Source organism: Globicephala melas, chromosome 5 (assembly GCF_963455315.2).
Source record: "Globicephala melas chromosome 5, mGloMel1.2, whole genome shotgun sequence".
NCBI lineage: Eukaryota > Metazoa > Chordata > Mammalia > Artiodactyla > Delphinidae > Globicephala > Globicephala melas.
The window spans coordinates 63,325,556-63,469,734 of NC_083318.1; the positions used below are offsets into that span (position 1 = coordinate 63,325,556).

The 144,179-nt window shown below is 37.6% G+C and overlaps 2 protein-coding genes across 3 annotated transcripts in view; one reads left to right on the forward strand and one right to left on the reverse strand.

Moving 5' to 3' along the window:
- Positions 1-21,598: 21,598 nt before the first annotated feature.
- TMEM156 (transmembrane protein 156) lies at positions 21,599-72,117 on the reverse strand. Its single transcript, XM_070045527.1, is given in 8 exon segments — positions 21,599-21,711; positions 23,753-23,858; positions 41,891-41,974; positions 44,233-44,276; positions 44,278-44,332; positions 47,531-47,791; positions 48,750-49,019; positions 71,978-72,117. Coding segments are annotated over 8 exon segments (921 nt in total). The 5' UTR covers positions 72,066-72,117; the 3' UTR covers positions 21,599-21,698.
- A 13,901-nt stretch (positions 72,118-86,018) lies between these two features.
- The window catches only part of KLHL5 (kelch like family member 5), a 74,206-nt gene continuing 16,045 nt past the window's right edge, over positions 86,019-144,179 (forward strand). The window contains exons 1-8 of one of the 2 annotated variants that reach the window (XM_030881046.2): positions 86,019-86,328; positions 104,759-105,229; positions 116,825-117,007; positions 119,820-119,956; positions 120,497-120,693; positions 130,667-130,879; positions 139,855-140,041; positions 142,375-142,599. In XM_030881046.2, the coding sequence (XP_030736906.1) occupies positions 104,847-105,229; positions 116,825-117,007; positions 119,820-119,956; positions 120,497-120,693; positions 130,667-130,879; positions 139,855-140,041; positions 142,375-142,599 (1,525 nt within the window). In that variant the 5' untranslated portion in view covers positions 86,019-86,328; positions 104,759-104,846. The remainder of the gene's footprint in view (positions 86,329-104,758; positions 105,230-116,824; positions 117,008-119,819; positions 119,957-120,496; positions 120,694-130,666; positions 130,880-139,854; positions 140,042-142,374; positions 142,600-144,179) is intronic. The other variant, XM_030881047.3, reaches the window with a different exon arrangement.

Genomic DNA, 144,179 nt, shown 5'->3' on the forward strand with positions numbered 1-144,179 from the left:
ATCCCAAGAGAAAGTGGGTAGCCTGTGTATACCATTCTCCCTCATGTTATAAATCTCATGCTGAGTGGTCCATTTCTCACTGAAAACTGTGATTGCCTCTTAACACTTCTGCAAGAAAGCTCTAGTCTACTCTCTTTGGGGAAAAATCCGATGCTAGGAAATGTGATAAAGGATGAGAAACCAATGATGCACTGCAGGGCAAAAGACTGGTCATTTCTGTCAGAAAGAATTATTTGGTCCTAGAGGGCGTCTTAGTCAGGGATACATAGGATAATTTTCTTCCAGACAGCTTCACACATCCCTCCCTCACTTCTTTTAGGTCTTTATTCAAAAGCACACCTTCTTGGTGAGGTACCTCCGGGTCAAATTGCAACCCTCCCAATATTCCCTTTCCCTGCTTTGTTTTTTTCTCCTTAGGATATATCACTATCTACCATCCTTTACATCTTACTTGTCTATTATTTATCTCTTGCACTGGGATGTAATTTCCATAAGACAGGGATTTTTTTGTCTGTTAACATATTCCCTGCATGCATACCAGTGTTTGGCTCATAGTAGGGGCTCAGTAATGATTTGTTGAATGAACAAATACATTAAAGTCTTAAGGGTGCAATCTGTAAACACTGAATAAGAGAATGGGAACAGCCATATTATGGAGTAATTAATGATGGAGAATATCTGATCGAGTTAATGTTAACTATAGAAGTCCTTGTGTCCATTTTAATGGTATTTGGTGTTGTAACGTAAATGGGCATGATTTGAGGGCTTAGAAGTACATAAACGGGCTTCCCTGGTGGCGCAGTGGTTGGGGGTCCGCCTGCGGATGCGGGGGCCACGGGTTCGCGCCCCCGTCCAGGAGGATCCCGCGTGCCACGGAGCGGCTGGGCTCGTGGGCCGTGGCCGCTGGGCCTGCGCGTCCGGAGCCTGTGCTCTGCGGCGGAAGAGGCCACGGCAGTGAGAGGCCCGCGTACCGCAAAAAAAAAAAAAAAAAAAAAAAGAAGTACATAAACATTTTTTTCCATTAAAGTGAATGGAATTTACATTTTTTACTTAGAAGAATTCACTCTGTAAGGGATTTTTCAAGACTCTTCATCAGGCCAGGGTAGACTATAGTGAGAAATTAGAACCACCTTAATAAGTAACTATGGTATACCAATACTGTGAAATATTATGCAACAGTTAAAAAGAATGGAAAGAATGTGTCCTGAGCTGTTTGAGCTGCTGTAATAAGTATACCATAGACTAGGTGGCTTAAACAATAAACATTTATTTCTCCAGTTCTGGAGGCTGAGAAGTCTAAGATCTAGGTGCTGGCAGATCCAGTGTCTGGTAAGAGCCCACTTCTTGGTTTGCAGATGGCTGTCTTCTCAGTGCATTCTTACACAGCAGAGAGCAAAGAGAGAGAGGAAGCAAGCTCTCTTATGTCTCTTCTTATAAGTGCACTAATCTCATTCATGAGGGCTCCACACTTATGACCTAATTACTTCCTCAAAGCCCTGCCTCCCAATACCATCACATTGGGGATTAGGCTTCAACACATGAATTTGGGGAGGATACAGACATTCAGTCCAGTATATTTTCTCTCAAATAACATGTGCACACACAAAAATATACTACACACACACACACACACACACACACACACACACACACACACATTCCTAGAAGAAGATCTGCAAAGATACACACAAAACTATTAACAATGCTTGTGATCAGGGGTGGAAAAGGTTGCAATAGGGTGGGGAGAACATCAGAATTTGACATAGTAATCAAAGGCAACTCCAGTGTTGTTCGTAATATTTAAATATTTTTATAATGAAAATATATTAATGGATGACTTATATAATGAAAATTTTAAAATCAAAACAAGAAGCAAAAGAACATAGCTTCTGATGGAGAGACGAGAGGATAGGGCCCTGCCAGAGCCTTAAAAGTGTAAAATACACAGGTTATTTTTCAACAGAAGGGCCAGATGTGTGAGTGAGAGCATCTAAATGATTTGGATTTCTTTGTCATCAATGTTCCTATAAAGTTCTAAGACAAATTTGAGGACGATACAAATCTCTCCTTCCTTTCCTCAAAAAAGCCCAAAACCAAGTATTCCAAATGCATAGTTTGTAAAGACTGTGATGATGTAAACAGAAAAATTTGTCATTTCTATCTCATTGGAAAAGGCCAACTTCTTTAGCTGGATAGTCTCTCTAATCTTCCTACTAAACCTGAACAATCCTACGTCTATGTAATGACTACAAAAGCAATTTCAGAAACTTCTGGAGGGAAACACCACACAAATGAATGAGTCTGTGGTTCACAATTATTAGTTTGATGCCCAAATGCATATCATGTTTGCAAGAGGCAGTTTACAATCTGCTCATCTTGACAAATGTAGCACAAGGGGATTTAAATCCCTGCATTTGCAATTTCTGTCTCTCCCTCTCCAAATTTATGGCGAAATTGTAGACATGAATAATGTGTCAGGGATGAGTGAACTGAGGTCTGTGCTCTGTTCCTATAGCTCCATTTCACTCAAAGGACAGTAATGAATGGGAAACAAAGAAAAGTCTCAGCAGGTAATGAATTTGAGTCCTAATGACCTTCCTGAACAATAAAATGGATTTTCTTGGCATTGCCCAAACCATTTGGTGCCTGTAGTGAGGTGTGAAAACATTTTGACCATTCGGGGCCAGGACCATGCATTTTAAGTATTTCCTCGATGATTCATGAAGAGTCAGAACTACCTTTCCATGGAAAGGTAAAAGTCATCCATCAGTGGTAATGGAAGACTTGTTTCCAACCTTCCCTGTCTATCGCCTTGACGGCAGTGTGGTTGATTATTAAGGAGGCTTGGACTATTCTTCAGCCCCCTGGGACCATAGTATGGCCATTTATATAAGATACGGGTATCACAATCCAATGCCTGGTATCCCACATCTCTTTCTTTTAAAGCCAGTTGATCTCTGGCAAGGAATATAGAGTGAAGACTCACATTTACTCAAAGAAAGTCATGTGCAAAATAACATGTTTGCTTACTGAACAGTAACAAGTCTGTCACTTGACTGGTCACCTCCATCTGGATTTGCTGCAAAGGCAGCAGTCGATCAGTCACTGCTAGGGCATCAATACCTAATGGGAATAATATACATCAATGGTCTGAACTTAGTTGGCATAAAAATGAAAGGCTCATTGGCTTTTAAGAGCAGGAATGCAGTCTTCCATGTATTGCATCCAAACAACCCATCCATTGTGGCCTTCTTGCTTCTTTGAGATAGTCATATTTTTCTTCTTTCCAGAGCTAAAACTGAAACAAATCATGAGATAAAGTAAAAAAGGAAAACATCTATTGATTTTCATGAAGCTCTACCCTTCATTCATTCAATTATCCATTCATCCATATATTCATCCAGTCAGTACCTAACATTAATTGCAACTGTTTTACCCTCTAGTAATTAAAATAGGGTTCAATTTGAAATTCAAACTGAAACTGACTTTGCAGTTCTTTTATCCAAAATTATATAAATCTGTTTGTGCAAAAAAATCCACTAGGTATATCCATGGTTTCTACAACCACCCACCTATATGTTAATGACACCCAAATTTCTACCTGGAGCCCTGATATCACTCCTGGATTCTAGCCATAGAGTCAGCTTCCTACCAGACACCTGTACATCAATATTTGGGTGTCCTTGTAAATTTAATCTGAACATGTCTGAATTGAATTCATCACCTTTCCCCCTCCTCCTACATTCTCTGTCTTAGTTGGATACACAGTGTTACTTCTACCAGAAACCTAGCTGTCACCCTAGGCTCTTGCTTTTCTACACCCTCAACACCCAATCAGTTTCCAAATGCTATCAGTTACTTTGTATATCTTCCTCAATCCCATTGCCTCAGTCTTGTTTCCCTTTCTTCTCATCATTCCTGTGAACTGGTGTAATAGATACTGAAGGGTTGCAGCATATGCCACTGCAGTATATAACTGTAGGAGTTCAGGACATGCCATCCCCAAATATGCTGCTTTGGTATGTTGATTACTTTGAGTTGTAGGCACTTGAAAAACAGCAAATAGGCATTCCTAAAGTCAGCATAGCATCATTAGCACAAACTGTGCTTTCATGGAATTTATCTTAGACTGGATTTTTAAAAATCTGGCTATAATATAACCCCAAAAGAGGGATGAAATTTCTTCCAGTGTCTCAATCTTCTCTTACTGCAATGATTCAAAAACTGGTAGTCAGGGATAATTGGGAAGGAAAAAAAAGAATTTTCCTGAGAAGAGTGTTAACCATTAATAAACCTTTTTTTTTTTTTAACTATAGTGAATTCCCAAACCTTTCAGTTTATTATTGTGTATTGAAACTCTCCAAAAGGTGGACTGAAGGTGCAGCTTCTCTCCAGGTTGAACAGGGAAGCCTAGATCTGGAGCCCCAATTAACAGCCACCTCCAGTGGTGTTCCTCTGAATGCAATCTGGCTTCCCTCCCTTCCAATAACCTTGTGAGTAATAAATCATTCTTTCAGTTGTGCAGTAGCATTTAAGGCCTGCCTGCTTAATCTTTAATTGGTTAAGCAGTTACAAGCTCAAATTATAGAGTGTGAAGAATATCACAATAGATCACAGTATTGTCAGTTTTCCCCTGCAGAACCCTGACATTATCAAGTTTAACAAAGCCCATCCTCTCCCACATTAATTACGACAATGTCCTTGAAAGAGAATAGCATGGTTATTACTATTTCAAAGAGAGCATGCTTCTGTCTCCTGCATGACAGGAGCTCACGTGTGTGTGTGTGTGTGTTAGACACATAGATCTTAATTTAGGCCCCCACTTTTCTGTACACAACTGCCCAAGTGCCTTCATATGTGTTCTTTACACCCTGGCCAACTTCTCCTTTCAATCTCAGATTGTGTCCCCTCCTCCAGGAAGTTTTCCTTCACTTCTTCCTCCTTGATTTAGGTTCCCCTTGTCTGGGCTCCCATAGCACTCCATTCATTAAGTCCACAAACACTTAATGGGTAATTTCTATATCAGATACCAGTATTCGTTACTGGCGCTCAGACACTAGCTTGTTGGGGGCACAGGTAGGCCAACCTGGGTCCCCAGGGAGGGGAGGCCTACACGCCCAGGGCTCATACAACCAGTTCCCAAGGGAGGTAGGAAGCCTCCTACCTCCTCTTCCTCTCTCCTCCCTACTGCTCCTCCACCCCTACCCATCCCATGCATACCAGCAGTTTCTCAGGAATACAGCCTGTGTGAATTCTGTCTCTGATGACATTTCTGTCAGTAAAACATGCCATTGAAAGAGATCATTTTTGCTCACATTGATCTAATTATTCTGATAAAAAAGCAACAACTACTACTGAATAATAAACATTTTGTCTAGTATTAGTCTGTTATTTAGATAGCTGGAATAAAATAGACAATTTTTAAAGTACCTTTTTTTCTATTGAATTTTTCACTCTGAATAAAGAATAATGTAAGAAAAAGAAATCTCACTGTGATATAATCATTAAGCACTCTTTTTTTTTTAACATATTTATTGGAGTATAATTGCCTTACAATGTTTTGTTAGTTTCTGCTTTATAACAAAGTGAATCAGCTATACATATACACATATAAACATATCTCCTCCCTCTTACGTCTCCCTCCCACCCTCCCTATCCCACCCCTCTAGGTGGTCACAAAGCACCGAGCTGATCTCCCTGTGCTATGTGGGTGCTTCCCAGTAGCTATCTATTTTACATTTCGTAGTAGATATAGGTCCATGCCACTCTCACTTCATCCCAGCTTACCCTTCCCCCTCCCCGTGTCCTAAAGTCCATTCTCTACGTCTGCATCTTTATTCCTGTCCTGCCCCTAGGTTCTTCATAAGCTTTTTTTTCTTTTTTTTAGATTCCATATATATGTGTTAGCATACGGTATTTGTTTTTCTCTTTCTGACTTACTTCACTCTGTAGGACACACTCTAGGTCCATCCACCTCACTACAAACAACTCAATTTTGTTTCTTTTTATGGCTGAGTAATATTCCATTGTATCTATGTGCCACATCTTCTTTATCCACTCATCTGTCGATAGACAGTTAGGTTGCTTCCATGTCCTAGCTATTGTAAATAAGCTGCAATGAACATTGTGGAACATGACTCTTTTTGAATTATGGTTTTCTCTGGGTATGTGCCCAGTAGTCAGATTGCTGGGTCTATGGTAGTTCTACTTTTAGTTTTTTAAGGAACCTCCATACCGTTGTCCATAGTGGCTGTATCAACTTACATTCGCACCAAGAGTTCAAGAGGGTTCCCTTTCCTCCACACCCTCTCCAGCATTTATTGTTTGTAGATTTTTTGATGATGTCCATTCTGACTGGTGTGAGGTGATACCTCATTGTAGTTTTGATTTTCATTTCTCTAATGATTAGTGATGTTGAGCATTCTTTTGTGTGTTTTTTGGCAATCTGTTTATCTTCTTTGGGGAAATGTCTATTTAGGTCTTCTGCCCATTTTTGGATTGGGTTGTTTGTTTTTTTGATATTGAGCTGCTTGTAAATTGTGGAGATTAATCCTTTGTCAGTTGCTTCATTTGCAAATATTTTCTCCCATTCTGAGGGTTGTCTTTTCGTCTTGTTTATGGTTTCCTTTGCTGTGCAAAAGCTTTTAAATTTGATGAGGTCCCATTTGTTTATTTTTGTTTTTATTTCCATTTCTCTAGGAGGTGGGTCAAAAAGGATCTTGCTGTGATTTATATCATAGAGTGTTCTGCCTATGTTTTCCTCTAAGAGTTTTATAGTGTCTGGCCTTATATTTAGGTCTCAAATCCATTTTGAGTTTATTTTTGTGTATGGTGTTAGGGAATGTTCTAATTTCATTCTTTTACATGTAGCTGTCCAGTTTTCCCACACCACTTATTGAAGAGGCTGTCTTTTCTCCATTGTATATTGTGGCTTCCTTTATCAAAAATAAGGTGATGATATGTGCATGGGTTTATCTCTGGGCTTTCTATCCTGTTCCATTGATCTATATTTCTGTTTTTGTGCCAGTACCATATGTCTTGATTACTGTAGCTTTGTAGTATTGTCTGAAGTCCAGGAGCCTGATTCCTCCAGCTCCGTTTTTCTTTCTCAAGGTTGCTTTGGCTATTCGGGGTCTTTTGTGTTTCCATACAAATTGTGAAATTTTTTGTTCTAGTTCTGTGAAAAATGCCAGTGGTAGTTTGATAGGGATTGCACTGAATCTGTAGTTTGCTTTGGGTAGTGGAGTCATTGTCACAATGTTGATTTCCACTCCAAGAACATGGTATATCTCTCCATCTGTTTGTATCATTTTTAATTTCTTTCATCAGTGTCTTATAGTTTTCTGCATACAGGTCTTTTATCTCCTTAGGTTGGTTTATTCCTAGGTATTTTATTCTTTTTGTTGCAATGGTAAATGGGAGTGTTTCCTTAATTTCTCCTTCGTATTTTTCATAATTAGTGCATAGGAATGAAAGAGATTTCTGTGCATTAATTTGGTGTCCTGCTACTTTACCAAACTCATTGATTAGCTCTAGTAGTTTTCTGGTAGCGTCTTTAGGATTCTCTATGTATAGTATCATGTCATCTGCCAACAGTGACACCTTTATTTCTTCTTTTCCGATTTGGATTCCTTTTATTTTTGTTTTCTGATTGCTGTGGCTAAAACTTCCAGAACTATGTTGAATAATAGCGGTGACAGTGGGCAACCTTGTCTTGTTCCTGATCTTAGTGGAGATGGTTTCAGTTTTTCACCGTTGAGAATGATGTTGGTTGTGGATTTTTCATATATGGCCTTTATTATGTTGAGGTAAGTTCCCTCTATACCTACTTTCTGGAGGGTTGTTATATATGGGTGTTGAATTTTGTCAAAAGCTTTTTCTGCATCTATTGAGATGATCATACGATTTTTCTCCTTCAATTTGTTAATATGGTGTATCACATCGATTGATTTGCGTATACTGAAGAATCCTTGCATTCCTGGGATAAACCCCACTTGATCATGGTGTATGATCCTTTTAATGTGCTGTTGGATTCTGTTTGCTAGTATTTTGTGGAGGATTTTTGCATCTATTTTCATCAGTGATATTGGCCTGTAGTTTTCTTTCCTTGTGACGTCTTTGTCTGGTTTTGGTATCAGGGTGATGGTGGCCTTGTAGAATGAGTTTCAGAGTATTCGTCCCTCTGCTATGTTTTGGAAGGTTTGAGAAGGATAGGTGTTAGCTCTTCTCTAAATGTTTGATAGAATTTGCCTGTGAAGACATCTGGTCCTGGACTTTTGTTTGTTGGAAGATTTTTAATCACAGTCTCAATTTCAGTGCGTGTGATAGGTCTGTTTATATTTTCTATTTCTTCCTGGTTCAGTCTCAAAGGGTTGTGCTTTTCTAAGAATTTGTCCATTTCTTCCATGTTGTCCATTTTATTGGCATATAGTTGCTTGTAGTAATCTCTCGTGATCCTTTGTGTTTCTGCGGTGTCAGTTGTTACTTCTCCTTTTTCATTTCTAATTCTATTGATTTGAGTCTTCTCCCTTTTTTTCTTGATGAGTCTGCCTAACGGTTTATCAATTTCGTTTATCTTCTCAAAGAACCAGCTTTTTTATTGATCTTTGCTACTGTTTCCTTCATTTCTTTTTCATTTATTTCTGATCTGATCTTTAGAATTTCTTTCCTTCTGCTAACTTTGGGGTTATTTTTGTTCTTCTTTCTCTAATTGCTTTAGGTGTAATGTTAGGTTGTTTATTTGAGATGTTTCTTGTTTATTGAGGTAGGATTGTATTGCTATAAACTTCCTTCTTAGAACTGCTTTTGCTGCATCCCATAGGTTTTGGGTCGTCGTGTTTTCATTGTCACTTGTTTCTAGGTATTTTTTGATTTCCTCAGTGATCTCTTGGTTATTAAATAGTGTCTTGTTTAGCCTCCATGTGTTTGTATTTTTTACAGATTTTTTCCTGTAATTGATATCTAGTCCCATAGCATTGTGGTCGGAAAAGATACTTGATATGATTTCAGTTTTCTTAAATTTACCAACACTTGATTTGTGACCCAAGATATGATCTGTCCTGGAGAGTGTTCCATCAGCACTTGAGAAGAAATTGTGTTCAGTTGTTTTTGGATGGAATGTCCTGTAAATATCAATTAAGTCCATCTTGTTTAATGTTTAATTTAAAACTTGTGTTTCCTTGTTTATTTTCATTTTGGATGATCTGTCCATCAGTGAAAGTGGGGTGTTAAAGTCCCCTACTATGATTGTGTTACTGTCGATTTCCCCTTTTATGGCTGTTAGCATTTGTCTTGTGTATTGAGATGCTCCTATGTTGGTTTCACAAATACTTACAATTGTTATATCTTCTTCTTGGATTGATCCCTTGATCATTATGTAGTGTCCTTCTTTGTCTCTTGTAATACTCTTTATTTTAAAGTCTTTTTTGTCCTATATGAGAATTACTACCCTAGCTTTTTTTAATTTCCATTTGTATGGAATATCTTTTTCCATTCCCTCACTTTCAGTCTGTATGTGTCCCTAAGTCTGAAGTGGGTCTCTTGTAGACAGCATATATACGGGTCTTGTTTTTGTATCCATTCAGCGAGTCTATGTCTTTTGGCTGGAGCATTTAATCCATTTATGTTTAAGGTAATTCTTGATATGTATATTCCTATTCCCATTTTCTTAATTGTTTTGGGTTTGTTATTGTAGGTCTTTTCCTTCTCTTGTGTTTCCTGCCTAGAGAAGTTCCTTTAGCATTTGTTGTAAAGCTGGTTTGGTGGTGCTGAATTATCTTAGCTTTTGCTTGTCTGTAAAGCTTTTGATTTCTCCGTTGAATCTGAATGAGATCTTTGCTGGGTACTCTTGGCTGTAGGTTTTTCCCTTTTGTCACTTTAAATATGTCCTGCCACTCCCTTCTGGCTTGCAGAGTTTCTGCTGAAAGATCAGCTGTTAACCTTATGGGGATTCCCTTGTATGTTATTTGTTGTTTTTACCTTGCTGCTTTTAATATTTTTTCTTTGTATTTAATTTTTGATAGTTTGATTAATATGTGTCCTGGCATGTTTCTCCTTGGATTTATCCTGTATGGGACTCTTTGTGTTCCTGGACTTGATTACCTATTTCCTCTCCCATATTTGGGAAGTTTTCAACCATAATCTCTTAAAATATTTTCTCAGTCCCTTTCTTTTTCTCTTCCTCTTCTGGGACCCCTGTAATTCGAATGTTGGTGCATTTAATCTTGTCCCAGAGGTCTCTGAGACTGTCCTCAATTCTTTACATTCTTTTTTCTTTATTCTGCTCTGCAGTAGTTATTTCCACTATTTTATCTTCCAGGTCACTTATCGGTTCTTCTGCCTCAGTTATTCTGCTATTGATTCCTTCTAGAAAATTTTTAATTTCATGTATTGTGTTGTTCATCATTGTTTGTTTGCTCTTTAGCTCTTCTAGGTCCTTGTTAAATGTTTCTTGTATTTTCTCCATTCTATTTTCAAGATTTTGGATCATCTTTACTATCATTACTCTGAATTCTTTTTCAGGTAGACTGCCTATTTCCTCTTCATTTGTTTAGTCTGGTGGATTTTTACCTCACTCCTTCATCTGCTGTGTGTTTCTCTGTCTTCTAATTTTGCTTAACTTACTGTGTTTGGGGTCTCCTTTTCGCAGGCTGCAAATTCGTAGTTCCCGTTGTTTTTGGTGTCTGTTCCCAGTGGCTAAGGTTGGAGCAGTGGGTTGTGTAGGCTTCCTGGTGGAGGGGACTAGTGCCTGTGTTCTGGTGGATGAGGCTGGATCTTGTCCTTCTGGTGGGCAGGTCCACATCTGGTGGTGTGTTTTGGGGTGTCTGTGGACTTATTATGATTTTAGGCAGCCTCTCTGCTAATGGGTGGGGTTGTGTTCCTGTCTTGCTAGTTGTTTGGCATAGGGTGTCCAGCACTGTAGCTTGCTGGTCGTTGAGTGAAGCTGGGTCTTGGCGTTGAGATGGAGATCTCTGGGAGATTTTGACCGTTTGATATTACGTGGAGCTGGGAGGTCTCTTGTGGACCAGTGTTCTGAAGTTGGCTCTCCCACCTCAGAGGCACAGCACTGACTCCTGGCTGGAACACCAAGAGCCTTTCATCCACACAGCTCAGAATAAAAGGGGGAAGGAAGGAAGGAAGGAAGGAAGGAAGGAAGGAAGGAAGGAAGGAAGGAAGGAAGGAAGGAAGGAAGGAAGGAAGGAAGGAAGGAAGGAAGGAAGGAAGGAAGGAAGGGAGGGAGGGAGGGAGGGAGGAAGGAAGGAAGGAGGGAAGGAAGGAAGGAAGGAAATAAAATAATTAAAATTAAAAATAATTATTAAGAAAAAAATTTTAGAAAGTTAAAAAAAAAAAAAGAGACGGACAGAACCCTAGGACAAATGGTGAAAGCAAAGCTATACAGACAAAACCACACACAGAAGCATACACATACACACTCACAAAAAGAGAAAAAGGTTAAAATATATATATATCGTTGCTCCCAAAGTCCACCGCCTCAATTTGGGATGATTTGTTGTCTATTTATGTATTCCACAGATGCAGGGTACATCATGTTGATTGAGGAGATTTAATCCGCTGCTCCTGAGGCTGCTGGGAGAGATTTCCCTTTCTCTTCTTTGTTCGCACAGCTCCCGGGGTTCAGCTTTGGATTTGGCCCCGCCTCTGCGTGTAGGTCGCCTGAGGGCGTCTGTCTGTTCTTCGCTCAGACGGGACGGGGTTAAAGGAGCAGCTGATTCGGAGGCTCTGGCTCACTCAGGCCAGGGGTGGGAGGGGCACGGAGTGCAGGACGAGCCTGCGGCAACTGAGGGCAGCGTGACGTTGCACCAGCCTGAGGCGCGCCTGCGCGTTCTCCCGGGACGTTGTCTCTGGATCACGGGACCATGGCAGTGGCGGGCTGCACATGCTCCTGGGAGAGGAGGTGTGGATAGTGCCCTGTGCTCGCACACAGGCTTCTTGGTGGCGGCGGCAGCAGCAGCCTTAGCGTCTCATGCCCGTCTCTGGGGTCCGCGCTGTTAGCCGCGGCTCGCGCCCGTCTGTGGAGCTCGTTTAGGCGGTGCTGCGAATCCCCTCTCCTCTCACACCCCGAAACAATGGTCTCTTGCCTCTTCAGCAGGTCCAGCCTTTTCCCCGGACTCCCTCCCGGCTAGCCGTGGCGCACTAACCCCCTTCGGGCTGTATTCACGCTGCCAGTCCTCTCCCTGGGATGCGACCGAAGCCCGAGTGTCAGCTCCCAGCCCCGCCCGTCCCGGCGGGTGAGCAGACAAGCCTCTCGGGCTGGTGAGTGTTGGTCGGCACTGATCCTCTGTGCGGGAATCTCTCCGCTTTGGCCTCCGCACCCCTGTTGCTGTGCTCTCCTCCGCGGCTCCGAAGCTTCTCCCCTCTGCCACCCGCAGTCTCCGCCCGCGAAGGGGCTTCCTAGTGTGTGGAAACGTTTTCTCCTTCACAGCTCCTTCCCAGAGGTGCATGTCCTGTCCGTATTCTTTTGTCTCTGTTTATTCTTTTCTCTTTTGCCCTACCCAGGTATGTGGGGAGTTTCTTGCCCTTTGGGAGGTCTGAGGTCTTCTGCCAGCGTTCAGTAGGTGTTCTGTAGGAGCTGTTCCACATGTAGATGTATTTCTGATGTATTTGTGGGGAGGTAGGTGATCTCCACACCTTACTCTTCCGCCATCTTGAAGGTGTCCCCCATTAAACACTCTTGATTTGTTTTGACGTAGTGGAACTTTGCTTTGGTAAATTGCTTAAAAATAAAACATTGTCCGTTTGCCAAAATAGGATGGGGAATAGAGATGATTTCCTGTTTCTCTGTAACAAATTTCAAGTAGAAAAATGTTTTGAACCCATAAGCAGAAAGGGAATTTCCAGGTACTTAGTTCACAGCTTTTTCTAATCAATATTTGGCTGTTTTTGCACTGTAATTAGTGTCATTCACCAAAGGGGATCTTGAGATGAGTTCAAAGAATTTAATTCTTTTAAAAATCTATTAAATGATTTACCTTTGATCCTATTTTATGAGCATCCAGAGCAAAAAGCTTCCTTCTGTGCAGTTTTCCTCACAACTACCAAATAATTAAGTTCTTTAGATGTGCTTTGTTGCATGGGTAGAGACAAGAAAAGCATTTGTTGTGGAGGAGTACTTGCCATTGAGCAGTGCTTTTTAAGTATACCGTCCAAGCATTGTTGGGACACGGGAGATTCATGCTATAGAACCCCCTGCTAGAAGTGTTTATGAAAAGGTGTTGGACAATCTCTTCCTAAGAAAATGGATCTACCTTTACCTCCACAGAGAGATTCCATAATTAAGATGTAACGGGGAAGAGGGTTAAGGGCATGGACTTTGAACCCAGACCACCTGGGTTCAAATCTCAACTCTGCCACTTAAACCTGTGAGTCCTTGAGCAACTGCTTGACCTCTCTTTGCCTTAATTTCTTCACCTATAAGCTGGAATCCTGATAGAGGTACTTACCTTCTGGTATTGTGCTTAAAATAGAGACAGGCACATAATTAGTACTACATTAAACCCCTCCTCAACTCCTACCCTAACACTGGGCTATTTTGGCAGCAGTTATATGAGGTACGACTGCCCTAAAGCACCTGAAAAAATAGAGCAGATATATATCTTCTAGTGTGAATTGAGGAAGGCTCTCCCCAAATGCACACAGCTAGAAGCTAGAGTTAAAAATGGTAGATAATCACTTTCAGAGCCCTAGCCCATATGTTTCCCTAGAGCAAACCACTTCCTTTCCAAACATGAATTTCAAGAGAAAAATAAATATTTATAGATAGCTGGAAGGAACTAAGGCTCCATATAAGGATATAAACTGATGCCTGTCTTTACCAGATGCCATATACCTGAAAGGACTATCTCTGAAACAAGTTTTTTTAACTACACAAAGCAAATTGTCAGTTTGCAGGGGGAAATGAAGATTTTAAAGTCGCTATTCTGTGTTAATCATGAGAGAGAGAGGAGAAAGTCAGGCTGTGGTTTATACTAAAAAGGAATTAAAATTAAAAACTGACTGCACTACCCTGGGCAAAGGAGCCCCTGTCTTATTCCCAGTTCTGTCACTGACAAGCTCTGTGATGTAACCTTGGGTGAAACCCTTAACCTCTGGGAGCTTCAATTCCCTCAGCTGTAAAATGACGGCATTGACCAAATGATCTATAAGATTTCTTACAGCTCAGACATCCTGTGATTTTATGAAATAAAGTAGATGTTAGATGTATATAGCAGGCAACAGAAACCAACTCTGAAACTGAAGCAGGAAAGAATCTTTTTGCAAGGATGTTACTGGTAGCTCACAGAATCAAAGGGAAGACTGGAGAATCAGGCTCAGGACCAAGGCAGTTTGGTGGGGGTAGGGAGATATTGGGGTGTCTAAAAGCAGGAATGACTCAGCAGCTGGAATGAAGAAGCTCAGATCTTTTTTTCCACCTTCATGTCGCTATAAATCAAAGTCCTAAGGAAGTGGGTCAAATTGGTCTAGCTCGGGTCATATGTCACCCCTTGCCCAATGGGAAAGAAACCATGATTTACAGTCTTGCCAAGACATCATTCAGTGGACGAGAGAGAATTCCTAAGAGGAAAGTCACATAAGGCCACGAAAGAAAGGTAATGACGACCATGCAGCTCTTCACTACAAATGTTGTGCCTGCCTTTGTAATATCACACACTGATATCACTTTTCTATGTGGAAATTGTTGGGTTATTTTCACAGTCCTTCTGAAAATAGACATGTCTTTGGAGGGAGATAATGGCCCCACAACAACGCTGTTGACACCCATCGTGAAATGTTGGGCAATGACACATGCTTGGCAAACAGCCTTAGCATGCCCCCAAGAGATTGTTCTGGGGGGAACATAAACAAGCCTGTGTTTTGTCTTCAATCAGTTTCTCTCTGCACGTCTCCTTGGAATTGAGGAGGAACGTTCCCAGATCCACCCAATAGTCATTTCCTCTTCTTCCATGTTTACAGAGCCCTGTTTTCATTCTGATGGTCAATTCCTCTCCCCTAAAGCAAATCTGAGTTCTTCTAAACTAGTCATAATGTTCCCAACCCCCTGTCCTGTCATTGGTGGGTTTAAGGGTGGGTCTGTGATCCAATTCTAGATGCTCTGACATGAGGAGAAATCTTCCCAGGAGGGGTCTTCTTATAAAGTTTCTTTACTCTTAAAAAGGATACTGTGGTGTAAGACTGTGCTGATGGCTGATGCTGTGGCATCACCATTGAATACAATCTCTTCTTGAAACCATAAGAGGGGAAGCCTGAAGGCAAAAGCCAACAAGTTGAAGGTGGCAGAGAGGAAAAGGAGGAAAGAACCTGCGTGCTCGATGATGTGAGTTCTTGAATTCACCAACTTGGGAAGCACCCTATTCAGAATTTCTATTAGGTAAGACAGTAATTTAATTTATCTTATAACTTCTGTCATTTTGATTTGGGCCTGCTATTATTTGCAGATGAAAGTACCTCAATTATAACCCTCAAAATGATATTCTTTCAATAAGCAATAAATTTATCTCCATATTTCTCTCTGGAAACAGCCTTAACTCTCAGGTGAAAAAATAACTCATCCAAAGAATTTTGTGAGTATTATTTTTTGCCACAATGTCCTGTTTTGCTCCATGCCCTTGCATGCACACTTCATCTTGTCCTTCAAATTATAGAAGCTTCTAGACTACCCTGTCTTTACTAAAGTACATGATTCCCAGTTCATAGAGGATTTTTAAATGCATCTTTTGTTGTCATATCTCTCAGTTAATCAATAACATACCTTATTTGGATTTTAAAAATGTAAGAACTTCCTTCCACTCATTATCCTAAGATTGCCACCCATCAGAATAGCACCAATAGTTGGAGATGGTTAAGAAAGATACAGACAGAAAAGAGAAGTAAAATAAAAAATAGAGAAGGAAGTAAGCAAAATCAGATCATGGGAATCAACTGTCAAAAAATTGATTCCAAGTCTTTATTCTACCATGTTTTACATGAAGGGAAAGAAATATAGTTGGGAGAGAGACAGACAGAGCTATCTTCTGACAGAGGGAGAAAGGAAGATGCAATTTATATGCTATTTATCCTTTGTAAAATTTGGTTTTATTAAATTTCGTGTAGGTACAAAAGTATATTTTAAAATATATGTAAGCTACATAGAATCATGACACAAAGACTCCCATATACCCACCACCAAGTTTATAACAGAACATGACAGTTGTGTTAGAAGTCCCTGGCATGTAGCTGCCCAGCCCCATCCCCTTCCCCATCGCCTTAGAGGTAACCACTGTGCTGAATTTACAGCCAACATCTGTCAAGCTCCATTGATGAGCATTGCGAGGGAGGAGCGGGTAGGGAGAAGTGAGTACCTGTCCCTGGGGATTCAGAAGCTGGAGAAGATGTGGTTCCAAGTCTCCTCACCATCTGGTGGGGAAACAGCCATGAGTACAATGGTTGTGGTGTGAGGCAGGATGGAGAAGTACTTTGCAAGAGGACTAAATGCTGGGAAAGCACAGAAAAGAGACATTATTCCAGCTGCGGTCAGCAGGGGCTGCTCCATGGACAAGGTAGCCTTTCTGCCTTTGAAGGGTGGAGAGGATTTCTACAGACGGAAGGAAAGATCAGATGTCACAGTCAGAAAGGAGGCAGAAGGAGCAAGGTGGTCTGGAGAATGACTGCTCCATTCAGGATGACTAAGGATGCAGGGGGCAGGGGGAAGAAGAAGTTACAACCAGGATGAAAGTAAAGTTTGAAGGGAATCCTTTGGGAAATGAAAATTCTTCTAGAAACCCAAGCTAGCAGCTATAAATTCGGGTGATGCTGTTTTCCCCACATAGAGATCCGAGGGGTGCCCTCCGTGCCTCTTCTCTCCGCCTTCTCCTGCCCCACCCTCACTCACACACCTGCATCAAATCATTGCCAAGTGCCACCAATTCTCCCCTCACATCCTCTCTCCCTCTCTCTCCCTCTTTCTACCAATCTAATTCCACCGTGTCTGCTCAGTGACTGAGCAACGCTGGCAGCCTCCCTGCCTGGTGCCGGGTTCCCTCCCCCTCCAGTCCACACCTGAACCCCTCTGCATGGAGTGCTGGGGTCCCGGCTGCTGAGAAGGACACAGAGGTCAAGGAGGTGAGTGTGGCTCACAGCTGGGAAGGGGAGCCTGTGGTGAGAGCCACAGACACACGACGACAAAGATATAAGTCATAGGGAAGGGGTGTGAGGTGGGTCAATGTCAGACGTGGAACCAGTTGAAAACCAGGATGGGCCAAAAGTCATGCTCAGCTGTGTAGACTGGAAGCCAGGCATCACACCAGGCACCCAGGAACACAGGGTCGTTTTTATTGGAGCCAGGCGGGCAGGGAGGCGAGCAGAACTGCGGGGCTGAGGGAGACATGCAGGACCAGCAATGCCGAGGCAGTTCCATCAGAGGCCTCCTCCGAAGGCAGGTTCACCCAGCCTCTTTGCACTCCCAGAAGAGAGGCCGCTGGTGTTCTCGGAGGGAGCCCTTTTCTCAGGCACCCCCTCCAAGGATCCTGCACCCTTTGCCCCATCTCCACCCCACAGTGCGAGTCCTGGGAGTAGCACCGGCTTTACAGACCTTGCCTGGAGCCAAATACTAGTCCAGAGATGGCAGGCAAACTGGTGAGCTTCCCTTGGCCTCAGCTTCCTCAGGGGTGATGACACCTAAGAGCAGTTGTGAGAGGAAATGAGTATACACGACTGTGCCTGATGCACAGGGAGGCTCCATAAATCGTTCTTCATCCAACAAATAGTTATTAAGCGCCTACTGTGAGCTGAGCATTCTACCAGCTGCCAGGGATAGTATGGTGAGCAGAACCAGTCTAGAGAAGGAGACAGACATTAATTAACAACCACAAAAACAATTGTAAGTGACCAATATGAAAAGGGCTATGAGGGCTGAGAACATGTACACGTGGGAGATTTGACTTCTACTGAGAGAACAGGAAAAGCCATCTTCCAGACCCTGCTCAAAAGTGGCCTTCCCAAGAAGCCCACCAGATTACCCCCACTGGCAATGGTTCTTTTGGCCTGTGAACTCTCAGCATGAAGCATGGAGCCTGCTAATGACACTCACCTTACCATTGCATCTAGTATTGTAACTAGCGGCATTCATATCCTGTCTCCTCCACCACATTGTAAGCTTGCTGTGGGCAGACAGCCCATAACACTACCTCTTTCAGTGCTTCACAGTTTCTGTTAAAGTCTAGTATTTTAATAAATAAGTGAAATTAGCTTCTAAAAGCTGCCACAATGTAACAGAACTTGAAGCTTAATTCATGCCTTTTGTAAGCCAAGTTGCCATTGATTTCCAAGTCATTTGTCAGATCCTAATAGGTGATATGCAAGGAAACAATAATTTGACTTCTCAGAAACTGTATATAAGGTCCATGCTTCAGAGAGTGTGACATCCCTCAATTCCTGCTGAAGCATCCCAGACCTGAGCCTGACTCACCTATTAATCAGGGATATACAAGTAAGAAAAAGTATGACTAGTAGAATAACATTTGCCAAATCCTCAATCCCTAAATTTTACAGGTAGAATCTCAGTTTGTGATCTAACAACAACAACAAAAAAAACTGGAGTACCAAAAAAACCTGTGTGCTGAAACATTCATTCCTGTTAGGTTGCTTAATGTTAAATCTGACCCTGCAGTTAAACTCTGAAAATCTACTCAGATAAGTAATTTTAACCATATAATGACATCAGGAGATTAAGTTCCACCTTAACTCTCAGAAGGTGTTTTCTTTTCCTTTTTAAAATTGAAGTATAGTTGGTTTACAATGTTGTGTTAATTTCTGCTGTACCGCAAAGTGATTCAGTTATACATATACATTCTTTTTGATATTCTTTTCCATTATGGGTTATCTCAGGATGTTGAATATAGTTCCCTGTGCTATCCAGTAGGACCTTGTTGTTTATCCATTCTATATATAATAGCTTACATCTGCTAACCCCAGGTTCCCACTCCATCCCTCCCCCACCCACTCCCCCTTGGCAACCACAAGTCTTTTCTCTATGTCTGTGAGTCTGTTTCTATTTCGTAGATAGATTCATTTGTGTCATATTTTGGATTCCACATAGAAGTGATATCATATGGTATTTGTCTCTCTGTCTGACTTACTTCGCTTAATATGATAATCTCTAGGTCTATCCATGTTGCTGTAAATGGCATTATTTCATTCTTTCTTAAGGCTGAGTAGTATTCCATTGTATATATACAGCACATCTTCTTTATCCATTCGTCTGCTGATGGACATTTAGATTGTTTCCATGTCTTGGCTATTGTGAATAGTGCTGCTATGAACATAGTGGTACATGTATCTTTTTTTTTCTTTTTCTTTTTTTAATTAGAGTATAGTTGCTTTACAATGTTGTATTGGTTTCTGCTGTACAACAAAGTGAATTAGCTATATGTATACATATATGCCCTTCCCCTTGAGCCTCCCTCCCACTCCCCTGTCCCACCCCTCTAGGTTATCACAGGCGTGCATGTATCTTTTTGAATTATAGTTTTGCCCGGATATATGCCCAGGAGTGGGATCGCTGGGTCATATGGTAGTTCTATTTTTAGTCTTTTGAGGACCCTCCATAATGTTTTCCACAGTGGCTGCACCAACTTACTTTCCCACCAACAGTGTAGGAGGGTTCCCTTTCCTCTACACCCTCCCCAGCATTTATTATTTGTAGAATTTTTAGTGATGGCCATTCTGATCAGTGTGAGGTGATATCTCATTGTACTTTTGATTTGCATTTCTCTAATACAGTAAGTTCCCTACATACAAACAAGGTCCCTTCCAAGAGCATATTCATAAGTCCAATTTGTTCGTAAGTCCAACAAAGTTAGCCTAAGTACCCAACTAACACAATCGGCTATATACCACTGCTTTTACGCTTGCTTCTGGACATCCTGGGCTTGAAATAATGATACTGTACTCTATACAGTACTGTACACAAAAGCACAACCACTTGTAGAGGATGCATACACGTGACAAGGTATGACAGACACATGAATTTACATGATTGGACATGCGAACACATGTTCGCATCTCTGAAAGTTCGCAACTTGAAGGTTCATATGTAGGGGACGTACTGTAATTAGCAATGTTGAGCATCTTTTCATGTGCCTGTTGGCCATCTGTATGTCTTCTTTGGAGAAATGTCTATTTAGGTCTTCTGCTCATTTTTCGATTGGGTTGTTTGTTTTTCTCTTGTTGAGTTGTATGAGCTTGTATATTTTGGAAATTAGGCCTTGTTCATCTCATCATTTGCAAATATTTTCTCCCATTCCATAGGTTGTTTTTTCATTTTGTTTATGTTTCTTTTGCTGTACAAAAGCTTGTAAGTTTCATTAGATCCCATTTGTTTATTTTTGTTTTTATTTCTATTGCCTTGGGAGACTGACCTAAGAAAACATTGGTAAAATTTATGTCAGAGAATGTTTTGCCTATGTTCTCTTCTAGGAATTTTATGGTGTCATGTCTTATGTTTAAGTCTTTTAGCCATTTTGTGTTTATTTTTGTGCATAGTGTGAGAGTGTATTCTAACTTCATTGATTTACATGCAGCTATCCAACTTTCCCAGCACCACTTGCTGAAGAGACTGTCTTTTTCCCATTGTGTATTCTTACCTCCTTTGTCAAAGATTATTGGCCATAGGTGTGTGGGTTTACTTCTGAGCTCTCTATTCTGTCCCATTGATGCATATGTCTGTTTTTGTGCCAATACCACACTGTTTTGATTACTGTAGCTTTGTAGTATTGTCTGAAGTATGAGAGGGTTATGCCTCCTGCTTTGGTTTTTTTTTTTTTTTTCCCCCCCTCAAGATTGCTTTGGCAATTTGGGGTCTTTTATTGTTCCATATAAATTTTAGGATTATTTGTTCTAGTTCTGTGAAAACTGTCATGGGTATTTGATAGGGATCACATTAAATCTGTAGATTGCTTTGGGTAGTAAGGCCATTTTAACAATATTAATTCTTTGGAAAGTATTTTTCAATGTTAAGAACTATCCTCTTTTTTATATTTGATTTTACTGTAGTTAATAACTATAATTATTCTTGACATCAATGATAGCTATGAAAAGATGAAAGCCAAAGGAAACAGAGGAAACATGTTGTTATTAGATTTAAACATTCAAGTATTTCACTTAAATTCATTTTATTTTGGTGTTTTGAATTTTTTTTAAACATCCCAGTGCCAAAAGGAAGGAAGGCTTTACACATGCAAGCAAATGTATAAACAAACAACCCAGGTCCTCTTAAGCAATTTGCCAAATAGAAACAATCCATCTATATAAGAAAACACATCAAATCAGGATCTGCAATGTGGGCCAGTGAGAGAAAGGATTTGCATCCTCAACTCTGTTTTTGGTTCCTCAAAATCAAAATCTTGGGACTAGTGTAAGCTGTATAATGATGGATAAACAAAGAGAGTAAGTGTTCTCTTGCTTTTTCCATGGGTTTCATTAGCTTGTTTTCCATGACTCATAATGCCTTCCTGAAAAAAACTCTTGTGCCTTTGATCTCCTGGGTCAAATGAGTGCTGTTGAGTTAGTTTCCATCAACCAGTCAGCACTCCTACTGGTTCCTATTGTGCATCCTCAGCCAGACCAACTATTACCAGTTAACTCATTCCCAGAATAGAATTATGAATACTCTTCAGAAGGGTTCAGTCCAAATCGCCCAGAGGAATTCATATGGATAGTCTGAAGATTTAAAAAAAGGCAAATATTATTCACACAAAAATGTTGTTGACCTGAAAATAATTAGTGGAAAAAAATTTTAAACCGTTTATTAAAACTATGTCTTATAAGAACATGAAAAACTTCCTAAAGTCACTGATTAAGGGCTCTTTCCAATCCTTTGTTATGCCATGGAGCCTCCTTTATATCCCCAAGTAGACAGTGTGGTTAGTGGTAATAAACTTCTCAGCCTAGGTCCCAGGAAACCTGGGGTCTCCTCCAACCTTTGCCACTATATTTTTTTGGCTTATTTCCCACTTATATAAAATAAAAGTGAAAGTGTTCACGCAAGTTTCTTTTGGTTACAGGAGTCCATGATTCTATTAGAGAGACACAGAAGTTGAGATTTATCCATTCACTCAATACTTATGTCCACTAAATATTTATTGGACATCTATTACATGCTAGGCAACATGTCCTCTGAATGAGGGGTCTCCCCATAATGCTCCCCAAGTCCCTTATGGGTACCTCCATCATGGTACTTGACACTCAGTTGGAATTAGGGATTCCCTAATCTGATTCCTCCACTGATGGACTGCATGTTATTTTGCCAATGAGTAGCAGAATTCTTGGTACACAGTAGGTGCTCCAAAAGCATTTGGTAAAAGGACAGAGGAAAGCTCTTCACGTGCAAGCTTGAGCATCCGAGAATGAGGACCAGAATGAGAAATATCAAGCATAATAGCCAGTAACATTTCATTAAAACAATTATATGATGACATTATATTCTCCCTAGGAATGTCTGAGCCAACAGCAGACCCTGATTGCACTAAAGACCCAAGCACAAAGACCTGCCTCTCTCTAGTCCTGAAGACAAAGTGTTCCTTGGCACATAGTTTCCAGTTTGATGTATTGGGCCACCTATGCTGGATCCCTTTGGTTGTCTCTCCAGATCTGCCCTCCCCTTTTGTCCACTTTGCCTGGTGCTCTGGGAGGCCAATCTATATGAACTGTCTCAATCAGCGCCAGTGTCCTCTGGCTCTGGTTGGGTTTGGCCAATGGGGAGTACTGGACATTGGGAAAAAAGGAGAACAGCCAAGTTAGGATATTCATTCTCTCTCCTCAGGGCAACCACAGGCTGTTGTGTCCATGACCAAATGCCACAGCTCCTATCAGTCAGCCCTCCCCACATATTCCTTCTGTGTGTGTATGTGTGTGCTTCTGTCTTTGTCTCTCTGAGTTCCTTGTCCCTTTAGTCTTAGGGACAGTAGCAGTGCCCCCAGTTACTAGTCCTAGGATGCTACACTGTCCTTTTTTGGTTTCCCCACATCCTGGCTTAATAGGCCCTTTATGAAACTCTCCCCAAATTATTCAATATGAGTATACCATCAGTTTCCTGCCAGGACCCAAATATTATAAACAGTAAATGATCTAGTCTATTACCACCAAGCATAATAAAAGAATACCAAGAAATGCTAGTTTCCCTTCTTGTCCCTGTTATAATTTTTATACCCCCTGCAGTGGTTATCAGTAGTGCCTTTAACAAAATAGCTATTTAATAAATATTTGTTGAATGAAAGAAAAAGACACTAAGACACTTCTGATCACAGTTTTGTATTCAAATACATGGTAATCAATGTGCATTAATCTAGGTTATCAAGTATTAAATTTAGAGAAGTTTTTATTTCAGTAGTTGAAAGTCAGTGAGTAGTTCTGCTTTACAAATTTACATTCTCTCTTTTCTCATGTTCCAAGTGAAATAATGATTAGCCTACTGGACTTATGACTCAACCCCAGGAAACAGTACCAAGAGATGAGCAGACATCTCAGGGCACATGTTGTTCAACAAACTAAGAGATTAGTTTACTGGTCCTTCCTAGACCTTGGAGGAAACAGTGATTTTATTTCATGCCATCTAATTCATATGAACTGATTTTGCAAGTTCATCACTTTCTATCACCTACACCCGGATAGAAATGCAGTTTGGGGAAAACTATACCTCCTTGGATCTATTCACGTTTATAATGAATAGTCAAATCGTCAATAAATCTGAAGCATCACTCACCGTGTATATTGATCTTGCTGATGCGCCGTGGAAGTAACTTCTAGTTCTGGTATTGGAGGAAGCACGTCCTTGACATGAGCCATAGGCAGCCTCTGCATGGTCTCTGCTGTTTAAGAAGGAGAGCGGTTCTAGTCTGTATTTAGTCAAGAGCAATGTGAAAGTAGACACAGTATATTCCAATGTAGTAAGAGAACCATGCCTTCCACCTAGACAGGACTTTGGAAGTTTCCATGACTTACTAAATTTCCTGCCTGCAACTCTGACACTCTTTTTTTTTTTTTCATTAGTCATCAGTTTTATACACATCAGTGTATACATGTCAATCCCAATCGCCCAATTCATCACACCACCATCCCCACCCCCCAGCGGCTTTCACCCTTGGTGTCCATACATTTGTTCTCAACATCTGTGTCTCATTTCTGCCCAGCAAACCGGTTCATCTGTACCATTTTTCTAGGTTCCACATACATGCATTAATATACGATATTTGTTTTTCTCTTTCTGACTTACTTCACTCTGTATGACAGTCTCTAGATCCATCCACGTCTCAACAAATGACCCAATTTCGTTCCTTCTTATGGCTGAGTAATATTCCATTGTATATATGTGTATATGTGTATATATGATTTATGTCAAAGAGTGTTCTCCCTATGTTTTCCTCTAAGAGTTTTATAGTGTCTGGTCTTACATTTAGGTCTCAAATCCATTTTCAGTTCATTTTTGTGTATGGTGTTAGGGAGTGTTCTAATTTCATTTTTTTACATGTAGCTGTCCAGTTTTCCCAGCACCACTTATTGAAGAGACTGTCTTTTCTCCATTGTATATCCTTGCCTCCTTTGTCATAGATTAGTTGACCATAGGTGCGTGGGTTTATCTCTGGGCTTCTATCTTGTTCCATTGATCTATGTTTCTGTTTTTGTGCCAGTACCATACTTTCTTGATTACTGTAGCTTTATAGTATAGTCTGAAGTCAGGGAGTCTGATTCCTCCAGCTCCATTTTTTTCCCTTAAGACTGCTTTGCTATTCGGGGTTGTTTGTGTCTCCATACAAATTTTAAGATTTTTTGTTCTAGTTCTGTAAAAAATGCCATTGGTAATTTGATAGGGATTGGATTGAATCTGTAGATTGCTTTGGGTAGTATAGTCATTTTCACAATATTGATTCTTCCAATCCAAAAACATGGTATATCTCTCCATCTGTTGGTATGACCTTTAATTTCTTTTATCAGTGTCCTATAGTTTTCTGCATACAGGTCTTTTGTCTCCCTAGGTAGATTTATTCCTAGGTATTTTATTCTTTTTGTTGCAATGGTAAATGGGAGTGTTTCCATAATTTCTCTTTCATATTTTTCATCATTAGTGTATAGGAATGCAAGAGATTTCTGTGCATTAATTTTGTATCCTACAAATTTACCAAATTCATTGATTAGCTCTAGTAGTTTTCTGGTGGCATTTTTAGAATTCTCTATGTATAGTATTATGTCATCTGCAAACAGTGACAGTTTTACTTCTTCTTTTCCAATTTGTATTCCTTTTATTTCTTTTTCTTCTCTGACTGCCGTGGCTAGGACTTCCAAAACTCTGTTGAATAATAGCAGTGAGAATGGACATCCTTGTTTGTTCCTGATCTTAGAGGAAATGCTTTCAGTTTTTCACCGTTGAGAATGATGTTTGCTGTGGGTTTGTCATTTATGGTTTTTATTATGTTGAGGTATGTTCCCTCTGTGCCACTTTCTGGAGAGTTTTTATCATAAATGGGTGTTGAATTTTGTCAAAAGCTTTTTCTGCATCTATTGAGATGATCATATGGTTTTTATTCTTCAATTTGTTAATATGGTATATCACATTGATTGATTTGCGTATATTGAAGAATCCTTGCATCCCTGGGATAAATCCCAATTGATCATGGTGTATGATCCTTTTAATGTGTTGTTGGATTCTGTTTGCTAGTATTTTGTGGAGGATTTTTGCATCTATATTCATCAGTGATATTGGTCTGTAATTTTCTTTTTTTGTAGTATCTTTGTCTGGTTTTGGTATCAGGGCGATGGTGGCCTTGTAGAATGAGTTTGGGAGTGTTCCTTCCTCTGCAGTTTTTGGAAGAGTTTGAGAAGGATGGGTGTTAGCTGTTCTCTAAATGTTTGATAGAATTCACCTCTGAAGCCATCTGGTCCTGGACTTTTGTTTGTTGGAAAACTTTTTAATCACAGTTTCAATTTCATTACTTGTGATTGCTCTGTTCATATTTTCTATTTCTTCCTGGTTCAGTCTTGGAAGGTTATACCTTTCTAACAATTTGTCCATTTCTTTCAGGTTGTCCATTTTATTGGCATAGAGTTGCTTGTAGTAGTCTCTTAGGATGCTTTGTATTTCTGTGGTGTCTTGTAACTTCTCCTTTTTCATTTCTAATTTTATTGATTTGAGTCCTCTCCCTCCTTTTCTGGATGAGTCTGGCTAATGGTTTATCAATTTTGTTTATCTTCTCAAAGAACCAACTTTGCTATTGTTTTCTTTGTTTCTATTTCATTTATTTCTGCTCTGATCTTTATGATTTCTTTACTTCTACTAACTTTGGGTTTTGTTTGTTCTTCTTTCTCTAGTTCCTTTAGGTTTAAAGTTAAATTGTTTACTTGAGATTTTTCTTGTTTCTTGAGGTAGGCTTGTAGAGCTATAAACTTCCCTCTTAGAATTGCTTTTGCTGCATCCCATAGGTTTTGGATCGTCGTGTTTTCATTGTCATTTGTCTCTAGGTATTTTTTGATTTCCTCTTTGATTTCTTCAGTGATCTCTTGGTTGTTTAGTAACATATTGTTTAGCCTCCATATGTTTGTGTTTTTTACATTTTTTTCCCTGTAATTCATTTCTAATCTCATAATGTTGTGGTCAGAAAAGATGCTTGATATGATTTCAGTTTTCTTAGATTTACTGAGGCTTGATTTGTGACCCAAGATGTGATCTATCCTGTAAAATGTTCTGTGCACACTTGAGAAGAAAGTGTAATCTGCTGTGTTTGGATGGAATGTCCTATAAATATCAATTAAACCTATCTGGTCTATTGTGTCATTTACAGCTTCTTTTTCCTTATTTATTTTCATTTTGGATGATCTGTCCATTGGTGTAAGTGAGATGTTAAAGTCCCCCAGTATTATTGTGTTACTGTTGATTTCCTCTTTTATAGCTGTTAGCAGTTGCGTTATGTATTGAGGTGCTCCTATGTTGGGTGCATATATATTTATAATTGTTATATCTTCTTGGATTGATCCCGTGATCATTATGTAGTGTCCTTCCTTGTCTCTTGTAACATTCTTTATTTTAAAGTCTACTTTACCTGATATAAGTATTGCTACTCCAGCTTTCTTTTGATTTCCATTGGCATGGAATATCTTTTCCCATCCCCTCATTTTCAGTCTGTATGTGTCCCTAGGTCTGGAGTGGGTCTCTTGTAGACAGCATATATATGGGTCTTGTTTTTGTATCCATTCAGCAAGCCTGTGTCTTTTGGTTGGAGCATTTAATCCATTCACTTTTAAGGTAATTATCGATATGTATGTGCCTATGACCATATTCTTAATGGTTTTGGGTTTGTTTTTGTAAGTCCTTTTCTTCTCTTGTGTTTCCCACTTACAGAAGTTCCTTTAGCATTTGTTGTAGAGCTGGTTTGGTGGTGCTGAATTCTCCTAGCTTTTGCTTATCTGTAAAGCTTTTGATTTCTCCATCGAATCTGAATGAGATCCTTGCCAGGTAGAGTAATCTAGGTTGTAGGTTCTTCCCTTTCATCACTTTAAGTATATCATGCCACTCCCTTCTGGCTTGTAGAGTTTCTGCTGAGAAATCAGCTGTTAACCTTATGGGACTTCCCTTGTATGTTATTTGTCATTTTTCCCTTGCTGCTTTAAATAATTTTTCTTTAATTTTTGCCAGTTTGATTACTATGTATCTCAGCATGTTTCTCCTTGGGTTTATCCTGTATGGGACTCGCTGTGCTTCCTGGACTTGGGTGGCTATTTCGTTTCCCATGTTAGGGAAGTTTTCAACTATAATCACTTCAAATATTTTCTCTGGTCCTTTCTCTCTCTCTTCTCCTTCTGGGACCCCTATAATGTGAATGTTGTTATGTTTAATGTTTTCCCAGAGGTCTCTTAGGCTGTCTTCATTTCTTTTCATTCTTTTGTCTTTATTCTGTTCCGCAGCTGTGAATTCCACCATTCTGTCTTCCGGGTCACTTATCCATTCTTCTGCCTCAGTTATTCTGCTATTGATTCCTTCTAGTGTAGTTTTCATTTCAGTTATTGTATTGTTCATCTCTGTTTGTTTGTTTTTTAATTTTTCTAGGTCTTTGTTAAACATTTCTTGGATCTTCTCCATCTTTGCCTCCATTCTTTATGAGGTCCTGTATCATCTTCACTATCATTATTCTGAATTCTTTTTCTGGAAGGTTGCCTATCTCCACGTCATTTAGTTGTTTTTCTGGGGTTTTATCTAGTTCCTTCATCTGGTACATAGCCCTCTGCCTTTTCATCTTGTCTATCTTTCTGTGAATGTGGTTTTTGTTTCACAGGCTGCAGGATTGTAGTTCTTCTTGCTTCTGCTGTCTGCCCTCTCAACTCTGAAACTTTTGACCCATTTCTCTCAACTCTGTATCTATCCTTTAGTTGTTTTTCTGGGGTTTTATCTTGTTCCTTCATCTGGTACATAGCCCTCTGCCTTTTCATCTTGTCTATCTTTCTGTGAATGTGGTTTTTGTTTCACAGGCTGCAGGATTGTAGTTCTTCTTGCTTCTGCTGTCTGCCCTCTCAACTCTGAAACTTTTGACCCATTTCTCTCAACTCTGTATCTATCCTTTCAATTCCTCCTCTCCCATCTCCTTCTGAGCACAAGACCTGCAGTATAGTTAAGGTGGAGCAAAGTCAAGAAAAAATTTAAGGTACAATGTCAAGTAGCAAGAAAAGAATTTTAGTTTGGAAAGTACAAACATTTCCTTCTTTGCATATTGTTGAAATATGTCCCTAAGAATAATATTAATAAATAACATCTTTGATTTCAGGGACAATTTTACCAAAAAGCAAGGTTACAAATTAGATGAACTCTAACCTGTCTTCCTTTGCTATGACTCTGTGACTTTATAAAACTCTTCTAATATTATCTTCAACTGACTTCAAATAGAAGGTAAAACTTGATGTCCATGGCTCAATGGTATCTCTTTTATTCCACTGGGGTCCTGGGTCTTGCTTTTCTAGTCTTTATATTGAAACTTGTGTTCTACATAATACACGTGGTTTTTTGCTTCACAGATGTCTCTACTTTTTATACAAAGCCCTGAACATGGATGGAAATGAGGTGACCTCTAATTTAAAGAGAAATTTGTGTAGTTGCTTCTTAAGAATAGATATCAGAAAGGAAGATTTAAGTATAATCAAGAATATGATGCTTTTTTTCCTAGAAGATTATTAAACACTGGTGTAGTTTACCAAAAGGGAAATCCTGTCAAAGCTTCTGTCAGAATGTTATTCCTTTAATTAGAAAAAAATTTTTGATAAGAAAAACTTATTTTCTGGACTTAATTTTCTGTATAAGGAATACATTCACCTGATTAAAAATTTTTAAACTATGAAGGGATATTCAGTGAATATTCCTTTTTACCCCATCTCCCAGGCAATCACTTCCCACCATTTCACATAGTTCTTTCCCTTCTAGATAGTTAGATAGATAGATAGTTAGATAGATGATAAATTTATACTTTAATATATGTGTTATTAAAATTTTGTTTTTGTTCTTCTTTACACAATTGGTAGAATACCATACATATATATCATGAATGATATATCTTAGGGATCTTTCCACATAAGTGCTTCCTCTTTCCTTTTTACAACTTCCTGGTATTCCACAGTATGGATGTAACACCATGTCTTTGAACAGCCTAGATGGTGTCTGCTTAGATGGTGTCTAATCATTTTTGATCTTATAAATACACAAGCAGTAAACATTGTATAGATGCCATTTCTCTCCTATGTGAGTAAATCTATAGGATAAATTCCTAGAAATAGAATTGCTGGCTCAAAGGGCTTATACATTTGTAACTTTGATAGTTATTGCCAAATTACCTATCATGGAAGTTGCACCAATTTTGCTGCTCAGTTTACCTTAGTAAAGTATGAGAGTACCTCTTGCCCCTTGCCATAGAGTGTAACGTCAAACTTCTGGACTTTTGCCAATCTGATAGATGAAAGTGGCATCTCAGTGTAGCTTCAACTTGCTTTCCCACCTGAATGAAGCTCCATGAGAGCAGAAATCTTTATTTTGTTTGGTTCACTGCTGTGTCTCCTATACCCAAGTGACCAATATTATTGGCACATAGTAAACAACAATAAAAAAAGTTTTTTTTAAGAATTTGGTCTGAGTGAGACCAAACAACCTTTCATATGTTTAAGAACTATTTGTATTTCCTTTTTCTGTAAACAGTCCATTCTTGTCCTTTACCCATTTGCCTACTAGGTTATGATCTTTTCTTCATCAACTATTAGAAGCTCTTTACATACTAGGAAAGGTTGCTTATCTGTGATGAACTACAAATAACTTTCCCCCAATTGCTTTTGCTGTGTACATTCTTTTTCATAGGGTCAAATTTATTAGTGTTTTAGCTGAGTTTTGTGTCATGATTAGTTCTGCGTTAATTGTAAATGAATTCTACCATTGTTTCCTCTATTACTTTTGTGGTTTCATGTTTTCATTAAAATCACTGATCTGAATGGAATTTACTCCAGTATTAGTGTGGGCTCTGGATTAAGTAAATTTTTTTTCCTAGATGATTATTCAGTTGTTCCAACATCATTCATTCAGTATTTCTTTGTTTCCCTACTGATTTGATATGCCATTTTCATCATTTACTAAAGTCCTGAACTTTCTAATGTTTCATTGGGTATTTTTATCTAGTCTGTACCAGTACCATAATGGAATGGATACTTCTGTTTATTCTTCTATGTCCATTTTTTTCCTGTCTACTATTGACAGTTTATTTTTCATTGGGATATGGATATGAACTTGTTTATTTATTGACTTAGGGAAAATTGGCATCTTTTTATATTCATCTTACTTTCAAGAACATTATATACTATTCCTTTTCTTCAAGTCATTTTTATGTCTCTCAGGAGCATTTTTCTGAAGTTTTCTTCAGAAAGATCATGCACATTTCTTATGAAGTTTATTCCTAATTACTTTATTTTCTGCAGCTGTTTTAAATGCAGTATATCTTCTAACTGGTTGTTGTTTAAATATATAAATGTTGTTTGACTTTTTATATTAATTTTGTACCCTGCCCCTTACTGAACTTTTCAAAGATGTTTTTAGGGAATTAGATTTTTTGGGTACATATCATCTGCAAAATAAGTGATCATTTTACTTATCCTTTCCAACTTGTGAACCTTGTGGTTCTGCCTCTTATCTAATTGTGTTGACTAGTACTTCTAGGATAACTGTAGATAAAGTGGCAATAGTGAACATTCTTGAACATTTCTGGCTTTAGCTAAGCATGCTTTCAGTATTTCCCTACTAAGCATGATTCTGAGTTTTTGTTTGAGACAGATATATTTTATGATATTATGGAAGTACCTATTTATCTTATTTTTATTAGGTGTTTTTATGAAGAATGGGTATTGTATTTTGTCAAATACATTTTTTTTCATTTTTAACAACTTTATTGATATCTTTGACATATAAAAATAGTAGTTATATAAGGTATACATACAACTTGATATTTTGATATATGCATACATTGTGAAAAGATCACCACAATAAAGCTAAATAACTTATCCGTCACCTCCACATAGTTACCATTGTGTGTGTGTGTGTGTTGAGAAAATTTAATTTAAAATCTATCCTTTTAGCAGATTTCAAGTATACAATACAGATTAAATAACACTTATACAAAATACCCAATTGTTTATACTTAGCATTATATCTTCCTTACTTTGTCTAAATTTTATACATTTTGCTTTTTGTGTGTGGTTTCTGGATTTTTAATTTAGATTTTACTATATGAATTATGCTGTCTGTAATTTAGTCTTAGGTGTTTTGATTGTTAGGTAAATTGTTTTTAATTTTACTAGTTTTACTAAAGGTTTACAAAATCCCTACAGCTATTGCTGTGAAATGACCTAAGCCAATCTAACCATGCACAACCCTTAGGTTATTATCAGTAGATAAAATCAACCACCAAAAAGTTTGAGCATGGGTAGTCTCACCAGGAGAAATTTTTCCTCACATACAGGCACTTATTAGGTATTTGTTAGACAGTAGAGAGAGGGCAAGGACACAGCTTGGAAAACCTGCTGTATAGGCTTGATGTGAGTCCATGCTCCCTGTCACTTGGGCTTCACAGCTCACTTGGGGAGGCCAGGACATGCTCCAGAGGTAGGACTTGGTTAGGCTTGCAGTTGGCATCATGCAGCCAGGGACCTGTGCAAGGAGTTGGACGATTCCTAAAGTAGAGGTTACAGTGTTGGCTGGGTTCTCATACCCCATTAGTACAGCCATGGAGCATTTTTCTACAGTATTTTATCCAGCTAACAAATCTTGAATGCCTCTAATTTCAACAATGAACATACAATTCGGACTTTGATTACCACTAATTTTACTAATGAAAACTCATTTCTAATATTCACATTCTACTTAGCAAAGTCTCTGATTGATAGCTCAGACCCTTGTGGTGTGCTTAATATTTAACTGTAACATCATATTATCTATGCTGAAATGTTTTAAATCAATTGAATATAGCATAACAGCTATATTTGTCTTTTAAAAATTAGAAGTAAATTTGTAGAATAAATAATGAGAAAAGTAGGTCTTCTAAGTCTTCTTCTTTTGTGCATATAATCAAATACATTTTTATCATCTATAGAAATGATCCAACAATCGTTCCCTTAGATCTGTTAATACGATGAGTGATATTAATAGATCTCCTAATGCTGAACTGTTCTTGTATTCGTGGAATAAGCCCCACTTGATCATAGGAGTGTGTGTATGTATGTATACATATTTTTTTAAACTGTGCTACTGGATTCTTTTGCTAATATTTGTTGAGGATTTTTGCATAGATAGATATAAGTAAGATTGATACTTTCATTTTAGACAATCTTTCTTGGGCTTGAATATAAATGTTTATTTCATAAATAGACGTAGGAAACATCCTTTTTTTCTATGGTCTATAACAGTTAAAATACCACTGGAAATATCTGTTGTTTAGAAATTGTTAAAATTCCACTGTGTACTGCTCTTCCTGTTATTTTTTGAGAGATAACTGACAAATTTTCTGTTTCTTCTATGACAATGGTTTTGTTTAGATTTTCTGTTCTTCTGATGTGAGGTTTTGTAAGTTTTCTCAGAAGAGTATCCGTCTTAACTAGACATTTTAAAAATTAAGGTAGCAACTCCTCTTTAAGGGAATTAGATGCCTTTTTGAGGCCATGTCCAGCAGACACAGAGGGCCCTTTCATTCCTATAGAAATGCTAAAATCACCACCAAAGTCCACATTTTTTCCTATGGAGCCTTTAGCTGTAAAGAGTAAATGACAAAGCTTTCCTGACTGATTAGAGCAAAGGTGGGAAAACAAGACCAGTCTTTCCATTTTTATTTTATTGTCAGTAAGGCCCAACCGCACCTATGAGACTAGATCTATCAACCTTATCTGTGTCACACTGAAAGTTCCCAGGCGTCTGTGATTTTTGTCCTCTGAAATCTGTGCTTTTCAAGGGTGGCTGTAGCAAGCAGGATCTCAAACAGCCCCCAGATTCCCACCCCTGGTGTACATGGCCACCCTCGTGACTCCCTTCCCTTGAGCATGGGCAGAGCGGTAAATAGCATCTCATTCTGGTGACTAGGTTACACTAAGATGAAGAGCTGTTGCAGGCGTAATTAACATCCCAAATCAGTTGATTTTGAGAGAGACTATCCTGGGTGGGTCTGACTTAAAGAGGTGAAAGCTTTTAATAGAGAGACTGGGCCCTCCCTGGGGTCAGAGAGCATCCCTCCCTGGGCTCAGGAAGCATGCCGCCATGTCTGCACTGTCTATGGAAAGGGTCATGTAGCAGGGGTCTGCAGCTGGCCTCTAGGACATGAGAGTGGCCTCTGACTGAGAGCCAGTTAAGAAACCAGGGCCTTCAGTCTACAGCCTCTAAGGAAGGAATTCTGCCAACAACCTGAACCAGCTTGGAAGGAGAGCCTCCAGATGAGAACACAGGCCAGCTCACATCTTGATTTCAAGCTTGTGAGTCCCTGAGATCCAGCAAAGTTTTTCCCAAATTTCTCACCCAAAGAAACTGTGAGATAATGAACATGTGTTGTTTTAAGCCCCTAAGGTTGTGGTAATTTGTTACACACAATAGAAAATGAATAAAGTGATCAACAGAGCCTTGGCTTGAAAATCCCCAGAGGTAGTAATTTAAAATGCAGGTTCTAGGACCCTGCCCCAGATCTACTGAATTACAATCTCCTTTCATAAAGGCCCAGGAGCCTTTGATGGTTAATTCTGATGCACATTAAAGCTTCAGACTGAATTTACCATTGCGAATAATTGTTTAGACATCCTTGACAAAGCATCTTTTTTTTTAACTTTTTATCTTATATTGGAGTATAGTTGATTAACAATGTTGTATTAGTTTTGGGTGTACAGCAAAGTGATTCTGTTATACATATACATGTATCTATTCTTTTTCAAATTCTTTTCCCATTTAGGTTGTTACCAAATATTGAGCAGAGTTCCCTGTGCTATACAGTAGGTCCTTGTTGGTTATCTATTTTAAATATAGCAGTGTGTACATGTCAATCCCAAACTCCCTAACTATCCCTTCCCACAACCCCTCCTCCCTGACAAAACATCTCATAACCTTCCAGAATTTGAGATTTGGAGATAATTCTTTTTAAAGTTTAAAATCTCAAAAGAGCCTATTCATGAAACCAAATAATTATCAAAGAAAATTAACAGAGCTCTTTTGGTTGGAAAGCCAAACTGCTCATCATTTGCTTATTCATTAGGTTTGCTGACGTTTTATAGTATGGTATAACCATAATTCAGAAAGCCATTATCTGTCAAAATGACAGCTAGTCCGAAGTGACTCTCTAGTGGTACGTTATCTTCTATTTCTCCTAGTATCCAAAGTCATGTAAGTTACATGGTAATAGGAAAACTTCTGAAAAATTGATAAAAAGACAAAAAGGTAGGATATCCTGTCATTTTTATACCTTCTTTAGAATAGCTAAAACAGGTGGAATTTTTTTCTAGTTTTACACTGAGAAATAGGGTTTCTTTCAAATCATATTAATTCAGCAACACTAGTTAAGTCAGCAGAAGCAGTCAGAAGTATTTTAAAACCTCACAGAAGTCTTTTCATGAATTTGTCAAATCTCTAAACCAAATATTTCTTTGACTTTTTCCAAGAACCTTAGCAGAGCCTAAAAAATTAAAAAGAACCCCAGTCTGAGTTTTGACCTGGTTGAGTCTAGTGAACAAAATGGATTTCCAACAGTAGAAACTTTGATTAAAAATAAAACTCCATGCCTTAGGTTCTTGAATAAAGCCCCTATCATTCCATCCATGACAGTGTCCAAGCTGACCTCTGATATTTCTTTCTCTCCTTTTTAAAAAAGGTTATCACTTTTCAAAATGCTTTATATCTATGTCATCTGGTATCTAACCTCAATTCATCTTTCCAAAGTAATTCTTGATTCCCACTTAGTAATGGAAACTTACGAGGTATTTTCTTCACTTTGTTCCTGATGATTTTCATGTCAAAGACAAGGTACATCTCCCACACTGAAGCCACATCTAAAACTTCCCCATCCTAGTCAGTCTGTCTTGGCTGCTAAGGGAATTTGCCCCATCAATGTTTGATATTCGTTATCTCCAAAAATACTGGTTCAGCTAAATTTTACTTGGTTATTAAATTGGAAAGCCAAAAAACAAAAGAAGAACAAAACAGATTTATGTATCCATACTATCTATGACCCTCTGTGACCTCTACTTTCCCAATAGTGAATTTATCCAATTTTGCATAAATTTGCATAATTTATCCTTATTTGCCCACTTGTGTACAGAGATTGTTTTGTTTTGTTTTGTTTTGTGGCCTCTCCCGTTGCGGAGCACAGGCTCCGGACGCGCAGGCTCAGCGGCCATGGCTCACAGGCTCACCGCTCCGCGGCATGTGGGATCCTCCCAGACCGGGGCACAAACCCGCGTCCCCTGCATCGGCAGGCGGACTCTCAACCACTGCGCCACCAGGGAAGCCCCAGAGATTGTATTTTTATGCATGGTTTTACTCCCCAGAACCCACCTTGGAGCATGACACATAATAGGTACTCAATAAATACATGTTGAATGACTGAAAGAATGTTATTTAACTTCTTTGTGCCTCATGTTTCTTAATAAAATGGTGTATGTTCAAGCAGAACAAAAAGTCAACTCTGGGGTACCACCCAGGACTTTGGAGATAAGGAAAATAAGAGTGCCCTGTGAGAAAGCACCACCAAGTACAAAACAAAGTATTTTTACTGGCATCGTTTTAAGCCCACTGGAGGGCCCTGCTCGGAATTTAGTAGGACCTGTGTGTGAACTCAGCAGAGAGGGACTATGGATAGCTAAACTCGGAAGCGATGACCTTGGGCGCTTCCTTCTGTCCTTCATACTTCAGCCATGACTCTTTGTGGAGACAATGGCAATAAATGTCTAAACTGTTACCCACAAAGTACTTGGTTTCCTCATAAGAGCCTCTCCAAAAAGGAAGGAATTCAAGTTAATCGTCACAGATTTCTTCGGTCAAGACAGATGTGGACATTTTCAGATGGTTTGGTGATTCTTATTCAGTTCTCTAATCAGGCTTCAAAAAAACTTTTCAGTCTTAATTATTTCTTCTTACTGTCATAGGAATGCAGAATTTCAGTATTGCTATGCATCATTCTGACCTTTCCATCACATAAAAACACAGGCACTTTTGTGCAAGTCCAAGATAGCTAGTAGCCTTTTAGGGTTAATAGAACCAATTATGGTGGCTTAAAATAGAGTTCCACTATTCAAGAGGCCAACTCCCTACTATGTTCAAAGATCCATCTGTTATTTTTAACAGTGAACCTAAAACTACTCAGCTATTCCAAATCTGGCCAGTGTGAAAATCAAATGAGGATGGAAAAATAAATGACTGCAGAATTATCTAGAAATAGCAATTAAAGAGGGAAAAAAAAACCCTCCTTGAACAGACAGCTGCCAATATTCTGAGCCATTGACTCAGTTTCCAATTCACTCACACTTCAGGTATCCTTAATACTCCAAGGAATAAAACTGATGAAGTGTTTAACCATTCTCCTTTTGTTATTTTGGGTAGGCATTATCAAAAGTTATACTCTGGGGGTGGGGGAAAGTATTTGAAAGGTCTTTGTAAGACAGCAGCAGTCATTCTTTCAACATAGACAGTGTAGAGTTGTATTTATTTAACAAATATTTATTGGGTACCTATTATGAACTCATATGCACTGTGCCATGAGCTGGGGACGCAGTGATAAGTATTATCAGGTAGTGTCCCGGATCTCAAGGAGCTAACTGGCTCATAGGAGAGACATCAATCAAATAATAACAGAAATGTAAAAGAGCAATAGTGATAATTGCCACAAAGAGAGAAGTGTGATGTTATGAGGGTCCACCAGCTCTGAGACAACTTCCCTGAGGAAGTGTTAGTTAAGCCAGAATCAGAGGACAGGGTTGGACTTAACTAGATAAAGGCAGGGTGGGAAAAGGGGAGGATTGCAAGGGAGGTGGCGAGTGAGGCCAGATGGTTCAGGCAGGGGGAGTCTGTGCGAAGATGGAGAAGATGTTTATCTGCATGTTTTATCATCAGTTTTTTCAGACCTGGCACAAATGGCTGTCACATAAAGTCATTCAATGAATGAATAGAATAAATCATCCTATTTTGCCTATAGATTCTTCACACTTTATGAATTTCCTCCTGCAGGTAGAGTCACCCTCTGAATCTTGATCTATTCTGTAACCAAGCAGATGGCTATAACCTTTACTGTTTTATGGACCCCAATCTGTATTTTGAGTCTTAAATATTACAGTTAAGCAAGTAAAAATTAAATTTTCATGTTATCTTGCTTGGTTGCTAGACATCTGGCACCAGTAATTTATCTTCTCTTTGGCAGAAAATTGAAACCTGCTTAGTCTTTATTATGTTGGTCTTAAACATGTTGCAAATTATAATTTTACATTTCCACTAGTTTTATTTTGGGGTAATATATATTACTGGGTCATCCACTTCCCTTTGGCATTTAGCAATTCTCTTTCACAATGAATTTCCGTTTTCTTTGCTTTGTGGTCCCTAAGAGCCCACCCACATTAAGTGCCAATGCTGAAATATTACTTTGAGGATGACTCACATTGTCTCACACAAGCTTTTGATACCTTACAGAGAAAATGTCTCATCTCAGTTCCCAGCACTAAATGTAAAGTAGCGAGAAAAGTTTTGATCTGTGGCTTGAACCAGCAGGAGTAAACTCCCCAGTTCATCTTGCCATTAAGTGATGCGCTGGAAAGTGCAGCCATTGGACAGAACTGAGTTTGAACCCTAACCCTGCTGGGATCTGGCAGTGGGTCAGTTACTTTAAACTCCCTTAGCTTCAGTTTTCTCACCAGGAAAAAAAGTGAGGCTCTTATGAAATGAAATCAAATGATGTGTGTGGAAGTACTGTGCACGTGGAAGGTGCTGAATGAGTTTGTATAGCTTAATTAGCTTCCCTTCTCCTAAGGAACTAGGAATTGAATCTCCTGAAGGGTGGTGTCAGCTCCATGGAGGCGGGGACTGCGCTGTGGTACAGCCACTGCATGGGCAATGCTTAGCACAATTTCTGGCCCATAGTCAGTGTTCAACAGATTTTGGTTGAATATTCGAAGGTGAAGAACTTCAAGTTTTAAAGATCTCACCAGTTTTGATGGACAAAGTAGAGAGATGACAGGACTCCCTTGGCTGACCCATGCAGTGGAGGCTCGAATCCTAGGAACCTAGTGTCGTGCTTGTAGATATTTATTTGTTGGCTGACCAGCATGTGGCCATCTCAGGGGTACTCTCAAGCATGCAGGAAGCCAGAGGGGCATATATCTCCTCTCCCTGCCTCCTGGTACCGGGAGTACCAATCTGTGGCCTGCATTCAGTCAACCAGATACCCCTCCTTAGGGCTTGCAATCCTGGACAGTGCTGCAAAGTTGCAAGGTGGTCAAAGGGAAGCTCTAGCAGCCCAGAGGGAGCGTCCAGTGGTGGTGACACCAGCAGAGGCATTCTCACCAGACCATTCCTATGGGGCTGTATTTTTGGCTGCTTGGCCTGTCTTGACTCCTGCATAAGCTCAGCTTGCCTAATGTTCCTGTTGCTTGCATGGGTTACCTACTGGTTTTCCAATAAATTTCCTTTCTGCCAAGTCAGCCAAGTTGGTTTCTATTGTCTGCATCCAATAATTCGAGTCCTAGTACACTGCTCCTGCCCCTGGCCTTGGTCTCCCAATGTGGTCAACTCATTAAGCACTGTTTCTAGGGATGCATTTCAAAGTTACTTTTGCATCGTTCTCAAAATCTCTTCTTCAAGACTTTTTTTTATTATTCTTTGATATCCTTAGCAATTCTACAAAGTGAATTTTATGTTCTTCAATGAAATGGAATTATGTTCCCTCTGAACACTCTTTGTTTCTCCATTTGTTTTCACATTTCCCAACCCCCAAGATTCATTTCTCGTTCATCTTCTCTTTTTACTCATTTCCCCTGAAGGTTTGTGCGATTTACTAAGCGTTTATTGTGCATGAACTACATGCCAGATATTATGCTAGGGACAGGGATCCAAAGATGAATAAGACAGAGTTATCACCTGTGTGAAGAGAATAGCTGAGTGAATAAAATGTAAAATAGATTAACACCAAGGCAATCAACAGAAGGTATCACACTTCCCCAAGCAAGGAAGAAAATATCAGAGACACATAAAAGCTTGGGATTCGATTCTGTATGATATCTCTTTCTACAGCGATGAGGCTCATTTACTCTATCGGTGTTTAACCTGCGCCGGTACATGCCAAGCCCTGTGCAGTGCCAGGGTGTTGGTAATCTCTCCTTATTTCTCTCTTATCTTTTTGAGGGTGTGAGTTATCTATAGCTCTGTGTGTATGTGTGTCACAATACTTACTTTGCAATACATGAACAACTAGAGAGACATTCTGGAATGTACAGCCAGAGCTGACAGCAAGCTGCTCGGCTGAATGTGACTATATTCACTGCTCTCTTTGAAATACATTTTTTTTTTCGCTCGTGTTACTGCTTCTCCCGAGAACCACGCTGGCACATTTTTTCCCCTTAGATTCTCACTGCTGCCTATAATCCATCATTACAAAGAGAGGCCTTAAGAACAGCACTCGGGGGAGACATTGTTTCCTTCCCATTTCGCTCTCAGAAAGAGCAACTTATAATGGGAGGGGAAAATTGCATTTAGGTTAAAGGAATATATATAACAAGAAAGCATCTGCTTCTACCCCTCTTTAAGATGCTAAGCTTCAAAAGGCCTCTTGGTTTTAAAAAAGGCCATCACCCCTTGGCCTGCTCTAAACATTAATATTATATGCCTGGTAATAAAGCCAGAGGATTTTTTTGTGAGAGCCATTAAAGGGAAAGGATGGCCGAGACAGATTCCTCTGGTGAATGAAAATCACAGGCTCATAAATAGAACCTGTGAGGTTAGTCTTGTGGTTAGCTAGTACTTTAAATTTGCGATTCCCCCGATTATATTGGTTGATGGGAACTGCTGACCTTTTCTGAGACGAGGCTGTGATGCTCAAAATTATGACTTAAAAAGAGAAAGTACCAGAATTCCTAAGGCAACCAAAAGCCCAGCAGCACCAGGTTAAAACACGCCTGGTACATGAACGTCAGAGTACTGATAAGAGGGGAGAACAGAGTAAATGCAATTTTCTCCCCATAAAAGTTAGTTTTGCCATTTGAAACCGCCCTATGATATTTATGTCATTCATCAAACAAGATTGTCACTGACCCCACAAAATTTTCATCAACTTTCTTCACATTTAGCTGGTGTCAAATGACTACTTAGCTAATGCTTATTACTAGCCATAGGTTAATAATTTTACTGCTAATTATGAGACTAGAAAGTCTAATTTTTTTTTAATTGAGCTCTTTAGGTGCACCCAACCCAATTTTTCCTCACGCTAGGGGTGTGAGTACCTCCTAGTTTAAATAACTAAGGAAAGTCTCAGCACAGTTCCTAGTGAAATGCTGTGCAAATCTCCACGTGGTTACAGATGCAGCTATGGTGGGCGCTCGGGGTTTGTTCGGTTTCCTTACATTTTTGAAAACCGTTTACATACCAGACTTGAAGCTCCTTATCTAACTTGTCACAGAATACGAAGGCGCCCGCTCCCTGGCTGTGTGCAAGGAGCTGTGGTAACATTAGTCATAATTCTGGGGTTTTCAAAGAGTCAAGGACATTATTTCTCCCTGATGAAAAAGAGGCCTTTGCCCACATTGCATTCTCTCTCTCTTTCTTTTTAATGCGGTTTGACAACTTGAATTCAGAAGGTTTCACAATTAGAAGAACGAGATCGAACCACAGCATCTGTGCTCACAGCCCCCTTAGCTGCTCTAATTAGGATTCCCTTATTCCATTTCTAGTTCTCAGGAGAGGACAGGGGACTTTTTAATTGGGGCTATTAGACGTTCTCTTTGTACAATGACACCCTCTGCTAAGCGAAGGCTCCAGCAAAAGCCACGCCCACTCTGCAGTTACTTCTTGCAATTCCGAGGAATAATGGTATCTTGTCTCATTTAAAAATAAACCTGAGGCTTATTCCTTATTGCTTTCTCTCCTCTGCCTACTCACATGAATTTCTTCTTGCCAATTAAACCAACTTTCCATTATTTAAGGAGGTAGTTTTGATCATAACTGTCGCCTGATAATAAGACATATTAAACTAGATTTCATTTGCTCACAGCTCCTTTCTTCTAGCTACAAGACTAATTTAAATGAGCTCAGATCACTCGATCTTATGTTTACTCAATAGTGAGTGGTGAAGTGTTGGAATTTCATAAGTGGTACTCTGCATGTCGCAGAACTCACCTGAAATGACCTGCACGTTCAATGTTCGCAGTTTCTCAGAATCACTTCCTCTTAAGAGGACAGATGTAGGTTTGTATTTATGACCTATTCCAAGAAAAGAAATTAAATATTTAGATGCTAAGCAAGCACATTCTTAATATATATTCCCCATGTTGGTTCCAAGGATTACCAAAGAAAATGGGCCATTCACAGCAGAGCCTGGAGTAACAAGACATTAACAGCCTTTTCTTATTAAGTTATTTTCCATTAACAAATAGGTACTTTCTAAAACCAGTGGCTTCTCCACTGCCATAAATGCCATTATGCATCTCTTCTTAAATGCAGAATATTATTTACATTATTACATACAATAGATATATACAGAATATTTGATGTATATTTAATATTTAATAATATTTAATGTCATAAATGGCGTGGTATTTTTCACTACTTCATATGCTTCAATTTGCAAGGCAGCTTTTGAAAGCCAGTAAGCCTGTCATTTAGGTAGATGTTCATAAAAACTTAATGTCACGCCCCACTATTGGTCTCTTTCTAGGCATTTTTTTCTATCTGGCTTCTGTTCTCTCTTTCCTAATATGTAATCATTTATAGAAAAACAGATCAAGAAACTCAAAACTATGCACTAATTGCAAATAACACACATTTATTTAAAATAATATAATTTTCAAAACTAGAAAGACCCTGGGTCTTAATTCTGTCATTTTATTAGCTGTATTACTTTGGACAAAACACTTAATCTCTCTGAGGCTCAGGGTTTTTTTCATATATAAAAAATGAAAGGAATAGCACATACCCTGTTTATAAACTTTGTTTATAAATAAATAAACTTTGTTTATAAACCCTGTTTATAAACTTGAGAATCTAGTAAAAATCTCATGAAAATGTTCTGAAAATGTTTATTCTACAAATATACAATACTGATGATGTTATTAACCAATGCATTTAGGACTGTATATACTAAGGTACCAATGACAAGACTTGATATGAAACTGCTCTCAGAAATATCTCCAACAAACACTTAGCCAAGAAAATTAATGAAACTTTCACTCAGCCCTACAGGCAGCCACTCTTTCTGCCTACTGAAAGGACTAACACAGCCTTGCCTGGTAAAGAACACAAGAGCCTTGGGAAATACTACACAGCACAATGCTACTATCCTTTATTGAGAACTACTAGGCTCAGGGCACTTTGTTACACTTCTTATGTAATCTCTTTAGTTCAATCCTCACCTCAGCCCAGTGGGAATGGTGATTATTCTTGTTTTACAGAGGAGGAAAGGGACACTCAAATATGGCAAGTAACTTGCACAAAGTCACATAACTAGTAAGTGGTAGCACTAGGATTCTAACCTAAATCCACCTGACTCCAAAGCCTAGTTTTTTTGTTGTTTTTTTTTTGCTTGTTTTTTTGCGGTATGCGGGCCTCTCACTGTTGTGGCCTCTCCTGTTGTGGAGCACAGGCTCCAGACGCACAGGCTCAGCGACCATGGCTCACAGGCCCAGCCGCTCCACGGCATGTGGGATCTTCCCGGACCGGGGCACGAACCTGTGTCCCCTGCTTCGGCAGGCGGACTCTCAACCACTGCGCCACCAGGGAAGCCCCAAAGCCTAGTCTTATAATGACACATTTTATCCTGTCTTTAAGAGACCAACTACTCATATTATAAACTGTCCATCAGGTCTGATATTCAGCCAGTATGTGCATGGGTGCACACCAGAAGGGTCATGTATACATGCTCACACACCAGTAGGGCCAGTATATACATGGGTACACACCATAAGACCACGATAGTAGTTGACAGTCAATGTCCATTCTGATAGGTGGATGCCCGTGTTATGCTGGTTAATTCTTTTTTAATATCATCCCTACTTCCTGATTTCCAACTACACATTTTAGTGCTTCACAGTCAAAAATCTACTGTCCCCCCACACTTATTAAAGATTGACTCCTGCTCATCACCTAGAGCCTAGAGCTCAATAACTCCAACTCCGAAATTCTTTATCACCACTCCTATTCTTCTACCCCTCTTCTGCCTTCACTTCCACCAAGCTCTGCTCAACCTCCAGTCCACCAACTCCTTCCAGTTCACGCAGCCTTTCTTCCCCTTCTATTCACTTGTCTGGGCTGGAGAAAGATACATGAAAATCCCTGAGTGCTGGCACTATGTCTTACTTATGCTTATGTTACTTGGGTTACCTAGAATCACCACTTACACACAGTAGGTGCTCAGTTAGTGGTAAATTGAACTAGAAAAAGAAATTGAGCCTACAGATAAGATTAGGAGTACCTTGATACTAGATGAATTCTCCCAAAAGATGGATTTATTTTTCAATACTTACCCTGCCACTTCTGCACTCTCCTGTGGGCTTCAAGTATTTTGTGGTATAAAAACTAATAGAACCAGAACATACCAAGTGATCTTCATGGAACAAATAAAATCTGCAAAAAAAAAATGTACTATAAAAATACGGTAAAATGATGCAGGAGATAAGAGGCAACATGGTGATGTAGCTGGCTTCTACTATATATTCTGCCCATAATTGAAAAGTTGAATATATAACCATCACTGTAACAAGGTCACTTGCTTTCCTGAGTTCTTTCCTAACGTGTTAAATGAAGAAACATGACCAAGTGGTTTCCAGGGATCCATTTAGTTTCATAATTCTAGGATTAATTTCACTTCCAAGTTATATTGATGTTAGTTTTGCTATCATTGCTATCACTAGGTTAAGACCACAACAAGCAGAGTGCCAGAATCAGAGCCATTTGTGATTAACAATTTGGCCCTGGACCAAGCAGCCAAAAATTGTGTCCTCAAATCAACAAAGATACAGTGTGTAAGATGAGGATGGGGAAGAAAGGGAAAGGCAAAGAAAGAGGTTGGATTGAGGCATATAAGAAACCAGGGTAGATGATTAGTCATACGTTCTTTCCACAGGGGCTCGCATGGCAATGATCAGATCAAGTGCATGCATTAGTTAAACATACAGTTACTCTCGCCTGAATTTAATAAGGATACAGGTAAAAAATCGCTCATTCAAATGACAGTGAGGCAATATGGAAGTAGAGTCACCATCAGCAATAGCTGAGCACGATATTCTTTCGTCCCATAAACACACACTGGCCAGCAGACCCAGGAATCAGTGACTTAAAGGAGGTTGACTTCATTGTGTCCAAAACACAATTGTCTACTGACTTTCTAAGCCACCCTATGTACTCTCTTCCTGGTATGCAAAACACAGCTAGTACTTATTCAACTTAGCAGGATATATAACTTCTGAATACCCTTAGATGACTGCTGTTTGGGGGCTCATGATCTGGGTACCCCTTTTACAGGTCCCCCACTCCATAAGCAGGTGTACATTAAATAGGCAGTGAACATTTATTTAGAGAAGACACTGAATGGAGAAGGTAGAGTTTGACTGGAATGGCAGCACTCGGCCTTCCTAACATCATTCCATACTATTTAGACTTGCATACCTCACTCAGCAAAATAAAAGCATGCAGTTAACTGGCATAGAGAATGTGCAGTGCCAGCAAGAGTCAAGGTGGACCCAATACCAAGGTATCATGGGGCACTGATCAAGCTATGAAAAAAGGACCATGCATTCACCAACTTTATATTACAATAGCAGAATGTACACAGCTCGGGCCAAGCCAGCCAGAACACCCAGCAAAGCACCAGTGAGAACACAGATGAACGTATCTCCCTACATCCTATGCTGTCCCCCTACTCCCTGTCCCTGTAGCCGTCTTGGAGAGGAACAAGGGGAAATGGACAGGAGTCTGAAAAAAATCTAAAGAGGTAGATTAAATTATTTTTTCTGAGTAAATTTACCAGACTGAACTAAATTTAGTCCCCCTCCGCCGCTCTCCAGTAGATAGGACTTTTAAGGGAGATCAAATTAGTCTTTGGACAGCAGAGTAAAATATGAATAAATTTTTAATCTTCTACACATGGCAAAATAGGTATACTTTTCCCCAAATATAAGACTATATATTTGCACTACTATGTATAAAATAGATAACTAATTAGAACCTACTGTATAGCACAGGGAACTCTACTCAGTACTCTGTGGTAACGTAAATGGGAAGGAAATCCAAAAAGGAGGGGATATGTGTACATGTATAGCTGATTCACTTTGCTGTACAGCAGAAACTAGCACAACATTATAAAGCAACCATACTCCAATAAAAATTAGGTTAAAAAAGACTACATATTTGTACACTTCTGTTATCTTTCTGATTTATGGACCCATAAAAGCTGTCAATTACTACTTCACTTTGGCATTTATGATTTTTTCCATTAACACAAAAATTAATTCTCAAAATAAGGAATATGGTAATGCTTATTTTTCCTTCATGTTTTAGAAAACATAAAAAGCAATTAGATAGATACATAAATGGACATTGAAACAAAAATAAGTTTTAAATATCTATAATCCAAACCTCTTTATCTTTCAGATTTCATCATCGTCTCCTTCTCTATGTGGTCTTTTCAAAACCTCCAACCTCATTCCTGAGCCAGAGGGAATTAACCCCTCTGTTCAGCTTCTCAGATCCTCTCCCATACCCCCTACACATACACACACCTTGAAATACCCCCCTAACTGCAGAGACTGTAGGGCCTTGGGCAAACTAACTCACAGGAGAAATTTATTTGAAGTCTTATATTTCACTTTAAAAATGCATGCATATTATATATTTGCATTTGCTTTAAAATAAATATAACATTTTAAAATAATTACCTCTAATAGAATTAAAGCTTTAGAAACTCATTCTAAGGCAATCTGAAAGGCTTCCCTATGTCTGGAACCTCAGAAAACACAGCAAGTTACTCTGCCCTAGCACCTGTCCCACTGATTGCACTGACTCCATTGTTTTACATACATCTATCTCTGTGTCTCCAGTGCCTGGCACACTGATTGGCATACAGCAGGCACTCATTAAATGGTTATATCATAAAATGCTCTTCAAGAGTAGAGTATATGGGTCAAGTGAGGGTACCCTGCTTAGTAGTGAGGATCAACTGTGTTAATTTAGAATAGGGTGACTAGAGTGTTAATCAACCTTAAGCAGAATTAAGATATATGTAAGTTTTATATTTCAGACTCCTACCTTTCCCTCAGAGTCATCCAGTGCCTCAAAATGCTTAATCTGTACCCCACCTAACTTCACAGCAATATATCAAAAATCCCTTTAATTCAGGTCTGTTTCTCAGCTCTAAGAGAGGACATGTTAAATCAATTCAAAATTTAATAGCACATCACAATGTATATGTATATTTACATTTAAAAAGAAATATCATCCTTGAATACACAAATGTGATAGTGTTACCTCAAGCACAGCTAATAGGCATTCCCAGAAGTTATTCTGGGGCAGAGGGTCTTTCTAATGCCCCTCAGATCACAACCCATAGACATCTCCTTCACCTCTGAGTACAGCTGGGTTCCACAAAAAGCACATTTTGAAAGAAAAAATAAACAGATAAAGGACTAACGTTCTTTCCAGTGTTGCTATTTCATCAATAAAATTCTTCAACTATTCAACTTTCAATGCAGTTAATGTGATAGTCCTTACTTAACTTTGTGTCTATATTCCATTCTCCTTTTCCCTCCAATTTCCTTAAAAACTTACATTTTACATCCATTTCTAGGTGCAAAGAAATATTTATACAATTAGTCGGGTGTTCCATAATTCTACAAGTATGGTTTATATCTGTTTCCTTGGTTGGATCTTCCTCATCGATTGCTGACCTTCTAGTGTGTGTTTTTAGATTACAGGTAATGTTACATTGCTCCAAGTGGTCAACCACAGGAGTTACAGTGAAGTTAAAATGTTGACAAGGTGAATGAAAATCATTTGCCTTCACTTCCGTTGATCCTCTCATGATAAGAACTAGAAAGAGATTAAGAAAATGTTATTCACAAAAAATAGTAGTACATGGTAAGAAAACACATACAACTCAAAACTAAATCCCCTCCTTCCTATACAACAAAAAAGAGTAGAAACAAGAAGTACCAGCACTAAAAATAACAATTACAGTGCTTACATTTTTTAAGAGAGTGAAAACTAGGTGAGTTTGAAATAAAATTGGAGCATCTCAAAGAAAAAGCAAACATTCTCCTGATGACCTGTGGGACAGATTTTATTTTCCAAAATGGCCACAACAATATTTCCCATCCCACATTATACTAGTTTGCTAGGGTTGTCATAACAAAGTACCACAAAATGGGTGGCTTAAACAACAGAAATTTATTGTCTCACAGTTCTGGAGGCTACACTTTCAAGATTAAGGTGTTGACAAGGTTCCTTCCTTCTGAGGGCTGTGAGGAACAATGTCTCCCATGCTTCCCTTCTAGCTTCTGGTGGTTTGCTGGCAGTCTTTAGTGTTCCTTGTCTTATAGAAGCATCACCCTGATCTCTGCTTTCATCTTCACATGGCATTCTCCCTATGTGTGCATGTCTATATCCAAATTTTTTTTATTTATAAGGATGTATCAAGGATTCAATGACTCCTTGGGGAATCAAAGTGTGATTTTATATGAGAACCTGCAAGTTTACTTAGAATTTTTTCAGTACTTTTGAAGAGAGCTTGCTAAATAATACTTTAACCATTAAATGTACATGGATTAGTGGCATTTTGATGTATTTTAAGCATAGATATTTTGATAAAGTAAACCAAGAACAAGTTATTATCCTATCTCAAAGCCTGTAAGTCACTCATTAAGCACCACACGGCTGGGTGTTCCAGGGCCACTAGACTTAACATTGGGATGTATTATTAATACTTTTTTAACAGAATGAGGTTATTTATCCTTGATAATTTTAATTCTCACTTTTCTTTTGCATTTACCTTTTGATGTTTGTTCCTGAGAAATAAAATCCATGTTTCCTTTGGACTCACAAGCCAAACATGAGGAGCACATTTTAAATTCACTTGTGATGTCTTGGCAAATCCTGGTGAAGTTTTGAAAACTGGAGTGATTTAGAAAGATTCCCATAATAGTCTGAGTTTCTTTTATTGGTTGCAGAAAAGTCACGAAAGAAAAATTTAAAGAGGAGAATGAATAGGTGAAATTACGTTGTAAACATACTTCCAGGCATGATAGCTCCAACGTGTTTCCTATAAAGGAAAAAACAAAACAAAACAAAAAACAACTTTCTTTACTGTAAAATTTTGAGTTTTTGGCATTCAAATGAATACACAATAAGCTCCCAGTTTTTCTTAGGCAGATTCAGTACATTTCAGTTTATCACTGACAAGACTTTGTTTTCACGTGAATTAACAATATCTAGTCCATTTAAATATTTTTTTAAAAATTTGTCAACATTCCCTATTAATTTTCAGAGAAGAGAAGTCCTGCTGAGAAGTTCTTTGAAACCCTAGCATTGTAACCATTCTCTTTTCTAGGAAAATTTTAATGGACAAACCTTAGTTTCCTCTGAATCCATCTGTTCCCAAATAGAGGTTCAAGTGAATTGCATGGAGTTGAACAGGGAATGGAAAACTTGAACAGTATCTCTGTATTAGTTTCTGAGGGCTGCTGTAACAAACTACTACAATCTTGGTGGCTTAAAACAAGAGAAATTTATTCTTTTACAGTCCTGAAGGCCAGAAGTTCAATGCCAGTGTTACTGGTCTGAAATCGAAGCATTCCCAAGACCACACTCCCTCTGAAGACATTGCACCTCTTCCAAATTTGGGGGACTGTTGGCATTCCTTGGCTTGTGACCACATCACTCCAATCTCTGCTTCCATGGTCACATTACTTTCTCCTCTGTATCTCCATCTTCTACTCTTCTGTCTGTGTCAAATCTCCCTCTGCCTCTCTCTTATAAGGACACTTGTGATTAGATTTAGGTTCCACTGGGATAAGGCTCAGGATAATCTCCCCATCTCAAGATTCTTAACTTAATCACATGTATAGAGACCCTTTTTCCCTATAAGGTAACATTTATAGGTTCCCAGGGATTAACACCTGATATATTTGGGTGACCATTATTCAACCTACTTGAAATTTAATAGGATAACATCATAATTTTTATTTTGGTGTGAAGACAAGTATCAGATTTGGAAATAATGGCATAATAGAAGGAAGACTGAGTTCAAAGCAAAAGACAAAGACTTTAGTGCTAAAGCTGTTATTAGCCAAGATACCTGAATAATTTACTTTTTCTCCACAAGTCTCATTTTCTCATTAGCAAAATAGAGATAATAACAAGATCCTGCTAACCTTGTGGGGTTATAGTAGCATCAAGTGATATATATGAAAATATTTTTGAAAATTGTTCAAATGTATATTATTAAAATGCAAACCCATATTCCAAAGTAAAAATTTAAAATTCATCCTTTATTTAAGATGAGATTATGTAAGATTTAATCCACATGAGTAATTAAAACTCACTATATGAAAATTGGGAATCCCTATGTAGCAGTAATGATAAACTAAGGAATAGGTAACCTCTCTTTCAGATATTCTCAATTTGACAGTCATTTACTAGCATGAGAAAATAGCTGACACGTTCAGTTCCACATTTATGTGGCTTTCTTTACCATTTCTCATAATCACATGGGGCAAAATATATTTTTAAAATTTTCTAAATAATGTGGAGCACAATGAAAGAATTTCTTCATTTTTAAGAATGATTACTCCTAGTCATACATCTTGATTCAAACGTAAAAGAAAATCAAGCTATTGATTTATATTAAAGCACATTTTTTACTTGTTGAATTTGTACTTTGATAGTAATTTCATAATTGTTTCGTTACTGATGATATTTTTATTACTTAACAAATTAAAGGTTCATTTACCAGCCCTCTACATTTGAAATTGCTTCTGTAATAATTCACATGTAATTTCCAGCTATAAACACATTTCATACTTGAGTTGCTATAAAAGTTTTGGGAGGTAGAGATTGTATTTTAGTCAAATACACAATTTTGTAATGTCTCAATATATTTGTAAACAAAGTTGTAATGAAATTAAAACTATTTTTTAAAAAATTGTCTTCAATAATAATGTCTCAAAAAGAAGATAGGAATGTATCATTTGATAGAAATCTATAATCTGTAGATTTTTTGTATTACTAAACACATGAAAAAATTATTTCTTGCCATCTTTCCATTTTCCTCACTGGCATTTTTCATCTTATGAAATTTTCAACTTCTTGAATTTATATTCTTATGTTATGACCTAGAAGGGAGATAGAGAAATTTTTACTGTCATAGAGAAATGTTTACTGTCAGTATTAAAGTCTTCTTATCCAATAAGTGACAAACTTGGCTTTCTAGAATTGTTGAGATATATCCATTGTATTTGGCTATGAGGTCATTTTATGATGGTTTTTAAATCTTAGTTTTAAATAATTCAATTAGGAAAGAAAGAAATACAGGACATATCCTTCCCCAGTATAATTTTAAGAAATAAATGAATTCTACTCAATCATTTTTGTTATCAGGTGGGCTGTATTCTCATCTTCATAAACAAGGATATATGAATTTAACTACTGCCATTAATATTGCTGAGAGTCAGACATCTAAATTCTCACTCCCAGAGATAGAAATGCATTCCAGAATTACTCCAGTACTAAGACTGCAATCTTTCAAGATAAGGATATAGAATACTAACTAGAATTAGGAAAGTAAGTTACAGTATAGGACAAATGCCCAAGTCAATGATTTTTTCTTTTTAAAGAAAAGCAAAGAGTAAGGTTAAACTGTCTTTATTTTCTTTTTTAACTTTATTGTAAACATATATCATATACAAGCCTATATAAAATGTATTGTTCCAGTTAAAGAATAATAAAAATAAACGAACACTCATGTATCTATCACACAGGTTAAGAAATAGAATATTAGCAACATCTCTGAAGCACCCTATCCCTCCCTGCCCCTACATACTCCTTCTTTCACAGAGGTTAAGCACCACATTGAATTTTGTTGCATTAGCATACTGTATACATATATATGGACTATATTGTAGGTATTCATCTATGACTTGATTTTTTTGCAGAATATGTTTTAGTCGTGTTGCTACACATGGATGTAGTTAATTATTTGTGGTACGTTTTGAATGAATATACTACAATTTATGTATCTATTCTTCTGACAGTGAGCATTTAGGTTGTTTCTATTTTTGCTGTTCTGGATAATATTGCTGTGTACCATAACTCTCATACATTGTTGGTAGGAATGTAAAATAGTACAACCACTTTGGAAAACATTTTTATTTTCTTTAAGTTAAACATATACTTAGCACGTGACCCAACAATTCTACTCCTAGGAGTTTACAAAAGAGAAATAAAAACATATGTCCACACAAATACCTGTACATGAATTTTCATGGCACCTGTAAAATTTATAATAGCTAAGAACTGGAAACAATCCAAAAATCCAACAACTAGTGAATATATAAACAATTCCTGACATATCCATAGAATGAAATACTACTCAGCAACAAAAAGGAAGAAAATGCTGATACAAACAACAACACGGATGAATCTCAAATGCATTATCCCAAAGGAAAGAAGCCAAACACAAGTGACTATATACTAATGTGATTCCATTCATATGAAGTTCTAGAAAGTGGAAAACTATATTGATAGTGGGAGAAGGGTTCTTCTGCAAAGGAGAAAGAGGGACATTTTGGAGGTATTGGAAAGTTGTATATCTTGATTTTGTTGATAGTTACATTGCTGTAAACATTTGTCAAACCTCAAACTTTGTACTTAAAAATGGCAGCATTTTATTATATATAAATTATATCTCAATAAAGCTTATTTTAAAATAGCGCTACTATGAATATTCATGAACATGTCTCCTGGTACACAAATACAGAAGTTTCTCTAGCATACATATTGAATGAAATTGCTGGGTATTCAGTATGCACACCTTTGATTTTACTAGAAAATGCCAAATCATTGTACAAAGCAGTTGGACCAATTTAATCTCCCATCTGCAGTGTATAAAGGTTTCCCATTGATGCATATCTTGGCCAGCACTTTTCAAGTTTTGACAATTCAGTGAATGTTAAATAGAACCTCATCATGGTTTAAAAGTGTATTTTCCTGGTCTTCCCTACTTTTTCTATTTTTCCATTTTTCTGGTAGGTTGTTTGTCTTTTTCTTATTAATGTTTAGGAGTTTTTAACTTTCCTTTTAAAAATTTTAAGAAGTTCTTTACATTTTTTATTAAGATATCTTCTCACAGTTTGTACCTTGTCCATTCATTTTCTTTATGATCTTTTAGTTAAAGGAAGCTCTTAACTTGAATGTATTGAATTTATCAATCATTTTCTTTACAATTTGTGCTTAGTGTCTTGTTTAAGAAATCCTTCTCCTGGACTTCCCTGGTGGCACAGTGGTTAGGAATCGCCTGCTAATGCAGGGGAGATGGGTTCAAGCCCTGGTCCGGGAAGATCCCACATGCCGCAGAGGAGCTAAGCCCATGCGCCACAACTATTGAGCCTGCACTCTAGAGCCCATGAGCCACAGCTACTGAGCCTGCGTGCCACAACTACAGAAGCCCGCACATCTAGAGCCCGTGCTCTGCAACTACAGAAGCCACTGAGGTAAGAAGTCTGCACACCACAACAAAGAGTATCCCCCATTCGCCACAACTAGAGAAAAACCCGCGCGAAGCAACGAAGACCCAACGTAGCCAAAAATAAAATAAATAAGTAAATAAATTTATATAAAAAAAGAATCCTTCTCCTTTAAAAAGATCTTCACCCACATGGTCTTCTAAAAGTTTTGAAGTGTTGCCTTTTATGTTTAAGTTCTTAATCTATCTGATACTGTGTACAGTATGAAGTAGGAAACCAGATTAATTTCTCCCACATGTGATAATCAATTGTACTACCAATTATTAAGTAGTCCCCACTATCTGTAATGACATCTCTATAATCTATCAAAGCATCCATGTATGTATGACTGTGTTTCCGGGTTCTCAATTTTGTTCCATCAGTCCATTTTTCTATCTTGGCAAAGATATCTTACTGACTTAATTACTTTTGCTCTGTAAAGCTCTTATATCTGACAGGAAAAATCCCCTCACCTTGTTCATTTTCTTTAGGAACATCTTAGCGATTCTTGACCCTTTGCTCTTTCCAATACATTTTAGAATCAGCTTACTAAGTTCAGTGAAGAACCCAGTTGTGATTCTGACTTGAATCTCAAAATCAGTTGGAGAAAAAAGATATGCTACTGAGTTTCTCCTATCACTCTTTTCTTCCTTTTTTTCTCTCTATTTATATAGGTATTCTTTGATATCTTTTAATAAAGCTTCCAAATTTTCACCATTATGGTCCCATATATCTTTTGTTAGATTTCCTCCTGGCTACCTTATTTTTTGTTGCTATTGCCAATAGTATCTTTCAAGAAATATCTTTTCTGTTTATTAGTGGTACATGGAAATACAGTTGACTCTTGGATATCAATTTTATTTTTTACCACTTGTAAACTTCCTTATTAATTTTAATTTTTCCTATAAATCTTTTGAGTTTTCTATGCAGATATGTATGTTGACTGCAGATAATGACACCTTTATATCTTGCTTTTCAATTCTTATACCTTTTATTTCTTTTGCTTGTCTTAATGCACTGACTAGGACTTCCAGCACCATGATAAATAGAGGTGTTGAGAGCAGACATCCTTGCTTGCTTCTGCATGCTTATGATGTTCAACGCTGAGAGTGATGTATAATCATTTTTAGATATCCCGTTTCACTTTAAGGAAGGTCTCTTCTATTCCTAGTTTGCTAAGAGTTTTTAATTATAAGGACTGTTGAATATAATTGAACACTCTTTCAACAACTATTGAGATGATTATATAGTCTTTCTTCTTTAATCAGTTAATACAGTGAATTACATTAGTAGATTTTCTAATGCTAACTCAATCTTGCATTCCAGGAATAAATCTAATTTGATCATTTTTATACATTGCTGCCATCAGATTCTTAATGTTTTGTTTAAATGTTTTTTACCTATATTTATAAATGAGATTGGCCTGTAAAGTTTTCCTTTTTGTCTTTGTTGGGTTTGGATACTAAGATATACTAGCCTTAAAAATAAATTGGAAAATGTTCCCCTTTTTCTATTTTCTAAAAAGGTTTATTATAAAATTGCATTTATGCATTGCACGGGGAGATCAGCTCGGTGCTTTGTGACCACCTAGAGGGGTGGGATAGGGACAGTGGGAGGGAGATGCAAGAGGGAGGGGATATGGCGATATATATATACGTATAGCTGATTCACTTTGTTATACAGCAAAAGCTAACACAACAATGTAAAGCAATTATACTCCAATAAAGATGTTAAAATAAATAAATAAAATAAAAATAAAATTGCATTTATCTGTTCAATCCATTTCTTGAAAGTTTGACAGAACTTGCATATAAAACCATCTGAACCTAGTGCTTTTTCAGGAAAATTAAACCACTAGTTCAATTTTCTTTATTGCTGTATGATTCTTGGGTTTTCCATTTCTTCCCAAGTAAGTTTTGGTAAGTTATATTTTTCTAGAAATGTGTCTTTATATTTTAACTTTATTGACTTAAAGTTATTCATAATAATCTCATTATATTTTAAATTTCTATGTCCCTTTTTCATTCCTAACATTTGTTACTTGTGCCTTCTCTCTTTTGATTATTCAGTATTAGTAGGCAGAATAATGGCCTCCCTAAGATGTCCGTATCCTAATTCCCAGAACCTGTGAATATGTTATATTATATGGCAAAGAGGAATTAAGGCAAAAGATGGAATTCAAGTTGCTAATGAACTGTTCTTAAAATAAGGAAATTATCCTGGATTATCTGGGTGGGCATAATGTAATCATACATGTGTCAGATGGGAGAAAAACTCAACAGGCTTTGAAGATGGAAGGAAGCCACAAGCCAAGGAAAGCAGGCAGCTTCCAGAAGCTGGAAAAGACAAGAAAATAAATGTATTCTTTCCTAGAGCCTCTGAAATGAATGTAACCCTACTAACACCTTGATTTTAGCTCAGTGAAAACTCTGTGGGACTTCTTACAGGCTGTAAGATAATATATTTGTGCTGTTTGAAGCTACTGTTTGCGGTCATTTGTACAGTGGCCATAAGAAACTAATACATCAGTCATTCCAGAAGTGTGTCCATTTAATTAGTCTTTCCAAAGAACCAACTTTTGACTTTATTGATCCTTTCTATTGTATCTTTTAATTTCATTGACTTTTGCTTTCGTCTTTATTATTTCCTGCCTTCTACTTTCCTTGGGTTTATCTCACTGTCTTTCTTCTGACATCTTACATATAAGTACTTAAAGCTATAAATTTTCTCTAAATATCTGCTATTTTTATAATATCCCACAAGTTTTAATAGATGTTATTTTATTATCATTAATTTTTACCATTTTCTAATTTCCATTATGATTTCTTCTCATCCATGGCTTATTTTTACATTTCCAAATACAGTGTTTGTTTTTAGTTTGCTTTTTGTTACTAGATTCTAGCTTAATTGCATTTAGTCAGATATATATTAAAGATTGTTTGAAATTTATTGAGGCTTACTTTCATAACCTAGTATGTGGTGAATTTGTATTAATGTTTCATAAGTGTGCCAAAATAATATGTATTTCCAGATGTTGAGTTAAGTATTCTAAATATGTCATTAGATAAAACAAGTTATATAAATTATTTGAATCATCTGTATTCTTATTATCTGTCTGATTATATTTTATACTGGAGGATCATGTTTAAAATCTCCCACTCTAATAATGAATTTATAAATGTCTCTTTTAAGCTATCTCATTAGGGGCATACAAATTTAGAACTGATAGATATTTTTGTGACGTGAACTCTTTTCCATACATACTGATCTTCTTTATTGCTAATAATAAAATCTTATATTAAGATTTATATTAAAATCTTATATTAAGACAGTGATACATGCTTTCTTCAGTTACTATTTGCACCTTATATTTTTCTCATCCTTTTATTTTATTTTATTTTATTATTTTTTTTGCGATACACGGGCCTCTCACTGTTGGGGCCTCTCCCGTTGCAGAGCACAGCCTCCAGACGCGCAGGCTCAGCAGCCATGGCTCACAGGCCCAGTCGCTCCACGGCATGTGGGATCTTCCCAGACTGGGGCACGAACCCGTGTCCCTTGCATCGCCAAGCGGACTCTCAACCACTGCACCACCAGGGAAGCCTCATCCTTTTATTTTTATCTTTCTCATATTCTAATGCTTTAGATGCATCTCGTTTAAATGTCATATTGCTGACATTTTTAAAATTTAACCTGATAATTTTTTGTGTCTTTACCTGGATAGATTTACCTACTTACATTTACTGAGATCATTGATATATTTGAATTTAACTCCATCATATTATTTAGTGCTTTCTATTTTTACCACTTTCCCTATTACCTTTCTTGCTATCTATTGATTTAATGATTTTTTAAATTCCATTGTTTTTCCCTTTAGTTATTTGCAGGTTAGACACTATATTTCTATTATTTTAGTAATTTTTAACAGGCATCCTTAACGAGTCTAAAGCCAATCAATAATGTTACCCTCTTTCAAACAATATAAGGATCTTAGAATACTTTAACTCTGATCACATCCTTCCTGACCTAAATGCTATTTTTGTACAACATTTTAGTTCTACCTTGTTTTTTCATTAACACACAAATTAGTAGTTAATTTTGTTTTATACAGTAATATTTTCAAGATTTATTTGGATTTACTCATATGTTTATAATTGTTGTTGAGGGTTCTTTTCCTGCCACTTCTTCTTTCATCTCTGTCTTTTCTCTTGGGATTATATTCTTTCTCCTGAAATTAATTCTCTAGCAGTTCCTTTACTGAGGATCTGCTGATTATACACTCCCTGTTTTTGTTCATCTGAAGATATATATCTCACCAATTCTAGATTGACAATAATTTTCCCCAGCACTTAGCAGACATTATTCCATTGCCTTCTGATTTTCATTGTTGCTTTCAAGAAGTGAGTTCTCAGCCTAACTATTGTTCCTTTGAAGACAATCTGCCTTTATCTCTGGTTATTTTTAAGATCTCTTTAGGTTTCATGTTCTACAGAATTTCTTTTTATTTATTCTATCTAGAATTTATTGGGTTTCCTGAATCTGAGGATTTGAGTCCTTCATTGCTTCTGTAAAATTATCAGCCACATCTCTACAAACATTTTCCCCATTCTGTCTCTTCTCTCCTTTTATAGGTTTAATTAGAAATATCTCCCTTTGTTCTCCCATGGAGAGCTATTTCTAATTCAACTCTGTTTCACATTTTCTATTTCTTTGGTTCTCTGAAATGTGTTCTAAGTAATTTCCTTACATCTACAATCCACTTCATTAATTCATTATTCAGTTGCATCTAATCTATTTATTGCATTCCTTGTGTTTCTACTTCAAATTATTATATTTTCATAATTAGAATTTCTAGTAGGGTTCTTTTTCAAATCTGCCTGGTTATATTTAATAATCTTGTTTCTTAATCATACATTTTGATACCATTTTTAATGTATTGAAACAAATTAAATACTTATTTTATATTTTATATCTCATAATTCTGATATCTGAATTCTTTAAAGATCCGATTATATTTGTTGTTTCTGTTGACTCTTGTCAACTGGAGTCTTTATATGTTTTATGATTTTTGATAGTAGCACATGTTCCTTAGAATTTTATTCAGGAATATCTGAGATCTGGTTTGAAGGTATTTTCCTCCAGAGAGGATTGTGTTTGCCTCTACTTGATGTCTAACGACACCATTAATCCAAAATCACTTTAAATTAAATTTTTGGATTGGGCTTTTCACACCTCATAGACAATGACCCTCAGTATCCAAATTATGACCATCTTGTGTTCCCAGACTCTCAAAGGAATTTTTTCCTTACAAAATTTACTTACAAACCAACAGGTTATTTTCCTTGATTACTCTTTCATGGAGCATATCATCTTTTGAGTCCCAGACTTACATGTCCTGCCCATGCATGGCCCAATGAAAATGAGACTCTAGCCACCAGGAATTGGTAGATGCTCCTGAGGTGACCAATTTCTTCACTCTTGCTTATCCACCTAGATTTGTAATTTCTAGTCATTTTCCAACTTTAAGGAGTTTTTTTATTTTCTTATCAGTTCAACTATGTATTTTTAAAGTTTTTAATATGTTTAATCTCGTATTTTTAGATATTTTGTGCCAGAAGTGTTTTTTAAAGTATAACTGCAAGAACAGAAGTCTCATCTATCTGTTGAACTTCAAAAGTAAGTGATAATTTATAATAAAATCTTCATTGTTTGGCCCACAACAGGAGCTCCAGAAACTACTTTATGTCATATTTTCCCAATACCTAGGTTATTCCTCTGTTAATCAGTTGTCAGGGAACTCTAAGGAAGCATGGATTATTTCAGACAATATATATATTCTAAGTTTTATTGGTCCAATATATTAGATATAAACCAGAGAAGATAAATTTTACCATGAGTTATAGTGAGTACAACTCCTCTGGAGAAGCATTTGGTGATTTCTTATAAAATTAAATATACTCAGTTATTTCACTACTAGATGGTTATCCAATGAAATGAAGATATATATTTATTCAAAGATCTGTAGAAGAATGTTCATAACCGCATTTTTATAATAGCCAAAAACTGGAAACAACCCAGTGGTTGAAAGGGCAATTGTAGTGTATTTGGACAATGGGCTACTTGGCAATAAACAGAAGGGAACTACTGATACACTCAATAACATGGATTAATCTCAGAAACATTATACTAAGCTGAAGAAGCCAGACCAAAAGTAGATACTTTGTGATTATTCCATTTATACAAAGTATAAGGGACTTCACTGGTGATCCAGTGGTTAAGACTCCATGCTCCCAGTGTAGGGGGCCTGGGTTCAATCCTCTGGTCAGGGCAGTAGATCCCACATGCCGCAACTAAGACCTGGTGCAGCCAAATAAATAAATATATTTTAAAAAAAAAACGAAGTATAAGAAGGGACAAAACTAAACTATGGTGAGCTAGGCCAGAAAGTTGCCTTGGGGTTGGAAGGAGAGTTGATGGGAAAGAGCAGAAGGAATCTTCCTGAGAGTGATGACAATCTGTACCTTGTATAGGGTGATAGATAGGTGCATACAACTGTGAAAATTCATGAAACTGAACACTTAAGACCTTTCCATTTTATTATATGTAAATTATGTCTTTAAAAAAAAAGTCAAACCAAACAAAACGTAGCCAATTGTTTCTAAAGATCTTTCATCATTACTGGATATTCTGTAGCTAAATTCAGCAATTTAAAAATATTAGCTGCCAGAGGTGTAGACAAGATGGCAGAGTAGGAAGATCTTGAGCTCACATCCTTCCATAGGCACACGAAAATTACAGATATTTATAGGTCAACTATCAATAAGAACAACCTGAAGACTAGCAGAAAAGATTTTTCACAACTAAAGATACAGAGAAGAAAGCACAATTAGATGGGAAGGAGGAGCAGAGACGTGGCACAGTCAAGACCAGGCCTCCAGGTAGGTGGCCCACAAATGGGAGCATAATCACAACTGCAAAGGTTCTCTCCAAGGAGCAAGGGGTTTGAGCCCCACTTTGGGCTCCCTAGCCCAGGGGTTCTGCACCAGAAACATGAGCCCCCAGAACACTTGGTTTTGAAGGCCAGAGAGGTTTACATATGGGAGAGTCAGAGGGCTGTAGGAAACAGGGACTCCACTGAAAATTTCACACCCCCCAAGTCTCAGCACAGAAGTAGGCTTGAAAGAAGCCTGGGTCAGACTGATCCTGGAGAGCCTCCCAGCGACGTGGGAAGCACCTGAGATTCTTGCTTGTGGACGTAGATGCTGGTGGCAGCCATTCTTGGGAGCTCATTCTACCACAAGGACACAGGTGCTGGAAAGTGCTGTTTTGGAGTCCTCCCTCCAGCCTATTAGCATCAGGGGCTTACCCACCCACTAGCAGGCCAGCCACTAGCACCAGGCCCCCGCAGGCCCCACAGCCAGCTGCACCAGGACCTGGCTCCACCAGCTGGCCAGCAGCCACCACACAAGCAGAGCCTGGCAGCCAACCAGCCAGGGGCCAGCCCCACCTACCAGAGTGCAAACAGTAGTTGGCCCCAAAACAACGGAAGGGCCCACACAGCCAAGTAGGAAGTACCCCTAGAGCATATAGCTCCAGTGACCATGAAGGAGTGTTCTGTTGGGCCCCATGAGACTTCTCCTACATAAGGCCACTTCTCCAAGACTGGGAAATGTAAATGGCCTAAAAAATACATATAAATAAACACAGAGAACTGGGCAAAATCCGGAGACAGAGGAATATGTTCCAAACAAAGGAGAAAGACAAAATCCCAGAAGAACTAAATGAAGTTGAGATAAGCAATCTACCCAATAAAGAATTCAGGGCAATGATCATAAAGATGCTCAATGAACTCAGAAGAATAAATGAACACAGTGAGAGGTTTAACAAAGAGAAAATATAAAGAAGAACCCAAAAGCTAAAGAATACAATAACTGAAATAAAAAACACACTAGAAGGAATCAACAATAGATTAGATGATACGGAGAAAAAGATTAGCAAACTAGGAGACAAAGTAGTGGAAATCATCCAAGTTGAACAGAAAAAGGAATTTTTTTCAACTTCAAGCATACTAATATTTGCATTATAGGGATCCCAGGAGAAGAGAAAGAGAGAAATGTGCAGATAATTTATTTGAAGACATAATAGCTAAAAAATTTCCTAACCTGGGAAAGGAAATAGACATCCAGGTTCAAGAAGTACAGAAAGTCCCAAATAAGATGAACCCAAAGTGGTCCACACCAAGACACATTATAATTAAAATGGCAAAAATTAAAGATAAAGAGAATCTTAAAATCAGCAAGGGAAAAGCAACTAGTTACGTATAAGGAAACTCCCATAAAACTCTCAGCTGACTTTTCAGCAGAAACTTTGCAGGCCAGAAGGGATATATTCAAAATGATGAAAGGAAAAAAACCTACAACCAAGAACACTCTATCCTGCAAGGCTATCATTCAGATTTGTAGGAAATATAAAGAGTTTTACAGATAAGCAGAAGCTAAGAGTTCAGAACCACTAAACTGGCTTTACAAGAAATATTAAACGAACTTCTCTAAGTGGAAAAAAAAGACCACAACTAGAAATATGAAGTTACAAAGGGAAAAATCCCATTGGTGAAAGCAAACAGTAGATCAACCACTTATATTATGATGGTTAAAAAACAAAAGCAGTAAAATCATCTATATCTACAATAAGTAGTTAAGGGATACACAAAACAAAAAAATGTAAAATATGATGTCAAAGGCATTAAATATTTGGGGGATAGTAAAAATGCAGGGTTATTATAATACATGCAAACATAAGAGATCATCAACTTAAAACAATTACATATATTATAGGTTGTCATATATACCTCTTGGTAACTACTAACCAAAAATCTATAATAGATTCTCATACAAAAAACAGAAAAGGAACCCAAACATAACACTAAAGATAATCATCAAATCACAAGAGAGCAAAAGAAGAGGAAAGGAACAAATAAGGACTGCAAAACAACCCCAAAACAATTAACAAAATGTCAGTAAGTACATACCTATCAATAATTACTTTAAATTTAAGTGGACTAAATGCTCCAATCCAAAGATATAGCATGGGCCTCCCTGGTGGTGCAGTGGTTGAGAGTCTGCCTGCCGATGCAGGGGACATGGGTTCGTGCCCCGGTCTGGGAAGATCCCACATACCGCGGAGCGGCTAGGCCCATGAGCCATGGCCACTGAGCCTGCGTGTCCGGAGCCTGTGCTCCACAACGGGAGAGGCCACAACAGTGAGAGGCCTGCGTTCCGCAAAAAAAAAAAAAAGATATAGCAGGGCTGAATGCATACAAAAGCAAAACACATATACATGCTGCCTACAAGAAGCTGACTTCAGATCTACAGACACATGCAGACTGAAAGTGAGGGGATGGAAAAGAATGCTCCATGCAAATGAAAAAGAAAACTGAGGTAGCAATAATTATATAAGACAAAATAGACTTCAAAACAAAGACTATAACAAGAGCCAAGGAAGAACATTATGTAAGGATAATGGGATCAATCCAAGAAGGTAAAACAACTCTAAACATATATGCACCCAACATAAGAGCACCTAAGTACATAAAGCACATATTAACAAATGTAAAGAGAGAAATTGACAGTAACACAACAACAGTGAGGGACTTTTAACACCGCACTTACATCAATGGACAGATCATACAGTCATAATACCAATAAGGAAACACTGGCCAACAGATTAGAGCAGACAGACGTAATAGAAATACATAAAACATTCCATAGAAAAGCAGCAGAATACACATTCTCTTCAAGTGAACATAAAATGTTCTCCAAGATAGATCTCATGCTACTCCACAACACAAGTCTCAGTAAATTTAAGAAGATTGAAATCTTATCAAGCACCTTTTCTGACTACAGCAGTATGAGACTAGAAATCAACTACAAGAAAAAAACTGGAAAAAACACAAACACATGGAGGCCAAAGAATATGCCGCTAAGTGACCAATGGGTCACTGAAGAAATTAAAGAGGAAATAAAAAAATACCTGGACAAATGAAAATGGAAACACAACAATCCAAAATCTATGGGGTGCAGCAAAAGCAGTTCTAAAAGGAAAGTTTATAGCAATATAAGCTTACCTCAGGAAACAAGAAAAATAAGTAAACAATCTAACCTTACACCTAAAGGAACCAGAAAAGGAAGACAAAGTTAGCAGAAGGAAAAAAACTCATAAAGATCAGAGCAGAAATAAATGAAATTGAGACTGAAAAAAGAAAAGAAAAGAAAAGATCAATGAAACTAAGAGCTGGTTCTTGGAAGAGATAAATAAAATTGATGACCCTTTCACCAGACTATAAAGAGAAAAGGAGGGCTTCCCTGGTGGCACAGTGGTTAAGAATCCATCTGCCAATGCAGGAGACATGGGTTCGAGCCCTGGTCCGGGAAGATCCCACATGCCACAGAGCAGCTAAGCCCGTGCGCCACAACTACTGAGACTGCGTGCCTAGAGCCCATGCTCTGCGACAAGAGAAGCCACCACAATAAGAAGACCTCACACTGCAACGAAAAGCAGCCCCTGCTCACTGTAACTAGAGAAAGCCTGTACACAGCAACAAAGACCCAACGCAGCCATAAATTAAATAAATAAATAAAATTTTTAAAAGAGAGAGAGAGAAAAGGAGAGAGAGCCCAAATAAATAAAATCAGAATAGTTACAACCAACATCACAGTAATACAAAGGGATCATAAGAGATTAGTACAAACAATTATATACCAATAAAAAGGACAACCTAGAGAAATGGATAAATTCCTAGAAACGTTCAATCTCCCAGGACCAAATCAGGAAGAAATAGAAAGTATGAACAGACTGATTAGCAATAATGAAATTGAATCAATAATTTTAAAACTCCCAACAAACGATAGTCCAGGACCAGAGAGCTTTGCAGGTAAAGTCCACCCAACATTTAAAAAGAGTTAATACCTATCCTACTTAAACTATTTCAGATAATTTAAAGGGAAGGAATGCCTCCAAACTCATTCTACAAGGACGGCATCACTCTGATACCAAAACCAGATAAAGACACCACCAAAAACAAAAAGAAAATTATAGGCCAATATAACTGAAAATATTAGCAAACCGAAGTCAACAATACATTAAAAGGATCATACACCATGATCAAGTGGGATTTATCCCAGAGATGCAAGGATGGCATTTTTCACAGAACTAGAACAAATAATTCTAAAATTTGTATGGAACCACAAAGACCCCGGATAGTTTAAAAAAAAAATCTTAAAAAAGAAAAGCTTGAGGTATCACACTCCCTGATTTCAAATTATACTACAAAGCTACAGAAATCAAAGAGTATTACTGGCACAAAACAGATACATAGATCAATGGAACAGAATAGAGAGCCCAGAAATAAACCCACACTTAAATGATCAATTAATCTATGACAAAGGAGGCAAGAATATGCAATGAGGAAAAGACAGCCTCTTCAATAAACAGTGTTGGAAAAACTGGACAGATACATGCAAAAGAATCAAACTGGAGTACTTTCTCACACCGTATACAAAAATGAACTGAAAATGGATTAAAGACTTCAATGTAAGACTTAAAACCATAAATCTTCCAGAAGAAAACATAGGCAGTAAGTTCTTTGATATTGGTCTTATTAATATTTTTGGATCTGTCTCCTCAGGCAAGGGAAGCCAAAGCAAAAATAAACAAACAGGACCATGTCAAACTAAAAAGCTTTTGCACAGTGAAGGAAAATACCAGCAAAATGAAAAGGCTGCCTACTGAATGAGAGAAGATACTTGCAAACAGTGTATCTGATAAGGGATTAATATCACAAAGAGCTCATACAATCCAACAGCAAAAAATCCAACAACTAAATTAAAAATGGGCCAAGGACCCAAATAACATTTTCCAAAGAAGACATACAGATGGCCAACAGTCACATGAAAAGATGCTCAACATCACTAATCATCAGGTAAATGCAAATCAAAACCACAATAAGATACCACCTGTCAGAATGGCTGTTATAAAAATACAACAAATAAGTGTTGGCAAGAATGTGAAGAAAAGGATACCCTTGTGCACTACTGGTGGGAATGTAAACTGGTGCAGCCACTATGGAAAATAGTATGGAGGTTACTCAAAAAATAAAAACAGAACTACCATATGATCCAGCAATTCCATTTCTGGGTATTTTTCCAAAGAAAACAAAAATACTAATTTGAAAAGATATATGCATCCCTATATTCATTGCAGCATTATTTACAATAGCCAAGATATGGAAGCAACCTAAGTATCCATCGACAGATGAATAGATGAACAATATGTGGTATACACAGTTGACCCTTGAACAACACAGGTTTGGAACTGCATGGGTCCAAACTTTACATGGATTTTTTTCAATAGTAAATACTACAGTACAAGGTCCACAGTTGGTTGAATCTGCAGATGCAGAACAGTGGGTGGGTGTGGAGGAACTGCGTGTTTGGAGGGCCAATTATAAGTTATGCATGGATTTTTTGCTTTAAGGAGGGTCAGCACCCCTAAAAACTGTGTTGTTTAAGGGTCAATTGTATATACAATGGAATATTGCTCAGCCATAGAAAATAACGAAATCTTGACAGTTGTGACAACATGGATGGACCTAGAGGGTATTATGTAAGTAAAATCAGTCAGACAGAGAAAGACAAATACTGTATTATTTCACTTATATGTGGAATCTAAAAACAAAATAAACATATCAAAACAGAAACAGACTCATACAGAGCAAACTGGTAGTTGTTAGAGGGGAGAGGGGTGAGGGGAAGAGTGAAATAGATGAGCGAGATTAACTCTCAGGGATGTAATGTCCGGCATAGGGAATATAATCAATAATATTGTAAAAACTTTGTATGGTGACAGATGGTAACTAGACTTATTGTGGCAATCATTTTGTAATATATAAAGATATCAAATCACTATGTTGTACACCTGAAACTAATATAATATGGTAAGTCAATTATACTTAAATTTATTAATTAAAAAATTCTTGTCTCTAACCACATAAACTGCATAAAAGATATGCCATGATAAATTTCTATTCCACAAGAATTAAAATATGCATATTGGTTGCCAGGATAGAAGTTCATGGCTTACCTGCCTAATTTACAGAGACGTTAGTTAATATATATTGCTTTCCTTTGGTCACAGGTCTGCTTCTTTAACAACTGGCATAGACTCAAAAGAGTATCAATTTCAATAGCAAAAACTCTATTATATTTCCATTTGAGTACAATAGTTGAAGCTTCTCTAGCAATATTGAGCGGGAAAGGGTGAAAAAATATCATGTTGTGTATGGATGATATATCCATGGTGTTAACCAGATTAGGAAAAGGGCAGTCTAGAGAGAATATGGATTTATTCAGAGATCATTTGGGGAAGACAATATAAAATATTTCCTAGGAGGAAGGGGCAAGGTTTGGGATCACTTTTAACCTATGGTCGCAGTATATGAATGGCAGGTTTGGGACATAAGAAAGAGACTACTGGTTTTATTTGTCAAAACAAGGAAAGTAAATGCACACTGTGAAATTCTCCATTGGGGAAAAAAATGGTAGGTAAATGATTCAGGGTAAAGTGATGCATATCTTTTAAGTAAAAGATTCTGTGAAATAAATTTCAGAGGGTGCACAACCTAAAAGTTCTAGGTTTGTGGTGAAATTTTATGTTTCAGAAATGTAAGATGAGGATAATAATGCCTGACCTACCTAAATTAAAAGATGGTTGTGAGGGTCTGATGGGAAATACTTTCTTCCAGAAAGCATTTTCTTTTTTATTTCCTTTATAATATTTTTAATTTCCTTTACAATATGACTCAGAAATTTCACTTAAGCACAAACTGAGTGCCTTCTAATGTGCCGAGTACGTCCTAAGTGCTTGAAATATGAACAAAACAGACAAAAAACCCTCATTTTCACTGAGCTTACATTCTATTTGGAGAAATCAGGCAACAAAAACTATAAACAATAAATAAGTAAATAATATAGGTGGTAAGCGCTATGGAGAAAAGAAACAGAGCGGTATAAGGGGAATATACATTACCATATTAATGTTTTAGAGAAAGCCGTTTTTTCTATAAAAACAAAAAAGATATTCCGAGAGAACATTTATCTACTAATGCAGATGAATGAGACATGTAATGAGAAAGCTTCCCAAGCAAGGGTTATTGGTTGTAACCTCGCCTATGAGAGAATAAGGCCAATTCTGCCAAAGCAGTGAAAAGCATTATTTTCAGCAGTAATTTTTTTGCCAGTATGTATGTCTAAGATATATATGTAAAAATACCATGTCCATTAGTAGCCATTTTAAAACTATAATGATTCAGAAAAATCAGTAAGAAATAAAATCTTTAAAAAAGCAAATTTATCCATCTAGGCTTATTCCTTCTTCCTGTAGATTTTCAGAATATTCTCCCTTGAGAATGATGCTTCACCATTAATGAGTTGAAATCTTTAATGAGTTAAAATAAGTTATTATATGTAAAAGTACTTGGTGTATAATACCTGCAGATGTATGTATAAATATTTGTTAAATTTTTAAAAAACTTTTTTTAATAGTCATGACTATATCCCAGACCTGATTGGGGATTACTGATTAAATTATTAATGCATCAGCCAATAAGAAAATAAAGTGCCCATTTTTTGAGAACTAAGATAAGAATTTCTCAAATTAATTGCAGTTACCCTGATTACACTGGTCTTTATAATATAGACATAAGTAATATGTACATACGCTCATATACTTCAGGGTTTATCCTATAGTTTGTAAGTATTTGAGGTTCCTTTATCCTTTGTTTTCTTCCATTGCACTGCTCACTATACAGCCATTTCCATCAGAAAGTGTGAAGTGGAAGGGAAATGAAAGCTGGTAAACATAGTGTATGTCAGTTTGGCTCTTAAAAGTAAGAGAGGCGGGCTTCCCTGGTGGCGCAGTGGTTGGGAGTCCGCCTGCCGATGCGGGGGACACTGGTTCGTGCCCCGGTCCGGGAGGATCCCACGTGCCGTGGAGCGGCTGGACCCGTGAGCCATGGCCGCTGAGCCTGTGCGTCCGGAGCCTGTGCTCCGCAACGGGAGAGGCCACAGCAGTGAGGGGCCCGCGTACCGCAAAAAAAAAAAAGTAAGAGAGGAAGTCAAAACAGCTAGATGAAATTAGGTATGAGGTGTTTTCATCTGTGCTATTCCTGTTCCTCGTCACCAAAGTCAGGAATATACTCACATAACTCACTAAAATTTCTGGCTTCAAGAATTTCTGAGATATAAATACGAATATATTTTATTTGAAAATCAATAACAATTGCTTCTTTTAGAAAGTGCTCCTGCAAGTAGCGAAGGAGAAATATTGGGTGATCATTAGAACTCTGACAATTATTTCTCTTTGTGAATGAAAATGGAAGAAACATCCTCCCCCAGACAGGACTGGAAGCAACTTTTATGTTCCCATTGCATCTTTTTAACGTTGCTATTTTCATGATTACAGTATTGTATTTAATTATTTAACAGTCAGTCCTCCCCTTGACTGAAAACTTTTTGAAGGAAGAATTGCCTTCATTTTTGTAGCCTTGGGTTCCTAGTACAGTTAGACACTATTCATAAGTGAAAGAATAAATAAAGATCACTGAGATTTATATGAGTTAACCAGGTCTCTCTCTCTCTCTTAAACACTGTAAGTCCACCTAAAGCAGGTTGGTAAAACATCTTTTATTTGGAACAACCCAGCTCCCTTAATTTCAAGAACTCTGAATAAAAATATATCCATACCCTTTTATATCTCTATTACCTAATGCAATGTAAGAGTATGAAACTGTTATATTAACTACTGTGTCTTAGTATAAGCTGCCTTTCCAATAAACTGAAAACTAGAATAAGCTATCTTGCCAGTGCAAACCAATGTAAAGTTATTAGAAGTCCCAAACACCATTAAAGAAGTTCCCCATCTTTGCTAAAGTTAGACTAAATAGCTTATACTATGTAATTATAATAATTGAATATTCTGTGTAATGATTATTCAGATACATTCTTGATGAAAAATGATCAAACACAGTGTTCTATTTTTAACTTAGGCCTTCAGAGGATTTATTATTTTGAAATCAAATCTATTAAACCTGGTGAATACATTATTCCTCATTAAGATTCCTTTTGAATTCATTCGACATGTTAAAGACAGTGTATCAATAAATAATTTGCAAGTAAAAATCATTTTATAATATTTATCTTAGAAATTAAAGTGAATAGAATATAAGAATGGAAAAAAGACACAAATAACTGATAGGAAGGGTAAGACTACATGGGAAACTCTCAAGGTTAATTTTAGCACTTCTGGAACTCTTTTATCTTATCATCTAAATAATCTTACTAGATATTTTATTTTATGAAATACATCAGTTAACAAGTCAACTCATTTCATAAGGCAACTTATTGTGATTAAAAATTATTTTAGGCCTTCTCTGGTAGTGCAGTGGTTGAGAGTCCGCCTGCCGATGCAGGGGACACGGGTTCGTGCCCCGGTCTGGGAAGATCCCACATGCCGCGGAGCGGCTGGGCCCGTGAGCCATGGCCACTGAACCTGCGCGTCCGGAGCCTGTGCTCCACAACGGGAGAGGCCACAACAGTGAGAGGCCCACATACCGCAAAAAAAAGAAAAAAAAAATATTATTTTTTAAAAAGACAAAACAATTATGTGCCCTTAGTTTAATCAATATAGAACTGTATAAAATGAAGATATATAAACTTGCTCCTGGTGATCCATAAACCATTATAAAATATAAAGCATTATTATTACACTATTGCATGTGTAAAACATTTTGCCTAAGAATCAACTTTTCATTTATGGCAGCTCTGTGCAAAATTCCTTCTACCACAAAATGATATTAGGACAAAATGGTGGTTTTCAAACAGTTTTGTTTGTTGGTTCCAAGGAGAGTTCCTTTGAAACAAAATTCTCAGATAAATCCATCACTCTAAAAAGAGTTGGAGGAAATATCTACGTTGCTCTTGGACAAGGAAAAGAGAAATGGGTATTTTAAATTTTAGGAGGCAGTAAAGGTAGTATTGGAAGCTATTGTAATCAGTTAAGAAACTAAGAGTACAAAATCATTATCAATGATGGTTGATTATTGTCGAGACATCTGCCCCCAAAAGAAAAACTTTTAACATGCTCTTGTAGTCACCAGTTCTCACAAAACACTAACCAATACTTAGCAAATAGATCATTAAATCTTTTAGACTGATTACCTGGTTTTCATTAGATCCAACCTGATTTTCTTTAGAGGTGCTAGATACATCTATCTGATCTACCTTAGACAGCTATTAAATGAGCTACCCCTCAGCCCACAATAGCTTAAAAATTGAAATAGGTTATCTCCATTCCAATTCTAACTATTCCTTTTATATTTTCACTCAGTGAAATCAAGAATTAAAATATATGCTATGATTGCTTAATCTAAGCAACATAATGCCAGAAAACCAAGAGTAATTTGAAAAATTCAATTATTCACAAAATGGACATTCATAGTGTTTATTTATCAAAAAAAATTTTATCTGCTACTTTACATCATGTATATACAATATTAAATAATCATTGCAATATGTCACCAAATGTTATTAGCAAAAGTATTTTCATCTGGCCACTTAGTATTATGTATATGCAATAATAAATAATCATTGCAAAAAGTCATGAAATATAAGCTTTTCTCTGATTTTAATCAAATTCATATGATAACTTTTTAATGATAGAACACAACATTTTCTTTTTACTTTTTCTTCTTATGAAATGCTAGGGAGAACAATTACCATTCAAACAATCACACTAATATATTTTCAAATCTTTTACTGACACATAAACATAGTTTAAATTTACATCTATTTATTTTCCTACCCTAGGTTTCAGCAATATCACAATTTTCTGAAATACACACAAAGCTAATTTTGTTCCATTTTTCTCTAGTTGCAAATATGCACAGGCATACACGTGCTTAAATTTGCACCCATCTTATTTTGAAAAAAATCTAAATACATTTCCATAAAGTGACAGTAAGTGATGTGTGTGAAATAGTTGTGATAGAGGGAATTCAAGCATTTTTAACATAGTAAATGTTACTTTCTTTATAAAATAATTCCAGAATGTAAAAGCATAATTAAAACTGTTTTGAAGGAAACTTTCAAAGAGCAAAATCATATGATGAGATTATTGTAAACTCAGTGTTTGAAAGCTAGACTACAGATTTCAAGTATTTCTTTTCATTTTTTCATTTCATTGTTGTATGCTACAATACTTAAGTACTGTACTATACTGTACTATATAACAGTCAACTAAAATTGCCATCTCATTTTATTAGCTTTTCAGGCATAGAACTTCAGCCCACACAACATGTACTCAAAAACAAAGGCCTTTCCTGTAACCATTAGCTGACATAAGTTTTAAAAATTAAAAAAGAAAAAATAGATTGTAATTAAATACTCACTGTTTGGTGTCTTGAAATATTCTGGCAAAATTAAAATGAACGTGATTACCATGGCCAAAAGTAATTTAAGGAGGGCTGTATTTGTCATGTCTCTTCACATGACACATGTGTTCTCATCAAGTACATTGATGGCATGTTTCTTCCTGGTTTAAGTTTCATCTCTGCGGTACTTTGTTTATACAGCTTACCTCATACTCACTTCCTTTTTTATAAAAAGGAGGCCTTGAACTGAGACTTCATTTTTGAGTCACTTTCCACTAAGAACACTATCTTCTAACAAGCACTTTCAAACTATCTTCTAAACAAGAAGGAATAAAGAAATGATCTCAGGAAGAAAAGGGGTCTTGTTCTCATCTAAATTTGAAGCTATTTTCCTACACTTACCAATCGGTGTGAGTAAATATAAACCCACAATATACTCACCCAAAGTGAAATGATGAATGTCAGCTATGTCCAGGTTGTAAGAACGTCATCCATTCATTTACTTATTAAGTGATTATTGACCCACTTTTAAGTGCATTGTCCTGGATTCTGGTGTTCAGAAAACAATATGTCTAGAAGACAGTAAACAGTATAAAAGGTAAGGATAAATTAAAAAGACACATGTAAAATTTTGGCTCTACTACATTGTATAAAAGCAATAGAATGGTACTTATTGTCATTATACCTATAAATACAGTGATTATTGTTACAGAATCCACATTTTCAGTTCCCATTTCAAAAAAAGATCTTTCATTACAATAATTCCAGTGAAATAAAATGCATCATCTTAGAATATAAATGAAGGGCAGGTAAAATTCATGGTGAATATAGAATATGTGCAAACAAGTATTTTTATTCTATTGTTCTTGTTTTCTGGTTTTAAAAAAAAAAATGGTATCAGATATATCCAATCTTTTCTCCCTGCTCATTCCCTCTTGTACCCTCACCACCCATCCATTTCCATCTATCCTATTTCTTGTTCTTTACCCACCCAGCCCTGAGCTTTATGGAACAATGGGTGAGCTGGAGGTAGGAAGCAGGGAACAAAGGTCATCCTGTGAATATATTGTGAATATGAATTAACTGTCTTTTCTTCTGATTGGGTGCAACAATTTGTTGGACAAATGGGAATCATGGACCTTAGGACTTGAGTCTAAGAACAGTCAAAATGGGTGTATGACTTCAAATATAGGACTTATTTTATGACCAGCATCAAGGATCATTCAAAGGAAGAGAGAAATTGATGAGAGTTATGGCCTGCACCAATTACTGGACTGAGATATATTGGATTACAGGTCAGGCAGTGTCTTCAGTAGAGATTCTGGTAAGGATGGATGGGAAACCCTGTTCCTTAATTCTTACAGGTATCACTAAGTGGTCAGTGGACTCTCTACTCCCCATTTTGACCCTGTTTTGATTCCCTCAGACATTCTAACTCTTATTTATGAATACAAACATTCCAACCATAACTTTACCAATGGCGATAAAATTGATCAAGAAAGTATTTACTTGACATAGAACTATTAAGTCAGTTTAATTCCTGGATGAATTTTCTTATAAGAGCAGTTAAACCACTTCTATATTTTTCCCCTTTAATTTTGATTTTACAGAAACTACGTTTTTTTTTTTTTTTTTTTTTTGCGGTACGCGGGCCTCTCACTGTTGTGGCCTCTCCCGTTGCGGAGCACAGGCTCCGGACGCACAGGCTAAGCGGCCAGGGCTCACGGGCCCAGCTGCTCCGCGGCATGTGGGATCTTTCCAGACCGGGGCACGAACCCGTGTCCCCTGCATCGGTAGGCGGACTCTCAACCACTGCGCCGGGGAAGCCCTGAAACTACTTTTGTTAGTACCTGTCCTTTTCTATGAACGACAGCGCTTTGGTTCATTTATTAATTTTTTTGTCCATATTAAATTTTATGGATTTGTGAGCTTTTTGTTTGTGTGGTAGTATTTCTTATAGATCTGCTTCTTTCCTTGCTACTCCCTTCCCCGCAATATGAACTCAGGCTGCTAAACTTATTCCTGAACACCTAGAAGATAAACTTGCCTAGCGGCATCATGGGTCCTTTGTCAATAATGGGCTGTTCCATGTTCTCTGCAGCTGGCTTCTCTGGTGCTGTACAGATGGTGGATGTCAGGAGGCCAGTCCAGGGTCCCTTAGTCCCAGGCCACTGCCTGGCTGCTCTGAGGATGTAGGGGTTCAGTGTCTCATACCTGGCCTATAATCCATTTGCCGGATACCAGTGTATCATCTCTGATTTAGCAAATCATGAGAAAATTGTGATATTCCTTCAGATATTTCAAGAATCTTTTATTGTCCTCGATTGTTCTATTATATTTGAATTTAATTTTCATAAATACTTTTGATCTTTCTGCTTACAGTTACTAATAGCTTAAAGTGTTAGCAGAACAATAGCCAACAAGAAGTTCCAAGTACCCCTTGGGTCAAATCCTCCAAGATTCAATAGCAAGGGTGAAAAGAGCTGAAGTATCTTGCTTTTTCTGACTCCACTAAAATGTTTTATTACTGACATTGCCACATAAAGTATGTCATTAAATATTTGCATTTTAAACACCACCAATCACGAAAATTTAAGAATTAGGCTGCAGTTTCTTGTAGGTAATCCAACTTAAAATGATAGTGCCTTAGAAATAAATAAATATGGGTTGTGCTAACTCTTGATTTTATTTAATTTTAATTTGAAGGTAGAACTGAAGCAGCAGAAAAGTAAGAAACAAAGAAGTAGATAAGCATCTAGTGGTGTGTAAGAAACTTTGTTTAACAATGTCATTTGTGGCTTTGAAGGCCAGAGATGTAGTAAGCTCTAAACCTTTAAGTGTGTGACTCTGAGTTACTGTTAGAATTTAATGTGAATATTTACCCTGAGGTACTGTGAGAAGCCCAGGAGACTCCCAGAGCCTGAGAAGTATGTAAGGGTAAAGGACACTCCTCTTTAGATGTCCCCCCTTGCATCTGTGCTCTCCTTTCTTTCATATTTCTGTACCGTCACCTCTCTGTAAGCCAAACATGAAAACTCTACAGAATAAGTTATTTCTAAAGACTATTTGATGTAAAATAGATAGCTAGTGGGAAGCAGCTGCAGAGCACAGGGAGATCAGCTCCGTGCTTTGTGACCACTTAGAGGAGTGAGATAGGGAGGGTGGGAGGCAGACGCAAGAGGGAGGAGATATGGGGATGTATGTATATGTATAGCTGATTCACTTTGTTATACAGCAGAAATTAACACACCATTGTAAAACAATTATACTCCAATAAAAATGTTAAAATAATAAAATAAATAAAATAAAGACTATTTGATTTTCTAATGTTCATAGATCGAAATTTATTTAAGCATACTCCATTTGTCGTTAAAAATTTTTATATAGCACCACAATGTGAATAGTCACATGCATATATCTTTGTGCAAGTCTGATTATAGAGTAGAATTATGAAGACAAACAGCATAAAGATTTTTGAAGTTCTTAATTCATATAGATAACTGTCTCCCAGCAAAGTTGTGTCAACATATACTCTACCCACAGTGCATGGGGGTCCCCTTGTACCACCAAACTTCAACACTGGCCATTTTATTCTTCTAACCTTTGTCAATTTGAAAGGGAAAAAAAACACAAAACTTGTTTTAATTTGTGTTTCTCTGATTGCTAGTAGGTCTGAACATATTCCATATTTACTGGCAATTTGAATTTCTTCTCTTTTGAATTGCCTCTTCATGTCTTTTATGGGAGCACTCATATCCTTGTTGTTGCTCTATGGGCCTCTTTTCTCTATTGGGAATACATATTTTTTGCCATATATGTTGCAAACATTTTCCCCAGGTTGTCGTGTTCCCTTTTATTTTGTATATGGTGGGGGTTTTCTCCCCCATTTTATGACAATTTCCAAAGTACCTTCACAAACATCAGATTATAAAAAGAGGATGACTACAAATCTGCAAACTCACTGTGGGCTTCTCTCTACTATCTCAATGAAGGAATAAAACCTTAATAAATCTAAAACACAAGAGACTGTTGATACTGTACTAGTGTTTAACATTCCTAAGTTTATATTTCATATTTGAGAGTTGGATTGTGGAAATACTTTAGTGTATCTATAATTCTAATTGAAAAAAGTCTTAATTAAATAATCGTACGTTGCATGCTAGATACAACTTTTTTAAATGAGAGAATCCTTTATTTCAAGGAGCTGCTCTACCAGGAAAGCAAGAGCAACATAGTTTTAAAAAATAATAATCTTAAAAATGATGGTTTGGATTTAAAGTCTGTGTAGTTATCTCTTATTGTATGAAATATACACTTGTAATACTTTATATGAGCAATATTTTTTCTATTTTTTCTTTGTTGAAACTACCCCCAATCCCTTCACTATATTCTGTGGAAAGATCTTTTGCGGTCAACAAAAACAATAGCAATGATCAATGACATTTATTAAATGTTTACTATGTGCTATTACACATTGTTGACTTAAAACAGGTAGACTGCCAATTATTTCTCCAGGAAAAAAAAAGTGGGGGGTTGTTATTCAGGATCAGCAAAGAATTGCAATTCAGAGTCTGCAATCATGGCAAGCCACAAGCAAGTCCCCAGCAAAAGTGAAGAGGAGTACTCTTTTATAGAAGGGGAAAGGAAATTGGGAGGACTATAGTAAACAAAGAGTCCATGGATTTTCATTGGCTGAGTTGTGACAGTCTCTCATTGGTTGAGCTCTTGCCAGGCAAGAAGAGGAGTCTTTCTTCTTCCTATTAGGCTCTCCTATTGTTGTAGGACATGGGAGCTCCCTGCTCTGGTCTCCCAACTCTATTTAATTGAGGTTTCTGTTGATTAATTTTTTTACAACATTACTGAGTGTTTTATATGGATTATTTTAATCAATCCCCAGCAACTTTCTGAGGGAGTTTCTATTGTTATTCCAATTTTATAGGCAAAGAATATGAGGCATAAAGTCAAGTAATGTGCTTAAAATCACATTGTTAATAAACAGTAAAGCTAAGCTTCAAACCCAGAGTCTGACTGTAGATTTAATGCTGTCAACCACTGTGCTATACCCCCAGTTACAGACTGTGTGAGAACATTTGTCTGTCAGAGAAGAATCACTTATAAAATAATAATAATAGCAAACACAAATACAGTAAGTCCCCTACATACGAACCTTCAAGTTGCAAACTTTCAAAAATGCGAACATGCGTTCGCATGTCCAATCACGTAAGTTAGTTCTCATGTCTGGCATTTACCGTCACATGCGTGCATCCTCTACAAGTGGTTGTGCTTTTGTGTACTTTACTGTACAGTACTGTATAGAGTACAGTAGTACGGTATCTTTATTTCAAGCCCAGGATGTCCGGAAGCAAGTGTAAAATCAGCAGTATATAGCCGATTGTGTTAGTTGGGTACCTAGGCTAACTTTGTTTGACTTAAGAACAAAACTGGCCTTATGAACGTGCTCTTGGAATGGAACCCATTCGTATGTAGGGGACTTACTGTATAGCCCTTTCTGTGTGCCAGACATTGCTCTAGTCGAGGGTTTCTCACAGGTGGCACTACCAACGTTTGGGGCTGGATAAATCTTTGTAGGGGGCTATCCTGTGCATTGTAGAATGTTTAGCAGCAGAGGCCGGTAGCAACAGTCCTCACCCCTGTTTGGACAACAACAACAAAAAATGTCTGCAGACAATCCCAGATGTCTCTGGGGTGGGCCAAATAGCTCCCAGTTGAGAACTACTGTGCTAAAAACTTCACTTACATTAAGTCATTTAATCCTAATAACAACCGTATGAAATAGTTACTGTCATTATTTCCATTTTACCCACTTCAGACCAGTTCTATTCTAGATAATCTAATCATCCAGAAAGTGAATTTAAAAGACAATTCATAATCTGGACCAGTCTAATTACCTCTAAATGTATTACTTGAAGATAAACCATCTACTTTGGCACAGCAGTGCTTGGATTAACACATTTTGGGGGTGGAAATAATCTTTTATTAATGAGGCCTGCCTAAGTATAGAGAGGTTTGGGGGAAGCTCCATTGTCCTCATTCATTTTGCAGTTCATTCAGCAGACATTTAGTGAACACCTACACAGTGTCAGGCAGTGTTCTGAACCCTGGAGATGAAGTGGGAAATGAAGCAAAGTCCTGGCACTCACATTCTGGTGGGAGTGTACATTCCAGTGACAGACAACAATCAAGAAAATAATGACAATAGTTCATTTTCAGATAATGTTAAGCGTTCTGAAAAAAAATAAGAGTATGATGTGCTAACAGAGAGTTGGGCAAGGTACATGTTGGTTTAAATAAGGATGTTAAAAAAGGCTTTCTATGATTTCTTTTATATGACACCAGGGGAAAGCAGAAGTGCAGAGACAGAAAACAGGCCAGTTGTTGCCAGAGGCTGGAGGTAGAAGGAGGGGTTGACTACAAAGGCATATGAGGGAATTTTTAAGGTGATGGAAATATTATATATCTTGATTATATCTTGATGATGACGGCTATTATACAACTGTATGCAAAAACTCTAGAACTGTACACTGAAAAGGGTAGATTTTACTTTATGTAAATTGTAACTCAGTATACATAATTCTCTCTCTCTCTCCACATAGGCTTTTTACTGTTTTAGAAACAAAGATTATTGAGAAAGAGGCTGGGATGTTGTTCCTGAGGCTGGGAGTGTAGGCCAGAACTTGAACTTAGTTGGAGAGAAATTCAGAGAAAGCCTCAGGTCAGGCTGACAGGAGACCACAGTGTTGCCCCTGCTTGCCTTGTTACCTTCAGTGGCTGTAGTGAGGCTGCTGCAAAGAACTGAGGTCATGTGGGCACACAGGAGGTCACCTGTTAGCAGCCAGTTGAGCCGGGCCAACCTGGGATGTACACCTGGCCCCTCAGAGAACCAGAAAAGATGCTCAGACCACAGGCTACGGTTCACTGAGCTGCCTTTTCTTTGTTCACCTCCCCTCTGGGGAAGATCTGGTTTGCTCTGCCACAGCTGTGTTTAGAACTCTCAAGACTAGGCAGAGTTCACCCAAGGTCTTCACCCACAGGCCTCCTCAGAGGTGTCAGGCCTTCACATGCCTGGCCCACACATGGCTGCTTTCCCTAACCTGTCCCCACCCCATCACCTGTGGCAGGAAAAGCAGAATCTGTTTTCACTAACAAAACCCATTGAACTGAGATAGCAGCCTGTGCAGGAAGGAACCTGTCGGGACCACTTTCCTTAAAAGGAATAAGAGGCAGGCTTGTCTGCCCAAAGAGTACAGTCAGAGAGGGGAGGCTAGATGGAAAGCCACCCTGGAATGGATTCCTTGGACCGCTGCAGTATTTCAGCCTGTGGGAACAAAGTTTCTGGCAACTAATTTGACCTTGAAATGTATTATCATGTTAATGACATGTATCAAGAGACAGAAAAGTACAACCGAAACATTCTTCATGATGCTAGAATATAACAACCTTTGACTCTTTAGGAAATAGAGTAAAATCAATCGCTGAGCATCTGAAAGTTTAGGTCCAATAGGTCTATACTCAGATAAAAAGAACTGGCTGCAATAGGAGGGCTCTTCTAAATCTAAGCGACACTATTTCTTGATTTTCTTGGGAATGGAGGGGAGGAGAATGAAATGCATTCATAATTTGACATTGAAATGCCCTCTTGTTGCAGCAAGTTCTTTATATCTGAGACTGGACCTATTGCACCTAAAACTTTCAGATGCTGAGCGATTGATTTTACTCTATTTCCTAAAGAGTCAAAGGTTGTTATAGTCTAGCATCATGAAGAATGTTCTGATTGTGCTTCTCCATCTCTTGATACGTGTAATCTATAAGTAATACTATGTCTTGACTTTCTTAGGGACTGGGGAAGGAGAATGAGATGTTTGTTTTCTTCCCCGTCTTGCTGAGACCATTGACTTTGTGACTGTCTTTGAATGTGTATAGAACATGCCACTTTCTAGTCACCCACTGTTTTTGTATCTCAGGTCAGCTGCTTATTACTCAACCTGAATCTTTCCTCAAGAATTCTGTGCTAAGTATAGATATTGAATATAGAATGCTGGTGTGAACAAAGAGGGATTTGTGCTTTTAAAAAAAGATGAGCAAAATGGAGGAGGAAGAGGAAGCATAATGATAAGAACTTTTCAGTTTACATATCTGTCTGAATCATCTTTGTTTAATACTTTCCCCCATAACAAGTAGCATCGTGTCTTCTGTGCTGTAGGCCTCTTCATCACATCTGGTAAGTGTTGCTGCATAAATATTCGAAGAGCAAACCATCAGCACAGTGCCAAACCTAAATGCTTAACCCTGCATAGTGGTTATCAACTTCTTCTCTGAGACCATTGAGATGGAAGCCAGAGGAGTGGTTCCTGTCTGTTAGGCAGTGGACCCAGAAGTAATATATCAAATACGAAGATACATCAAGGAACATTTTTTAACTCATAAGAAATCAACATCAATTAGCAGTCTTGCAACTTTCATTTTTAAAAAGCACAACAAGTATATTGAGATGCTGGAAGAATTTTTTTAATGCATGAAAATAAATACAAGTACTTTGTGCTCATTCTCTTGCCTTATAAGTTAATAGGATCCTAAATTAAGGACCTTCTAAAGTTTCATGAAACTGGTAGTATAACACTATAAATTAGAGGAAAGTTTCCATTCATATATGTTATAATGCTAAGGAGTAGAAATGGCCATACCCTAATAAGTTGCTATTTCTCAAGGCTTCATAGGCAAGGGGTTTTTTCATTCATTCATTCATTCAACAAATATTTATGAGTGTCTGACATCATAGACTTCTCAGCTTGTCAGGGAGGCAGACAAGTAAACCAATGTTCATAGCCCATTAAGTACCTGTGACAATAGAGAAGTATGCAGGATATTATGGGAACACAGAGAAGGAACAAGGTCAGCCTGGAAGATTCAAGATAAAGATTGCCAGATGAGATGCCCCTTGAGTTGAGTCTCAAGGAACTCACGCAAGCAGAGATTGGAAAGGCAGGACATTCCAGATGGAGGAAACATATTTAAAAGTATAATTATAGAAGAAATGATACATTCTGGACACTGCAAATCATTCAGAATGGGCACAGGCCTGGAGAGGTAATAAAGGGGTAAGGTTATAAAGGATCTTACAACCATGCTAAGATGTTTGAACTTTACCCTGAAGGAAATGGAGTCACTAAAGCTTGCTAAGCAGGGTCCTGGGGGATGAACAGAATTAGGTTTGTGTTTTAGCAAGGTTAGGGAGACTGGCAGGAAGTGTTTAAATTTGTTTTACAAAAACCTTTTTTTCTGGTTAGAACACAGCCTGATTATAAAAGGCCTACTTACGAATGAGTGGATGGAAATATGTGCACGAGAGAATGCACATTGTTTCCCAATGTCCCCAGCAGGTTTGGGGGTGGGGAGGCTTGGGTTTCTTTGTGGTTGTTGTTTACTTTTCTTAATTTTTTGTAAAAAGTTGGCTTTATTTGTTACTCTTTCACCTTATCTCAGTTATGCCATTTTGGCGACCACCGTGGCAATCCCCGGGGGAGCTGGGGCTGGTACCGCCCACCATGATCATTAACCACAGAGCGTGAACCTGAGCCTAGTAGGGCCCTGCTGAATGGTTATAAGCTTCAGGCAGGGCTGCAGGGCCCCCCCCACGAGGCCCAGTGCCCTCCGACTCACAGCCCCTGAGCCTGAGGACTAGTACCCTGCCTGCCAGAGGCCACAGTGTTCCCAAGGGAGGGGGGTTGCTGAGCAGACCGTGTGTCGGGGGAGATGCCAGATCTCTGCTCAGGACCGGGTCTGATACAGCCATCTGTGGTATGGTGGTATGTCCTGGACTGTGGGAGGACAGACCTGTTGGGCACATCCTAGTTCTGCCGCTGACTTGCTGGGCAGCTTTAGACAAGTCATTTCTTGTCCCTCTGTCAGTCTGTTTCCTGATAGGCACTGCCAGTGATGTCTCCTAGGAGCCCCTCATGACTCAGACAGGTGCCAAGTTTGCCACCTCTGCTGAATTATGACCATGGATTTGTGCTTTGAAGGCCACTGTGTGTCTGTTGCTGAGCATCTCTCACCATAGGGCTGCTCTTGCCCCTGGTGTTCCCTTCTTAGCACTGGGGTGCCCTCCAGCAAGAAACCCTCAGGCAGTCAGTACCTGACTTTGTTGTCTCTGCTGCCCAGCACTGCCAGGCCCCTGTCCCAAGAGGGGAGTCCTTAAACTTTCTAATTCCTAAGATCTAGGTCACCTGTTATTGTGAACAGAACTTATTTTAGACATAATTGTGAGTCTTTCTATTGTAGAGTAATTCTTATGTGAATGCTCTGGGGATGGAAAGGAGTAACCTGACAGTGGGCTTATAATGACCTTTCCTCCATAAAGAGAGTCCCACCTGAAGAAGGAACTCTCACATTGTGACAGTCCCCAAGGTCCTGGCATTGGACTGGGACTATACCATAGCCCTCTGACCAGAAGCAAGCATTGAACAGGTGTACAAGTCCAATAGTTGTGATTGGGACAAACCTGATGGCTCTCATGTGAAAGACAGAAAAAATGACCCTACCATGTGGAGAAAGAAAGGAAGTCAAGAGGGAAGGAAACTAGGTAGATTGCCTGCAAATTTATACCTGCCCTTTGGGGATGGAAATTTGATCCTGGAAGAATGGAAACTGGAGAAGAGCAGCTGAACAAATGAATGGAGTTATGGGTGTTGCTTATATTTTCCATAATAATTTCATTTTTATTTTCCTTTAGAATTTAGTAAAGTTCATTTTGAAAATTCTAGATTGGCTTGGCTGTGGTAAAGAAAGCCAAGGAAACCTTTAATTTAATTTAATTTGGTATTTGAACCAAGTTAAAAAGGGAAATGAAATTACCCTGGGGAACCAAGAGAAACCAGAGTGAGAATCTGAAGTGAACTTCAAGGGGACACATTTTGGGTTGGGTTTCTTGGCCATCTATCTCTCCCAACCTGGAGATTCTCCTTCCAGGGGTATGATCTGCTTAGACCTTTTAAAGCTCTGTATTGTCACAGAAAACTGTTTCATGTCAAAACATGGATAGCAGCAATACTGTTAAAACTAATCCTAAAGTCTCTAAAAAAGATCCCATTCCTGGGATTTTGAACATACTGTATATAATGATATTTAAGCCTTTAATTATCCCCACTCACACAACTGGTAATCAGAGCAGAAAATAAAAAGTCAAAACACCTCTTTACTAAGGGCATCTATACACTAGGATTAAGTTCTGTTTGCTATCTATCAGTGCTACATTTTAACCAGATTAAAACATTAATTGTTAACCTCATTATCATGATTATTACCAATTAAAATCATCTGAGCACTCACAAAGGACATTGTATTGGCACCATTTATCAAGTTATCAGTAGAGTAATCACATTTTAGGTTTAATTATTCCGCTTCTGATTACTGCTATATTGTTTCATCTCAGGGAAAAATATTAAGACTTTGACAACATTTATTGATCTATCATTATTCTCTGATTCTATGGATCCATTTTGGGCCAAGTTGTAAGATCTCAGCATAAATTCTTAGCTGGGAATACTTCTTCAATTCCTGTTTCTTAGTGTATTGCCAGAATAAGAGATTAAAACCTGCCATTTTCAAATTCTAATTTTAAATAGGGTAAAACCAGGCTGTATTTTAGACCTTATAAATATGTCTAAGTCATATGACTCAGTTGTAAGATAAATTTCATGAAAGCCCTTTGGCCGTTACAAAAAGGGATACAAGCTATCTTTCCTATGTGAAGTCATTCATTCATTTAAAACATATATGTATATGTATATATATATATTTGCTGAGTATCTACTATGTGACAGACAACAGTAAGTAATAAGACACTGGATATGGAACGGTGAACTAAACAGACAGGATTCTGCTCTCATGGAGCTTACATTCTCGTGGGAGTAGAGAAACAAATATATGTCAGGTGGTGCTAAGTGTTGAGAAAAAGGAGAGGGGGTGGGCTGGCGGTTTGCAGGTTTACATACATAGTCAGGAAAGGTGACATGAAAAAAAAAGGGAGACAGTCATGTGTATGGCTAAGAGCCTTCCAAACAGACAGACATGCAAAGGCTTCACTGGCAAATTCTTGGTTTGTTGGCAGGAGTGAAAGGAGTCCACTGTGTGGAACAGCCTGAGAGCAAGCATGGTGCGAGCTGAGGCCAACAGCAGGATGCCAGATCACAAGGGATGTTTTATTTGATTTGCTTTCACTGGGGTGGAGGAGCAAATAAACTGAAAACAGATTAGTAAATCAAAGAGAATAGATTTCAGGACCGAACAAACAATATACTTAGTATGGGGGAAAAAAAAAAGAGAGAGAGAGGGAATTCCTATTTCTTTTTTACTGCAATTGTAATATGATTTGATTGTAATGCGTTTTTAGCCTTTCTCACTATAAACCCAAATGAAAAAGACTGAATTAAATTTCCAAAACTGAACAAATAACTATGAGAGGAAACAAAACTATGAGAAGAGTGTCATTTGCTGTCAATGTGCACAAATGTTAACACTGAAAAATCAAATGAGAGCTTAAAATTAGTACCAAATTCTATAAATTCAGGCTGTGGGTTTACACAGTTGTCTTGTGTACTTAAAGACAATGCTATTGAAGTAATTTTTATCTATGCATGGTAGGTGAGGTTGCAAAGAGGGAGTGGGGAGTCTCTTCCAGGTGGCTCTGATAAAAAATGTATCCTGAGCTTTGTGGTTGGAGCCCTCAGTGGTAGATTTTGTGAAGTATCTCTTCCTGATTTTAACAGTTTAAAATCAGGTCATCCACTTTGAACTAGCATATCAATGCTTCATTGTTTTACATTATGTTGCTTTTTCTAACCACTTCCCCAAGAAGGAGTGTACAAAATAGATCCCTAAATAGATCTCCCAGGCACCCCAGGCTGTTGCCACAATTTGGCTATGCTGTTTTGCTGATGACTTGACCCATCAGTCTTCTGGACCATTTGCTTCCATTGGGTTTTCATTATGCACACGTACTGAAGACCTCCTTAGTAAGTCATTTTGGGACGACTGACGACATGCAGCCCTCACCGATAGGATAGATAGAGATGGCTCAGAGTACACTGACTGCAAATAATGAACATATGCATTACATTGAGATCAAAAAGCAGGTGGACATTTCCTTTACACATCAGTCTGAGACAAACTAAGGAAACCCCTTCCCTCCCTTATCCACCGTGAGCTCTGTGGGGGAGGGACCTTAACTGTTTTGCTTAAGACTGATTGGGTTAACACATATAAAGCGCTTTAGATTTGTGTTTGCCATATAGGCGCTGAATAAACTAGTCACTGACATTCTCAGCATCTATCATATATATACATTAACATACTAGAGAAATAAAGAATATAGCTCGCTAGAGAAATAAATAAGGAACCAACTTTTGCGGAATTCTTATTAACCCACCATTGGAAACCAATGATTATGGCCACAGAGTTGAGGATAATAATTGCTATGTCACAATACCCACAAACCCACTACCTGGAGCACAATAATTATCCGAGTGTTGCAAGGGGAAGGGTTGCAGGGGCTGGAGAAGAGAGGCAACTCTTGGTGAGTTCCCCCAAAGCTCTAGGACAATACAGTCCTGTTCTCCAAGGAATCAAAAAAACACAGGCCAGCTCTCTGATCGGCTTCCAGCCCTGCAGACGGACGTCTTCCTAAACTTCCACCCCCAGGAATTCCCCCTCATCCCAGTTTCAAGGGGCGGGGAACAACCGGAATCTTTGTCAGGTCCTCCGCGCCCCGCCCCTCCCCCCAGAGCCCCACCCAGCCTGACGTTCTCCTCCCCCACAAGCTCCCCTCCCCGCAGCCTGCGGCCTTGCCTCCCCTCTACTCCCCGCCCCTCCCCCTTCTCCTCTTCCTCCCCGGGCCCAGGCCGTCGGCGGGCACCACTCCCGGGGCAAGGGAAACCGCCAACCGGGTGGCGGCGGCGTCTCCCGGGGCAGGCGGGCTGGCGAGGAGGGGCGGAGCCTGGCTGGAGGGGGCGGAGCCAGGCTGGAGGGGGCGGGGCGGGCAGCCGCTCGCGCCGCACCCGGACTGACTGGCGAGCCGACCCCCGACCACCACCCGCCGGCTCGCTCGCCCCCCCTTCGGGGCTGCCAGACTAATTTCTCTCCCCACTGGCCTGGTGCGGCCTGACGGAGGTGGAGTGGCTGGCTCCGGGCCGGCCGGCGCCGGGGGTGAGGCTGCCGGGAAGGGGCTGGGGGCGCCCGAGGGGCCGAGCATCCCTCTCCTCGGCCCGCCGGCCCCCGTTCCCCGCTTTCCCTCCTTCTCCCGCCTGGCCGCCCCGCCCCGCCGTGACCACCGGGCGCCTCCAGAGCCCGACGCGGTAAGTGCGACTTTCTCCTCGGCGTCGGGGATGGGGCCGCAGAGGGCCGGCCGCGCGCCGAGGCCCGCTCCCCTCTCCGCGCGAGCTTCCCGCCCGGCCGCGGCTGCCCGACTCCGGACGGGCCCTCGGGGAGGCGGCCCCGGGGCGTCTCGGTCCGGAGGGGTGGGCTAGGCGGGGACTTCCCCGAGCCGCGCCCGGGGCTCGAACCCCGGCCGGGTCTCCCGCCGCGCAGCCGAGAGTCCTGAGCGGCGTCTGGGCTGCCCTCGAGTTGTACAAAGTTCTGGACGCGGCGTTTGTGGCAGGCCTGCTGCGGCGTGGGCTGCTGTCCAGAATCAGTGCTTCCTCCCCGTCCTCTTCTACCAGTAAAACAAAGTGGAAACCACATCGAATTTTTTTTTAATTGTTACCCGCAGGCGATCATAATCTAAGTTTTTAAGTATATAATTGCCTCAGACCCGGAGTGAGGAGAATCAGAAAGAGACTTTATTTCAATAAAAACCGGCGTGTCTGGTTGAAACTTTTTCATTTAGGCGTTTCAGTGCATACGCAGGGATCAAAAGCTGACGAAGAAAGTTTATTGAATCAAAGAGTAAAGCACTTCTGCCGTCTTTATTATTCCGTTTTTTAAAAAAATTTTTTGAGTAATAGATTCCTAAAATTCAAACGGTACAAAAGAGATACACAAAGTCTCTCGCCCCACCCACCAATATTACCAGTTTCTTGTGCATCTTTCCAGGGATCACGTATAATGCCAATGTCCTTCTTTAAAACAAATAATAAAGTGAAACTGTTGTGTGTTAAGTGCCTAGCAGTTACTGGTACCCAATAAATGGTAGTTGTCCTTACGTTTCCAAAAGAGTTAAATAAGTCTTTTTGGTATTAGACCGCTGAAAAACCAGTAGTAACTTTTCTTCTGGTTTAAGCGTTGCAAGTTTGATTATATTGTGAATGTGTATGTTCTATTGGCTTGTCATAACTCTGTGGATACTTTTACACAAAGGTGACACTGATATTTTGGGGTAATGGGACAGGTAGGGAGATATCAATATGAAATTGTAAGAAAATAGGACTTAGTATATACAATAGATTCAAAAATGATTTGAAGCAACTTAGTGTCCATATAGTATTGTAGGGTAAAACAAAACTAAATGAGAAAAATTGAGGCAGAGCAGGGAAAATATGACTACAAAGTCAAGGGTAAGATAATACCAAGTGCATAAGATCCTGTACTAGAGGTGACAGTTTTGGCTCTGGGCTTCCCTGGCAGCCAGGCGGAAAAAAGAGAGAGTGGAATAAAATAAGTTTCAGTGTGTTTCTAATTCCAAGATAAAAACAAACCAGTTCTCCTGCATAAGCACGACATTTTCTAGTAATGAGGCCTGAGAGGAACATTTTCTCATGGGCCCTAATAAAAAGGAAGATTGTTGTGATACAGTTGACAACAGCTTTAAAATATCCCTACAGAAACTGATGAATTTTGGTTAACAGTGTTCTTCAGTATAGGACAATGGTAAGACTCTAAAGGTGAGTTCTCTGAAGGCTTAACTTTATCCATTCATAATGTTTAGAATTACCTAGAACAGTATTTCCCGAACTGTGTTCTTAGGCCTCAGAAATTAGTAGTTTATTTCTTAAAATAAGATTCTGAGCTCAAATAAGTTTGAGATAACTGGGTTAGACAAATTTCAATAGTTTTTTTTCTCAATTTCTTGGCTAATGTTCAAGTTTACTGTCTTAAAGGGGGATGTATTGTGTGACCTTTTCCAAAATTATTTGACTATGGAACACAAATTGAGAACCACTGAACCTGTAGAAATGGGTGGATTGCCTATCCTTCAGGTGATTCTTTTTTTTAAAATTTATTTATTTTTGGCTGCGTTGGGTCTTCGTTGCTGCGCCCGGCGTTCTCCAGTTGCGGCGAGCGGGGGCTACTCGTTGTGGTGCGCGGGCTTCTCATTGTGGTGGCTTCTCGTTGCGGAACACTGGCTTTAGGTGCGTGAGCTTCAGTTGTTATGGCACATGGACTCAGTAGTTGTGGCTCGTGAGCTCTAGAGTGCAGGCTCAGTAGTTGTGGCGCACGGGCTTAGTTGCTCCACCGCATGTGGGATCTTCCCGGACCAGGGCTCGAAGCCCTGTCACCTGCGTTGGCAGGCAGATTCTTAACCACTACGCCCCCAGGGAAGCCCCCTTCAGGTGATTCTTTGTGAATATTTCTTACAGCTGAGGTTTGATAAGAATTAGAGCGCAAAGGGTTTGAGGTTAGCCAGTTTATTAAGAGCCAAACTGAAGATAATCTAAAAGTCAGAATTTTTTTTTTTTGGCTGTGCTGCATATGGGATCTTAGTTCCCTGACCAGGGATCAAACCCTCGACCCCTGTGTTGGACGTGCAGAGTCTTGACCACTGGACCTCCAGGGAAGTCCCTAAAAGTCAGAATTTTAAAATACTATATATCAAAGGAAAAGGCTGCTTTTTCCTGGAGTTCTTTTTATAGTTCCTCGTTGTTCTGCAAATTGCCAAATGATCTCGAGAACTTTTTCCTGTTCTGTGCTTCAGGGTACTCAGGGTCTTGAATTAAACTAGGTTTAGGCAAGTAGAACTCCTTAAAGGTTGACTTTTATTATTCTTGGATGTAAATATGTCATTAACATTTACTTTTTATCCTAAACACTGTTGGTACTATTACTATCAAATCCTAGAATTCTGTAGCTGTAAGAGATCTTGGAAAGCATGGTACGTAATGGAAAGGGGTTTGGAGCCAGAAAATCTGGGATTGTGCCACTAATGTGCAGGGTTGTTTCCAGTAAGTTTATGAACCTCTCTGAATCTGTTTCCTTATTTGTAAGATTAGAATGATGACAGCACACAATTCATTCAATAGATGTTGAGAGTCTAGTAGATACTGGGCAGTAGAAAAACAGCTTTAAGGGCACAAATGAAATAATGTATCAGGAATCCTTTACTGTCCAATTTTTTTCTGTTCTTGAGTGTAGATGGCAAGAGTTTGAACAGCAAGGAATATCATCCTATTCCAATATATTTGGTCTCTGAGTTTCAGATAGCAAGTAGTGAGGGGTTGAGAGAATGAGGGATTAGTCCAAAAATGTATTTGACTCCATCCAGTTGTGTTGGGATTTTGAGAGTTTGGATAATGAGTGATACTTCTATAAGAAAGTATTCTATAAATGATGCAGTGCTGTACAAAATGTTACCATTCTGAAGACAATGAGAGGGGTTTGCAGAGTATATCAGGATAAATAATGATGTGGTAACAAAAGCCCTCACATCTTAGTGGTTTAAAACAACAAAGGTTTGTTGCTCAGTCAGGCTCAGTTAGGGTCAGCAGGAGAGCTCTGTTGCAATAATCATTTAGAGCTCCAGGTTGTCAGAGGCTCCATTTCAACCCCTGCTTCCACATTTGTTAGGGAGGGGAGAAGATGTGATAAATTGCACATTGGCTCTTAAGGCTCTGCATGAAAGTGACACAGTAACTTCTACTGCCATTTCATTGGCCAAACAAGTCATATGACTGCAACCCAACTTCAAGGAGGTGGAGAACTGCAATTCTATCTCGTGCCCAGAAGGAGGAGAACGGGAATAGTCTTAAGAACAACCTAAGCAGACTTTATAGTACCACAAGTTAATACAAAATCTGAATAAATCAGATCCAGATTGTGTTTTTCAGTATTCTATTTAGAGAATAGAAAACAGCATTCCTTTGTGTATATATATATATAATCGTAGAATTATGCTAATGAGAATTTAAAGAACGTATTTTATTAATTGGAACTGAAATGCTTTTGAAAACTCCCAATTAGACAAACTGGCCAAGTGGATTTCATTATTTTTTAATTATATGTCCATTCAATAAACATTTGTTAAATGTGGTGTGTATGAGGCAGGATGTTAGATACCATGAGGATAAAAAGATGAATGGAAAGTTTATACCCCAACAGAAAATAACTGTAATTGAGTTCTCTCTCTTTCCCTTTCTCTTTAAAACAACATTAAAAAAAAAATTAACAGAATCTTTCAATATGATAAAACCTGATTATGTATATATACATTGTTACACTTTGCCTCTAACCATCTTTTTTGGTCTTAGGGATTATTTGGTGACAAGTTATAGAAAATTAGTTAAACTAATTTAAGCAAAAAGGATGTTTTGTTAGAAAAGGGATATAGCTTTATGTCAAAGAATCCAAGGGCAAGAAGTGCAGCTGAGTCTCAGAGGCAACTGGCATCAATAACAGAAAGTTAGCAGCTGGGCTGCTTGCCCCTCTCCAGGTCTATATGATTTCTTGCCAGTGTCTCTCTCTGCACGTATACTTAATTCCTCTTTTTCTCTGTTGACTGGTTTTCTCTATTCTGCTGTTAAATGGGTGTGTTTAACCTAAGAGTTCACACACTTAAAGGAAACTAACTAGAGCCTTTAGCAATTCCAAAAGAACTACTTTTTTTCTAAGTGCCACATCTTGATTAGTTCTTAAGTTAACCACTATCAGAATTTGAAAATAATAGAGTTGGCCCTAAAATATCAATATAACAAGTTAGGGTAATTGACAACTTTGTAATAAAGGAGGCAGTTCTAATAGCTTAGGATGAAAGAAACCTGTGATGCTGGTGAAAGTTCTACATAATTAACATCAGCTTGCAGATATCCTGGGACAGGCTGATTAGAATAATCAGGATAAGAGGGTAGAACTAGAGCTGACTTGTGGCAACAATATCCCCTCCCCGAACACTGGCAAATGCCATCTCCATTGTAATCCTTTTAGCCATCCCTTCTCCCTCTCCCAAGGTACAGACTACTGAATTGTCTAATTCTTATAAGTCACCTACTTTTGATGCTAATGCAGGGCTCCCTGGTTTCTTCCCATGGTTAATAATGCAGAAGGGAGCACTTAATAGACTGCTTTACGCTGTTCTTTTCTATCCTCCAAATTGGTCTAGACACTCTACTTGGCATTTTACCCTTTAACATGATCGCCATATTTCCCCACCAACTTAACCTATTTTTATTCTTGATAAATTTCCATTCTTTTTCTGTAAACTGTGTACTTAGCTTCTCTAGAAGAGTTCCCTTGGCATTCTTTACCTATGCAATATCTCCTTTAGTTTTGGAAAAACGTCCGTAGCTTCACCTTAGCAGATGGCTGAAGGGATGGACTGTGGAGAGGTAGTATATGTTACCTGGAAGAGGGGATCCCCAGGAACAAATAACAACAGAGGAAGGTGAGTAAAAGCTGTGTAAGAGATCAGGTGGGATTTGACAGGGATACATGTTAGGCTAAAAAAAGAAAGAGGAAGGGGTTGGGTTCAGATTGTAGAACATCTGGAACGTCATTCTAAGACATTCTTATAGTCTTGTTGCTGTGCAAATGAATGGATCTTCTTGGGTTCAGACTTGTAAAACTGCCACAGGCTTGTTTACTCAGAAGGCTATCAGACAGGAACCACAGCTTGCCAGCAAGGCAGCATCACATATTACTCATCAGTGGTTGTAATCCTCACAGCAGGCCACGTAAGCCATTCTTGTAGCCACCTGGGAGACATCTCTCCCTGTGAAAGCTTAGGTGCAAGGAGACAAAGCTCACAACAGGAAGATGCGGGAGCTGAGTTGGCTTAAAATCCTCGTGTCCCACAGGCGACAGTTCTCTCTTACAGGATTCCATAAACTTAGCTTCCAGGGTCCCCACAGGGAATGTGCCAATTACAAGAGCCACCACACTTAGGAAAGTCAAAGCTATGGCTTCTTAAGAGGTATTTATAGTTCATTTATCATTCCTCTGAATCCAGATGCAAATTTACTAATGGGGGATCATTTTTATCATAAGCAATGTTGCCAGGTAACATAGTCGGCATACATACTTCCATCAGATTGCCAGGGGAATAGAGCCAAGAGAGTTAGTTGAAAGTTAGTAGTAGAAGGGAAAAATTTTTTTTTTTTTTTTTTTTTTTTGGCGGTACGCGGCCTCTCACTGTTGTGGCCTCTCCCGTTGCGGAGCACAGGCTCCGGACGCGCAGGCTCAGTGGCCATGGCTCACAGGCCTAGCTGCTCTGCGGCATGTGGGATCTTCCCGGACCGGGGCACGAACCTGTGTCCCCTGCATTGGCAGGCGGACTCTCAACCACTGCGCCACCAGGGAAGCCCGGGAAAAAGATTTTACCCACACTTGTCATTATCCACAGTGTCTTCCATAGTCCTTTTCATTTGCGAAGTACTCAATAATATTCATTTTGCTTATGTTAATGTAGTGTGTTTTAACTCTTCGTGACAGAAAGTGTGAAATAGAGAGCTTGAGAGAAAGGGAAGACTGGAAAGGTAGGCAAGGACTACTAGGTTGTCAAAAACACTGAATTCCATACTAAAGACCTTGGCTTTTATTTATCTTGTAGGTGATCAGGGAAAAAAAAAGTTTTAAGTAAGAGTGATGTCAAGAATTACACTTTGGAAGGTTAACTTTGGCTATAGTGTGAAGAGCAAATTAGAAGAGATTTAAATTTGAGGCTGTTTGGTTCATTTCTAGTAAATATTTGCCTTTCTTTGGGGAGATATTTCTCTTATAAGCAGAAAGAGGGAATATTCAATTCTGTGCTCTGCAGTTTAGAATTGCTGGACAGCTTCAACATGGTCCACTGGATGGAACCAGTTCATCTTTTAAAATTTATTTGCCATCCCCCCCAACCCCCAACTTGAAGACTGAGAGTTTGGGAGGACTGCTGTGGACTGCCTGAGAACATTAGATTAACACTAAGAAATAATCCTCGCCTCCACTGGTCTCCACTGATCGCCATTTTACTCACTAGCATGCCTTAGTTTGCTTTTTGCCAGAGTTAAATTATAGAACAGTCTTTTGGTGGCTTTTTCACTTCTTTTCTTTCTTTCTTTTCCCCTTTTTTTTGGTTTGGTTTGGGTTTTTTAGGCCTGGTTGTAGGGCAAGCCAGGGAGTTTCTTTAATAGCTAACTGGTTTAACATTTGTAGTGATTAACCATTTCTAATTATGAGCAGTTGAGAAACCTAGTGCTTCATGTTTTTCTCCTCTCTATTGCTTACATTGCCCTTTTTACCCTTTCCTTACCCAGCTTACACTGTTCTATCTAATATAAAATACAGTTCATAAAATCTGATTGATCCTACAGCAGAGTCAAGTTGATCTGTGATGGGCTCATTATGTTCCAAGAACTCAGGCAATTTTGCTTGATTATATTTGTGTCTAGAGAGTACTGATTGATTACTTTTTTCCATCACCATAAAGCTACAAAGAAGACAAACACTTACTGGATTTGGTTCAGGTCAGTAAAAGACAAAATTATGGTTATACAGATTATTACTTTTTATGGTACATAAGACAGCTATGTGCACATGCCAAACATAAAGTATCCAGCAGGAATTTAGCAGTGGTTTGCCATCAGATTTATGGTATGATTTTCATCCTTGTGCCGCAGCAAATACATACTTAAATTCACAAAATCTAAGGAGGTGGTGCTAAGGAAGTCTTTCGTTTTGACCTGTCATCAAGTCAAAGGGCTGTTTTCTTTTTGTTTGTTTGTTTTTTGTTTTTTTTGCGGTACGCGGGCCTCTCACTGTTGCGGCCTCTCCCGTTGCGGAGCACAGGCTCCGGACGCGCAGGCTCAGCGGCCATGGCTCACGGGCCTAGCCGCTCCGTGGCATGTGGGATCCCCCCAGACCGAGGCACAAACCTGTGTCCCCTGCATCAGCAGGCGGACTCTCAACCACTGTGCCACCAGGGAAGCCCCAAAGGGCTGTTTTTTAAAGTCAATATTTTGTTATAATCATGCTATGGTCTTCAAAGTATCAATTGTGATAACTTTTATAGATGAGTTGGGGATTAAAAGGCCATATAATATTAGTTTAGCTGATTTTTAAAATGTAACTTGTTCTACTACAAGCTGTTAGTCCCAATGGACAATTGAGGGATGAAAAGGTACTTTTGATGTTAATGTGGGTCAGCACTTCACACTATAAGAAATAGTGACAGAAGTTGGGAGGGAGCCAAGTGGGGCAAAATCTGTGAGGCATTTGTACTTGGTGAATAAATGCCATATTGGCACTTAATTGCAATAATGATGAACTTAGTATTTTGTTATATTAGGAGTGATATGGTAAGTACTCTTTTTTTCTTGCTTATTGTCTTTTTGCTTTTAGTTTGGTCAGTCTTACTGATAAAGCATTTAAGTCTGCTCTATGGCTCTCTTCTAGATAGCTAACCTTGATAACCTAGACTTAGCTACACTCTGAGTCTGCTTCCCAATTTGGACAATGAGGGTAAATACCTACTCTGCCTTCTAACAAGGTAGCTGTGGGTTGCAAATGAGAATACTTTAAAAGCAAGAAGCAGTGTGATGTACTTGACAGTGTATGGTCTTTAGAGCCAGTCTTGGATTCAAATTGAACCCTGCTACTCACCAGACAGATACATGTAGCCTCACTTCACTTCAAGGTCCTCACGTGTAAGGGGAAAGCGGAATGACCCCTGTTTGCCCAAGTGCCTGTGACAACTGAATGCCCAATTCAATGTAAAGTATTCCGTGTTACCCTGCACATTTGCACACTGAGGAAGTGGTAGCTGGTTTTACAAATTCACGTTCTTACTCAGTTCTTCCACATGCTACTTACTTAGTCCATTTATCTTAAGAGAAAACTGAAGATCGAGGAGGTAAAGTGATTTGTCCAAATTATACAGCTAGCTGGTGAGTAGCTCAATTATTGACTCAAGTTCTTTCTGCTCTACCACTTAGGCTACCACTAATAAGTGACCATGTGGGAAAATGACAGCAACTGTCTGTGAACTGACTCATGGTTTTAACCTAACACACTCTTTTCCCTCTGTAAAATGTACTTACTGATCCCAGGGGCCAAGTGATCACTCATGGCTGAGTAGGCTACTCCGTGGCAGACCTGCATGACTCTGTGCCTACCTGTTGAGTTGGGTACTTACCAAAAGTTGGTTATTTTTATTCACAAACCTATTTTTAACAGTTATGCTTGTTATGGTAACTATAAAACGTTGGTAAACATGTAAATTCATGAGAGTGTAAGAAAAAGAGAATTCATTCTTTGAAAATTAAGTTGACTGCTTTGGGACGTCATCTCAGTATAAATGAATTATTAACAAATTTGCTATCAAATTTGATGAAGGCTGGATAACTGTAAAAGACTAGGGGGAACATCATCAAAGCCTAAACCAGAGGCTGTTAAAAGTGTTCAAGTCCATGGTCCAGCTAACTGGTCATTAGACTATTAGTGGTTCTCAAGGAAATAAGGAGCCCACACCAGAATGTAAATTAACTACATCATTAAGCACACTGTTTGGTTCAGCTGAGAGTTTTTTTTTGTGGTAAAACTTTCTCCTTGAAGGAAGCAGTGCATTAATTTACATTCTGGGGCAAGTTTTTTATCTCGTGGTGGATAGACCATTGGACTAATGGATTCTGTATTCATATTCTTTCAGAAGTGCTTTTAAGTTCTCTCTCCATTTATAGAAGCAATAAGTGGAAATCGTAGATGATGGGTCATTGTGAGCATGGCTTATGCAAGAAAGAGGACCCAAACTCAGTAGGAGGCCCACGTCAAATATGTGGCATTAACCCTATATGAAAAGATTTATGAATGAATGTGCATTTATGTTTAAATTGAAATAAAACCTTTAAGAATATGTAAATATAATTTTTATGCTTACTAACTTTTTCATTTAGTGGACCAGCTATGGGTTTCATCCAACAAGGGGGCTTTTATTATACTTAGAATTCCAGCTTAACTGGAAATATATCTTTGACCTCTGCAGCTATCTTAGCATCCTGTGCTTGCCCCTGTATATTTTTACCATGCTGTATTGCAGTTTTAAAATTGAATGTCAGTTCATGTATTGTAAGTGCTTCAAAAGCCGTAGTCCTTTCTGTAATCTTCATAGAGTTTCCAGTCTAGGGAAGAAGGCAGACATTAAGTAAATAATTTCAGTGAGATTATTGAATTATCTGAGCAAGTAGTTTGGAATGCTATGTGACCATATAGCAAGGAGACATAATTTAAAGGTTAAAATTTAGCCCACTCATTTTTTTTCACCTTGATCTCATATAAGTATATATCACAATACTTTTAGGGTACACAAAGAAATAAAATCCTTGTATTAGATGGCTATTACCATGAAATTAGTCTTCAGTTTTCAGTGTATAGGAGAGTTCTCAACTGCTGTTTTCAATCTACCGTATAACTTACAAAGCTAAACTAAATCTCTTAGCTTGTTACAGCTGAATTTAAATTCAATACTTATTTTTAATTTTCATTTACTGTTTAATCAGAAATATTTCCCAAATATTTTTAACAGAGTGAAAGATTTAACATTGTGCTAGAAATTTAATTTTGGATTTCAGAGTGTGTGTCCCCTGCATCGGCAGGCGGACTTTCAACCACTGCGCCACCAGGGAAGCCCTGCTGCCATACATTTTTAAATGTTAGTGGAATTATATCAGTCTTCAAATTTTTAAAATAAGCCAAGTTCTCATAAAAGACCTAATTTGACAGAGCTTTAAAAGTGTCCTGGAATTATCAAACTTTAAAGGGTTCTTTGAAATCATGTGTTGTAACTTATTCTTTTTATAGTTGAGGGGAAAATTGGGGAGGTGAAGTGCTGCTAAGTTAGTACAGTAAAATTAATTCTTGATGTGTTTTATGCAATATGTAGTACACACTTAAAACTATAGGAATAGATTCATTAAAATTGATTACTCATAAAACAAATACTGTTTTCTTAAAAACACTATGTGATGAGAGGTTTGTATAATAATGATTACACATATAAACCAGTTACTAAATGGTTGTAATTTAAATTGTTGAGTGAAGCCATAGCTTTAAAAGCCATACTGTTGAAGTGAGCTCATCTGCAGTGTATCTTAATGACATCTCAGTGTTGCTATTGTCATATTGAGTAATGTCATCTTTTAAATTCACAAACTAACATATGAGAAGTTTTGAAGCAGAAATTGCATGTGGATTCCTTAATTACTTTTAAAATAATGTATTCATAATTGACACTTACCTATTTTAAATACTGTGTGAGCTTTTGTATCTCAAATTTAAGTAAAGCAAAGTTATTAAAACAAGAAAGAGGTACAGAATATAATTTGATAATCAGTTTGAAGAAAGAAATGTCAGTCTGAAAAGATATCTGCTGTTTAGCCAGTAGATTTCAAAGTGATACAAATTTTATGCCTAAAGAATGAAATAGAAAAGAGAAATTCTTTGAGTAATATATTGTGATTTTTTTCTTAAGTTGAAAAAATACTAAAAAGGTTTTGTCACCAGAGGTAAATGTTTTCTAATATTCTTTTAACATTTGGTTCTTAAGTTTATTTTTATTTATTTATTTTTTTTGCGGTACGTGGGCCTCTCATTGTTGTGGCCTCTCCCGTTGCGGAGCACAGGCTCCGGACACGCAGGCTCAGCGGCCATGGCTCACGGGCCTAGCCGCTCCGTGGCATGTGGGATCTTCCCGGACCGGGGCACGAACCCATGTCCCCTGCATCGGCAGGCAGACTCTCAACCACTGCGCCACCAGGGAAGCCCCTTAAGTTTATTTTATAATTTCAAAAATGTACATAATAAGTATATATCTTTTATTATTGCTCTTATAGTTATTGGATTCATTCATTAGAGAAATATTTATTCAGCACCTGTCTTTCAGGTACTGTTTTAAGTGCTAGGGCTACAGCAGTGAGTCAAACAAAGCTGTACTGCAGCTAACTTTGTGGTGAGGGTGAAGATAATAATAAGGGAATAGCATCTCATATGCTAGGGGATGATAAGTGCTGTGAAAAAAATCAGGAGGGTCAAGGGGATAGAGAATGATGAGGGATCTAATTTATATAGAGTAGCCTGTGCAAACCATTTTGATAATTTAACAATGTAATGCCTTTTAGTATGTATTGCTCTTTCATAAATAATTACCCTAGGAAGGACTTCTCATCAGAAATGCATAAATTTTTGAGTGAAACAATATTATATTGTATAGTAAAAGTTGATGGGACAGAAGAAAAAGTGTTATTTAAATAAATGCTGAATTCCATGCCATGAAAACCTTAATGCTTAAGTTTACTACATATTTTTCATAAAGTATTTGGCCCAAGAATTCAGTTAAAGCTGGGAAATATTTCTGTAAACCCCTTTCTATCAGTGGGTTATAACAAGCTACTTTATGAATAGATCATTTTTTAATGTATTTTGTTAGAGTAAAGATTTTCCCCCAAAATACCCATGCTTAGACAGGCTTAAGCTTAGGTGAAAATTGTTAGAGACCTAGCTATAAAGGATTTTGAGCAAATTCTGTCTTTGAGGAGTATTTTCCAACTTTGCTTACCTAAATTCTCTCCATTTGTCATCATTTCCATTATTCAATATGACATTTAAAATTTTTGTTGCAATAGTGATCTTTTATTTTTTAAGTCTTTTATTTAAATATTCTATTTTAATGGTCATGTTATCCTCATTCTAAGTTCTAATTTGTTTTTTCTTTGATTGAACTTGCTAGGAGGTAAGAGAAGATACCAGCAAATTTTTTTGTGTGTGTGGCGTGTGAGCTCTAGAGCACACGGGCTCAGTGGTCAAGGTGTGCAGGCTTAGTTGCCCCACAGTATGTGGGATCTTAGCTCCCCGACCAGGGATCAAACCCATATCCCCGGCATTAGAAGGTGGATTCTTTTTTTTTTTTTTTATACAGCGGTTTCTCATTAGTTATCCATTTTATACATATTAGTGTATATATGTCAATCCCAATCTCCCCATTCATCAGTACCAGCACATTTTTAAAGAGATAGATCTCTAATTCTGTCATTTCATTTCTTAATTCTTTAGTTTCTCCTCTAATCTTTATTATTTCATGACTCCTTTTAGAGGACTTATTTGGTTTTCAACTTGAATAGACTGACTAGTGCATGTCTTTTCTTTCCTTTTTAAATAATCAATGCATTTAGAAAGTCATAAATCTTACAGTAGAGGAAATATCCCACCTACAATGATTATCCAAGCCATCCACTGTGCTTAGGTGCCATTCCTTTTTCTTTTATCAAAGTCTTCACTTTTTTTGCTCCAGTGCTTTCGCCTGCAATCATCAATCTTACCTTCCTGTTGGATCATTCTCATCATTCTAATATGTTCTGTGTTTTTTTAAATCAACAAATAAACAAGCAGGCAAAACAAATCCATTGCCTTGATTCCTCAACTCTTCCAGCTGTAATCTCATTCCACAGCCTCACTATTGAGCAGAATTTTCTGAAGGCGTTGTCTGTACATGCTCTCTCTTATTTCCCATCTTCCATTACTCTCAACCCACCGCAGTCTGGCTTTGGTCCCCAACCCTTTACTGAAACTGCTCCTATCTGATTTGGCAAAATTTTTATATTGCCAATTCCAGTGGACATTTTTCTTTTCACGTGGTACCTGACCTCTCATTTGACATTGTGACCATGGCTTTTGCGTTGAAACACCTTTATCCCTTGACTTGCCTATCACCATACACTGCTGATTTTCCTCTACTTCATTGGTTGTTCCTTCTTAGTGTCCTTTGCCTTCATCTGTTAGAGTTCCTTGGAGCTTGGATCTGAGCTCCAGGAACATTTATCCAGCTACCTGACATCTCCACCTAGATGTCTCAAAGTTGCCTCTAACTTATCAAGAAATGAACACTAATTTTAAAAATATCAAAGCTAATGAGAAAGTATGATAAAAGGACTGGATATAAGATAAATGTACTTAATACTTTTATTATAATGGCAATAACCATGTGGAAATGCTAGAAAAAATTTATTGCATTTACAACAGTGAAAAAAGAGAAAATAAAAGAACATGATAAAAATTTTAATAAGAAAGGCACAGGATGTATAGTTAAAAGATTTAAAAATCTTATTAATGAGCATAAGATCTGAACAAACTAAAAAACATGCTTGGATGTGAAGCCTTGATATCATAAAATGCCAACCATCTTAAAATTAATACACAAATTTAATGCAATTCCAATTAGAATCTCAATAGGGTTGGATTTTTTAAAAAATATTTATTTATTTATTTGGCTGTGCCAGTCGTGTGCAGGATCTTTTAGTTGCAGCATGTGGGATCAAACCTGGGCCCCCTGCACTGGGAGCATGGAGTTTTAGCCACTGGACCACCAGGGAAGTCCCTAGGGTTGGAGATTTTTGTTGAGAGGATTGGGTAATATTATTTTAAAGTATATATAGAAGAGTACATATTCAAAATTAGTTTAAAATTTATTGTAAAAGACTATATGTGTAGATAGGAACTTGCTTTAACAAATAATAAACATATTGTAACTGTACTGTAATTAAAACACTAATATTGGCATAAAAATAGACAAATGGTGCAACAGAATTAGCATCCTGAACTGTTAAAATTCATAACAAAAATAATACCTCAATTCAGTGGGAAAAGGGTGGTTTATATCAAAATGATGTTGATATAGAGGGCTCATATTAGAAATATAAAGAATTATAATACTTATTGTTGACTGGTGGGCCTGTGAAAATGAATGAGGATACACTCACTTTACTTTTGAAAATATAAATTTCAGGAAAGTAAACTATCTTTTCAAATTTAAGATGCACATACTTGCAACCCAGCAGTTCCACTCCTGTGAATAAATTCCAGAGACACAAAAGCCTCACAAGGATGTTTATTTCAACATTATCTTAATAGCATAAAACAAAAAAAACTGAAATCAATTTGCATGCCCACTAGCAAGGAAGTAGTTTAATAAATTGTGTTTTACAATTATGGAATATTATGCAACTATTAAAAAGATCATTATTAGTTTATATTTCCATGTATATAATTTTGGTGGGAAAAGCAAAATGCCAAAAATATGTATACAGTATGATCTCTTTTATAAAACAATAACAAAAACTCCTATATATGTGTATATAAGTTTGGATATGAATTTTATAAACAAAGAGAAAGGTGTGAAAGGCTGTACACCAAGCTGTCAACATTGATTACCAGGAAGAAGGAGGAAGATTGACAAAATAAGTGTCTCAGTGAAAAAAGCATGCAGTATGAGTCCACCAATACAAAAGGTTGGGGTGGTGGTGAGCTTTTGTATATACATGCGTATGTATGTATGTATGCATGTAACCAAACCCATGACTATTACAGCAGTGGTTAAAGGCTGCTACTTGGCCTTTGTCAACCCAAGATCCTAGTATCCCTTTAAAATCAGAAAGCCTATTTCAGTGGCTAATCTCCCATATGCATCTCTAGTCTACTCAGAAGAGCTACTACATTAAAGAGGTATTTATTTAATGTATATCTCACTACCTTGGTGAAGAGGGTCTTTGGCCCCTCTTGGGAGTGGAGGCATGGTTCAACATTTTAACGTTCACATCTTTGGATTTCTTCTCTATATCGGGAAATGTCTTGCATATCAGTGGTCTTTTTTAATAAATTTTTTAAACTTTATTTATTTTGGGCTGCATTGGGTCTTCATTGCTGCACGTGGGCTTTCTCTAGTTGGGGCAAGCAGGGGCTACTCGTCGTTGTGGTACACGGGCTTCTCACTGCAGTGGCTTCTCTTGTTGCGGAGCACAAGCTCTAGGCATGCGGGCTTCAGTAGTTGTGGCACGCAGGCTGTAGAGCGCAGGCTCAGTAGTTGTGGCGCATGGGTTTAGTTGCTCCGCAGCATGTGGGATCTTCCTGGACCAGGGCTCGAACCTGTGTCCCCTGCATTGGCAGGAGGATTCTTACGTACTGCGGTACCAGGGAAGCCCATCTCAGTGGTCTTTAATGAAGTCCACTCTTGTGTTCAGGCTCCAACCAATCAACCAAACAGCAAAACAATTAAAATTAGCTTTTGGAGCTGGCACAGTGTAAATGGACTCTCTGGTAATTGTTTTCATGTTGACAGATTGAATTTGAAATTAGAAATTATATTTATATAAAATTATATATATCAAAATGTATTCTTTATTTGTAATGTTCATTTAATTATCCTTTTCTCTACCAGAGTATAGCCCTCTTTAAAGAAAGATCTTTGTTATTTATTTTTCTACCTCTTGTGGTGCCTTAAACATGTAAATGCTTCGTAAATTCTTATTTGCATGAAGACAGTGATGGCAAGATCATTATGAACTACTACAGTGGCATTTCTTCATTGTGTGGGTCTATACCATGCACTGCAAGATGTTTACCATCTCTGGCCCCTGCCCATTCAATGCCCATAGCCCTCTCTTGTCATTCCAACAACTAAAAATCCATGCCCCCTTCTTCCAGAAGCCTTTCTGGGGTGTGGGAGCAGAGAGCTGTTGCTGCCTTTGTTGAGAACCACAAGGCTAGAGTAATTGGAGAAGCCTTTCTAAGGGCAGCAGTATCTGTGCTAAACCTTGAGGGATGAGTGGGATTTCAAAACCAGAGAAATTGGGACACAAACAGCATGTAAAACAGGAAGCACAGTAGACTTTGTCTTAACTGATGAAGCAGTGTGTCCATTTGGAAAATAGTTAGAAACAAAGTTGGATAGGTAGAGTGGAGTTAGAAGGGTGTTGATAAAAGGAGTCTGACAGAGGTGAGAGGAGAGGGAATGGTGTCATTTCATTCTCTAATGCATCCTGCATACTACTGCCAAATTAATTTTCTAAAACATTGCCCCGTTCAACAGTCCACTTAACATTGCCTGCTAGCCTTTACACCTTTGATGTGTGTTCAGGGCATTTTATGTCATCTTATGCATCCAAATTTATCTCTTATTACTCCTTAATATTAATTAGGTATTTCTGGTTGGCTGATCAAACTGATATTCCCCCCTCTTTCTTTGTCAGTGTGCTCACTTCATGCTTTGTTAATATCTTTCTTCCTTTATAAAATCTTTCATCATTCTGGCTGTAAAACTTCTTACTATTCTTAGAAGCCTTCTCCCTAATGAAACTGGCCCATAGCACTCCACACCATCCTGATATCTCCTTTCTCTTTCTTATAGTATTTATGGTTTGTCCTACAGTATTTGGCACAAAATTATATATGGCTTTTCATGCCTATTAGTCTTATTTCTCTGAATAATTTTTATTCTCCTAAAGAGCTGTGTGAGGTTAAGATATACCTCACAATATTTTTGTAAGCCTCCAAAGCAGCTTTTTCTGTCATTTATTTTGTCATTTTGATATAGCACTAGATATTGAGCACCCTGAAAACTCAAACTCTGTTTTTGTAGATGACAAAATGTTAATACTGCAGCATTATAATATTTCTTATACTTAAGTTATCAATTTTGTTGTTTCAGTAACTCGATTTAATTATTTTTGAGGGTAGGAACCAAGATGTATGTATCTGTTCCCCCATAATGCCTGTAGAGTGTCTTGCTCACAATAATCATTCAATATTTTAAAATTTGATTGCATTTGATAGATTTTTATTTGCTTTATCAATTCTCCTTAGCTGTAACCATGTTCAGACCATTGCTTTGTTTTGCCAACAACAGAGGGCACCATCGGGGTACTTATACACCCAAGAAATAATCCTATCCCAGTCCTAGGTAGCTTTCTTGAGCCACACTTTCCTTTTCCTAAGTAGTGTCATAGAAATTTGGCTATTGTAGTAATTCAGAGTGGCTCAATCCTAATTATAGAGCAATATGGACTTCAGGTCATTTATTTGAGAAAGAATAAGTACTGTCGTATTTTGATCCTTTGTAGTTTTCAGACTTTTTCTTTCTTTTTAGTCTTCTCAATATCTTTGCTCAGATGAAGTCTTACCCAGATCTTACTATATTAATGAAACACACTCCTTTCCTGAAGGGAGAAGATAGAAGTGGAGAGCAGTGAATGGGAACCCCATCTTTGTACTCCTCCTTCTTCCTGACCCCGCATCCAAAGAGCCAGCTTGAAAATCACTATAACTCATCTAATTTAAAAAAACTTTAAAACAACCTGTTGTTTTGTGATATCTCATTTAGGAACTTAGTATAAAAATAGAAACATTTTAGTTTTACAGTGATTTTTAAGTACAAAGGAAAATGCTGTGGCATACATTTCTTGTTTCAGCAATAAAAGAGTTAATATACTAAGCAGCAGAGACTGAGACACTGCGACTACGGGATAGTGCTTTCTGTCACTGTCATTTGTGGTTTAAGAAAAGGGGGTGGTGTTCTGCGTTTAAAAGGACTTTAATGAATGCTGTCAGTGTTTGTGAGAGCTAATGGTCAGTAAGGGAAAGGAGAGTAGGGGACAGTGGTCTAGCTGTTTCAGGATAGGTGGATGAGAGTTTGCTCTGATTGAATGGAATGTTCCACCGTGTTTCATCTTTTTTTCATTGTCCTTTGTTCTCTATAATCTGATATATTGGTATAAAAGTAAATGTAGATATATATGTGAATGTGATTTATTTTCCTTTCAATTTGTTTATTGTGTACAACAGGGCATATACTTCTCTTGTCTTGGTTGGATGCACAAATTGTGCAGTGCTTTTTGCCCGTTGCCTAGACGATCACTTGGTTTCTCTGAGGATGTCTGGTTCTCGTAAAGAGTTTGATGTGAAGCAGATTTTGAAAATCAGATGGAGGTGGTTTAGCCATCAAGGATCATCTCCGAATTCTACAGTTGACAGCCAGCAGGGAGAATTTTGGAATCGAGGACAGACTGGAGCAAACGGTGGGAGAAAGTTTTTAGATCCGTGTAGCCTACAATTGCCTTTGGCTTCAATTGGTTACCGAAGGTCCAGCCAACTGGATTTTCAGAATTCACCTTCTTGGCCAATGGCATCCACCTCTGAAGTCCCTGCGTTTGAGTTTACAGCAGAAGATTGTGGCGGTGCACACTGGCTGGATAGACCAGAAGTGGATGATGGCACTAGTGAAGAAGAAAATGAATCTGATTCCAGTTCATGCAGGTTGATTATTTTCTTACTGATAGAAATGGGGTGTGGGGGTATATTCTATATACTGTTTAAAATAATTTAGTATTATTACTTAAAATCTATGATTTTATATATATATATATACACATACCTCTACATATATACACATATGTAATATCTTGGTATGTATATGTGATACTTTTGCTGGAATTTTTTTAAATGTTCTAATATTGATTTTAATTCTGTAAAATTATAAAGACAACAAATAGCTTTCATTTTGAAATATCTTGTGTTCCCTATATAGATCTGGCTCTGCCCTGAAAATAATACATGGTAGCAATTTTATGCATCCTTGCCTTGCATTTTGCTTCATTCGTTTATCTTCTATAGTCATAGCAAAACTATAGAAGACATTTCTATAGTATAAAAATTTTTATGACATTTTAGTTTGCAACAGATTATAGAGTCATTTTTAAATTTTTATGCAAATGAAAGGTTTTATGAGGAGAGGTATATTGTAGTTGCCAATAATTTTTGCACCATTGTAGTTATCAATAATATTTTTCTTATGGTTATTTCTCTTTGTCCTATGTTGCAGCCCTCCAGACTAATTCAGAGAATACAGTAACATGTCTCTTTCTAAGATGACAGCTCTACTAATTCCTGTTGCCTTCACTTCTCTGAAAATTGTGCTATTTAGGGAAATGAAGGACATTCCTTCAGTAGAGTGTAAGGGAACATAGAGGAGCTAGATGTGGTCAGCTGGTGAAAAGGGGGCAAAAAGGAGAGGAAATGAGTTTGAGGAGAGAAAATTAAAAATTGGTAATTTCATAATGACTTTATCCACCTTCACCCGTGGAACCAGGCTTTACCTCTGAAATGAATTTTCTTCTTTATCAGTTTAAACTATCAATACTATAGCATATTATGTAACAAGTTAGGGCCTGAAAGTCATCTTTCTGATTCACCTTCATTCAAAAATATTTAAAGGCTTATTATTTTTCTAGATTAATTACTGGATCCTTTTTCTTTTAAAATTTCTTTACAGGTTTTGATAACACTTGTAATTTGTATGTTGGTTATTATTAATATAGGCATCATAAGAGATGGAGACAAAATGAGTTCGTATATTCAGATATCTTTTACTTGGGGATATTTACCGCCTTCTCTTCTAATCTTCAGAATATGGAATTCTGAACTGTGATGCTGGAATAATAACAAATATAGAACAGTCCTCTGTAATCATTTGTTTAATGGAGAGAAGGGAATATCTCTACATAGGTAACTAGTGTATTTAATTTTTTAAAATTTAATTAGTTTATGATTTAGCATTATTTTAAGGGAATAGGAACCACGAATAATTTTGATTGGAGATTATTTGAATTAATATGGTTTCATTGTTTTGTATTTTCTTTGGATACTTGTTGCCATAAAAAGAATAAAGTATATATTAAAAGGTTCAGGGTTTATCATTTTGGGGATAAAACCATTCCCATTTGGAGGGAAACCAAAGAGTAATCATCTTTTTATTTGAAACCAATACAATGTATCAAGAATATTCTAACAAAATTAGAAAAAAACCAAAACATTCATTCGTTTACCAGCATTAGTTATGAAAATCTTAACATGTATCTACTACCTGGAGAGAGTATGCATATGTGAGTATAAAATTTATATACATGTATAACCTTAGAAAGGTTGTACACACATAGGTCACTATAATTTACTTCCTTCAACAGAAGTAGTTTGCATAGCTAATGATTACTGAAATTAAGTTAATCTATTCTTTAGTATCCATATTAAAGTGTCATCTTGATGGGATATTCATTATGACAGAAAAAGACTTTTTTTTTTACTGAGGTAGCTATGTGCATACTTCAAGAAAATACAATTGTTATTTTTAGTTGTAGGAGTTATAAAAATAAGAAAATTATATGTTTTAAAATTTAAAATAAATTTAGTTGTTTTCAAATGCTAATCAAGAAGATTGAGAGAGTAAATAATAAGATGGGAGTAAACAGTTCACATCTGCAGTGACCAAACTATTTCTAAAATATTATTTCAAAAATAAAATGTACTTAGAGAACATGTCTTTGATTTTTAGATATAAGAGGGGAAATCTGTCAAAGAAATTTAATATTCCTGGTGGGTTAAAATTTCTATCCCAACATCTTATTGCAAAAAAGTATTCTAGATTTTAGAAACGTCATTTGCGTGTATACTTTTACTTTTCCATTTTTTCCCTAGATTTAAATACATCTAATTGTCACATCCTCCTTCAGTCCTCCAGCTCTGAGTCTTTGATCTTCGTTATGAGGATAAATTTATTTGCCCCCAGCTTTTTGATTAAGTAAGCAATCTCTCTAGGTGTTTGCCCTTCTACTGTAAACAAATCAAAAACTATCACTGTTAATGTCAAAAGAAGCTGCACTGACATTCATCAGATTTTGTATATAACTTGGAAATAGTTATTTTCATTATATAATATTTGCAAATAATAAAATATATAGTAAACATTTTATTTGAGTATACTATAGATTGATATCACATGGTGGGGAAATACAATATACGAAGAATTTCTCATTTAAGCGGTCGTAATACTTGCATAGACCTCAGAACTCAGATTGAAATTTTGAGTTATTAGAAAAAAGGGAAGACAACTTAATGGTTTTACATACACAGAATCATAACCCCTACAGTGGGTCCAGACAAGTTAAAGCAGAAGTTAAGAGGCAGCATATGTTGCTAATATGTTTGATTAGTTGTATTCTAAGTAGGAGAAATGTCTGCCTGAGCCTTCCGCTTATGGTAATTTCTGCTGTCACACATCTAAGTGATTTCTTATCTTTTAACTTGGATCTTGGGTCTATAGCCTAGCCACTCTCTGTCTGTGGAATCAACTCTAAGTCATTACTTTGTTTTTAAAATAAAATAAAAAACTTTGGTTTCTATACCATGAGGAATTTTAAACCCTAAGTAACTGTTGTGACCTATGTGAGCAGTAGGTTCCAATGACTTTAACTCAGGATGAATTTTCACCAGGGCCAGCCAGGCTTACATAGTGGCTCACCATGTGACCATAGCTTAAACACGGTTTACACTTTACTGGATTTGCCAATTTTGAAATTATGTAATATTGACATATTGGAGAAATTTTCATTATTTATATTTTCATTATAATTTCATTATAAACAACCTTTGTTTATAAAGTTAGGGTTTAATATTTTATATATCAGACTACTTTTAGTCAATATGTATAAAATACTTCTATACAAATATCCAAAAATTATAATAGCTAATATTGATTGGGGGCTTGCTATCTGTGAGACACTGTTCTAAGCATTTTAGTACTATATTACCTCATTTAGTCTTCACAAATTTCTGAGTTAGATTGCTATTATTATCATTCTAATTGTAGAGATGGGGCCAATGAGGCACAGAAAGGGTAAGTAACTTGCTCAAGATTAATAAGTAAAATGAAACCGCGTTTAAAAAACTAAAGTTTATATTTTTACAATAGTTTTAGATTTACAGGAAAATTTCAAAGATAGTATGGTGAGTTCCTTATATCCCACACCCAGTTTTCCCTATTACTAATATATTAATATGGTATATCTGTTACTGTTAAACCAGTATGATACATTATTATTAACTAAAGCCCATACTTTATTCAGATTTCCTTAATTTCCTTTTTTCTGTTACAGAAAACGTCCTAACGTCCTTTTATCTGTTACAGTCCATGATACCAGTTACATTTAATCATATCTCCTTAGGCTCCTCTGGGCTGTTACAGTTTCTCAAACTTTCCTTGTTTTTGATGACCTTAGCAGTTTGGGGAGTAGTGGTCAGGTGTTTTGTAGAATGTCTTACTCAGTTGGGATTTGTCTGATATTTTTCTCATGCTTAGGTGGGGGTTAATGAGTTTTAAGGAGGAAGACCACAAAGGTAAAGTACCATTTTCAGCACATCATATCAAAGATACATATCATCAATCTAACTTATCAGTATTGATATTGACCTTGATCACTTGGAAATAGCTGCATTTTGAACCCAAACGATTAACATGTAGATTTCATGCACACATACCAGTAAGCAGTTCTCTGTGACTATTCATTTAATCACTGAGTTCAACTTGGATCAACATAACAGTTAATGATTCAGTCTATCCAGTTTCACTTTCTCTCCTCAACTAATTTTCTCAGCCTGGTTCTTGAAAAAGCCAACCCTGGCTGGCATACAGGTATAATCTTTCGACCCACAACCCTTTACCCACAGTCATCCGATCTGTCTTATCCATTGTTTGCTACTCTGTGTTTCAACTGCACATACCCTTGAACTCTTCTATACTTTGTCAGTTGATTTGCTATTCTTTGACTCATCTTGAAGGCATTTAGGTCCTTCTCCTCTCCCAACAAGGGGTTATCTTCATAATATACCGTTTCTCAAGTGCTGTCTCCTTTTTCTTGACCCTCTTTAGGTTGTCTCTATATCTCCTTGTTTGAACCATTCTATTAATTCTGGTTTACTTTAAAATTAAAATCTTATGTTTCCACATGAAAAAAATTTTGCTTCCAGAGATGGCAAAGAAGTTCAACTATATTGTACTTGTATCTGGGAAGGATGTATTGCATTGTCCTCCCTCACATGTGTATGCCCAAGTCATATCATGGATTCCCTTGACATAAGCCATGGAAACTCTCCCCAGAAAACCGTCTGTATGTGTGTGTGCACATACATGTGCGTATGTGCACATGTGTGTGTTAAATATTTCATATGGGGCTCATATGGGGTTCAAGGAATTCGTGAGCCCTCTAAAGCCTGTCTGTACACTGTATCAATCAGTGTTCTTAGTTTTAAGCAACTGAAATTGGCTGGTTTAAACAGAATAGGAATTTATTGGAATCATGTTAGTTCCTGGAAAGAATCAGCTTAGGAAAGATGTTGAGCATTACAGTTGCACAACTGGTATTTATAAGTCCAGATTTTTAAGGCAAAAGAATCTTTTATGACACTTATTGCTTATATTTTATTTTCATCTAGTTGGAACTGGATAGTGAAGTTTTACATTTTTAGAATTAGATATATTAGGCATGAAAACAATGATACACATGCACACACATACACACACCACATAATCACTCATGCACAGAGCCATATAATTTGGCCATTTCACTTTAGGGAATATATTAGTAGAGAATAGGCTAAGATAATATAACAAAGAGATTCAGAAATATAGTGGCTCAAATAAAATAGAAGTTTATTTCTCTGTCACCTAACAAATGGGGAAGTGACCCAGGGCAGACAGGTAGCTCTGCTACACAGGTTCCCTCAGAGACCCAGATTCCTTCTATATTGTTTCTCCATCCTGTAGGGTGTTATTATTTCTTTATGGTCAAAGCTTCCTCAGCTCCCCTCTGCATTCTAGCCTATGGGAAGGACCAAAGAAAGAAAAGGGAGGACATTAAGCAAATAACACAAGTTGCATATATCATTTCTGCTCACGTGCCATTGTTGAAAACCTAATCACATGGCCACGACTAGTAGCAAAGGAGGAGGCGCAGCTGTGGTCTCTGCCTGGGTAGCCATGTGTCCAGCTAAAACTCATTACTGTGGTAGATGTGAAGAATGGTTTGGAGGTTAAAATCAACAGGGTGCAAGAGGTGAGGACAGCTGGATAGAACTCTTCGGAATCTTTGGATCTAATTATTTAATGATTTTTTTCTCATATTATTTACTATTTTTACCACTGAGACGTGAGCAAATAGAGATAAGCAAAAATGGAAAAACAAAAATTACAAATTACCCTGCCACCCCAAAATAATAACCATTAACAATTTGAGGAAGTATCCTTCCAGTATATTTTAGGTAAGTATGGAATAAAAATATATTTTTAGAATAAAAATCTGAATCTTATTGTACATACTATTTTGTAACCTTTTTTGCCCTAATGTAAATATAAAATTAAGACTCCTTTGGTCAAAAAAGGCAGAAGCCCCAACTCAAACTGACAAGCAAAAACTAGAACTTTTTTTTTTTTTTTTTTTCCCTGTACGCGGGCCTCTCACTGTTGTGGCCTCTCCCGTTGCGGAGCACAGGCTCCGGACGCGCAGGCTCAGCGGCCACGGCTCACGGGCCCAGCCGCTCCGCGGCATGTGGGATCTTCCCGGACCGGGGCATGAACCCGTGTCCCCTGCATCGGCAGGCGGACTCTCAACCCCTGCGCCACCAGGGAAGCCCAAAAAACTAGAACATTTTGATTCACATAAGTAAATAAAAACTCAAACAACTTTAGACATGATGAATCCAGATACTCAAATAACACCAGAAATCCTTTTTTTCCCCCTCTTTAGAATCTGTTTTCCTTTGTGGTGGCATTTCCTTAGGCAGGCTTTCTTTGTGGTAGCAAAAAGCCACTAGTAGCTCCAAGTTTACTTTTTATCAGCTTAACCTCCTCAATGGAAAGAGAGTGACTCTTTTCCAAGAGTACCAACAAACATCTTGAAATGGACTCTCATTGGTTTTCTTTGGATCTTATGTCCACCCAAATCAATCATTATAACCAGAAGATATGATACTCTTGTTGGCCAGGCCTCAGCTGCTTGCTCACCTCTGCCCAGGGGGAAGACTCAACTCTGCCCAAGCCCTGTGAACTGAGGTAGGGTATGTGTGGTTTCCCAAAAGGTCGAGATGGGTCTGTTACCATAGAAAGAATCCTGGATAGGCAAAAGCAGTGTCCAGTAAAACAGCTTGCTATGTCATTAAATGTTCTCCTGTATCTTTTTGAATGGCTGCATCATTCTCCCTTGCACAGACATACCTTTTGGTTATTTAACCAATATTCGAATTTTTTTGGAATTTAGATTGTTTCCAGTATTTTCTTGTTAGAAACAACCTGTGATAACCCCGTCCCCATAGTTAGATCTCTACATACAGATGACCATTTCCTCTGGATAAAGTCCCAAGGGTGTGCACGTTTTTAGGGTTTTTGATCTGTATTCTCAAAGTTATTTCAGGAACATTACTCCTCTTTTAATTCTCAGCAGCATTGTATGAGAGGGCCCACTGGCCCTTCTCCTTCACACTGGTTATTGTTTAAGAAAATCTGATTCTTATATAAACAACATTTGACTCTTTTCACCACAGATATTCTGACTGCAGGACCAGCAGAGAACTCCTTAAATTCCAAAATGAAAAAGTATTTCTCTTGAGAAGGGAAGAGGTGAATGTATTCTTTTTCTTTGCCTCTTGCCATTTCTCTTTATGCACCTGCCTTGTCCTCTCCTTAAAAGAAAAACCCCAACTTCTCTTCCTCCTTGCTCATCTAAACCTTAAGATGTATTTCAGATCTCACCTGCTGCTTGTTGCCTTTCCAATCACCAGCCCATACTGATCTTTCCTTTCTGTAAATTCTGATCGCAGTTACATTCCAATTGGGGATGTACAAGATGATCTGTTGGAGAAATGGTAATTATATGTATATATACTAGAATGTTTATTTACATTTTATTTTTTAAATCTATTCTTTTTCTATTTTATAATATAAATAATAATTGTACAATGACATATGTATATCTTTTATAAACTCATAAATATCCATATATTGGGGCACATGCTTAAAAGTATACTGAAAAGGATATGCATAAAAATATTTTTAGAGACTGCTAGCCTACACTAAGCAATTTACATTCTTATTTTACATTTGTGACTTTGAATATGTGTAAAAGATGTCAAAAGATTCATGATATAGTAATCTGCACTTTGGCAAAAGCATGAATTCTGAATGCCAGAAGCTATGAGGCAGCTTATCACTTACCTGGGGAGTGAGCCAACAGACCACTTAAGAGTTTCAATGCAGCTTTGTTTTCTACGCAAAATCATATACAGTATAATTCTTGTGAAGTGATTTTTAAAACTTCTTTTTGAAAAATTACTCCATTAAGAAAGCCTAATGCAAGTTCTGGTGATGATAGTGAGGAAATCTAAATAGTTTCTAATAAAAAGATAGTATTGGCCATGGTGCATATTGTGTGCGCACAGATGTGTGAAATCTGAAGAATTGCAAGTATTAGTGTTGCTGTTTACTTTTTTCCACTTTATAAAACTTAAGTCTTCAAATTCTAAGTCCCTTCACTAAAAGAAAAAAATCATACCTTCTTTGCATCCCCAGTTTCTAACAACTGGTGCAATAATGCATCTCAGGAGTTACTCTATAAATAGTTGGTGACTTGATTTGTTTGATACTTGCCTCTTTTCTATGTTTAGGCATTTTCTGACTTACAAATTCATAGCCTACTGCAGAGGGACAATAAGCTAAAAATTAAATGTTTCCCGGTAGCCTGGAAATATCCAGCAATGTAGAGTTCATTACAGTGAACGTCTGTTACAAAAGATTTGAATGATCTCATGATGCAATTCTTTGAAATATGACTTACCATCTTAGTAACATCAAAGATATAAAACTAAGCAGAAATGTTAGATATATTTCCTCTGTCACCATGTAAAGATCTAGTAGGAATCACAGAGAAATATGTTTTAAATGCTCCATAAATGGCCTATTCCCAGATGTTTATATTGTGGGTTAGGATGTCTACTGGGTTTGTTAAAGGCCATTTTAATTAGGAATCAGGAAATTTAGTTATAAAAATTGATAATGTTGGCGATCGTTTTTTAGGAAGACAACCAAACAAACAACATTGTATAAGACAAAAGACTGAGATTACAGGCCTTCCCACTGGCCTTTGAAAAGCAAGGATCTACTAATAGGAGTTTATTTACCTTGATTGTGTACTTTTTCTGTGCTAGGGTTATGCATTCATTTAATAATCCTCCCATGAAGTATCCTCTAAAAGAAAATACTATGTATTACTTATTCCTGTATTGCTATTGGAGGTAAGACTTAGAGAAGTTAAATAACTCGTCCAGATACATAGTAACAGAGTTGAATCAGCACTATGCAATAGAACTTTATGCAATGATGGAAATGTTCTATCTCTGCACCATCCAATCTGGCAGCCACTAGCCCCATGGGGCTACTTGAGCATTTGAAACATGACTAGTTCAACTAAAGAACTTTTTAATTTTATTTTCTTAATTAAAATAGCCACATGGGGGGCTTCCCTGTTGGCGCAGTGGTTGAGAGTCTGCCTGCCGATGCAGGGGACATGGGTTCGTGCCCTGGTCCGGGAAGATCCCACATGCCGCGGAGCGGCTGGGCCCATGAGCCATGGCCGCTGAGCCTGCGCGTCCGGAGCCTGTGCTCTGCAACGGGAGAGGCCACAACAGTGAGAGGCCCGCGTACAGGAAAAAAAAAAAAAAAGCCACATGGGGGCTAGTAGCTAACTATATTGGACAGCACAGTTCTAGAACCTTCCTAAAATGCTCTTAATCACTACCCCATACCTCTCCAATTCAAGCTTCCAAACCAAAACACATAATAGGAAAAGAAATAGTAAGAAAGTAATGACATTATAAATTACACAGAGCCAGAGTATTAAAAACCTTTGATTAGCCAGAGATAGAGATGTTATCTCTGCCCCATGGAAAACTAAGAGACTCTTGCTGTCTTAACCCTAGCTAAGGGGCAGTAACAGAGCAGTAGACTTTTGTCTAAGATCCTGAATTCTCATGTCTTTTGTTGTTGTTGTTATTGTTAAATTATCCTCATTCATATTGTACTATCATTCTCCCTTCATACCCTTGGTCCTTGCACTCACTAATGCCTTAAGGTAAAGGTAAGCAAAAATTTCCATTCCTTTGTGAGTGATTTGACCAACATTCTGAATGCCTCCTGATCCCTGGTTTTGTATCCAGCTACCTATATGTCCTTGGTTGATCACTTTGAGCCATTTGGGGCCTCAAAATTTTCTCATCTGCAAAATAAGGGGGTTGAATTAAATGACTACATAGGTTCCTTCTAGATGTAAAAATTCTGTGTATAATGGTTCTGATACCTAGGTTCTACAGTTGTCTGGATATGCAGCAAATTCTTTTTTTAAGTAAATTCTTCCATTATTAAAATTGTATGTGCAAGGTCCCAAATTTCTTAAAATAGAACAAGAAACGCTAGAAAGCTGTGCAGCTCTTTAAGCCTGAGTAGCTTTGTTCCTACCCCTTTCATGTTCCTTTTGTGAATGGACAGCTTTGCTTTTCCACAGACTACAAATCAGAAGCCTGCACTTCTTTTGATCCTTCATTTGGAGCAGTGGGAGTGATTGCTATACCCAAAAATCTCTGAATTAATTGTCACATTGAAATAACATGTTTATTTAACATGTGATAGCAACTGAAGCCTTGAAAGCAAATCAAGAAGTTCGAAATGTTCAGCAGAGAGTGTAAATAGGAGTAGAAAATTTGAATTCCTAGGAGCCAGAGAGCTAATACAAATCAGCAAAGAGGGTAAGGTTGGTGGTCAAGAGGACAGCTGGTCCCTGGTAAGATATTAGATATTTATATTAAGAAAATTCTCTTAAGATATAGTGAGGCTTAATTCAACAAAGCATTTATCAGAATCATTATATCCTTAAAAGTAGATCTGATGAGAAATGATAACTAAGTTACGGCATAGTCGGTAGTTTTGTAGTTAATTGTATAACCAAGGGATGTTGATTACTTGATTCAAGTGATCTTGGAGAAGGGATCTAGGGGAGAGGGATGGGTTTAGGATTTCATTCTTAGTCCCAATCTTTTCACTTTTTCACCATTTCCATCAATGAATCATAATGAAAATATAGAACAAATACTCTTCAAATTATAATTTGGAAATTTCAAATAATTTTTAGATACCTGGGTTAGGCCATCAAATTCTCTTAAGCTATAATCTAAGTTATAGGTTACCTGGGCTATTGAAGACTAGTCAGAGAATCAAATGATTTATAATGATTTATTTATAATGATCTATTAATAATTATTTATAATTTATAATTATTTATAATTCATTTATAATTTTATAATATATTTTGTATTCTAAACAGTTATAAATGAACTGTGAACATAACCCATTTTTAAATAAAGGATGGCTTGGGTTTATATCTCCAAAAGAGTTTAATTCCCTTTCTGCCTTCAAAAAATGATCTCTTGGGCTTCCCTGGTGGCACAGTGGTTGAGAGTCCACCTGCCGATGCAGGGGACACGGGTTCATGCCCCGGTCCGGGAAGATCCCACATGCCGCGGAGCGGCTAGGCCCGTGATCCATGGCCGCTGAGCCTGCGCGTCTGGAGCCTGTGCTTCGCAACGGGAGAGGCCACAACAGTGAGAGTCCTGCGTACCGCAAAAAAAAAAAAGATCTCTTATGCCCTTAAATATAATGTTGGAGCTATGACTATCAATATGAATATAGTTTGGCTCTTTTTCAGCAGAGACGTCGTATTGACAAGAGAAGAGACCTCAGGAACAGGCAAAGAATATATGTAGCTATTAACTAGAAGGTATCACATTCACAGTGTTTGCAAGACACACATATGATTTGAGCCATCATTTGATTTTCAAAGGCAAAAATGATGAATGATTGTTCATTAATATAGACTGATAGCGTTGCTTCTATTACATTTGAAGGATTTAAAAGGACTTAATAGGAAAGATATTTTTAATGTGTTAGCGACTTTTCAAAATGTGTGTTTTCTTTCTTTTCAGGACTTCCAATAGCAGTCAGACAGTATCATCCTGCCATACTATGGAGCCATGTTCATCAGATGAATTCTTCCAAGCCCTTAATCATGCTGAACAAACATTCAAAAAGATGGAAAACTATTTGAGACACAAACAGTTATGCGATGTAATTCTAGTTGCTGGTGATCGCAGAATTCCAGCTCACAGGTCATTGTTTTCTAAATTTCTATATGTGTGAAATATTTCCTTGATCATTTAATTATGTATATTGAGGTAACTTGTTCTAATTGATTATGCAATGGACTCTTTTGGTAAAGTGGTATATTTCATGGAGTTTCTGCAAAGAAGACAGTGCATATGAAATTATTACACATTGAATGACCCCAGAAGGATCACTTTCCCTCTGTAGAAGCATAAAAACAAAACATACCAGCCTGAAATCAGTATTGTTTGGTATAGATTTCAGCTACTATGAGCAGCATTCCACCTATTAAATAACTTTCAGTAAGTTCAGTAGAAATTAGAGCTCTGAGTATTTAGAAACAAAAAGGCTGGTGGAATGGAGTGGCAAAACTGTTGAGTTTTTAAATAGCCACATCTATTCCAACTTCTGTTTGCCTGCCTCCAAGAAATATGAAAAGCAGTGGTGCTAGGGAATAAAAGCCTTTAACAGAAATGAAGTATTACTTCTTGATGTAAGAAAAGGAAATGGAAGCTGTTAAATAAATAACGATTCATTATTTTTCTCCTAATAATTACATATTTAATTGTTCAGTGTTAATCACCATTATGATCCCAAAGGTTTTTTTTTATAATACCTTTCAAAACTAATTAATACTGTGTCCCAAAAGTTTTGTTAAACCCTCAAAAGCGAAAGTAAAATTAGAAAAAATGGTCTTGGTCTTCAAGTTTTCAGTTACTCAGTTCAGCATATATTTATTGAGATGCTACTATATATTGTGACAGAAAGTCCATGTTGTGAGCATGGGTTTATTAGAAAGATATTCCAACCTGAATTTCATACAGGCATCTCAAATTCCCTGTTTACAAAACAAAACTCATTACCTTACCTGCAATGCTTGTGAAAGCCATCACCATCTCACCTGGATTACCAGTGCAAGAAACTCCTAACTAGTCTCCCTGTTTGCACTTTTCCCTCTTACATTCCATTTTCTACACAGCTCCCTGAGTGATCCTTTAAAATGGAACTTAGATCTGGTTGCTTCTGTGATCAGACTTTCCAGTGCCTCCTCATGTCACAGTGTGAAAGCCCATTTCCTCACAGTGGCTTATGTGATCCAGCCTGCCATTACCTCTTTACCATTCTGCCCTCCTTTCTCACTCTGCTTGAACCACACTGACCCCCTTGTGGTCTCTTGCATGTGGCAGGCATGCCGCTTCTGCCTTTGGATTTTTGCACTGGCTGCTGCTCTGCCTGAATGCTGTTCCCAAATACCTGTGTGACTAATTCCTGCACCTCCTTCAAGTCTTTTCTGAAGTGTCACCTTCCCATGAGACCACCTATTTAAACCCACTCCCCATTTGCCCTTACCCTGCTTTTTTCCCCATGGCACTTATCACTTTTTGATGTACTATAGAATTTACTTCTGCTGGGTATTTGTCTCCCTGTAGAATATAAGACTCCATAAGAGAAGGTATTAATACATCTCAAGTATTTAGAACAGTGCCCAGTATTTATTAGGTGTGCATTATTATTTGTTCAGTGAATAACTGAATGAATGGGCAGTTCTCAGAAGAAGAAACCTGAATGGCCAAAAAACATTTGAAAACACCTTCAACCTCACTAACAATCAGGTGAATGAAAATTAAAACAACAATGAGATACCATTTAACACCTTGCAGGTGGCCAAAATTTTGACATCGACAATATTGTGGGGAAAGGTTAACTCTTATGCAGTGCTGGTGCTAGACTAAACTGGCACAGCTCTTTGGAGAGCAGTTTGGCAAACCGTAGGATTCAGCAGTGCCCTCCTGGGGAGAGAGGTGAAGGGAATTAGAGAGGAGCATAGAGAGAGCTTCAACTATTATCTGTATCATAATTTCTACTTCTTTAACAAATGAATAAAGTAAATCTGTGTAAGTGTGCTGATATGGAAAATATCTTCAAGACATATTATCAAATGAAAAATGCACGTTTCAAATACATATGTTTATAACCTATTTTGCTTAATATGTGACTATCAATAATTTGGACAGAGACATACCTAATATATAATAATGTATTATAACAAAATACAAAGTATAGTTTTGTATTGCGATAATGATATAATTTTATAACAAAATACAAGCATTATAATATACTATCATAATTTAAAAATCATGAAGTTTAAAAATAACCTGCTAGGGACTTCCCTGGTGGTCCAGTGGCTAAGACTTGTGCTCCCAATGCAGGGGGCCCAGGTTTGATCCCTGGTCAGGAAACTAGATCCCACATGCTGCAACTAAGAGTTTGCATGCCAACAACTAAAAGATCCCACATGCCGCAACGAAGATTCCACACATGGCAATGAAGACCTGGCGCAGCCAAATACATAAATAAATATTTTTTTTAAATAACCTAAAACCAGTCTCAAATGTCTTCCATGTATTGACTACCTCTACAATTAAAACAAAACTTAGATTATTTTCAAAAGTGATAAAAAGAAGAACCTTTGCATTCTTCCCCCCATTTTTTTAACCATCAGTTTAATGCTGTGAGCTTGTAGCTTTTTTTTCAGGATGTTAAAAAGGGATATTTAAGTAGTGAATGAGTAAATCATTTATGTCAGCAGAAAATTTTCAGTAATGGTAATTTGTTACTCAAAGGAAGGAGCTAGAGCATAAAGCAATTGGTCAAACTTAAAATGCATTTCTCAGTACCAAACACTCTCTATGGGTAACAAAATTTTTTTAAAAAAGGAAAAGAAAAATAAGGAAAAAGAAAGCAGCAGCATTTACTAATGAACATCAGCTTTGACGTTGTCACTGATTTGTTGCTTTTCTTCTAATATGTTCATAGATTGGTGCTCTCTTCTGTCTCAGATTATTTTGCTGCCATGTTTACTAATGATGTCAGGGAAGCAAGGCAAGAAGAAATAAAAATGGAAGGTGTAGAACCGAATTCACTATGGTCCTTGATTCAGTATGCATATACAGGTAATAAATCTGAAAATATGAATTTAAAACTTCTTAAATGTAAGTTGTATTATTAGATTTCAGATTTCTGCTTTTAATAAAGCCTGCCTTAGCTAACAGTTAATTCTGCTGTTATAATCAACACCCCTGGTGGTATGTATATAGGTTAAAATCTCTATATTAGAACCTTTAAAATGGTTATCATAATTAAGCTATTGAATGATATTTTAAAACGTTAATGTAATAATTTGATGAGTTATGTTTTTTAATTATTGTATTTAAAATTTTAGTTATATGTAATAGATATATTACTAATTAAATCATTCTTTAAAAATTCTGGAAACAAACTATTAATTTTTAAATTTTAGTAGAAGTCACAAAGTGCTAATAGTTTTTTTTCATGTTTAGTACTTTTTTTTCTTTTTGGAATGTCTTAAATCATCTATGTCTGGAATGCATGTAATGAGCTCTTGCTTAGAATTATTACTGTTAACACCAATTACCTTATAAACTAAAGTTAATATAATTCCATAGTTAATGGAATTTCTTTTTATCATTAAGGCCGCCTTGAATTAAAAGAAGATAATATTGAGTGCCTGTTATCTACAGCTTGCCTTCTTCAGCTTTCACAGGTTGTGGAAGCATGCTGTAAGTTTTTAATGAAACAGCTTCACCCATCCAACTGTCTTGGAATCCGTTCTTTTGCTGATGCTCAAGGTTGTACAGATTTGCATAAAGTGGCTCACAATTATACTATGGTATGTATTTTTTGAAAAGCAAGAAGGTATATGCTCTTTGCTTTATTCCTTATTGTTGCAGGCTTATCTACATGTTGCTGTCTTCCCATGGCTCTGCCATATGTCTTGAGGTTCAGGCTCACTGTGTAGTTTGTCATATTTTCATTGAGTTATGAGGAAAAAACATCAAGTAATATTTCTCCTGGATTTATGAGTCAAGCCTTAAGTTATTATAGCCATTAAGAAGCATGGCGGTATTAAGAAGCAGAGCGGTAGCCTAGGACTGTTCCATTCAAGATTTTCAGATCTGCTGCTTTTTAAAGCAGGATTTCCCCCAGACAGTTTATTTTGTAGCACATGGATGAATTTCAGAATTGTCCACATACTGTTGGAAGTTGGTGATGGTGATTGTAGGGTATTGGTGCAGTATTAGTACAGAAGATAGGAGGATGAAAGGGAGACTTTTTATTAAGGATAAATCTGACTATATGTTAGAAGTGTCTTTAGCTACATAGAAAAATGTTCTTATTAATTGTAGCAAATTATGTGCTCAAAGTAAAACACAGGGGGTTCTGATTCAGAAGCCTGGAGGATAATGGATATAGATTGATCAAGGACAGCAAGAAAATAAGGGCATGTTGAGGGCATACTGTTGGGACCAGCCTCCACCATCTTAATAGTAGAAGGATTTGGGGAACAGAGGTGTGTGGATTTTTAAGGAACGACCATCTTGCTACACGTGGGTCTTCACACCTGGGCAGTGATTGAAATTTTTGCTTTAAATGCTTCATTTAGGGCAATACGGCTTCTGAGAGAAGAAAGAATGTGAACATTCACATACACGTATATCATTATCCATGTTACTGATTTAGTCAACATTTAGGAGATATTTTTTTGTCTACCCTCTCTTCCATCCCCCTTCCTTCCATTGAATTGGTTTGTAGGTGAAGGGATTGAACAGTACTTTAGGAATCTTCTACTAGAGAAATAGAGATTTGGAAAAAATTATAAGAATAGATATTTGTAACTATGAGGAAGATTAATTCTGCTTACTTCATGGGCTTAATGTGAGGATTAAATGAGTTAATAGAAGTTTAGCACTTAAAACAGTGATTGATACATAGTATACCCAGTCAATAAATGATGTCATCATCATCATTATTTAGATTTACTCTGTTCAACAGAGTGATCTAAGTGAGTGAGCAAAAGCACTCAGGCAAAAGCAGAACCTTTATTCTCCCCGTGGTGTAATCGCTTCTTAGAAATGTTTCTTATTTATGATGTCAAAGTGTTTCAAGTGAAAAAATAGAGATTGTGTAGACAGGGCAGTACTGTACAGACCTAGCATCATATTAGCTTAACATCTTTTAAGTCCTTTGAAATATTCCCCACCGCCAAGCCTTTTTTTTTTTTTTTTTAAGGAGACTGGTACCCTCTTTAAATTTTTGTTTGTTTGTTTGTTGTTTTTTGAATTTTATTTTTTATACAGCAGGTTCTTATTACTTATCTATTTTATACATATTAGTGTATATATGTCAATCGCAATCTCCTAATTCATCCTACCACCACCCGCTTTCCCTCCCTGGTGTCCATATTTTTCTTCTCTACATCTCTGTCTCTATTTCTGCCTTACAAACCAGTTCATCTGTACCATTTTTCTAGATTCCACATATATATGTTACTATATGATATTTGTTTTTCTCTTTCTGACTTCACTCTGTATGACAGTCTCCAGGTCCATCCACGTCTCCACAAATGACCCAATTTCGTTCCTTTTTATGGCTGAGTAATATTCCATTGTATGTATGTACTATTTCTTCTTTATCCATTTGTCTGTCGATGGGCATTTAGGTTGCTTCCATGACCTGGCTATTGTAAATAGTGCTGCAATGAACGTTAGGGTGCATATGTCTTTTTTTTTTTGGCGGTATGTGGGCCTCTCACTGTTGTGGCCTCTCCCGTTGTGGAGCACAGGCTCCGGACGCACAGGCTCAGCGGCCACAGCTCACGGGCCTAGCCGCTCCATGGCATGTGGGGTCTTCCCAGACCGGGGCGCAAACCCGTGTCCCCTGCATCGGCAGGCAGACTCTCAACCACTGCGCCACCAGGGAAGCCCACATGTGTCTTTTTGAATTACGGTTTTCTCAGGATGTATGCCTGGTAGTGGGATAGCTTGGTCATATGGTAATTCTTTTTTTAGTTTTTTAAGGAACCTCCATACTGTTCTCCATAGTGTCTGTATCAATTTACATTCCCACCAAAATTTCAAGTGCAAGAGGGTTCCCTTTTCTCTACACCCTCTCCAGCATTTGTTGTTTGTAGATTTTCTGATGACTCCCATTCTAACCTGTGTGAGGTGATACCTCATTGTAGTTTTGATTTGCATTTCTCTAATAATTAGTGATGTTGAGCATCTTTTCATGTGCCTCTCAGCCATCTGTATGTCTTCTTTGGAGGAATGTCTGTTTAGGTCTTCTGCCCATTTTTGGATTGGGTTGTTTGTTTTTTTAATATTGAGATGCATGAGCTGTTTATATATTTTGGAGATTAATCCATTGTCCGTTGATTCGTTTGCAAATATTTTCTCCCATTCTGAGGGTTGTCTTTTCGTCTTGTTTATAGTTTCCTTTGCTGTGCAAAAGCTTTTAAGTTTCATTAGGTCCATTTGTTTATTTTTGTTTTTATTTCCATTTCTCTAGGAGGTGGGTCAAAAAAGATCTTGCTGTGAATTATGTCAAAGAATGTTCTTCCTATGTTTTTCTCTAAGAATTTTATAGTTTCCAGTCTTACATTTAGGTCTTTAATCCATTTTGAGTTTATTTTTGTGTATGGTGTTAGGGAGTGTTCTAATTTCATTCTTATTTCCCAGCACCACTTATTGAAGAGACTGTCTTTTCTCCATTGTATATCCTTGCCTTCTTTGTCACAGATTAGTTGACCATAGGTGCATGGGTTTATCTCTGGGCTTTCTATCCTGTTCCATTGATCTATATTTCTGTTTTTGTGCCAGTACCATATTGTCTTGATTACTATAGCTTTGTAGTATAGTCTGAAGTCAGGGAGTCTGATTCCTCCAGCTCTTTTTTTCCCTCAAGATTGCTTTGGCTATTTGGGGTCTTTTGTGTCTCCATACAGATTTAAAAATTTTTTTGTTCTAGTTCTGTAAAAACTTCCATTGGTAATTTGATAGGGATTGCATTGAATCTGTAGATTGCTTTGGGTAGTAGAGTCATTTTCACAATATTGATTCTTCCAATCCAAGAACATGGTATATCTCTCCATCTGTTTGTGTCATCTTTGATTTCTTTCATCAGTGTCTTGTAATTTTCTGAGTGCAGGTTTTTACTTCCTTAGATAGGTTAATTCCTAGGTATTTTATTCTTTTTTTGCAATAGTGAATGAGATTGTTTCCTTAATTTCTCTTTCTGATCTTTCATTGTTAGTGTATAGGAATGCAAGAGATTTCTGTGCGTTAGTTTCATATCCTGCAACTTTACCAAATTCATTGATTAGCTCTAGTAGTTTTCTGGTGGCATCTTTAGGATCATCTATGTATAGTATCATGTCATGTGCAGTGACAGTTTTACTTCGTTTCCAATTGGGATTCCTTTTATTTCTTTTTCTTCTCTGATTGCCGTGGCTAAAACTACCAAAAGTATGTTGAATAACAGTGGTGAGAGTGGGCAACCTTTTCCTGTTCCTGATCTTAGAAGAAATGTTTCAGTTTTTCACCACTGAGAATGATGTTGACTGTGGGTTTGTCATATACGGCCTTTATTATGTTGAGGAAGGTTCCCTTTGTGCCCACTTTCTGAAGAGTTTTTATCATAAATCGGTGTTGAATTTTGTCAGAAGCTTTTTCTGCATCTATTGAGATGATCATATGGTTTTTCTCCTTCAACTTGTTAATATGGTGTATCACACTGGTTGATTTGCATATATTGAAGAATGCTTGCATCCCTGGGATAAATCCCACTTGATCGTGGTGTATGATCCTTTTAATGTTTTGTTGGATACTGTTTGCTAGTATTTTGTTGAGGATTTTTCATCTATATTCATCAGTGATATTTGTAATTTTCTTTTTTTGTAGTATCTTTTCCTGGTTTGGTATCAGGGTGATGGTGGCCTCATAGAATGAGTTTGGGAGTGTTCCTTCCTCTGCAATTTTTTGGAAGAGTTTGAGAAGGATAGGTGTTAGCTCTTCTCTGAATGTTTGATAGAATTCACCTGTGAAGCCATCTGGTCCTGGACTTTTGTTTGTTGGAAGATTTTTAATCACAGTTTCAATTTCATTACTTGTGATTGGCCTGTTCACATTTTCTATTTCTTCCTGGTTCAGTCTTGGAAGTTTGTACCTTTCTAAGAATTTGTCCATTTCTTCCAGGTTTTCCATTTTATTGGCATAGAGTTGCATGTAGTAATCTCTTAGGATGCTTTGTATTTCTGTGGTGTCCATTGTAACCTCTCCTTTTTCACTTCTAATTTTGTTGATTTGAGTCCGCTCTCTCTTTTTCTTGATGAGTCTGGCTAAAGGTTTATCAATTTTGTTTATCTTAAAGAACGAGCTTTTAGTTTTATTGATCTTTGCTGTTGTTTTCTTTGTTTCTATTTCATTTATTTCTGCTCTGATCTTTATGATTTCTTTCCTTCTACTAACTTTGGGTTTGTTTGTTCTTCTTTCTCTAGTTCCTTTAGGTGTAAGGTTAGATTGTTTATTTGAGATTCTTGTTTTTTTGAGGTAGGATTGTGTTGCTGTAAACTTCCGTCTTAGAACTGCTTTTGCTGCATCCCATAGGTTTGGGGTTGTCATGTTTTCTTTGTCATTTGTCTCTAGGTATTTTTTGATTTTGTCTTTCATTTCTTCAATGATCTCTTGGTTATTTAGTAACGTATTGTTTAGCTTCCATGTGTTTGTGCTTTTTACGTTTTTTTCCTGGTGATTTGTTTTTAATCTTCTAGCGTTCTGGTTGGAAAAGATGCTTGATATGATTTCCGTTTTTTTAAATTTACCGAGGCTTGTTTTGTGACCCAAGATGTGATCTGTCCTGGAGAATGTTTCGTGTGCACTTGAGAAGAAAGTATAATCTGCTGTTTTGGGATGGAATGTCCTACAAGTACCTTATCTATCTGGTCTGTTGTGTCATTTAAAGCTTTTGTTTCCTTATTAGTTTTCTGTCTGGATGATCTGTCCATTGGTGTAAGTGAGGTGTTAAAGTCCCCCAGTATTATTGTGTTACTGTCTGTTTCCTCTTTTATAGCTGTTAGCAGTTGTGTTATGTATTGAGGTGCTCCTATGTTGGGTGCATATATATTTATAATTGTTATATCTTCTTCTTGAATTGATCCCTTGATCATTATGTAGTGTCCTTCCTTGTCTCTTGTAACATTCTTTATTTTAAAGTCTATTTTATCAGATATGAGTATTGCTACTCCAGCTTTCTTTTGATTTCCATTTGCATAGAATATCTTTTTCCATCCCCTCACTTTCAGTCTGTATGTGTCTGAAGTGGGTCTCTTGTAGACAGCGTATATATGGGTCTCTTTTTATATCCAATCAGCCATCCCCTCACTTTCAGTCTGTATGTGTCTGAAGTGGGTCTCTTGTAGACAGTGTATATATGGGTCTCTTTTTATATCCAATCAGCAAGCCTGTGTCTTTTGGTTGGAGCATTTAATCCATTCACATTTAAGGTAGTTATCTATATGTATGTTCCTATGACCATTTTCTTAATTGTTTCGGGTTTGTTTTTGTAGGTCCTTTTCTTCTCTTGTGTTTCCCACATAGAGAAGTTCCTTTAGCATTTGTTGTAGAGCTGGTTTGGTGGTGCTGAATTCTCTTAGCTTTTTTTCTTTTTTTTTTTTGTGGTACATGGGCCTCTCACTGTTGTGGTCTCTCCTGTTGAGGAGCACAGGCTCCGGACATGCATGCTCCATGGCCATGGCTCACGGGCCCAGCTGCTCCATGGCATGTGGGATCTTCCCGGACCAGGGCATGAACCCATGTCCCCTGCATCAGCAGGCAGACTCTTCAACCACTGCACCACCAGGGAAGCCCTCTCTTAGCTTTTGCTTGTCTGTAAAGGTTTTGATTTCTCTGTCGAATGAGATACTTGCTGCGTAGAGTAATCTTGGTTGTAGGTTCTTCCCTTTCATCACTTAAAGTATATCATGCCACTCCCTTCTGGCTTATAGAGTTTCTGCTGAGAAATCAGCTGTTACCCTTATGGGAGTTCCCTTGTATGTTATTTGTTGTTTTTCCCTTGCTGCTTTCAATAATTGTTCTTTGTCTTTAATTTCCGTCAATTTGGTTACTATGTGTCTCAGCATGTTTCTTCTTGGGTTTATCCTGCCTGGGACTCGCTGCACTTCCTGGACTTGGGTGGCTATTTCCTTTCCCATGTTAGGGAAGTTTTCGACTATCATCTCTTCAAATATTTTCTTGGGTCCTTTCTCTCTCTCTTCTCCTTCTGGAACCCCTATAATGCAAATGTTGGTGTATTTAATGTTGTCCCATAGGTCTCTTAGGCTGTCTTCATTTCTTTTCATTCTTTTCTCTTTATTCTGTTCTGCAGCAGTGAATTCCACCATTCTGTGTTCCAGGTCACTTATCCGTTCTTCTGCCTCAGTTATTCTGCTATTGATTCCTTCTAGTGTATTTTTCATGTCAGTTATTGTATTGTTCATCTCTGTTTGTTTGTTCTTTAATTCTTCTAGGTGTTTGTTCTTTAATTCTTCTAGGTCTTTGTGAAACATTTCTTGCATCTTTTCAATCTTTGCCTCCATTCTTTTTCCGAGGTCCTGGATCATCTTCACTATCATTATTCTGAATTCTTTTTCTGGAAGGTTGCCTATCTTCACTTCTTTTAGTTGTTTTTCTGGGGTTTTTTCTTGTTCCTTCATCTGGTACATAGTCCTCTGCCTTTTCATTTTGTCTGTTTTTCTGTGAATGTTGTTTTCATTCCACAGGCTGCAAGATTGTAGTTCTTCTTGCTTCTGCTCTCTGCCCTCTGGTGGTTGAAGTTATCTTCCCCTCCAGTCTTTATTCTTCCCTGTAGATTTCTTAGTTTAACTTTTACAGCTCAGGTTCAAATATTTTTTCGAATAAGATAAATATAAATAAAATAAAGGTGGATATTTTCCTTTGTAATCATTACATAATTTACGTAATATCTCTTACCTACCTAAGAAGGAGTTTTATTCACATGCAAACATTTGTATGCATTTAGGTCATTGCTGTTCTTTACAGTAGAGGCACAGTTGCTCCTTTAAGGCTTAGATATAAATTAAATTTAAATTAGCTCGATGTTTATAAAGCTATTTTCATAGCCAGTTAGTTGTGGTAGTTTTTTTCTCCCCAAGGCCATTATTTGACATTATTCAGTTTCAACAGAGACGTGAAATTGAATTCTAATAACAATAAGTAATTTAGAGGCAGGTTGTGTGATTTGAGTTGTTGCTGTGGGAACGGAATCAAAATGTATAGCAAAATTCAGTCTTCAGTTTAATAAATCCCTCAGTAATTTCATGTGCTTGAAAACTATTCCAAAGGAGGAAAGAGCATAATGCTAGCAAGTGTTTGGTAGCATGATAGCTGTTTGTATCGTAAAATGGATTTAAAATATGAAGTAAGCACAATGCCACAGAGTGAAATCAACTGTCACAATTAGCAAATAGTGCACATACTTGGGATGTTCACTCATCCTGCACGAATACAAATAGAAAAGGATGAAAAGTTCCTTCTTGTAATCCTGAAATCTGGAAACTTTTGTTCTTGTTCTGACTGCCACTGAACGTGACCTGGAAGACATCATGTAACCTCTACAAAAAAAAATCTTAAGACTGGTTATGTCATTACAAATATTGAGTGTTATTGTGGATTGATAAAATAAATACAAACATTTGATTTTACAATTTTAAGTTTTGTTTCTTGTTCTAGAAAACCTGTAAAAAACATTGAATTTTGCTAAAATACTTGCTTCAAAACCAAATTAATACTTTTGAAAAGCACTTTGTGTTTAACCTTGAGTTCAGTAGTATTTCTATAAGGTATTGAAAAACCCCATTTTCACTTAATACAAATTATACCAGAGTGGAATGGGCATTGTTCTGAAATAGATATATCAACAAATAAACTATTAATTAAATGAATATTTATATAATCTTTTTCTCATTGATAAAATGCAATTAATTCCATTTGAAAGTATGGCAGTAGTTACTTCAGTGTTGTATAACTGTTGACTGTGCTATACACTATACTTTTGAACAATTAGAAATGTATATTATTTTGATTTCTTCAGAATCTCATCTAACATTATATAATAAATATCTTTCCATTTATCTATGTGGTCTTTGTCCCTAAAATTGTTAATGCCTGAATAATAGTCAATTGAGTTACAACCCCCTAGAGCTGGACATTTAGGCTATTTCCCATTTTTTTACTATTATAAATAATAATACAAAGAAGCACCATTAGAGAAGCATCAGCTTTTTCTTCCCCTTCTTGTGAATTATTTACTAAGGATTAAACTACTTGTGGTATAACTACGAGTTGAGAGCTTCAGCATTTTTATAGCTCTTGCTGTGTGTTACCAAATCATTTTATAATGTCGGTATACAATTGAGTAGTACAATTTGCTTGAAGCCATTCCAGCCCTTAGGTTTTATTAAAATATATTTCTGAAAAATGATAATCAGTCATATTAAAACAGATTCATTTGGGCATCTTTAACAAATCGTGATGAATTGAGGCAATTGAATGTAGTTAATTATTCATGTATGGTTTTCCTCTTAAGAATTTCTTGGAAAGGAGTGAAATGTCAACCCAAGATATATCTTAGATCAGTACCTAACTTGGGTTACTGGATGCTATGTGGAAAATACAATTTTCATCTTAATATAGAAGATAATTGTTGATAGTCCTTATCTCTAGCTCTAATTTAAATATCTTGAGCTATTTTTAAATGGCTCTGATTTAAACAGCCTTAGCTTTTTTTATTAAAACTGTATGCTGAGACAGCCATAGTACGTTAAGAAGCATAAGAAAAACATTAAGGGACAATACTTGTAGCATTTGCGTTTGTATTATAACTGTGTAAGCAGCCCATGCATTAAGACTTGTAACCTTTTACAACAGAAGACTATTTCTCTTCTCTTTAGATTGTTTAGCATAATAGCCTAGTAAAAATTATCTAAGGGCATTTTTATCTTCCATTTCAAATTATAAAGAGGCTGATTCTAGAATGTAGCCAGAACTGAGTCATCTTCAGTCTAAGGCTCTGGAGTCCCAGTGTACTGTAGGTCAACATTTTTGTTTTGGCTGTTTTTCCTATGAGACCAAAAGAACTTTGTACATAAATCATGTAAGAAGAGATTAAAGTTTTCAAATCAGACCTAAAATCCTTGGTGGTCTTATAAATAATATTAAAATACTTTTAAAGGCCAGTTTGGCTCATGGATAGCTCTAAGGACACATTCTCTTCCCAGGCAGTCTGAGAAGACTTCCGTGGTTCAGAATGGTCTTGGGAAATTTAGCCACCCTAGAGGCCATTTCTGGGTAAGAGAAATAACTTCATTCTCACCCAGGTATTTTGCTCCCCTCTTGGCCAAAATCTTCTGCACCACAAATCTAAACTCACTTTTGATGTTAATCATACAAAGTGTCTATGTCATTTTTTCTATCTTCCTTTGAAAGACTTGCCAAAACTATTCCCTAACTTGAGCAAAGCAATGCCTAAAAGTCCCAAATTTATTTTTTAATTGTAATAAATGATACAAAGCTTTAATTCTACTTACATAGAAATAAGAATTTTAACAACATAATTACAGTTTAAATGTTATTTTCTGCTGTGTTTTTTCCCTTGCAGGCAATAATACATTGTAAGGAAGGGCTGAAGTATAAACTGTGTTTTGGCATCTAATTAAAAAATGTTTAGTTTCTTTTAAACTGTGATGGACAGAAGAAACAATATCAATTATATGCTCTTTTTCCCTCTAGGAACATTTCATGGAAGTAATTCGAAACCAGGAATTTGTGTTATTACCAGCCAGTGAAATTGCAAAGCTCTTGGCCAGTGATGACATGAACATTCCTAGTGAGGAGACGATATTGAATGCACTTCTTACTTGGGTCCGTCATGATTTGGAAGAGAGACGGAAAGATCTCAGTAAACTTTTGGCTTATATTAGGCTACCTCTCCTTGCGCCACAGGTAAACTATTTTTGATTATTTAAAATCAAGGTCATAATTTCAACAACAGTAATTGCTGCAACTTTGAGTAGTCAGCCTTCCACATCTGTGGGCTCCGCATCTTAATTTCAGTGAAGTGTAGATTGAAAATATTTTTTAAAAAATTCCAGAAAATTCCAAAATGCAAAACTTGAAGCTATCCTGTACCAGCAACTATTACATAACATTTACGTTGCATTTACAACTATTTACATAGCATTTGCATTGTATTTGGTATTGTAGGTAATCCAGAGATGATTTAAAGTATACAGGAGACTGTGTAGATGTTATCTGCAAATACTACATATTTGAGGTGAAATGTTGTATCCACACAAATCCTGGAACCAACCCTGTGTCCCCAGAATACTGAGGGACTACTGTATTCACTTTATGCTAATTACATTAATATGAGCTTATCTATTAATTACATTAATATGAGCTTATTTATTCTATTCAATATGGTTATTTTATATATATTCCTATGAAATGTTAAGGTGAAAAGTAGCAAAAATAAAATTCTGTTTGTTTTCAACCCAGAAGGTCTGACTATCTAAATTGCATCCATTAAGTAACATTGTTGCTTTGAGGTTAGTAATTTTATTTGACTCAGCTGCAGACCTATCCTAGCAACTGCAGACCTATCCTAGCAACTGAAGAATTAATAAAGCTGCTAATGAAAGAAACACTGGACTCTAGGAACCAGAAAATTTAGATTAATTCATTTGCCACACATTTATTAAGTATCCACTAAATGCTGGATTCTGATGGTATATAAATTAATAACATGTTAATAGTTCTGGCTCTGACATCCTAAAACTCGGTGACTTGGCAAATTCACTTACCTCGGTTTCTTCATCTGTCAAGTGGAGATAACATCGTTTCTATCTCACAGGATTTTTATGAGGATCAGAAAAGTGCTCTGTGAAATAAAATGTGTTATAAATAATATTAGTATAATTATTACCATTATTTTAGAATTGAGATATCTAGTTGGTATATTCAAAGCAATCAGTAACATATTTACATGCATAGTTTCCCCTTTTTACAGTTTCAGCTGGAATATACAAAAATTTCCTCTGCATATTTTGCTACTTATTTTGAGGCCTTAAATAGAGTCCTTGAAAGTAAAGAAAGAATGAGTTGTTACTGCTTGAGATCAGATTTTTTGTTGTTGTTGTTTAAAGTGCCATGAGTTTAATTTTATTTGTATTTATCTTGAGCATTATATATTATTTCCATCTGTTGTGAGCAAAAGTTACTGTTTGTTCTCTACCTTATAGAAACAAAAATCAGTGCTGATGCTTTATAAGAAAGACCTCTCTTCACAGATAGAATATTGTTTGAATTCATAGGAGTGAAACTACACGAACTGGTGACAATTCAGGAACAATAACATCATAAAACATTTCTCTTAAAATCAGATTTAAAGATGAGAGGACTATTTTTGCTGATATACAACAGAATTTTTTTCTTATCCTTTTCTAAATGAAAGAAAATAAAATCTGAAAAATCCTAGTGGACTTTGAAAAGAATCTGTGCAATTAAGTAAACTGACAATTTACTTCAGTCCTGTAGCTTCAAATATTTATGATACTATATTTGCATGACTCTAAGAGATCTTTAAAATTTCTTTTATCCAGGATACTGCTGATAATCATAGCCATAAGATCTTAGAGTTGAAAGGCACTTTGGAGAACATTTAGTCTAACACCTGTTGTACAAATGAAGTAACAGACCAAAAAAGTAAAACCATATGCACAAAATCGCAAAGTGATTGCATGAATCCCTTCTGCGTTGTAGTTTTCTTTGGCTTTGTTACTTGGCTAACATCATATATTAGAGTTATGAGACAGAGGTAGGACTTGAACCCAAATAAAGTTCTATGCCTTTTCCACTGAACTATTCTGCCTTTTGAATGTACTTTGTGTAAATTTGCGAGGTGGGGGGAGGGACATCAGGTGGAGGAAGAAATAGATTAAAAAATAAATCGGGGCTTCTCTGGTGGCGCAGTGGTTGAGAGTCCGCCTGCTGTTGCAGGGGACACGGGTTCGTGCCCCGGTCTGGGAAGATCCCACATGCCGTGGAGCGGCTGGGCCCGTGAGCCATGGCCGCTGAGCCTGCATGTCCAGAGCCTGTGCTCCACAATGGGAGAGGCCACAACAGTGAGAGGCCCGCGTACCACAAACACAAAAAAATAAAAAATAAATAAAAAATAAATCAGTAATTACAATATAATGAGATGAAGGCTGTGATCTATACATAAACACGGTATTATGAAAATAATTGGAGTGGCCCACCCAGACCGATGGTGGGGAAGCTAGGAGAACCTCTGAAGTGTCAGTCAGTTTGCAGGCTGATTTCGCCACCCAAAAGAATGGACATAATAGCCCAAGGAAGAAGGGGTTCTAGTTATAGAGCCATGAGCAAATTCGTGTTCTGGAATTTGAAGATAGCTTGCATGGCTAGAGTACAGAAATAAAAGGGCAATGTTGAGAGATGAGTCTGGAGAGGTAAACAGACCGGATCGTGAAGGAACTCAGTCATGCTAAGGTGTTTGGATTTTATCCTAAAAGCAGTGAGGAAGCACTAAAGGGTTTTAAGTAGGGAATGGCATAATTATCCTTTTAGTTTAGAAAGATCCTATAACTGCATTGCAGAGAATGGATTGGAGGAGTCAAAGTAGAAATACACTAGGAAGGCTATTGGATTCAGACCAGTGAATTAATCACTTTCTGGAAGTGGAGGTAGAGAAATTAATTACCAGAATCAAGAGCTATTTAGAAGGTAGAATTGATGCAACTTAATGACCAACTGAATGGTGTGGGGTAAAAAAGAAAAAAAAAGAAGGGTCCAGAATAATTCTGATTTGTGCAACTAGGTTGATGAAGGTGCTGTTGATTAAGACAGAATACAGGATGAAGAGCTGATTTTGAAGGTGGGGAAGAACCATGTTCCCAGAGCTTCTCGACACCTTGAATCCTCTTAGAGTCTAAGAAGTTTTGAAAACTACTTATTTATGTTGTTGAAGCCAAGGGGAAGAGAGTGACACTGATCAAAGAGAACATGAGGGTACTAGGGGTGGAACCCTAAGAATTACTAATATTTAGTGGTAGTCCCAAAGCTGCCTAAATACCTGTAGTACCATTAAAAAGAGATTGCAAGTTCTAGAAGGAGGAAATTTTTTTTGCAGGGGAGCTGCATTGGGTCTCCTTTGCCACGTGGGCTTTCTTTAGTTGCGGCGAGAGGGGGCTACTTTTCGTTGCAGTGCATGGGCTTCTCATTGCGGTGGCTTCTGTTGTTGCAGAGCACGGGCTCTAGGCCCGCAGGCTTCAGTAGTTGTGGCTCGTGGGCTCTAGAGTGCAGGCTCAGTAGTTGTGGTGCACGGGCTTAGTTGCTCTGTGGCATGTGGGATTTTCCCAGACCAGGGATCGAACCCGTGTCCCCTGCATTGACAGGCGGATTCTTAACCACTGCACCACCAGGGAAGGAGGAAATTTTAACATCATCAGATACTACAGAGAAGACAGATAAGGATGGAAAAACCACTGCATTAGCCCAATGGTTCTCAAAGTGTGATCCCCAACTATAGGATCAGCACCACATGGGTAATTGTTTAAAATGAAAATTATTAGGCCCCCAGTCTACACCTACTGAATCTGAAACTCTGGGGGTTGTTATTAAAACACAAGCCAGCTGTATTTTATAAGCCCTCAGGTGCATCTGATGCCCACTCAAGTTTGAGAACCACTGTCTTAGCTTGATGAGTAGCTGTGATGGAAGCCACATTGCTCTGTATAATTTAAACAAGTTAATAACACCTCTTGGAGCACTGTTTTTCTTTTCTGCAGTGGTAATACTCTGTTGCACCATCATGGCATTTAGAGATACTAGCAGGTTTTTTTTTTCTCCCTTGCTAAAAGTAAAGGGCAAGTTTGCAGACTTAGAGTTGTCAAGTGATGAAGTATTGAAGTAGACTCTGAAATCATCAAGAAAATGTTGGATTGTATTCTGAATGTTTTATTTTAAAAGATAGGAAAAGGATGAAGTTGCTAAGATCTTAAAATTTCTCATCACACACCAAAAAATTGTAACTCTGTGGGGGTGGATGTTAACTAGACTTATTGTGGTGATCATTTTCATATATATATATATATATATACATATCTCAAATCATTATGTTGTACACCTGAAACTAATATGTTCTCTGTCAATTATATTTCAATAAAAAACAAAAGTGAAAAATGAAAACAAAAGAAGTCTAGTGCCTATCAAATAAATGACTAATTTTTTTAATTGACATTAGATCCAGTTACCTAATGAGTTTACTTTTGTGAAATAATTCCTTTTTCAATGAGGTTTTACCCTACTCCATTGATAAGAAACATTCTATTTACCCTAACTAGAAAGAGTTCAACTGACATATAGTAATTTTATTGTAGTGTCTCCTTAAAATGATATAGGAAATCATATATGTCATTGTAATCCTCATCCAAATGATCATTTTAGTGTGGCTTTTTTTTTTTAAACTCTGAATAATCCAGAAGACAAGTGTGTGTGTAGTTTTATTTTACCTTCGAAAGCATTTCAGACTTTTCTGTTTGATCCCATTTTAAATAATGTTCATAGAAATACAGTTGGCCCTCGAACAGCATGGGGATTAATCTGTGTATAACGTATAACCTCCGTATCTGAGGTTCCTCTATATCTGTGGATTCAACCAGTGGACTGTGTAATACCGTGGTATTTACTACTGAAAAATATCTGTGTATAAGTGGACCTGTGTGTTTTGTATCCATGTTGTTCAAGGGTCAACTGCATTAGGACATTATTTTAAAGATTTTGGCACCTAAATTCTTAATGTTCCCAATGGTTACCCTGTATTACAAGTGTCTTGGTCTCCACTATTCTGTTCTCAATTCTCATTATTGTTTTTTACTAAAATTCAGAAATATAAAACGAGTCAGTATTTATATTTAGTATTTTATTTTACAAGTTTTGTAAAAACTTTTTTTTGCAAGTTTGTAAAAAAAAACTTCTTTTAAAGGCTGTAGAGTTCATAAATCATTCACATTCTGTTTTTCACTCTTAGTAGTAGTTGAAGGGACAGTTTTAGTGAAATAGTCATATAGTGAACAAGTATGTGAGTGAAGATAAAAATTTACAAATGGAAAATGTTTCTTCTATTTTCTAAATGTTTCCATTTTAATAATTTGCCATTCTTTTATGGCAGAGAAGGTACATAGTATTCACCTAAAATGAAGAGTATATGAGAGTCTGTATTTTGTAGTGCTTTATCAGTACCTTCTGAATGATTTTCCAAATGATATCTGGTACCTTCTATTTGATTAATCTGATACTTAGATTAATGGATGCATATTTCCTTCCATTATTTCATCTCTCTACTTAAATATAATTAATTCCATTTGTTCAAAAATTATAGATAATGTCAGCATGCTAAGAAATATATTTTGCTTCATATTGCAGTAACTATTGAGTCTCACAAGACTATACTTTCTATAATTTTTTCACGTTTATTTTTTTTCAAAGGACTAAAGCAATTATATATAACCGAAGTAATATAAACACTAAGATTAATCTAAATGAACCAACTCAATGCATATTCATTAATGGCTTCTCTAGCAAGTATAACTATATTTTGTGTGCACAGAATAATATAGAATAATTAATACCAGAATTTATACTCTGGCTTAGGTCCTGAGACTTAGGTCTTAATTTGGCTTTTTTGCCTTTAGCATGCTGTTCTCAGTTTCCAAATGCCACAAACTATTTTACAGTGACTTTTGTTAGAGACTCTTCCTTCTCTTCCATTATCAAAATATGAACATACTCTCAACATTATTAGCCATTAAGGCAATGCAAAGTAAAACTGCATTTCCCACCCACTCAAGTGGCTAAAAAGAGAAGACAGTAATAATTGTTGGTGAGAATGTGGAGAAACAGGAACACTCATAGATTGCTGGTGTGAATATAAATAGTGCAGCCACCTTAGAAAACAGTTTGACACTTCCTTAAAAAGTTAGCATAAGTTTATGACATGACCCAGCAATTCTACTCCTAGGTATATACCCAAGAGAAATGAAAACATATATCCACATAAAGACTTGCACACAAATATGCTTAGCAGCTTTATTCCTAATAGCCCAAAACTGGAGACAATATAAGTGTCCATCAACTGGTGAATGGATAGACAAAATGTGATGTATCCATACAATGAATTATTATTCAACAGTAAAAAGAAATGAAGTAGTGATACATGCTACACATTGATTAACCTCAAAAACGTGCTAAATGAAAAAAGCAAGATACAAGAGACCGCATATTGTATGATTCTCTTTATACGAAACATCTAAGGGCAAATCTACAGAGACAGATTAGTGCTTGGAAGAGGAGACAGGAACAGAGATTAACAGTAAACAGACATGCGGGATCTAATCAGGGTAATGAAAATGTTCCAAAACTGTTTTATGATAATGGTTGCGCAACTTGGTAAATTTACTGAAAATCATTGAATTGTATACTTGAAATGGTGAATTATAAAATATATAAAGTATACCTTATATTATCAAATACAATCCTACAGTGTATCAAAAGGATAATACACTATGACTAGGAAGGTCTTTTTCTAGGAATACAAGAATGGTTGAGTATTAGGAAATCTGTCAAGGTAATTATATCAGTAACTTCAAGGAGAAAAAGCCTAATAATCATATTAATAGATGTATAAAAGATACTGGAAAAAATTAGCAACCATTCTTAATTTTAAAACTCTAACGTAAAATAGGGAGAGAAGAAAACAACCTATCTATAATAAAGATGGATTACTAAATGCTATAGTAACTCTTATCTTAAATAGTGAAACACTAAAAACATATCAATTTAAACCAGAAAAATGGATACTCTATATCACCGTAATTATTTAACATTGCTTTGAAGGTTTTAGCAACTACAATAATAAAATAAAAATGAAATAATTGGCATACATATTAGAAAAAGATGTAACTATCCCTGTTTGGTGATTATTATGATTTTATGCCTAATAGCTAGAGTTTGATAAGGGAATGTGGTAAAGTTGTAGGTTATGATACAAGTATACAATGACAAAAGATATGTAAAGTGGAAATTCAAAAATCTATTTCCAATAGCAATAAAAATAATTTTAAAAATATATTTAATACATTATTTAATACATTTAATATTAAAATGAACATATTTAATTTAAAAAGGCATAATAGTACCTATATAAAGAAAGCTATAAACAGTGGAAAGGCATCTTGAACAAAAAGACTTAGCATCATAAAAATGTAAATTCTCCCAAAATTAATAAATTGAATGCAGTTCATATTAGAATGCCAACAGGATCAAGATGGCAAAGGGGAATTAGATAAATCTGTCTTAAGTTTATATGGAAAGTAAAGACTCAAAAATAGTCAAGGGCTTCCCTGGTGGCGCAGTGGTTGAGAGTCTGCCTGCCGATGCAGGGGACACGGGTTCGTGCCCTGGTCCAGGAAGATCCCACATGCCGCAGAGCGGCTGAGCCCGTGAGCCATGGCCGCTGAACCTGCGCGTCTGGAACCTGTGCTCTGCAACAGGAGAGGCCACAACAGTGAGAGGCCTGCGTACCGCAAAAAAAAAAAGCCAAGAAAACTGTGAAAATGAATAGTGAGGGTAGATTTATATCATATAAGCAGGAAATGCCATAAAGATGCTGTAATAAAATATAGTATTAGAAAAGGAATAGACAAATAGATTAGAGGATTAAAGAGCAGATCTCATATATCCTGAGACTATTTATGACCAAAGTTCAATTCAGTTGGATATGGAGGGAATTATTTAGTAAGTGGTGCCAGTACAGAACTAGCTATTCATTTGGAAGAAAAAATATTTCTCAACTCATCTTCTGTTTAAAAATTAATTTCGTATGGCTCAATATCCTAAATGAAAGAAATAAGGCAATAACGGGGCAGGGAGGGGGATGGAGAACCAAGTACAAAAAGAAAAAAAATAATTTTTTAAAAGGCAGGGTATGACCATATTTATGCATTTACATAAAATTACATAGGTAAAAAAATAGAATTCAGTGAAGTACAAGGAATTTTAATTCATTTAGAATAAATCACCATTTGGAGTTCTTTGCCGCTTAAAAAAATTGGCAAGGTTTGTTTTTGCTGTTGGTTGCTGGTTGAACATTCTTTAGAGAGGTCAGATAAATGCAGTCTAATTAGTCAATTCCTACTTATTATTCTTCAGTTAAAACTATTTCTAACTTAAAGAGTAAAATGATTTATTTTAGACAATCTGGAAAATATAGAAACATACAAAGAAAGATTATTTAAAACACCAGTTTCCCCACTACCCAGAGATAAGCACTATTAAGATTTTAAAGCATACCACTTCTCCTCAGTTTCTGTTTTTCAATGAAATGTAAATTTTGTAAATGTTGAATATTTTAGTTAAAAATAGATGTCCAGACTTGGATTTTTTTTAACTTTTCACTTTATCTTATTTTTTAATTTTTTAAATTCATTTATTTTAATTTTTTTGGCTGTATTGGGTCTTAGTTGCGGCACACAGGATCTTCATTGAGGCATGCAGGATCTTTCCTTGTGGTGCACAGGCTTCTCTCTAGTTGTGTCGCGTGGGTTCCAGGGTACGTGGGCTCTGTAGTTTGCGGCATGCAGGCTCTCTAGTTGAGGCTCACGCAAGCTCAGTAGTTGTGGCACGTGGGCTTAGTTGCCCCACGGCATATGGGATCTTAGTTCCCTGACCAGGAATTGAACCCACGTTCCCTACATTGGAAGGAAGATTCTTTACCACTGGACCACCAGGAAAGTCCCTTGGATTTTTTTTTTAATGAGATCATTTCCATTTGTGAACTAGTTTATTCTTTCAACCCTACTATTTTCTTGGTCATTCAATACACATACTATTTCTTCTAGTTCCTAGCAGACATGGAAAATAATGCACTTTTTCGAGATGATATACAATGTCAGAAACTAATTATGGAAGCAATGAAGTATCACCTACTACCAGAGAGACGGCCCATGTTACAGAGTCCTCGGACAAAACCTAGGAAGTCAACTGTTGGTACATTATTTGCAGTTGGAGGAATGGATTCAACAAAAGGTATTAAATAATCTTTTATTGGAAGGAATGGAAAAATGAATATTTTAAAAATTTTTATTGAAGTATAGTTGATTTACAATGTTATGTTAGTTTCAGGTATACAGCAGAGTGATTCATCTATACATATACATATATCCACTCTTTTTATAGATTCTTTTCCCATATAGAGAAAAGAGTATTACTCATTACAGAGTATTGAGTAGAGTTCCCTGTGCTATACAGTAGGTCCTTACTAGTTATCTATTTTATATATAGTAGTGTGTATATATCAATCCCAATCTCCCAATTTATCCCTCTCCCCTTTTCACCCTGTTAACCATAAGATTGTTTTCTACATCTGTAACTCTATTTCTGTTTTGTAAGTAAGTTCATTTGTACCATTTTTGAAGATTCCACATATAAGTGGTGTCATACAATATTTGTCTTTCTCTGTTTGACTTACTTTACTCAGTATGACAATCTCTAGGTCCATCATGTTGCTGCAGATGGCATTATTTCGTTCTTTTTTATGGCTGAGTAGTATTCCGTTGTATATATGTACCACATCATCTTTTTTTTTTTTGTGGTACATGGGCCTCTCACTGTTGTGGCCTATCCCATTGCGGAGCACAGGCTCTGGAAGCATAGGCTCAGCGGCCACGGCTCACGGACCCAGCCACTCCACAGCATGTGGGATCTTCCCAGACCGGGGCACGAACCCGTGTCCCCCACATCAGCAGGTGGACTCTCAACCACTGTGCCACCAGGGAAGCCTGCGGTGGCTTCTCTTGTTGTGGAGCACGGGCTCTAGGCACACAGGCTTCAGTAGTTGCAGTACGCAGGCTCAGTAGTTGTGTCTCATGGGCTCTAGAGTGCAGGCTCTGTAATTGTGGCACACGGACTTAGTTGCTCCACGGCATGTGGGATCTTCCCAGACCAGGGCTCGAACCCATGTCCCCTGCATTGGCAGGCGGATTCTTAACGACTGCGCCACCACGGAAGTCCTCAAAAATGTTTTTGAACAGCTACTGTATACAGTGGAGTCTATTATATGCCACTGAGAATGCAAAGATGGAAAGAGACTTGGTATTTATTACAAATAACTTAAAATTTTTGTAAAGTAAATAAAAAATAATAAAACTCAAATATATAAGAAAAATATTTTATATATATGCATATATTTACACACACACATATATATAAACCTTCAAAGGTTTCTTGCCATATATGTATATGGCAAAACTATAAATTTTAGGAGATATCAATAGCGTCTGTGCTCTGGTGACCTAATTGTAGCAAATACTTTAGAATAAATGTTTGTCTTGATTGTAATTTTGTAAGAATAGCACTGATAGCATGTTGTATTAGAAGCTTAGAAGACAGAAGTAAAGTAGATACTAATGGAACTCTTCATACCTGGGGGTTGGGTGTTTGTTTGTTTTAGAGGAGTGGGTCTTTTTTTTTCTTAATTCCACTATTCTTACCTCATAAAGAGAACAGAAGAGTTCCTCGGCTCTTCTAATTCTTGAAAAAAATGTAGACACTGTCCAGCAGTTATTCCCTAAACTTTCCACTCTCACAGCTCCCAAAGCACTTGATGTACACTTATGCTCTTGTCTTTCCTGGTTGCAGTGGAGTGTGTATCCTCTCCCTCCTCCTATCAAAGCCCCTCCCCTGTGCCCTGATACTGCCCTTTCCTGCCTCTTCAGGAACCTCCCACCATTAATGAGGATCCCTTCATCTCCTGTATTTTCAGCTTCCTTCCCCACAACTCGATCCTTCCCATTGACTCAAGTTTTTCTACTTTTAAAAGCAAAACAAAACGAAACCTCCCTCCACTGAGTAATTCTTATCTCTCTCTTCCTTTTTGTAGCCAGACTTCTTAGAGGAATCGTCTATGCTCACTGTCTCCATTTCCTCACCTCTCAACTGCTCAAACAAGGGACCCTGCCTAAAGTCATCAGTGACCTCCATGCAGCTAAATCCAGTCATACTTTTTAGTCTTCATCTTACTTGATACTCTCAGCAGCTATACACTTTTTTACTTTGGTTTCCACGGTGCTAAACTACCCTGCTTTCCTCCCACTTCTGGCTGTTGCTACTCAGCCCCCTTTTACAGATAATCCTTTCTCATTTGACCTCTTAGTACCAGAGCCAGGTGTACTCTGGTACTAGAGAATAGTAGGAGATGAGGACAGAGATACAAGCAAGGATGAGCTCATGCAGGGGCTTATTGTAATTTATTAAATGTATTACTGTCACTGCTAATAATATACTTTTATATGTCTAATTTCATAAAACACTCAAGCACGGTGAGCTTTTTATTTGCCTAACTTCTATCTATCACTATTAAGGAGCAACAAGCATTGAAAAATATGATCTCCGTACAAATATGTGGACTCCTGTAGCCAATATGAATGGGAGGAGGCTGCAGTTCGGCGTTGCGGTGTTAGATGACAAACTGTATGTGGTTGGAGGAAGAGATGGACTGAAGACTTTGAATACTGTAGAATGCTATAACCCCAAAACAAAAACTTGGAGTGTGATGCCTCCTATGTCTACACATAGGCATGGCCTTGGTAAGCATAACTGCAGATTCATTCATAAGGTCATACCCTAGGCTTGCATGGCATTTTCACATTCTTTACCAGGCAGAAGAGCAGTGTGGCAGCTGCTGGGCCAACAGCAGTCACCAAGCGTTCCTGCACATGCTCCCTGTCATCTGAGAAGCAGAAGCAGAGAAAACAAGCCTGTACATAAATGTATATTGTGCAACCAGCACAAGTGAAAACATGAATATTTAAGAATTGTGGTGTACCACGATGGAGTGACAAGCCACCTTTTGACATGTGGGTTCTATGTTGACAATTAGTGTTATCTAACCTAATTGAAATGCATACTTATTTAAAAACCTTTAGCATTATTGGTTTTCATCTATATCCCTTAGTTTTTAAGCAGAAATGAGTACGACACAGAAAAATTTTGAGGTGGCACAGAGAATGTAATGATAGAGGCTTTTTTTCTTTAATTCAGTAATCCACTGAGCAGATATTGATTAGTGTGTGCTATATGCCATGCTCTGTGTTCTGTAGGTATACAAAGATGAGAAAGATGAGGCTTGCAATGTATGTGTATCGTCCAGATTTTGCTGCACAACAAGCCACTTCAAAACTTGGAGGCTTAAACCAAGAGCCATTTATTTAGCTCATGGACCTGTGTATCAGCTGGGCAGTTCTTCTGGTCTGGACTGTCTTAGAAGATTTCTGCTGGGTTTTCTCACGAATCTAGGTTAGGCAGGCAGGCTGGTTGGCTGGTTGATCTAGAATGGCCTCACTCACGTGGGTACTGGTAGACAGGCTGTCAGCCTGGGCAGCAGAGGCAACTGGGCCATATGATGCTAATCATTCAGACTAGACCAGGCTTCTGCAAATGGTGGCAGTCACAGGGTTTCAAAAGCAGGAAGAGAAGGCATGCTCCAATGCACAAACACTTTTCAAGCTTCTGCTTGCCTCATGTTTGCTAACATCCCATTGGCCAAAACAAGTCACATGGCCAAGCCCAGATTCAAAGGATAGAGAAATAGACTCCTCCTCTTGATGGGAGGACCTACAAGAATCACATTGAAAATAAGCATGTATTCTGGGAAAGGAAGAATATGTGACCTTATCGTCAATTTATCACAATTTGGAAAATGTTTAAAATAGTTGCAATAAAGAATTTGATAGGTTATCATAAAAGATGAGTTAAAAGATGAATGAGTAGCAGTGAAAGGATAGTTGAGTTTGGATAGCATAGGTTTCTACTATACTCAATTTATTAATACTGAGCACCACAGTAGAGGTTGCCCAAAAGGCCAATGAAAAATATCTAGGCATGAAGATTGGTATGGTAGTGGATACAGCAAAAAATCAAAGAGACAAGGGTTTCTACTAGTTGCATTTAGGTTTCAATGAAAGATGATCTTAAATTCCAAGTTAGGTAAGTGAGTAAAACCAGACAGTTGGGGCTAAGGTACTGAGAGAAGAGCTTAAAATTAACTATATGAAATTTAACAAAGAAAACCATAACACATTACTCTTGAGTCCATAAAATCAACTATTACGTAGGCACAGAACAGGAAGATATATCTTAAAAGCAACATGAACAGGACTTACAAATT